The sequence below is a fragment of the Oncorhynchus clarkii genome, chromosome 12 (assembly GCF_045791955.1).
Source record: "Oncorhynchus clarkii lewisi isolate Uvic-CL-2024 chromosome 12, UVic_Ocla_1.0, whole genome shotgun sequence".
Taxonomy (NCBI): Eukaryota; Metazoa; Chordata; class Actinopteri; order Salmoniformes; family Salmonidae; genus Oncorhynchus; species Oncorhynchus clarkii.
This window is the reverse complement of record NC_092158.1, coordinates 95,027,044-95,148,939: the sequence shown is the minus strand read 5'-3', so window position 1 is coordinate 95,148,939 and position 121,896 is coordinate 95,027,044. Positions and strand designations below refer to the sequence as shown.

Genomic DNA, 121,896 nt, shown 5'->3' with positions numbered 1-121,896 from the left:
GAGTCGGACTGTTTGGGACGGTAGTCTGGAGGGAGTCGGACTGTTTGGGACGGTAGTTTGGAGGGAGTCGGACAGTCTGGAGGGAGTCGGACTGTTTGGGACGGTAGTCTGGAGGGAGTCGGACTGTTTGGGACGGTAGTCTGGAGGGAGTCGGACTGTTTGGGACGGTAGTCTGGAGGGATTCGGACTGTTTGGGACGGTAGTCTGGAGGGAGTCGGACTGTTTGGGACGGTAGTCTGGAGGGAGTCGGACTGTTTGGGACGGTAGTCTGGAGGGAGTCGGACTGTTTGGGACGGTAGTCTGGAGGGAGTCGGACTGTTTGGGACGGTAGTCTGGAGGGAGTCGGACTGTTTGGGACGGTAGTCTGGAGGGAGTCGGACTGTTTGGGACGGTAGTCTGGAGGGAGTCGGACAGTCTGGAGGGAGTCGGACTGTTTGGGACGGTAGTCTGGAGGGAGTCGGACTGTTTGGGACGGTAGTCTGGAGGGAGTCGGACTGTTTGGGACGGTAGTCTGGAGGGAGTCGGACTGTTTGGGACGGTAGTCTGGAGGGAGTCGGACTGTTTGGGACGGTAGTCTGGAGGGAGTCGGACTGTTTGGGACGGTAGTCTGGAGGGAGTCGGACTGTTTGGGACGGTAGTCTGGAGGGAGTCGGACTGTTTGGGACGGTAGTCTGGAGGGAGTCGGACTGTTTGGGACGGTAGTCTGGAGGGAGTCGGACTGTTTGGGACGGTAGTCTGGAGGGAGTCGGACTGTTTGGGACGGTAGTCTGGAGGGAGTCGGACTGTTTGGGACGGTAGTCTGGAGGGAGTCGGACTGTTTGGGACGGTAGTCTGGAGGGAGTCGGACTGTTTGGGACGGTAGTCTGGAGGGAGTCGGACTGTTTGGGACGGTAGTCTGGAGGGAGTCGGACTGTTTGGGACGGTAGTCTGGAGGGAGTCGGACTGTTTGGGACGGTAGTCTGGAGGGAGTCGGACTGTTTGGGACGGTAGTCTGGAGGGAGTCGGACTGTTTGGGACGGTAGTCTGGAGGGAGTCGGACTGTTTGGGACGGTAGTCTGGAGGGAGTCGGACTGTTTGGGACGGTAGTCTGGAGGGAGTCGGACTGTTTGGGACGGTAGTCTGGAGGGAGTCGGACTGTTTGGGACGGTAGTCTGGAGGGAGTCGGACTGTTTGGGACGGTAGTCTGGAGGGAGTCGGACTGTTTGGGACGGTAGTCTGGAGGGAGTCGGACTGTTTGGGACGGTAGTCTGGAGGGAGTCGGACTGTTTGGGACGGTAGTCTGGAGGGAGTCGGACTGTTTGGGACGGTAGTCTGGAGGGAGTCGGACTGTTTGGGACGGTAGTCTGGTGGGAGTCGGACTGTTTGGGACGGTAGTCTGGTAGTCTGGAGGGAGTCAGACTGTTTGGGACTGTAGTCTGGAGGGAGTCGGACTGTTTGGAGGGAGTCTGGAGGGAGTCGGACTGTTTGGGACGGTATATAGTAGTGGGGAGGGGCACTGCTGGTTCTCTTGTTTCTCTTCTGTCCCTCTCTCTCTCAACCAGTCTGTAAACCCACAACCAGTCTGTAAACCCACAACCAGTCTGTAAACCCACAACCAGTCTGTAAACCCACAACATATAAAACCAGAATATTTCTGTTTGCCCCAATTTTGATTAAACAGCTTTGGTCCATTTCGGTCTATTTGTCCTCCATACTGCTGTCCCCTACCCTAGTGTTAGAGGAGGTCCTAGTCTGTCCCCTACCCTAGTGTTAGAGGAGGTCCTAGTCTGTCCCCTACCCTAGTGTTAGAGGAGGTCCTAGTCTGTCCCCTACCCTAGTGTTAGAGGAGGTCCTAGTCTGTCCCCTACCCTAGTGTTAGAGGAGTTCCTAGTCTGTCCCCTACCCTAGTGTTAGAGGATGTCCTAGTCTGTCCCCTACCCTAGTGTTAGAGGAGGTCCTAGTCTGTCCCCTACCCTAGTGTTAGAGGAGGTCCTAGTCTGTCCCCTACCCTAGTGTTAGAGGAGGTCCTAGTCTGTCCCCTACCCTAGTGTTGGAGGAGGTCCTAGTCTGTCCCCTACCCTAGTGTTAGAGGAGGTCCTAGTCTGTCCCCTACCCTAGTGTTAGAGGAGGTCCTAGTCTGTCCCCTACCCTAGTGTTAGAGGTCCTAGTCTGTCCCCTACCCTAGTGTTAGAGGAGGTCCTAGTCTGTCCCCTACCCTAGTGTTAGAGGAGGTCCTAGTCTGTCTCCTACCCTAGTGTTAGAGCAGGTCCTAGTCTGTCTCCTCCATACTGTTGTCCCCTACCCTAGTGTTAGAGGAGGTCCTAGTCTGTCTCCTACCCTAGTGTTAGAGGAGGTCCTAGTCTGTCTCCTACCCTAGTGTTAGAGGAGGTCCTAGTCTGTCTCCTACCCTAGTGTTAGAGGAGGTCCTAGTCTGTCCCCTACCCTAGTGTTAGAGGAGGTCCTAGTCTGTCCCCTACCCTAGTGTTAGAGGAGATCCTAGTCTGTCTCCTACCCTAGTGTTAGAGGAGATCCTAGTCTGTCCCCTACCCTATTGTTAGAGGAGGTCCTAGTCTGTCTCCTCCATACTGCTGTCCCCTACCCTAGTGTTAGAGGAGGTCCTAGTCTGTCCCCTACCCTAGTGTTAGTGGAGGTCCTAGTCTGTCCCCTACCCTAGTGTTAGATGAGGTCCTAGTCTGTCCCCTACCCTAGTGTTAGAGGAGGTCCTAGTCTGTCCCCTACCCTAGTGTTAGAGGTCCTAGTCTGTCCCCTACCCTAGTGTTAGAGGAGGTCCTAGTCTGTCCCCTACCCTAGTGTTAGAGGAGGTCCTAGTCTGTCTCCTACCCTAGTGTTTGAGCAGGTCCTAGTCTGTCTCCTCCATACTGCTGTCCCCTACCCTAGTGTTAGAGGAGGTCCTAGTCTGTCCCCTACCCTAGTGTTAGAGGAGGTCCTAGTCTGTCTCCTACCCTAGTGTTAGAGGAGGTCCTAGTCTGTCTCCTACCCTAGTGTTAGAGGAGGTCCTAGTCTGTCCTCTACCCTAGTGTTAGAGGAGGTCCTAGTCTGTCCCCTACCCTAGTGTTAGAGGAGATCCTAGTCTGTCTCCTACCCTAGTGTTAGAGGAGATCCTAGTCTGTCCCCTACCCTATTGTTAGAGGAGGTCCTAGTCTGTCTCCTCCATACTGCTGTCCCCTACCCTAGTGTTAGAGGAGGTCCTAGTCTGTCTCCTACCCTAGTGTTAGTGGAGGTCCTAGTCTGTCCCCTACCCTAGTGTTAGAGGAGGTCCTAGTCTGTCCCCTACCCTAGTGTTAGAGGAGGTCCTAGTCTGTCCCCTACCCTAGTGTTAGAGGAGGTCCTAGTCTGTCCCCTACCCTAGTGTTAGAGGAGGTCCTAGTCTGTCCCCTAACCTAGTGTTAGAGGAGGTCCTAGTCTGTCCCCTACCCTAGTGTTAGAGGAGGTCCTAGTCTGTCCCCTACCCTAGTGTTAGAGGAGGTCCTAGTCTGTCTCCTACCCTAGTGTTAGAGGAGATCCTAGTCTGTCCCCTACCCTAGTGTTAGAGGAGGTCCTAGTCTGTCTCCTATCCTAGTGTTAGAGGAGATCCTAGTCTGTCTCCTCCATACTGCTGTCCCCTACCCTAGTGTTAGAGGAGGTCCTAGTCTGTCCCCTACCCTAGTGTTAGAGGAGGTCCTAGTCTGTCCCCTACCCTAGTGTTAGAGGAGGTCCTAGTCTGTCTCCTACCCTAGTGTTAGAGGAGATCCTAGTCTGTCTCCTACCCTAGTGTTAGAGGAGATCCTAGTCTGTCTCCTCCATACTGCTGTCTCCTACCCTAGTGTTAGAGGAGGTCCTAGTCTGTCTCCTACCCTAGTGTTAGAGGAGGTCCTAGTCTGTCTCCTCCATACTGCTGTCCCCTACCCTAGTGTTAGAGGAGGTCCTAGTCTGTCTCCTACCCTAGTGTTAGTGGAGGTCCTAGTCTGTCCCCTACCCTAGTGTTAGAGGAGGTCCTAGTCTGTCCCCTACCCTAGTGTTAGAGGAGGTCCTAGTCTGTCCCCTACCCTAGTGTTAGAGGAGGTCCTAGTCTGTCCCCTACCCTAGTGTTAGAGGAGGTCCTAGTCTGTCCCCTACCCTAGTGTTAGAGGAGGTCCTAGTCTGTCCCCTACCCTAGTGTTAGAGGAGGTCCTAGTCTGTCTCCTACCCTAGTGTTAGAGGAGATCCTAGTCTGTCCCCTACCCTAGTGTTAGAGGAGGTCCTAGTCTGTCTCCTACCCTAGTGTTAGAGGAGATCCTAGTCTGTCTCCTCCATACTGCTGTCCCCTACCCTAGTGTTAGAGGAGGTCCTAGTCTGTCCCCTACCCTAGTGTTAGAGGAGGTCCTAGTCTGTCCCCTACCCTAGTGTTAGAGGAGGTCCTAGTCTGTCCCCTACCCTCGTGTTAGAGGAGATCCTAGTCTGTCTCCTACCCTAGTGTTAGAGGAGATCCTAGTCTGTCTCCTCCATACTGCTGTCTCCTACCCTAGTGTTAGAGGAGGTCCTAGTCTGTCTCCTACCCTAGTGTTAGAGGAGGTCCTAGTCTGTCTCCTCCATACTGCTGTCCCCTACCCTAGTGTTAGAGGAGGTCCTAGTCTGTCTCCTACCCTAGTGTTAGAGGAGGTCCTAGTCTGTCCCCTACCCTAGTGTTAGAGGAGGTCCTAGTCTGTCCCCTACCCTAGTGTTAGAGGAGGTCCTAGTCTGTCCCCTACTCTAGTGTTGGAGGAGGTCCTAGTCTGTCCCCTACCCTAGTGTTAGAGGAGGTCCTAGTCTGTCTCCTACCCTAGTGTTAGAGGAGGTCCTAGTCTGTCCCCTACCCTAGTGTTAGAGGAGGTCCTAGTCTGTCCCCTACCCTAGTGTTAGAGGAGGTCCTAGTCTGTCTCCTACCCTAGTGTTAGAGGAGATCCTAGTCTGTCTCCTCCATACTGCTGTCTCCTACCCTAGTGTTAGAGGAGGTCCTAGTCTGTCCCCTACCCTAGTGTTAGAGGAGATCCTAGTCTGTCTCCTACCCTAGTGTTAGAGGAGGTCCTAGTCTGTCTCCTCCATACTGCTGTCTCCTACCCTAGTGTTAGAGGAGATCCTAGTCTGTCCCCTACCCTAGTGTTAGAGGTCCTAGTCTGTCCCCTACCCTAGTGTTAGAGGAGGTCCTAGTCTGTCCCCTACCCTAGTGTTAGAGGAGGTCCTAGTCTGTCTCCTACCCTAGTGTTAGAGGAGGTCCTAGTCTGTCTACACCATACTGTTGTCCCCTACCCTAGTGGAGTGGCTTCTGATTTGTGAAGTGCTGCAGGGATGGTTATCCTTCTGGAAGTTTCTCCCATCTCCACAGACGATCTCTGGAGCTCTTTCAGAGTGACCATCGGGTTCTTGGTCACCTCCCTGACCAAGGTCCTTCTCCCCCGATTGCTCAGTTGGCCGGGCGGCCAGTTCCAGGAAGAGTCTTGGTGGTTCCAAACTTCTTCCATTTCAGAATGATGGAGGCCACTGTGTTCTTGGGGACCATCAATATGGCAGAAATGTTTTGGTGGTTCCCTTCCCCAGATCTGTTCCTCAAGACTATCCTGTCTCGGAGCTCTACGGACAATTCCTTCAACCTCATGGCTTGGTTTTTTCTCTGACATACTCTGTGGGACCTTATATAGACAGGTGTGTGCCTTTCCAAATCATGTCCAATCAATTGAATTTATCACAGGTGGACTCCAATCAAGTTGTAGAAACATCTCAAGGATGATCAATGGAAACAGGAAGCACCTGACCTCAATTTTGAGTCTCAAAACAAAGGGTCTGAATATTTACGTACATTTCTTTAATGGACGTAACACAACAGAAGGGGGGACCTTTATAGACGTAACACAACAGAAGGGGGGACCTTTATAGACGTAACACAACAGAAGGGGGACCTTTATAGACGTAACACAACAGAAGGGGGGACCTTTATAGATGTAACACAACAGAAGGGGGGACCTTTATAGACGTAACACAACAGAAGGGGGGCCTTAATGGACGTAACACAACAGAAGGGGGGCCTTAATGGACGTAACACAACAGAAGGGGGACCTTTATGGACGTAACACAACAGAAGGGGGGACCTTAATGGACGTGACACAACAGAAGGGGGGACCTTAATGGACGTGACACAACAGAAGGGGGGACCTTAATGGACGTAACACAACAGAAGGGGGACCTTTATGGACGTAACACAACAGAAGGGGGACCTTTATAGACATAACACAACAGAAGGGGGACCTTTATAGACATAACACAACAGAAGGGGGACCTTTATAGACATAACACAACAGAAGGGGGACCTTTATAGACATAACACAACAGAAGGGGGACCTTTATAGACGTAACACAAAAGAAGGGGGGACCTTTTTTATAGAAGTAACACAACAGAGACCAGTCATGAAAAATGTTCTGCTTTATTTCAGTGAGGTGATCTGACAGCAGTCAGACATTCAGAGAGGAGAACAATGGAAGGACCTCTGTACGTAATGGGCACATTGAGGTGCTACACCTTTAAAAACAACAACCAGGGTCAGATCACATGTGATTGGTCCATTTCCAACAGAGTTATTATAATACTGAAGCACTACAGACGGCTTTACGACAACTTCTATAATACACACTGAGATACTTTACTACCAACAGCACTGGAGTGGACACACACACACACAGGCAGAGTGTGTTTGGGAGGATCAACAGGACAGAAATGAGTTGATCTGAAATTATTCCTTATTCTACAGACCAGACCCCTCTCTGTCTCCAGACCCATCCTCCCTGTCTCCAGACCCCTCCTCCCTGTCTCCTGACCCCTCCTCCCTGTTTCCAGACCCCTCCTCCCTGTCTCCTGACCCCTCCTCCCTGTTTCCAGACCCCTCCTCCCTGTCTCCTGACCCCTCCTCCTGACCCCTCTATCACTCAGACTAGAGTACTGAGAACATCAACACAACATAGAATTATAGGATATAGAACAGACACGCTGCTGTGATGTGTAGAGTAAGTAACTGTGTTCCGTATGGAGCCATTTCATATGTTGAATTTGGCCTTTAATATGTATTATTACTACTAATGACCTATAGAAACACATTGAATAACACATTCATCAATGGCAAAACAAGAAATGATACGAAACAAGGTTTTTGAAGTGTCTGTCCTACAGTACCGGTCAACAGTTGGGACACACCTACTCATTCCAGGGCTTGTCTTTATGTTTACTATTTTCTACATTGTAGAATAATAGTGAAGACATCAAAACTATGAAATAACACATATGGAATCATGCAGTAACCAAAAAAGTGTTAAATAAATCATAATATATTTGCCTTTAAGGCAGCTTTGCACACTCTTGGCATTCTCTCAACCAGCTTCATGAGGAATGCTTTTCAATTAACAGGTGTGCCTTGTTAAAAGTTCATTTGTGAAGTTTCTTTCCTTCTTAATGTGTTTGAGCCAATCAGTTGTGTTGTGACAAGGTAGGGGTGGTAAACAGAAGTTGGCCCTATTTGGTAAAAGACTAAGTCCACATTATGGCAAGAAGCAAAGAGATTACAGGTAACCTCACTTCAGATTGCAGCCCAAATAAATGCTTCACAGAATTCAAGTAACAGACACATCTCAACATCAACTGTTCAGAGGAGACTGCGTGAATCAAGCCTTCATGGTTGAATTGCTGCAAAGAAACCACTACTAAATGACACCAATAAGAAGAGACTTGCTTGGGCCAAGAAACATAAGCAATGGACATTAGACCGGTGGAAATCTGTCCTTTTGATCTGGTGAGTCCAAATTTGAGATCTTTGGTTCCAACCGTGTCTTTGTGAGATGCAGAGTAGGTGAAAGGATGATCTCTGCATGTGTGGTTCCCACCGCGAAGCATGGAGGAGGAGATGGTGTAGGGGTGCTTTGGGAAAGGGTCAGTTGTCCCACTGAATGTATTCAACTGAAATGCTGGTGACACTGTCTGTGATTTATTTAAGGCACACTTAACCAGCATGGCTACCACAGCATTCTGCAGCGATACGCCATCCCATCTGGTTTGGGCTTAGTGGGACTATCATTGATTTTTCAACAGGACAATGACCCAACACACCTCCAGGCTGGGTAAGGGCAATTTGATGAAGGAGAGTGATGAAGTGCTGCATCAGATGACCTGGCCTCCGCAATCACCTGACCTCATCCCAATTGAGATGGTTTGGGATGAGTTGGATCGCAGAGTGACGGAAAAGCAGCCAACAAGTGCTCAGCGTATGTGGGAACTCCTTCAAGACTGTTGGAAAAGCATTCCAGGTGAAGCTGGTTGAGAGAATGCCAAGAGTGTGCAAAGCTGTCATCAAGGCAAAGGGTGGCTACTTTGAAGAATCTCAAATTTAAACTATATGTTGATTTGTTTAACACTTTCTTGGTTACTACATGATTCCATGTGTTGTTTCATAGTTGACATCGTCACTATTATTCTACAATGTAGAAACGGTAAAAAAATAAAACATAATTGAATGGGTAGGTGTGTCCAAACGTTTGATTGGTTCTGTATATCTAGGAGATATAAGATCAGGAAATATTGTCGTTTTTTGGACATATTTAACAAAACTACCTCCATACTTCCATGTATTGATTGTTTTTGTGCCGGTACCTGGTTACCTTCAGAGGAGTCCTATGACACTTGTGGGGTTCGTAGAGCTAAACGGAGAAGCCCAAACGGTTCTCTGATTTTCGGGATGTCTCATGTTCTGTCAAACACTGCTTTAGCTCGGCCACCCTCCCCCGCTGATGCGGAATCCCGACAGGAGGATGCGGTGCATTGAGCCCAGGCAAAAATAACCATCTCTATCTTTAAACTGACACGTTTAGATGGGGATTTTTGTATTATGTTACTGAGATTGACGCACTAAACTCAAACTCTTAAGGATTAACATTACCGCATGTCAGCTGCATAAAAATGAGCGAATTGACATTAAAACGGGCAGTATTCCCTCCAAATTGCGTTCGACAACATTTCTACCAAGGCAGAGAGACAGACGCGCTCTTACAGCAGCGGACGCATCAATTCAGACTACAAGCCTAATGGTTACCATTGACAATCACTGAATGTCATTACACTTCTCGTTTATTTTGTAACAGATCTCTTTCCATTCATCAAACGACCGGCGCACAGTGGACAAACATGCGCGGCAAGCCAACAGGAGCACCTTTAGGGAAGTGATTGTTTGACAATCAGCTGAAAACATGACTGGTTGTGTTTACGCCACGGTCTATTAGACCCAGAGGACATTCTACATTAATAGGGAGTATTTAATCGTTTTGATGTCGTCACTATTATTCTACAATGTAGAAAATAGTATTACAAATAAATAAAAACCCTGGAATGAGTGGGTGTTCTAGAACCCTGGAATGAGTGGGTGTTCTAGAACCCTGGAATGAGTGGGTGTGTCCAACCTTTTGACTGGTGCTGTATATTGGCCATCCTTGAGTTGCCCGTCCCTGATCTACATACTGAAAATCCTCTTTATCTGAACATAGAACTCCGTTCATTATACTGTAGGTCCTATGTGTAAAGTCAATTTATTCAACCTTTCAGGTTTTTTTTAGGGGTAAATCAACGTTTTTCCATATCAATTCAGATCAAATGAATTTTAAAATCAAAACAAACGGCTCTTTAAATCAAAATTCACAATTACACAGAATTCAACAGAACACTTTGCCCACACAATATTACAGTCATCACTTTTAAACTTATTTTAAAGGCCCAAGGCAGTCAAAAACGTTCCTGTGTTTGATATATTTCCACGCTATGATGTTGGAATAATACTGTGAAATTCATAACGCCGTTTTAGTTGAAGAGCTGTTTGAAAAGACCGTCTGAAATTTCAGTCTGCTTTGGTGGGATGGAGTTTTGGCCTGCCTGGTGACGTCACCAGGCGGTTAATTAGTTAATAGACCAATAAGAGAGTTCGAAATCTCTCTGACAATAACAGCTAGTTTCCCCCTCACCACTCCGACAGTCCTAGCAAAATTATTGCTTGAGATATTACTCTTTGCTAAGAAGCTATTTTTTGTTTGTTTTCAATTAAAATGGTCAAAAGGAATCACAGAAATGTACTAATTCGTCAGAAATGATTTGATAGTCAGATAAAAAAGAGCTGCAGCATTGGGCCTTTAAAAGCTCGAGTCCCTCGGCAGCTAGAGGGCGCTGTTACACCGCTAGTGTTACAAGGAGCAGATGGCACCACAGACAAGGCTTTCTGGAGGTCAGTTAAATTCAGCATTATATTCATCTGTTGACTGTTATATCAACAAACACAAAACCTCTTGAATTGTAATATAATATGTAATATGACTGTCAATACAGACAGTGACATGTAATGTCTAGGCTTCACCTAGAGACACTGTACAAGATGGTGAGACAGACTGTTCCGGAACACCTCTGTTCCGGAACACCTCTGTTCCGGAACACCACCAACAGAAGAACGCTTTACTTGTCTTTCTTTTTCTTCAGACCTGAAACAACAACATACCACACACACACACACACCAGACACACACACTGGGCAGTGAGGTTCACTAGTGAGTGTGTGTGGGTGTGTTGTCACCATGGTAACAATGGGCACGGTTGTATTCCACAGAGCAGATTTAGAGAGACCCAGACCCAGGGTATATACAGTAATAAAGAGCCATCATGGTATGTCTAGTTTATCTCTGGGTAGCTGACTGACTGATGCTCTGTGAAGGAAGACAACTAGCAGGGCAGTTTGGCAGCTTCCAGAATGACAAACAACTTCTAGAAAATAAACATAAAAATATTCTAGAATGTAAAAACATCTTCTAGAACGTAAACAAACAGCTTCTAGAATGTAAACAAACAGCTTCTAGAAAAGAAACATACAAAGATTCTAGAACGTAAACAAACAGCTTCTAGAACGTAAACAAACAGCTTCTAGAACGTAAACAAACAGCTTCTATAACGTAAACAAACAGCTTCTAGAACATAAATAAACAGCTTCTAAATGTAAACAAACCACTTCTAGAACGTAAACAAACAGCTTCTAGAACGTAAATAAATAGCTTCTAAATGTAAACAAACCACTTCTAGAACGAACGTAAACAAACCACTTCTAGAATGTAAACATAAACAAGCCAGAATCTTCTGTGATGTTTGCACACATTAGTTTAGGGCGGATCTGAAACCACTATTACCTTACAAAGTGCACTGGTGGTAAAGGCTCAGCTGGCCATCATTAATGCACTACATAGGGAATAGTGTATGACTGGTCGGCAGAGTGGCTACTGGGTGGAGGGAGATATTGCACTTGGTCACGTTAACATCATAGTGGTGAAAGTTACTATCTACAGTCACTGTCAGACACACAAGACAGTTTGGCACTTAGTCAGTCTTACAGAACATGCAGATAACACCGAACCCAAGAACAGAACATCCCCTTAAAAACATTACCATGGAGGGACTGTACATGTAACTAGGTCCCCTTCAGCGCTTCCAGCACTATGTTCTCTAGTGGATAGGACCTGGTATGTGGGGACAGGGAGGGACTAGGGGGACAGGGAGGTGGGGACTAGGGAGGGACTAGTATATGGGGACCTGGTATGTGGGGACAGGGAGATGGGGACAGGGAGGGACTAGTATATGGGGACCTGGTATGTGGGGGCAGGGGCTTCCAGCCCCTCTGTGAACGGGGGGCTCTGGTAGTTGTCGCTGGGCTCGATGGCGCCCCCGGTGGTGGTGGGGGGGTATGGTGTTACCGGGGCGACTCCGTCCAGATGGTCGGTGGTGAAGAGGGTCATGTCTGTTCCCAGGAGATATTTCTGGACTGCACGCACCGTCAGACCAGCCTGGAGGGAGATGAAGAACAAGAAGAGAAGAAGAATGAGGAGAAGGAGAAGAATGGGGAGGAGGAGGAGAAGGAGAAGGAGAAGGAAGAGAAGGAGGAGGAGAAGAAGAATGAAGAGGAGGAGGAGGAGAAGGAAGAGGAGTAGGAGGAGGAGGAGAGGAGGAGCAGAACAATGAAAAGGAGAAGGAAGAGTAGGAGGAGAAGAATTAAGAAGAGAAGGAAGAGGAGTAGGAGGAGAAGAATGAGAAGTACAATGCCACAGTGCAGTGCCCCTGGAGCAGCTATAGTGTGTGTGTGTGTGTGTGTGTGTGTGTGTGTGTGTGTGTGTGTGTGTGTGTGTGTGTGTGTGTGTGTGTGTGTGTGTGTGTGTGTGTGTGTGTGTACCCAGGTGAGGATAGAGAAGAATGAGAAGGCGATAGAGGCCCTGGCTGCGTCAGCCCCCTGGTTGAGTGGCAGGTCCTCAGGGGCGGTCCTAGACCACTGATTGGCCAGGAAACAGAAACTCACAAACCACAGGAACGTCCAGAAACCTGAAAACCACCAATCACAGCACATAGTCAGAGGACAGCCAACCAATCACAGCATACACATTGAAATAAAGAGTGTCCGTCTGTGTGTTTTAGCCTACCTGAAACCCCGACCTCCAGCATCACAGCCTTCTTCCTGTCCTTAATAGAGCTGATCTGTTGAAACTTCACATCCAACAGGAAGAAGAAGGAGCACAGCAACAAGCCCACCAGACCACAGAACACTCCGTAGTTACACGCATCAGCGTTCTTATTGAACACACAGTGGAGACGTTCACTACCCAGGTTCACATAGCCCTCGTTCACTATAGAGGCAAACACCACCAGGGAGAATACCTGAGGAGGAGAGGAGAGGGGAGGGGAGGGGGAGAAGAGACGTTCACTACCCAGGTTCACATAGCCCTCGTTCACTATAGAGGCAAACACCACCAGGGAGAATACCAGGGGAGGAGAGGGGAGGGGGAGAAGAGACGTTCACTACTCAGGTTCACATAGCCCTCGTTCACTATAGAGGCAAACACCACCAGGGAGAATACCTGAGGAGGAGAGGAGAGGGGAGGGGAGGGGGAGAAGAGACGTTCACTACCCAGGTTCACATAGCCCTCGTTCACTATAGAGGCAAACACCACCAGGGAGAATACCTGAGGAGGAGAGGAGAGGGGAGGGGAGGGGGAGAAGAGACGTTCACTACCCAGGTTCACATAGCCCTCGTTCACTATAGAGGCAAACACCACCAGGGAGAATACCAGGGGAGGAGAGGGGAGGGGGAGAAGAGACGTTCACTACCCAGGTTCACATAGCCCTCGTTCACTATAGAGGCAAACACCACCAGGGAGAATACCTGCGGAGGAGAGGAGAGGGGAGGGAGAAGAGGGACGGGGTGGGGGTACACCTGTGTGGACCAAAAGTGCAGACTTATTTAATGTATTAATTAAACAAAATACATATAACATTTATTTGTTATTTGTAAACGCAGGTTCCCCTTTATCTAATATTAGGTTTTGGTTGAACACCTGATAACGTTCAGTTTAAAAACTATTCACAAATAGAGAAAATCAGAAAGGGGACAAATCCTTTTCCAAGGCGCTGTAGATCGCACATGTGTATATATCCTCTGTAGTAGAACTATCCGGTCACTATAACGACAAACCACCCGGGGTATTAACACATGTGTATATATCCTCTGTAGTAGAACTATCCGGTCACTATAACGACAAACCACCCGGGGTATTAACGCATGTGTATATATCCTCTGTAGTAGAACTATCCGGTCACTATAACGACAAACCACCCGGGGTATTAACACATGTGTATATATCCTCTGTAGTAGAACTATCCGGTCACTATAACGACAAACCACCCGGGGTATTAACACATGTGTATATATCCTCTGTAGTAGAACTATCCGGTCACTATAACGACAAACCACCCGGGGTATTAACACATGTGTATATATCGTCACTATGTAGTAGAACTATCCGGTCACTATAACGACAAACCACCCGGGGTATTAACACATGTGTATATATCCTCTGTAGTAGAACTATCCGGTCACTATAACGACAAACCACCCGGGGTATTAACACATGTGTATATATCGTCACTATGTAGTAGAACTATCCGGTCACTATAACGACAAACCACCCGGGGTATTAACACATGTGTATATATCGTCACTCTGTAGTAGAACTATCCGGTCACTATAACGACAAACCACCCGGGGTATTAACACATGTGTATATATCGTCACTCTGTAGTAGAACTATCCGGTCACTATAACGACAAACCACCCGGGGTATTAACACATGTGTATATATCCTCTGTAGTATAACTATCCGGTCACTATAACGACAAACCACCCGGGGTATTAACACATGTGTATATATCGTCACTATGTAGTAGAACTATCCGGTCACTATAACGACAAACCACCCGGGGTATTAACACATGTGTATATATCGTCACTCTGTAGTAGAACTATCCGGTCACTATAACGACAAACCACCCGGGGTATTAACACATGGAGAATGATCCACACTGGCGAATAGAGAGAGCGAGGATGCGACGCCACTATACGTCCCCCTCCCGAGGAGTGGCGGTGGAATGATCCATATCACAAACCCACAGCCTATATACACACACGGGATATAATAATAACACTATGATATAGTGATAGACATCACAAAGATACGTTTCTCTCAACGCAACAGTCTAGTTATCATCTGTAGCCTAGCTACCTAATTCAATACATTTTAAGGCCACATTAATTTTTTGACATTCTTTACAAATCTGTTTTATAAAACGACCGGAGGTTCTAAAACATGGTACATATCCGTGTATCTGAACAGGATGGACCGTTCTTCGACAGCCTCCTCTCCCCTGGACCCCGTCCATCTATAAGCCTACTGCCGTTTCCAGACTCTTATCTGCGGCGCTCTACGGAGCGATCACTCGCCACCGAGCGGCAGGCCGAGGGAGGACGCCGCGACAGACCCCGTTATCTGTCGGTCTCTTACCCAGGACAAGACCCTGAGGATGGTGGTCGGCTGCTTGATGAAGGAAACCGGGTCGAAGGCAGCACCCGCCAGGCCCGCTCCGAACGATCCCACTCCGTCCATCTTCTCTCTCTCTCTCTCTCTGTTCTCTGGGTGCGCTACCCTGCGTCAGGCTCCAGGCTGGGTTTGGTACTGTCTTGTAGTCTAGGGAAGGGTCCTGCGCGCACACGATGTGCACGCTGCTACTGGGCGGGGGCGTGCTCGACGGAGCGGGAACACGCACAGGGCTGCTGTGGCATGAAAACAGCAGTAGCATCTACTGTTGAGGAGGTAGGAGGTCTAGACTACTCATCTGTTGAGGAGTTATAGGAGGTCTAGACTAGACATCTGTTGAGGAGTTATAGGAGGTCTAGACTACACATCTGTTGAGGAGTTATAGGAGGTCTAGACTACACATCTGTTGATGAGTTATAGGAGGTCTAGACTACACATCTGTTGAAGAGTTATAGGAGGTAGGAGGTCTCAACTAAACATCTGTTGAGGAGTTATAGGATGTCTAGATTACACATCTGTTGAGGAGCTATAGGAGGTCTAGATTACACATCTGTTGAGGAGCTATAGGAGGTCTAGACTACACATCTGTTGAGGTGTTATAGGAGGTCTAGACTACACATCTGTTGAGGAGTTATAGGAGGTCTAGACTACACATCTGTTGAGGAGCTATAGGAGGTCTAGACTACACATCTGTTGAGGAGCTATAGGAGGTCTAGACTACACATCTGTTGAGGAGCTATAGGAGGTATAGACTACACATCTGTTGAGGAGGTATAGGACGAAGGAGGTCTAGACTACACATCTGTTGAGGAGCTATAGGAGGTCTAGACTACACATCTGTTGAGGAGCTATAGGAGGTCTAGACTACACATCTGTTGAGGAGGTATAGGACGAAGGAGGTCTAGACTACACATCTGTTGAGGAGCTATAGGAGGTCAAGACTACACATCTGTTGAGGAGCTATAGGAGGTCTAGACTACACATCTGTTGAGGAGCTATAGGAGAAAGGAGGTCTAGACTACACATCTGTTGAGGAGCTATAGGAGGTCTAGACTAAACATCTGTTGAGCTATAGGAGGTCTCGACTACACATCTGTTGAGGAGTTATAGGAGGTCTCGACTACACATCTGTTGAGGAGTTATAGGAGGTCTAGACTACACATCTGCTGAGGAGTTATAGGAGGTCTCGACTACACATCTGTTGAGGAGTTATAGGAGGTCTAGACTACACATCTGTTGAGGATTTATAGGAGGTCTAGACTACACATCTGTTGAGGAGGTAGGAGGTCTCGACTACACATCTGTTGAGGAGTTATAGGTCTAGACTACACATCTGTTGAGGAGTTATAGGAGGTCTAGACTACACATCTGTTGAGGAGGTAGGAGGTCTCGACTACACATCTGTTGAGGAGCTATGGGAGGTCTAGATTACACATCTGTTGAGGAGCTATAGGAGGTCTAGACTACACATCTGTTGAGGAGGTATAGGACGAAGGAGGTCTAGACTACACATCTGTTGAGGAGCTATATGAGGTCAAGACTACACATCTGTTGAGGAGCTATAGGAGGTCTAGACTACACATCTGTTGAGGAGCTATAGGAGAAAGGAGGTCTAGACTACACATCTGTTGAGGAGCTATAGGAGGTCTAGACTAAACATCTGTTGAGCTATAGGAGGTCTTGACTACACATCTGTTGAGGAGCTATAGGAGGTCTAGACTACACATCTATTGAGGAGTTATAGGAGGTCTAGACTACACATCTGTTGAGGAGTTATAGGAGGTCTCGACTACACATCTGTTGAGGAGTTATAGGAGGTCTAGACTACACATCTGTTGAGGAGGTAGGAGGTCTCGACTACACATCTGTTGAGGAGTTATAGGTCTAGACTACACATCTGTTGAGGAGTTATAGGAGGTCTAGACTACACATCTGTTGAGGAGGTAGGAGGTCTCGACTACACATCTGTTGAGGAGCTATGGGAGGTCTAGATTACACATCTGTTGAGGAGCTATAGGAGGTCTAGACTACACATCTGTTGAGGAGGTATAGGACGAAGGAGGTCTAGACTACACATCTGTTGAGGAGCTATAGGAGGTCAAGACTACACATCTGTTGAGGAGCTATAGGAGGTCTAGACTACACATCTGTTGAGGAGCTATAGGAGAAAGGAGGTCTAGACTACACATCTGTTGAGGAGCTATAGGAGGTCTAGACTAAACATCTGTTGAGCTATAGGAGGTCTTGACTACACATCTGTTGAGGAGCTATAGGAGGTCTAGACTACACATCTATTGAGGAGTTATAGGAGGTCTAGACTACACATCTGTTGAGGAGTTATAGGAGGTCTCGACTACACATCTGTTGAGGAGTTATAGGAGGTCTAGACTACACATCTGTTGAGGAGTTATAGGAGGTCTCGACTACACATCTGTTGAGGAGTTATAGGAGGTCTAGACTACACATCTGTTGAGGATTTATAGGAGGTCTAGACTACACATCTGTTGAGGAGGTAGGAGGTCTCGACTACACATCTGTTGAGGAGTTATAGGTCTAGACTACACATCTGTTGAGGAGTTATAGGAGGTCTAGATTACACATCTGTTGAGGAGCTATAGGAGGTCTAGACTACACATCTGTTGAGGAGGTATAGGAGGCATAGACTACACATCTGTTGAGGAGTTATAGGAGGTCTAGACTACACCTCTGTTGAGGAGGTATAGGAGAAAGGAGGTCTAGACTACACATCTGTTGAGGAGTTAAAGGAGGTCTAGACTATACATCTGTTGAGGAGGTATAGGAGGTCTTGACTACACATCTGTTGAGGCACAGTGGATGGGAGACTCAGACTGGCAGGTATAATTGCCCAGACGACAGACATCAACGTGTATAGGGCAGGGTCAGGCATTCAAAATGTTTGTTCAATAACAGTAAAAAAAAATAGATCACATACTAACATCTACTATATAGATCATACACTAACATCTACTATATAGATCATACACTATATAGATCATACACTATATAGATCATACACTAACATCTACTATATAGATCATACACTATATAGATCATACACTAACATCTACTATATATATCATACACTAACATCTACTATATAGATCATACACTATATAGATCACACACTAACATCTACTATATAGATCATACACTATATAGATCATACACTATATAGATCATACACTAACATCTACTATATAGATTACATACTAACATCTACTATATAGATCATACACTAACATCTACTATATAGATCATACACTATATAGATCATACACTAACATCTACTATATAGATCATACACTATATAGATCATACACCAACATCTACTATATAGATCATACACTAACATCTACTATATAGATCATACACTATATAGATCATACACTAACATCTACTATATAGATCATACACTAACATCTACTATATAGATCATACACTATATAGATCATACACTAACATCTACTATATAGATCATACACTAACATCTACAATATATATATCATACACTATATAGATCATACACTAACATCTACTATATAGATCATACACTATATAGATCATACACTAACATCTACTATATAGATCATACACTATATAGATCACACACTAACATCTACTATATAGATCATACACTATATAGAGTATACACTAACATCTACTATATAGATCATACACTAACATCTACTATATAAATCATACACTATATAGATCATACACTAACATCTACTATATAGATCATACACTATATAGATCATACACTAACATCTACTATATAGATCATACACTATATAGATCATACACTAACATCTACTATATATATCATACACTAACATCTACTATATAGATCATACACTATATAGATCACACACTAACATCTACTATATAGATCATACACTATATAGATCATACACTAACATCTACTATATAGATTACATACTAACATCTACTATATAGATCATACACTAACATCTACTATATAGATCATACACTAACATCTACTATATAGATCATACACTATATAGATCATACACTAACATCTACTATATAGATCATACACTATATAGATCATACACTAACATCTACTATATAGATCATACACTATATAGATCATACACTAACATCTACTATATAGATCATACACTATATAGATCATACACTAACATCTACTATATAGATCATACACTATATAGATCATACACTAACATCTACTATATAGATCATACACTATATAGATCACACACTAACATCTACTATATAGATCATACACTATATAGAGTATACACTAACATCTACTATATAGATCATACACTAACATCTACTATATAGATCATACACTATATAGATCACACACTAACCACTACTATATACATACACTATATAGATCATACACTATATAGATCATACACTAACATCTACTATATAGATCATACACTATATAGATCATACACTAACATCTACTATATAGATCATACACTATATAGATCATACACTAACATCTACTATATATATCATACACTAACATCTACTATATAGATCATACACTATATAGATCACACACTAACATCTACTATATAGATCATACACTATATAGATCATACACTATATAGATCATACACTAACATCTACTATATAGATCATACACAATATAGATCATACACTAACATCTACTATATAGATCATACACTATATAGATCATACACTAACATCTACTATATAGATCATACACTATATAGATCATACACTAACATCTACTATATAGATCATACACTAACATCTACTATATAGATCATAAACTAACATCTACTATATAGATCATACACTATATAGATCATACACTAACATCTACTATATAGATCATACACTAACATCTACTATATAGATCATACACTATATAGATCACACACTAACATCTACTATATAGATCATACACTATATAGATCACACACTAACATCTACTATATAGATCATACACTATATAGATCATACACTAACATCTACTATATAGATCATACACTAACATCTACTATATAGATCATACACTATATAGATCATACACTAACATCTACTATATAGATCATACACTATATAGATCACACACTAACATCTACTATATAGATCATACACTATATAGAGTATACACTAACATCTACTATATAGATCATACACTAACATCTACTATATAGATCATACACTATATAGATCACACACTAACCACTAATATATAGATCATACACTATATAGATCATACACTACATAGATCATACACTAACATCTACTATATAGATCATACACTATATAGATCATACACTAACATCTACTATATAGATCATACACTAACATCTACTATATAGATCATACACTATATAGATCATACATTAACATCTACTATATAGATCATACACTATATAGAGTATACACTAACATCTACTATATAGATCATACACTAACATCTACTATATAGATCACACACTATGTAGATCAAACACTATATAGATCATACACTAACATTTACTATATAGATCATACAATATATAGATCATACACTAACATCTACTATATAGATAATACACTATATAGATCATACACTATATAGATCATACACTAACATCTGCTTTATAGATCATACACTATATAGATCATACACTAACATCTGCTATATAGATAACACTATATAGATCATACACTAACATCTACTATATAGATCATACACTATATAGATCATACACTAACATCTACTATATAGATCATACACTATATAGATCATACACTAACGTCTACTATATAGATCATACACTATATAGATCATACACTAACATCTACTATATAGATCATACACTATATAGATCATACACTAACATCTACTATATAGATCATACACTATATAGATCATACACTAACATCTACTATATAGATCATACACTATATAGATCATACACTAACATCTACTATATAGATCATACACTAACATCTACTATATAGATCATACACTATATAGATCACACTCTAACATCTACTATATAGATCATACACTATATAGATCATACACTAACATCTACTATATAGATAATACACTATATAGAGTATACACTAACATCTACTATATAGATCATACACTAACATCTACTATATAGATCATACACTATATAGATCACACACTAACCACTACTATATACATACACTATATAGATCATACACTATATAGATCACACTCTAACATCTACTATATAGATCATACACTATATAGATCATACACTAACATCTACTATATAGATCATACACTATATAGATCATACACTAACATCTACTATATAGATCATACACTATATAGATCACACACTAACATCTACTATATAGATCATACACTATATAGATCATACACTATATAGATCATACACTAACATCTACTATATAGATCATACACAATATAGATCATACACTAACATCTACTATATAGATCATACACTATATAGATCATACACTAACATCTACTATATAGATCATACACTATATAGATCATACACTAACATCTACTATATAGATCATACACTAACATCTACTATATAGATCATAAACTAACATCTACTATATAGATCATACACTATATAGATCATACACTAACATCTACTATATAGATCATACACTAACATCTACTATATAGATCATACACTATATAGATCACACACTAACATCTACTATATAGATCATACACTATATAGATCACACACTAACATCTACTATATAGATCATACACTATATAGATCATACACTAACATCTACTATATAGATCATACACTAACATCTACTATATAGATCATACACTATATAGATCATACACTAACATCTACTATATAGATCATACACTATATAGATCACACACTAACATCTACTATATAGATCATACACTATATAGAGTATACACTAACATCTACTATATAGATCATACACTAACATCTACTATATAGATCATACACTATATAGATCACACACTAACCACTAATATATAGATCATACACTATATAGATCATACACTACATAGATCATACACTAACATCTACTATATAGATCATACACTATATAGATCATACACTAACATCTACTATATAGATCATACACTAACATCTACTATATAGATCATACACTATATAGATCATACATTAACATCTACTATATAGATCATACACTATATAGAGTATACACTAACATCTACTATATAGATCATACACTAACATCTACTATATAGATCACACACTATGTAGATCAAACACTATATAGATCATACACTAACATTTACTATATAGATCATACAATATATAGATCATACACTAACATCTACTATATAGATAATACACTATATAGATCATACGCTATATAGATCATACACTAACATCTGCTTTATAGATCATACACTATATAGATCATACACTAACATCTGCTATATAGATAACACTATATAGATCATACACTAACATCTACTATATAGATCATACACTATATAGATCATACACTAACATCTACTATATAGATCATACACTATGTAGATCATACACTAACATCTACTATATAGATCATACACTATATAGATCACACACTAACATCTACTATATAGATCATACACTATATAGAGTATACACTATACAGATCACACACTATATAGATTATCCACTATATAGATTATACACTATTAAGATCATACACTATATAGATCATATACTATATAGATCATACACTATGTAGATCATACACTAACATCTACTATATAGATCATACACTATATAGATAATAAACTAACATCTACTAAATAGATCATACACTATAAAGATCATACACTATATAGATCAAACACTATGTAGATCATACACTACATAGATCATACACTATGTAGATTAAACATTATGTAGATCATACACTATATAGATTATACACTAACATCTACTATGTAACATCCAGGACATGTGTTAACACCCAGACAGACTGTAATGTAGACCAGGAGCTCTGTAGTCAGGTACACCAGGAGCTCTGTAGTCAGGTAGACCAGGAGCTCTGTAGTCAGGTAGACCAGGAGCTCTGTAGTCAGGTACACCAGGAGCTCTGTAGTCAGGTAGACCAGGAGCTCTGTAGTCAGATAGACCAGGAGCTCTGTAGTCAGGTAGACCAGGAGCTCTGTAGTCAGGTACACCAGGAGCTCTGTAGTCAGGTACACCAGGAGCTCTGTAGTCAGGTAGACCAGGAGCTCTGTAGTCAGGTAGACCAGGAGCTCTGTAGTCAGGTACACCAGGAGCTCTGTAGTCAGGTACACCAGGAGCTCTGTAGTCAGGTACACCAGGAGCTCTGTAGTCAGGTAGACCAGGAGCTCTGTAGTCAGGTAGACCAGGAGCTCTGTAGTCAGGTACACCAGGAGCTCTGTAGTCAGGTACACCAGGAGCTCTGTAGTCAGGTAGACCAGGAGCTCTGTAGTCAGGTACACCAGGAGCTCTGTAGTCAGGTAGACCAGGAGCTCTGTAATTCAGGTAGACCAGGAGCTCTGTAGTCAGGTAGACCAGGAGCTCTGTAGTCAGGTAGACCAGGAGCTCTGTAGTCAGGTACACCAGGAGCTCTGTAGTCAGGTAGACCAGGAGCTCTGTAGTCAGGTACACCAGGAGCTCTGTAGTCAGGTAGACCAGGAGCTCTGTAGTCAGGTACACCAGGAGCTCTGTAGTCAGGTAGACCAGGAGCTCTGTAATTAAGGTAGACCAGGAGCTCTGTAGTCAGGTAGACCAGGAGCTCTGTAGTCAGGTAGACCAGGAGCTCTGTAGTCAGGTAGACCAGGAGCTCTGTAGTCAGGTAGACCAGGAGCTCTGTAGTTCAGGTTGACCAGGAGCTCTGTAGTTCAGGTAGACCAGGAGCTCTGTAGTCAGGTAGACCAGGAGCTCTGTAGTCAGGTAGACCAGGAGCTCTGTAGTTCAGGTAGACCATGAGCTCTGTAGTCAGGTAGACCAGGAGCTCTGTAGTTCAGGTAGACCAGGAGCTCTGTAGTCAGGTAGACCAGGAGCTCTGTAGTCAGGTAGACCAGGAGCTCTGTAAGGTCAGGTAGACCAGGAGCTCTGTAGTTCAGGTAGACCAGGAGCTCTGTAGTCAGGTACACCAGGAGCTCTGTAGTCAGGTAGACCAGGAGCTCTGTAATTCAGGTAGACCAGGAGCTCTGTAGTTCAGGTAGACCAGGAGCTCTGTAGTTCAGGTAGACCAGGAGCTCTGTAGTCAGGTACACCAGGAGCTCTGTAGTCAGGTAGACCAGGAGCTCTGTAGTCAGGTAGACCAGGAGCTCTGTAGTTCAGGTAGACCAGGAGCTCTGTAGTTCAGGTAGACCAGGAGCTCTGTAGTTCAGGTAGACCAGGAGCTCTGTAGTTCAGGTAGACCAGGAGCTCTGTAGTTCAGGTAGACCAGGAGCTCTGTAGTTCAGGTAGACCAGGAGCTCTGTAGTTCAGGTAGACCAGGAGCTCTGTAGACCAGGAGCTCTGTAGTTCAGGTAGACCAGGAGCTCTGTAGTTCAGGTAGACCAGGAGCTCTGTAGTTCAGGTAGACCAGGAGCTCTGTAGTCAGGTAGACCAGGAGCTCTGTAGTCAGGTAGACCAGGAGCTCTGTAGTCAGGTAGACCAGGAGCTCTGTAGCTCAGGTAGACCAGGAGCTCTGTAGTCAGGTAGACCAGGAGCTCTGTAGTCAGGTAGACCAGGAGCTCTGTAGTCAGGTAGACCAGGAGCTCTGTAGTCAGGTAGACCAGGAGCTCTGTAGTTCAGGTAGACCAGGAGCTCTGTAGTCAGGTAGACCAGGAGCTCTGTAGTCAGGTAGACCAGGAGCTCTGTAGTTCAGGTTGACCAGGAGCTCTGTAGTTCAGGTAGACCAGGAGCTCTGTAGTCAGGTAGACCAGGAGCTCTGTAGTCAGGTAGACCAGGAGCTCTGTAGTTCAGGTAGACCATGAGCTCTGTAGTCAGGTAGACCAGGAGCTCTGTAGTTCAGGTAGACCAGGAGCTCTGTAGTTCAGGTACACCAGGAGCTCTGTAGTTCAGGTAGACCAGGAGCTCTGTAGTCAGGTTGACCAGGAGCTCTGTAGTTCAGGTAGACCAGGAGCTCTGTAGTTCAGGTAGACCAGGAGCTCTGTAGTCAGGTTGACCAGGAGCTCTGTAGTTCAGGTAGACCAGGAGCTCTGTAGTTCAGGTACACCAGGAGCTCTGTAGTCAGGTAGACCAGGAGCTCTGTAGTCAGGTAGACCAGGAGCTCTGTAGTTCAGGTAGACCATGAGCTCTGTAGTCAGGTAGACCAGGAGCTCTGTAGTTCAGGTAGACCAGGAGCTCTGTAGTTCAGGTACACCAGGAGCTCTGTAGTCAGGTAGACCAGGAGCTCTGTAATTCAGGTAGACCAGGAGCTCTGTAGTTCAGGTAGACCAGGAGCTCTGTAGTTCAGGTACACCAGGAGCTCTGTAGTCAGGTAGACCAGGAGCTCTGTAATTCAGGTAGACCAGGAGCTCTGTAGTTCAGGTAGACCAGGAGCTCTGTAGTTCAGGTAGACCAGGAGCTCTGTAGTCAGGTACACCAGGAGCTCTGTAGTCAGGTAGACCAGGAGCTCTGTAGTCAGGTAGACCAGGAGCTCTGTAGTTCAGGTAGACCAGGAGCTCTGTAGTTCAGGTAGACCAGGAGCTCTGTAGTTCAGGTAGACCAGGAGCTCTGTAGTTCAGGTAGACCAGGAGCTCTGTAGTTCAGTTCAGGTAGACCAGGAGCTCTGTAGTTCAGGTAGACCAGGAGCTCTGTAGTTCAGGTAGACCAGGAGCTCTGTAGTTCAGGTAGACCAGGAGCTCTGTAGTTCAGGTAGACCAGGAGCTCTGTAATTCAGGTAGACCAGGAGCTCTGTAGTCAGGTAGACCAGGAGCTCTGTAGTCAGGTAGACCAGGAGCTCTGTAGTTCAGGTAGACCAGGAGCTCTGTAGTTCAGGTAGACCAGGAGCTCTGTAGTTCAGGTAGACCAGGAGCTCTGTAGTCAGGTAGACCAGGAGCTCTGTAGTCAGGTAGACCAGGAGCTCTGTAGTCAGGTAGACCAGGAGCTCTGTAGCTCAGGTAGACCAGGAGCTCTGTAGTCAGGTAGACCAGGAGCTCTGTAGTCAGGTAGACCAGGAGCTCTGTAGTCAGGTAGACCAGGAGCTCTGTAGTCAGGTAGACCAGGAGCTCTGTAGTTCAGGTAGACCAGGAGCTCTGTAGTCAGGTAGACCAGGAGCTCTGTAGTCAGGTAGACCAGGAGCTCTGTAGTTCAGGTTGACCAGGAGCTCTGTAGTTCAGGTAGACCAGGAGCTCTGTAGTCAGGTAGACCAGGAGCTCTGTAGTCAGGTAGACCAGGAGCTCTGTAGTTCAGGTAGACCATGAGCTCTGTAGTCAGGTAGACCAGGAGCTCTGTAGTTCAGGTAGACCAGGAGCTCTGTAGTTCAGGTAGACCAGGAGCTCTGTAGTTGGATAGTTCAGGTAGACCAGGAGCTCTGTAGTTGGATAGTTCAGGTAGACCAGGAGCTCTGTAGTTCAGGTAGACCAGGAGCTCTGTAGTCAGGTAGACCAGGAGCTCTGTAGTTCAGGTAGACCAGGAGCTCTGTAGTCAGGTAGACCAGGAGCTCTGTAGTCAGGTAGACCAGGAGCTCTGTAGTCAGGTACACCAGGAGCTCTGTAGTTGGATAGTTCAGGTAGACCAGGAGCTCTGTAGTTGGATAGTTCAGGTAGACCAGGAGCTCTGTAGTTGGATAGTTCAGGTAGACCAGGAGCTCTGTAGTTGGATAGTTCAGGTACTGTAAATCCCAAGGGAAATATGTGCAAGTATCTTCGATATGTCTAAATATCTGCAGAGCCTTCAGAATGTATTCACACCCCTTGACTTTTCCACGTTGTTCTTGTGTTATAGCCTGAATTTATAATGGATTCAATTGAGATTTTGGGGATCAATAATACATACAATACAAAATGTCTACGTGAAATTATGTTTTTAGACATTTTTACAAATTAAATTAATACAAATCTTGAGTCAATAAGTATTTCCCACCCGGATTAAAGGAACACCTATGTGAGAATGCTGTTCATTGACTACAGCTCAGCGTTCAACACCATAGTACCCTCAAAGCTCATCACTAAGCTAAGGATCCTGGGACTAAACACCTCCCTCTGCAACTGGATCCTGGACTTCCTGACGGGCCGCCCCCTAGGTGGTAAGGGTAGGTAACAACACATCCGCCACGCTGATCCTCAACACAAGAGCCCCTCAGGGGTAAGTGCTCAGTCCCTTCCTGTTCTCCCTGTTCACTCATGACTGCATGGCCACCGACAACGATGAGACAGCCTATAGGGAGGAGGTCAGAGACCTGACCGTGTGGTGCCAGAATAACAACCTCTCCCTTAACGTGATCAAGACAAAGGAGATGACTGTGGACTACAGGAAAAAGGAGAACTGAGCACGCCCCCATTCTCATTGACGGGGCTGTAATGGAGCAGGTTGAGAGCTTCAAGTTCCTTGGTGTCCACATCACCAACAAACTAACATGGTCCAAGAACACCAAGACAGTCACGAAGAGGGCACGACAAAACCTATTCCCCCTCAGGAGACTGAAATGATTTGTCATGGGTCCTCAGATCCTCAAAAGGTTATACAGCTGCACCATCGAGAGCATCCTGACTGGTTGCATCACTGCCTGGTATGGCAACTGCTCGGCTTCCGAAAGCAAGGCACTACAGAGGGTAGTGCGTACGGCCCAGTACATTACTGGGGCCAAGCTTCCTGTCAAAGACTCCAGCCACCCCAGTCATAGACTGTTCTCTCTGCAACCGCATGGCAAGTGGTACCGGAGTGCCAAGTCTCGGTCCAAAAGGCTCCTCAACAGCTTCTACCCCCCAGCAATAAGACTCCTCAACAGCTTCTACCCCCAGCTATAAGACTCCTGAACAGCTTCTACCCCCCAGCTATAAGACTCCTCAACAGCTTCTACCCCCCAGCTATAAGACTCCTGAACAGCTTCTACCCCCCAGCTACAAGACTCCTGAACAGCTTCTACTCCCCCAGCTATAAGACTCCTCGACAGCTTCTACCACCCAGCTATAAGACTCCTCAACAGCTTCTACCCCCCAGCTATAAGACTCCTGAACAGCTTCTACCCCCCAGCTATAAGACTCCTGAAGAGCTTCTACCCCCCCCCCCCCCCCCCTCTCTTTTACACTGCTGCTATTCTCTGATTATTATCTATGCATAGTCACTTTAACTCTGCCTACATGTACACTACTGGTCAACAGTTTTAGAACACCTACTCATTCAAGGGGGTTTTCTTTATTGTTACTATTTTCTAATAGTGAAGACATCACAACTAATAGCCTTGATGACAGCTTTGCACACTCTTGGCATTCTCTCAACCAGCTTCACCTGGAATGCTTTTCCAACAGTCTTGAAGGAGTTTCCACATATGCTGAGAACTTGTTGGCCTCTTTTCCTTCATTCTGCGGTCCGACTCATCCCAAACCAACTCAATTTGGTTTAGGTAGGGGGATTGTGGAGGCCAGGTCATCTGATGCAGCACTCCATCACTCTCCTTCTTGGTCAAATAGCCCTTACACAGCCTAGAGGTGTGTTGGGTCATTGTCCTGTTGAAAAACAAATGATAGTCCCACTAAGAGCAAACCAGATGGCATGGCGCATCGCTGCAGAATGCTGTGGTAGCCATGCTGGTTAAGAGTGCCTTGAATTAAAAAAAAAATCACAGACAGCGTCACCAGCAAAGCACCTCCACACCATCACACCTCCTCCTCCATGCTTCACGGTGGGAACCATACATGCAGAGATCATCCATTCTGCCACACCTCATCTCACAAAGACAAAGCGGTACGTACCAAAAATCGCCAATTTGGACTCCAGACCAAAGGACAAATATCTAGTGGTCCAATGTCCATTGATTGTGTTTCTTGGCCCAAGCAAGTCTCTTCTTCGTATTGGTGTCCTTTAGTAGTGGTTTCTTTGCAGCAATTTGACCATGAAGGCCTGATTCACACAATCTCCTCTGAACAGTTGATGTTGAGATGTGTCCGTTACTTGAATTCTGTGAAGCATTTATTTGGGCTGCAATTTCTGAAGCTGGTAACTATAATTAACTTATCCTCTGCAGCAGAGGTAACTCTGGGTCTTCCTTTCCTGTGGCGGTCCTCATGAGAGACAGTTAACTCTAATTAACTTATCCTCTCCAGCAGAGATAACTCTGGGTCTTCCTTTCCTGTGGCGGTCCTCATGAGAGCCAGTTTCATCACAGCGCTTGACGGTTTTTGCGACTGCACTTGAAGAAACGTTAAAAGTTCTTGAAATTTTCCGTATTGACTGACCTTCATGTCTTAAAGTAATGATGGACTGTCGTTTCTCTTTGCTTATTTGAGCTGTTCTTGCCATAATATGGACTTGGTATTTTACTAAATAGGGCTATCTTCTGTATACCACACCTACAATGTCACAACACAACTGATTGGCTCAAACGTATTAAGGAAATAAATTCCATAAATTAAGGCAGCACACCTGTTAATTGAAATGCATTCCAGGTGACTACCTCATGAAGCTGGTTGAGAGAATGCCAAGAGTGTGCATAGCTGTCATCAAAGCAAAGGGCTGCTATTTGAAGAATCTCAAATATGAAATATATTTTGATTTGTTTAACTCTTTTTTGGTCACTACTTGATTCCATATGTCAATAGTCCTGTAGTCAATTCACGTTTATTCTACAATGTAAAAATAAATAAAAACCCTTGAATGAGGTGTTCTAAAACTGTTGACCGGTAGTGTATATATATTACCTCAACTAACCAGTGCCCCCGAACATGGACTCTGTATCGGTACCCCCTGTATACAGCCTCCACATGGACTCTGTATCGGTACCCCCTGTATATAGCCTCCACATTGACTCTGTACCGGTACCCCCCTGTATATAGTCTCCACATTGACTCTGTACTGGTACACCCTGTATATACAGTGCCTTGCGAAAGTATTCGGCCCCCTTGAACTTTGCGACCTTTTGCCACATTTCAGGCTTCAAACATAAAGATATAAAACTGTATTTTTTTGTGAAGAATCAACAACAAGTGGGACACAATCATCAAGTGGAACGACATTTATTGGATATTTCAAACTTTTTTAACAAATCAAAAGCTGAAAAATTGGGCGTGCAAAATTATTCAGCCCCCTTAAGTTAATACTTTGTAGCGCCACCTTTTGCTGCGATTACAGCTTTAAGTCGCTTGGGGTATGTCTCTATCAATTTTGCACATTGAGAGACTGACATTTTTTCCCATTCCTCCTTGCAAAACAGCTCGAGCTCAGTGAGGTTGGATGGAGAGCATTTGTGAACAGCAGTTTTCAGTTCTTTCCACAGATTCTCGATTGGATTCAGGTCTGGACTTTGACTTGGCCATTCTAACACCTGGATATGTTTATTTTTGAACCATTCCATTGTAGATTTTGCTTTATGTTTTGGATCATTGTCTTGTTGGAAGACAAATCTCCGTCCCAGTCTCAGGTCTTTTGCAGACTCCATCAGGTTTTCTTCCAGAATGGTCCTGTATTTCGCTACACTCGCATTAACATCTGCTAACCATGTGTATGTGACAAATAAAATTTGATTTGTATTTGGCTCCATCCATCTTCCCATCAATTTTAACCATCTTCCCTGTCCCTGCTGAAGAAAAGCAGGCCCAAACCATGATGCTGCCACCACCATGTTTGACAGTGGGGATGGTGTGTTCAGGGTGATGAGCTGTGTTGCTTTTACGCCAAACATAACGTTTTGCATTGTTGCCAAAAAGTTCAATTTTGGTTTCATCTGACCAGAGCACCTTCTTCCACATGTTTGGTGTGTCTCCCAGGTGGCTTGTGGCAAACTTTAAACAACACTTTTTATGGATATCTTTAAGAAATGGCTTTCTTCTTGCCACTCTTCCATAAAGGCCAGATTTGTGCAATATACGACTGATTGTTGTCCTATGGACAGAGTCTCCCACCTCAGCTGTAGATCTCTGCAGTTCATCCAGAGTGATCATGGGCTTCTTGGTTGCATCTTTGATCAGTCTTCTTGTATGAGCTGAAAGTTTAGAGGGACGGCCAGGTCTTGGTAGATTTGCAGTGGTCTGATACTCCTTCCATTTCAATATTATCGCTTGCACAGTGCTCCTTGGGATGTTTAAAGCTTGGGAATCTTTTTGTATCCAAATCCGGCTTTAAACTTCTTCACAACAGTATCTCGGACCTGCCTGGTGTGTTCCTTGTTCTTCATGATGCTCTCTGCGCTTTTAACGGACCTCTGAGACTATCACAGTGCAGGTGCATTTATACGGAGACTTGATTACACACAGGTGGATTGTATTTATCATCATTAGTCATTTAGGTCAACATTGGATCATTCAGAGATCCTCACTGAACTTCTGGAGAGAGTTTTCTGCACTGAAAGTAAAGGGGCTGAATAATTTTGCACGCCCAATTTTTCAGTTTTTGATTTGTTAAAAAAGTTTGAAATATCCAATAAATGTCGTTCCACTTCATGATTGTGTCCCACTTGTTGTTGATTCTTCACAAAAAAATACAGTTTTATATCTTTATGTTTGAAGCCTGAAATGTGGCAAAAGGTCGCAAAGTTCAAGGGGGCCGAATACTTTCGCAAGGCACTGTAACCTCCACATTGACTCTGTATCAGTACCCCCTGTATATAGCCTCCACATTGACTCTGTATCAGTACCCCCTGTATATAGCCTCCACATTGACTCTGTATCGGTACCCCCTGTATATAGTCTCCACATTGACTCTGTATCGGTACCCCCTGTATACAGCCTCCACATTGACTCTGTATCGGTACCCCCTGTATATAGTCTCCACATTGACTCTGTATCGGTACCCCCTGTATATAGCCTCCACATTGACTCTGTATTGGTACCCCCTGTATATAGCCTCCACATTGACTCTGTACCGGTACCCCCTGTATATAGTCTCCACATTGACTCTGTACCGTAACACCCTGTATATAGCCTCCACATTGACTCTGTACCGGTACCCCCTGTATATAGTCTCCACATTGACTCTGTACCGTAATACCCTGTATATAGCCTCCACATTGACTCTGTACCGTAATACCCTGTATATAGCCTCCACATTGACTCTGTACCGTAACACCCTGTATATAGCCTCCACATTGACTCTGTACCGTAATACCCTGTATATAGCCTCCACATTGACTCTGTACCGTAATACCCTGTATATAGCCTCCACATTGACTCTGTACCGTAACACCCTGTATATAGCCTCCACATTGACTCTGTACCGTAATACCCTGTATACAGCCTCCACATTGACTCTGTACCATAATACCCTGTATATAGCCTCCACATTGACTCTGTATCAGTACCCCCTGTATATAGTCTCCACATTGACTCTGTACCGGTATCCCCTGTATATAGCCTCCACATTGACTCTGTACCGTAACACCCTGTATATAGCCTCCACATTGACTCTGTACCGTAATACCCTGTATATAGCCTCCACATTGACTCTGTACCGTAATACCCTGTATATAGCCTCCACATTGACTCTGTACCGTAATACCCTGTATACATCCTCCACATTGACTCTGTACCGTAATACCCTGTATATAGCCTCCACATTGACTCTGTACCGTAATACCCTGTATACAACCTTGTTATTGTACTGCTGTTCTTTAATTATTTGTTACTTTTCTTTCTTATATTTTACTTAAGGTGTATTTTTCTTAACTGCATTGTTGGTGTTCAGCATTTTGCTGCATGTGACACATAACATTTCATGTGATTAAACCCCTTTGTTACGGTCAGTCTAAATAAGTTCAGGAGTAGAAATGTGCTTAACAAGTCACATGGACTCACTCTGTGTGCAATAATAACATGATTTTTGAATTTGAATGACTACCTCATCTCTGTACCCCACACATACAATTATCTGTAAGGTCCCTCCGGTTGAGCAGTGAATTTCAAACACAGAATCAAACCTTTGATCATGGTGAAGTTAGTAATTACACTTCGGATGGTGTATCAATACACCCAGTCACTACAATGATACAGGCGTCCTTTCTAACTCGGTTAACGGAGAGGAAGGAAACTGCTCAGGGATTCCACCATGGGGCCAATGGCGACTGCAAAACAGTTTTTTTGAGTTTAATGGCTTTGATCATATGAGAAAAATGAGGATGGATCAACAACATTGTAGTTACTCCACAATACTAACCCAATTAACAGAGTGAAAAGAAGGACGCCTGTACAGAATAAAAATATTCCAAACAAATAAGGCACTAACGTAAAACTTCAAAAATGTGGCAAAGAAATTAACTTTATGTCCTGAATACAAAGTGTTATGTTTGGGGCAAATCCAACACAACATCACTGAGTAACACTCTTCATATTTTCAAAGATGAGGTGGCTGCATCATGTTATGGGTATGCTTGTCATCGGCAAGGACTAGGGGAGTTTTTTAGGATAAAAATAAACGGAATAGAGTGAAGCACAGACAAAATCCCAGGAAAACCTGGTTGTCTGCTTCCCAACAGATACTGGGAGTATTCCAAAACATGCTACAAATATTGTACAATCCAAGTGTGTAAAGTTCTTAGAGAATTACCCACAAAGCTTACCCAGAAAGACTCACAGCTGTAAATCGATGCCAAAGATGATTCTAACATGTACTGACTCAGGGGTGTGAATACTTGTAAAATGAGATATTTCTGTATTTAATTTTCAATACATTTGATAACATTTCTAAAAACCTGTTTTCACTTTTGTCATTATGGGGTATTGTGATGTCATTATGGGGTATTGTGATGTCATTATGAGGTATTGTGATGTCATTATGGGGTATTTTGATGTCATTATGGGGTATTGTGATGTCATTATGGGTTATTGTGATGTCATTATGGGGTATTGTGATGTCATTATGGGGTATTGTGATGTCATTATGGGGTATTTAATCCATGTTGAATTCAGGCTGTAACACAACAACATGTGTAATTAGTCCAGGGGTATGAATACTTTCTGTAGACACTGGACAACAGATTGATAGTGAGCATCATGTAGATCCGTAGCCAATCAGAAAATAGAACATAGTCTCTGTGTCAGATGCCAGATAGTTCCCTAAACGCTCCTATACAGTGAATAGAATAGAATAGACGCGTCCTGTATCTCTCAGTTCCCAGGTAACAGTAATGAATCAGTCACAGCTGCCATCTTTCCAACCGTCCCTCCACCTCTCATCCACGAGGGAACAGTCAAACGGCTGCTTCCCCAGCCGAGCGTTGACGTCGTTATGGACGCCACACAGCCACTGGGAGAGGGCGTGGCGACTACTGGCGTCTGGCTGATTGGTCTTCAGCCTGAGGAAACAGGAAGTGATGTCATTTAGTCAACACTGTGGTGGAGTCCCTACTCGACTACATTGCAGACGATCTTACAATGCCTGGACAGGTGTTTAACAGATCAGCTAACCACATATAATATAGCAATCTGACGCCCGACTGCACAGTGGATGACGTGGCATGCAACCATTGATTGATGCAATGCTACTCCTGGGTATCTAGTTGGGCAGGAAGTGGACCTGTATCTACTGCCAATCATCTGTGACCTTTAACCCACTAGAACCAATTATACAACTCTCAACACCAGCCAACGTAACACACAATAACATAACCTCTAACCCCTGACCTTGTCCGCAGGTCCTCAGCACACTCCTCGCAGGGGAAGACCTTAGAGAAGAGGTTGATGAACTGTCCCATGTCTGTCTGCTGTCTGGGGGAGGGCCGGTCTGGGTAGTAAGCTGCCATGGTGTGCAGGAAGGACCAGGTGTTACGCCCTAACTCTTCCCTGTCCAGCGGACACTCCGGCTGCCGCTGGGGCTCCACATGCTCAGCTGGGGCCGCCTACACACAAACACACACAGAGATACAGACAGACACACATTCTGCTTGACTGAGTTCTCTGATGGGCATTACCAAGTCATCATTACTCAACATGATGAAACACATGCAGAGTTAGTAGGCTATCCACACTGACATCATTCAGGTTTACTAATCTAAATAGATCCTCTATTAGATAATAGTAGAGGCCTGGCAGAGTTAGTAGGCTATCCACACTGACATCATTCAGGTTTACTAATCTAAATAGATCCTCTATTAGTAGAGGCCTGGCAGAGTTAGTAGGCTATCCACACTGACATCATTCAGGTTTACTAATCTAAATAGATCCTCTATTAGATAATAGTAGAGGCCTGGCAGAGTTAGTAGGCTATCCACACTGACATCATTCAGGTTTATTAATCTAAATAGCTCCTCTATTAGATAATAGTAGAGGCCTGGCAGAGTTAGTAGGCTATCCACACTGACATCATTCAGGTTTACTAATCTAAATAGATCCTCTATTAGTAGAGGCCTGGCAGAGTTAGTAGGCTATCCACACTGACATCAGTTAGGTTTACTAATACTGACATCATTCAAGTTTACTAATCTAAATAGATCCTCTATTAGATAATAGTAGAGGCCTGGCAGAGTTAGTAGGCTATCCACACTGACATCATTCAGGTTTACTAATCTAAATAGATCCTCTACTAGATAATAGTAGAGGCCTGGCAGAGTTAGTAGGCTATCCGGTAGTGAAACTGGCCATGCGCGTCATTACGCAGTAAATCATGCGTGGCTCACTTGTGGGTGTGCTGGCAGCATATTGCAGAACAGTCGATTGTGCGTCAAGAATTCAGCATAGAGCAAGTTTGTATGAAGGTCTGGTTATTAAATGGGTAAATAGTTTAATTCATTTTCAGTTTAATGCATTAATGGCCATGGAGGAGGGTGAAAGGATAGCAGATCCAGCTGTCAAAGATCTAGAGAGAAGGCTATTCTGGATAGGGCAGGGACTTCTGGATAGGGCAGGGACTTCTGGATAGGGCAGGGACTTCTGGATAGGGTAGGGACTTCTGGAGAGGGCAGGGACTTCTGGAGAGGGCAGGGACTTCTGGAGAGGGCAGGGACTTCTGGAGAGGGCAGGGACTTCTGGAGAGGGCAGGGACTTCTGGAGAGGGCAGGGACTTCTGGACAGGGCAGGGACTTCTGGACAGGGCAGGGACTTCTGGACAGGGCAGGGACTTCTGAGCTCTTCACCTCAGCACGGGAGCCAATCCGTGTTGCAGATCGTCACCTCCTACATCTAAGAGGGTGCTGTTCCCTGGCAACACCTTGTGCCGAAGACTACACTATGCACAACCAAAGACTATTTTAAGAGCCACCCACATTGCAATAAGAGTATTCTTCCATTTACTTAGTTATGTCAACTGCAGATAATTACATTCAGTTTCTCTCCCATGGAAATAAATATATTTTAAATCCCGTTTTCTCTCCAATTTAGTGATTTCCAATTGGTAGTAGTTCCAGTCTTGTCCCATCGTTGCAACTCCCGTACGGACTCGGGAGGGGCGAAGGTCGAGAGCCATGCTCACCTGTGGCGCTGCTGCTGGGGTCTGTGGCGTTTTCTGGACCTTCATCCACGACTTGAAGTCGGTACAAGCCCTGCACGGCTTTTTCTTCGGTTCTCCGGTCTGCTCCGGGTCCTTACCGGTGCTGTCCTCCGGGGGCCTGCCGGTTATGATGGGGAACCCCTGGATGCCCGCGGTGGATGATCCTCCGGTGGACGCGGCCATGTCCGCTGTGTTACCGTGGGAAGGATCTGTCATCGGACCAGAACCCGCGGCTGAAGGACGCTTCCGTTATAACGCTTTATAACTCCTCCTCCATGTGTTCTATTTATGACACCCGGCCTCCATGTTCACCAACTACACATGTCTGAATTTATTCTAAACATGTAGGGCAGTAAGTCCACTCGAACAGTGTTCTGTAAACTACTTGATATTTGACTAGGAACTATTTTTCCAGGTGTTTAACGTTAGATGTTTTGTTCCCCACCGGAATGAAAAGAGAACGGAACCCTGTAGTTCCGGTTTGTGATGTCATTTTTCTATGCATGCAGTTGAGTCGAACACATTTAAAGTGTATATTTTTCATAGATATTACTACCGGCTGATCAGTTTTGTGTTTGTATGTTAACTTCTTGGATTTTAGTTAAATCTGTAGTTTTTATTTGATTGACAAATTAATGTTGCGGTCTTCTCACTAGTTGCCTAACACAGGAAGCTACCGCTAGTTAGCGAGCTTGCTAGGCTATTGGGGAGTAGCAGTGTTGACACGTTCCAATCACAGAAGGTTGGTGGCACCTTCATTCGGGAGGATGGACTCGTGGTAATGGCTGGAGTGGAATGGTATCAAACACATGGTTTCCATTCGCTCCGTTCCAGCCATTATTATAAGCCGTCCTCCACCCAGCAGCCTCCAGTGGTTCCAGTCTGATGTAGTGTCTCTCTCCAGGCAGTAACCAGTCTGATGTAGTGTCTCTCTCCAGGCAGTAACCAGTCTGATGTAGTGTCTCTCTTCAGGCAGTAACCAGTCTGATGTAGTGTCTCTCTCCAGACAGTAACCAGTCTGAAGTAGTGTCTCTCTTCAGGCAGTAACCAATCTGATGTCTGTCTCTCTCCAGACAGTAACCAGTCTGAAGTAGTGTCTCTTTCCAGGCAGTAACCAGTCTGATGTGTCTCTCTCTCCAGGCAATAACCAGTCTGATGTAGTGTCTCTCTCCAGGAGAGTAACCAGTCTGATGTCTGTCTCTCTCCAGGCAGTAACCAGTCTGATGTCTGTCTCTCTCCAGACAGTAACCAGTCTGATGTAGTGTGTCTCTCTCTCCAGGCACTAACCAGTCTGATGTAGTGTGTCTCTCTCCAGGCACTAACCAGTCTGATGTCAGTCTCTCTCCAGACAGTAACGAGTCTGATGTAGTGTCTCTCTCCAGGCACTAACCAGTCTGATGTCAGTCTCTCTCCAGACAGTAACCAGTCTGATGTGTGTCTCTCTCCAGGCAGTAACCAGTCTGATGTGTGTTTCTCTCCAGACAGTAACCAGTCTGATGTGTGTCTCTCTCCAGGCAGTAACCAGTCTGATGTGTGTCTCTCTCCAGGCACTAACCAGTCTGATGTGTGTCTCTCTCCAGAAAGTAACCAGACTGATGTCTGTCTCTCTCCAGACAGTAACCAGTCTGATGTGTGTTTCTCTCCAGACAGTAACCAGTCTGATGTGTGTCTCTCTCCAGGCAGTAACCAGTCTGATGTACTGTGTCTCTCTCCAGGCAGTAACCAGTCTGATGTGTGTTTCTCTCCAGACAGTAACCAGTCTGATGTAGTGTGTCTCTCTCCAGGCAGTAACCAGTCTGATGTCTGTCTCTCTCCAGACAGTAACCAGTCTGATGTAGTGTGTCTCTCTCTCCAGGCACTAACCAGTCTGATGTAGTGTGTCTCTCTCCAGGCACTAACCAGTCTGATGTCAGTCTCTCTCCAGACAGTAACGAGTCTGATGTGTGTCTCTCTCCAGGCAGTAACCAGTCTGATGTGTGTTTCTCTCCAGACAGTAACCAGTCTGATGTGTGTTTCTCTCCAGACAGTAACCAGTCTGATGTGTGTCTCTCTCCAGGCAGTAACCAGTCTGATGTGTGTCTCTCTCCAGGCAGTAACCAGACTAGAAGTGTAACCTGCCCGCTACGACAACATGGGTATCCTGGAGAAGATAGGAGAGATAGAGAGAGAGATCTCTCGAACACAGAAAAACAAAGGTAAGGCAGAGGTGCTCAGGGTCAGGCAGAGTGGTAAGGCAGAGGTGCTCAGGGTCAGGCAGAGTGGTAAGGCAGAGGTGCTCAGGGTCAGGCAGAGTGGTAAGGCAGAGGTGCTCAGGGTCAGGCAGAGTGGTAAGGCAGAGGTGCTCAGGGTCAGGCAGAGTGGTAAGGCAGAGGTGCTCAGGGTCAGGCAGAGTGGTAAGGCAGAGGTGCTCAGGGTCAGGCAGAGTGGTAAGGCAGAGGTGCTCAGGGTCAGGCAGAGTGGTAAGGCAGAGGTGCTCAGGGTCAGGCAGAGTGGTAAGGCAGAGGTGCTCAGGGTCAGGCAGAGTGGTAAGGCAGAGGTGCTCAGGGTCAGGCAGAGTGGTAAGGCAGAGGTGCTCAGGGTCAGGCAGAGTGGTAAGGCAGAGGTGCTCAGGGTCAGGCAGAGTGGTAAGGCAGAGGTGCTCAGGGTCAGGCAGAGTGGTAAGGCAGAGGTGCTCAGGGTCAGGCAGAGTGGTAAGGCAGAGGTGCTCAGGGTCAGGCAGAGTGGTAAGGCAGAGGTGCTCAGGGTCAGGCAGAGTGGTAAGGCAGAGGTGCTCAGGGTCAGGCAGAGTGGTAAGGCAGAGGTGCTCAGGGTCAGGCAGAGTGGTAAGGCAGAGGTGCTCAGGGTCAGGCAGAGTGGTAAGGCAGAGGTGCTCAGGGTCAGGCAGAGTGGTAAGGCAGAGGTGCTCAGGGTCAGGCAGAGTGGTAAGGCAGAGGTGCTCAGGGTCAGGCAGAGTGGTAAGGCAGAGGTGCTCAGGGTCAGGCAGAGTGGTAAGGCAGAGGTGCTCAGGGTCAGGCAGAGTGGTAAGGCAGAGGTGCTCAGGGTCAGGCAGAGTGGTAAGGCAGAGGTGCTCAGGGTCAGGCAGAGTGGTAAGGCAGAGGTGCTCAGGGTCAGGCAGAGTGGTAAGGCAGAGGTGCTCAGGGTCAGGCAGAGTGGTAAGGCAGAGGTGCTCAGGGTCAGGCAGAGTGGTAAGGCAGAGGTGCTCAGGGTCAGGCAGAGTGGTAAGGCAGAGGTGCTCAGGGTCAGGCAGAGTGGTAAGGCAGAGGTGCTCAGGGTCAGGCAGAGTGGTAAGGCAGAGGTGCTCAGGGTCAGGCAGAGTGGTAAGGCAGAGGTGCTCAGGGTCAGGCAGAGTGGTAAGGCAGAGGTGCTCAGGGTCAGGCAGAGTGGTAAGGCAGAGGTGCTCAGGGTCAGGCAGAGGTGCTCAGGGTCAGGCAGAGGTGTGCCGAGAGGCCGGCTGGGTTGTGTTTGAGTTTATTTTATTTTTACAGGGACAGTGCACATTAATCAACGTTTCAGTAAAAGTGCCGGTTTTAGCCGGCCGGCTAATTTTCAAAGGCAGTCCCAGGGCAGGTTATTAAAAACAATTACAATATAGACAGTCATTGAGCAGTGAGCAACATAGGACAAGCAAGACGTAGCATACAGACAGAGCAACATAGGACAAGCAAGACGTAGCATACAGACAGAGCAACAGAACAAGCAAGACGTAGCATACAGACAGAGCAACATAGAACAAGCCAGACGTAGCATACAGACAGAGCAACATAGAACAAGCAAGACGTAGCATACAGACAGAGCAACATAGGACAAGCAAGACGTAGCATACAGACAGAGCAACATAGAACAAGCAAGACATAGCACACAGACGGAGCAACATAGAACAAGCAAGACGTAGCATACAGACAGAGCAACATAGAACAAGCAAGACGTAGCATACAGACAGAGCAACATAGAACAAGCCAGACGTAGCATACAGACAGAGCAACATAGAACAAGCAAGACGTAGCATACAGACAGAGCAACATAGAACAAGCAAGACGTAGCATACAGACAGAGCAACATAGAACAAGCCAGACGTAGCATACAGACAGAGCAACATAGAACAAGCAAGACGTAGCATACAGACAGAGCAACATAGAACAAGCAAGACGTAGCATACAGACAGAGCAACATAGAACAAGCCAGACGTAGCATACAGACAGAGCAACATAGAACAAGCAAGACGTAGCATACAGACAGAGCAACATAGAACAAAATTCATAAAAGCAACAAAGTGTTTCTACACCTCACAAGTTACAGACAACAGACATGGAAAGCGGCAACACACAGCTTAGGGACCATGTTCACAAATCTGATTGACCTTTAGCCATGTCTTCATGCATTTTGTGAAAGTGTGATATGTGGCCCTGTGTGTGTAGCCACGGAGTACCATCTGGGCCTGCTGAAGGCTAAGCTAGCTAAGTCCCAGTATTTCCCCCTGTGTGTGTAGCCACGGAGTACCATCTGGGCCTGCTGAAGGCTAAGTCCCAGTATTTCCCCCTGTGTGTGTAGCCACAGAATACCATCTGGGCCTGCTGAAGGCTAAGTCCCAGTATTTCCCCCTGTGTGTGTAGCCACAGAGTACCATCTGGGCCTGCTGAAGGCTAAGTCCCAGTATCTCCTCCTGTGTGTGTAGCCACAGAGTACCATCTGGGCCTGCTGAAGGCTAAGTCCCAGTATTTCCCCCTGTGTGTGTAGCCACGGAGTACCATCTGGGCCTGCTGAAGGCTAAGCTAGCGAAGTACCGCGCCCAGCTGCTGGAACCGTCCAAGTCCGCAGGAGCCAAAGGAGAGGGCTTCGATGTCATGAAATCTGGAGACGCTCGTGTTGCACTGATTGGCTTCCCCTCCGTCGGAAAGGTCAGACAGGAAACAGACTGAGCACGCTCACAACGTGTCCTCTAGTCCTGTGTGTTAACTCATGTCTCTGTCCTCTAGTCCTGTGTGTTAACTCATGTCTCTGTCCTCTAGTCCTGTGTGTTAACTCATGTCTCTGTCCTCTAGTCCTGTGTGTTAACTCATGTCTCTGTCCTCTAGTCCTGTGTGTTAACTCATGTCTCTGTCCTCTAGTCCTGTGTGTTAACTCATGTCTCTGTCCTCTAGTCCTGTGTGTTAACTCATGTCTCTGTCCTCTAGTCCTGTGTGTTAACTCATGTCTCTGTCCTCTAGTCCTGTGTGTTAACTCATGTCTCTGTCTCTGTCCTCTAGTCCTGTGTGTTAACCCATGTCTCTGTCCTCTAGTCCTGTGTTAACTCATGTCTCTGTCCTCTAGTCCTGTGTGTTAACTCATGTCTCTGTCCTCTAGTCCTGTGTGTTAACTCATGTCTCTGTCCTCTAGTCCTGTGTGTTAACTCATGTCTCTGTCCTCTAGTCCTGTGTGTTAACTCATGTCTCTGTCCTCTAGTCCTGTGTGTTAACCCATGTCTCTGTCCTCTAGTCCTGTGTGTTAACTCATGTCTCTGTCCTCTAGTCCTGTGTGTTAACCCATGTCTCTGTCTCTGTCCTTTAGTCCTGTGTGTTAACCCATGTCTCTGTCCTCTAGTCCTGTGTTAACTCATGTCTCTGTCCTCTAGTCCTGTGTGTTAACTTATGTCTCTGTCCCCTAGTCCTGTGTGTTAACTCATGTCTCTGTCCTCTAGTCCTGTGTGTTAACTCATGTCTCTGTCCTCTAGTCCTGTGTGTTAACTCATGTCTCTGTCTCTGTCCTCTAGTCCTGTGTGTTAACCCATGTCTCTGTCCTCTAGTCCTGTGTTAACTCATGTCTCTGTCCTCTAGTCCTGTGTGTTAACTTATGTCTCTGTCCCCTAGTCCTGTGTGTTAACTCATGTCTCTGTCCTCTAGTCCTGTGTGTTAACTCATGTCTCTGTCTCTGTCCTCTAGTCCTGTGTGTTAACCCATGTCTCTGTCCTCTAGTCCTGTGTTAACTCATGTCTCTGTCCTCTAGTCCTGCGTGTTAACTTATGTCTCTGTCCCCTAGTCCTGTGTGCTAACTCATGTCTCTGTCCTCTAGTCCTGTGTGTTAACTCATGTCTCTGTCCTCTAGTCCTGTGTGTTAACTCATGTCTCTGTCTCCTAGTCCTGTGTGTTAACTCATGTCTCTGTCTCCTAGTCCTGTGTGTTAACTCATGTCTCTGTCTCTGTCCTCTAGTCCTGTGTGTTAACTCATGTCTCTGTCCTCTAGTCCTGTGTGTTAACCCATGTCTCTGTCTCTGTCCTCTAGTCCTGTGTGTTAACTCATGTCTCTGTCCTCTAGTCCTGTGTGTTAACTCATGTCTCTGTCCTCTAGTCCTGTGTGTTAACTCATGTCTCTGTCCTCTAGTCCTGTGTGTTAACTCATGTCTCTGTCCTCTAGTCCTGTGTGTTAACTCATGTCTCTGTCCTCTAGTCCTGTGTGTTAACCCATGTCTCTGTCTCTGTCCTCTAGTCCTGTGTGTTAACTCATGTCTCTGTCTCTGTCCTCTAGTCCTGTGTGTTAACTTATGTCTCTGTCCCCTAGTCCTGTGTGTTAACTCATGTCTCTGTCCTCTAGTCCTGTGTGTTAACTCATGTCTCTGTCCTCTAGTCCTGTGTGTTAACTCATGTCTCTGTCTCCTAGTCCTGTGTGTTAACTCATGTCTCTGTCTCTGTCCTCTAGTCCTGTGTGTTAACTCATGTCTCTGTCCTCTAGTCCTGTGTGTTAACCCATGTCTCTGTCTCTGTCCTCTAGTCCTGTGTGTTAACTCATGTCTCTGTCCTCTAGTCCTGTGTGTTAACCCATGTCTCTGTCCTCTAGTCCTGTGTGTTAACCCATGTCTCTGTCCTCTAGTCCTGTGTGTTAACTCATGTCGCTGTCCTCTCGTCCTGTGTGTTAACTCATGTCTCTGTCCTCTAGTCCTGTGTGTTAACTCATGTCTCTGTCCTCTCGTCCTGTGTGTTAACTCATGTCTCTGTCCTCTAGTCCACCTTCCTCAGTCTGATGACAGCAACAGCCAGTGAAGCAGCTTCCTATGAGTTCACCACCCTGACCTGTATCCCTGGAGTTATAGAGGTACATCCACCCCATACCACACCTCATATACCACACCACCCTGACCTGTATCCCTGGAGTTATAGAGGTACATCCACCCCAAACCACACCTCACATACCACACCACCCACACCATACCACACACACCATACACCATACCACACCTCAAACACCATACCACACACCATACACCATACCACACCACCCACACCATACCACACACACCATACACCATACCACACCTCAAACACCATACCACACACCATACACCATACCACACACCATACACCATACCACACCTCAAACACCATACCACACACCATACACCATACCACACCTCATACACCATGCCATACCCCACACACCATACCATACACCACACCCCATACACCACACCCCATACACCATACCACACACACCATACCACACACCATACCACACACACCATATACCATACCACACCTCATACACCACACCACACCCCATACACCATACCACACCCCATATACCACACCACCCACACCATACCACACACACCATACACCATACCACACCTCATACACCATACCACACCCCATACACCATACCACACCCCATACACCATACCACACCACCCTGACCTGTATCCCTGGAGTTATAGAGGTACATCCACCCCATACCACACCTCATATACCACACCACCCTGACCTGTATCCCTGGAGTTATAGAGGTACATCCACCCCAAACCACACCTCATACACCATACCACACACACCATACCACACCTCATACACCATACCCCATACCACACCTCATACACCATACCATATACCACACACTATACCACATATACCATATACCACACACCCCACACCATACCAACCACACCACATACACCATACCACATACACCATACCACACCCCATACCATAAACCACCCCATACCATATACCACACCATACCACACACACCATACCACACACCATACCCCAAACCCTTTACCACACACTATATACCGCACACCATACCACACACCATACCACACAGCATACCCCAAACCCTTTACCACACACGCCATACCACACACCCCATACCATACACTATACCACACACCCCATATACCACACACCATACCACACACCCCATACCATACACTATACCACACACCCCATATACCACACACCATACCACACCCCATACCATATGCCATTCCACACACCCAATACCATATACCATTCCACACACACCATACCACACACCCCATACCACACACCCCATATACCACACACCATACCACACCCCATACCATATACCATACCACACACCCAATACCATATACCATTCCACACACCCCATATACCACACACTATACCACACACCCCATATACCACACACCATACCACACCCCATACCATATACCATTCCACACACCCAATACCATATACCATTCCACACACCCCATACCATACACTATACCACACACACTATACCACACACCCCATATACCACACACCATACCACACACCATACCATATACCATTCCACACACCCAATACCATATACCATTCCATATACCACACACCATACCACACACCCCATATACCACATACCATAACACAACATACCACACACCCCATATACCCCACACCATACCACACACCCCATATACCCAACACCATACCACACACCATACCACATACCAAACACCATGCCATACCACACACCATACCACACACCCCATATACCCCACACCATATACCCCACACCCCATATACCCCACACCATACCAAACACCATGCCATACCCCACACCATACCCCACACCCCATATACCCAACACCATACCCCCCACATACCACACACCATACCATGCCACATAACATACACACCCCCACATACCATACCATACCCCACACCATACCATACCACACACCCCATATATCACACTCCATACCACATAACATACACAGCCCCACATACCATACCACACCCCATATACCCCATACCATTCCATACCACATACCATACCCCACACCATACCATGTCACACACCCCATATACACCACACCATACCACACCCCATATACCACATAACATACACACCCCCACATAGCATACCACACCCCATATACCCCATATGTACCACACACCATACCCCCCACACCCCATATACCACACACCATACCACACACCCCATATACCACACACCATACCATGCCACATAACATACACACCCCCACATACCATACCACACCCCATATACCCCACACCATACCACACCCCATATACCCCACCCCATACCACATAACATACACAACCCCACATACCATACCACACCCCATATACCCCATACCATACCATACCACACACCCCATATATACCACACCCCATATACCACACACCATACCATACCCCACACCATACCATGCCACACACCCCATATACACCACACCACACCCCATATACCACACCCCATACCACATAACATACACACCCCCACATAGCATACCACACCCCATATACCCCACACGTACCACACACCCCATATACCACACCCCATACCATACCACATAACATACACACACCCACATACCATACCACACCCCATATACCCAACACCATACCATACCACATACCATACCACACACCCCATATACCACACACCATACCATACCACACACCCCATATACCACACACCATACCATACCACATAACATACACAACCCCACATGCCATGGGGTTGTGGGGTCCATCTGACAGTAGTGTATAATGACCCATCCTGCAGTATAATGGAGCCAACATCCAGCTGACAGTAGTGTATAATGACCCATCCTGTTGTCCTGCAGTATAATGGAGCCAACATCCAGCTGACAGTAGTGTATAATAACCCATCCTGTTGTCCTGCAGTATAATGGAGCCAACATCCAGCTGACAGTAGTGTATAATGACCCATCCTGTTGTCCTGCAGTATAATGGAGCCAACATCCAGCTGACAGTAGTGTATAATGACCCATCCTGTTGTCCTGCAGTATAATGGAGCCAACATCCAGCTGACAGTAGTGTATAATAACCCATCCTGTTGTTCTGCAGTATAATGGAGCCAACATCCAGCTGACAGTAGTGTATAATGACCCATCCTGTTGTCCTGCAGTATAATGGAGCCAACATCCAGCTGACAGTAGTGTATAATGACCCATCCTGTTGTCCTGCAGTATAATGGAGCCAACATCCAGCTGACAGTAGTGTATAATAACCCATCCTGTTGTCCTGCAGTATAATGGAGCCAACATCCAGCTGACAGTAGTGTATAATGACCCATCCTGTTGTCCTGCAGTATAATGGAGCCAACATCCAGCTGACAGTAGTGTATAATGACCCATCCTGCAGTATAATGGAGCCAACATCCAGCTGACAGTAGTGTATAATAACCCATCCTGTTGTCCTGCAGTATAATGGAGCCAACATCCAGCTGACAGTAGTGTATAATAACCCATCCTGCAGTATAATGGAGCCAACATCCAGCTGACAGTAGTGTATAATAACCCATCCTGTTGTCCTGCAGTATAATGGAGCCAACATCCAGCTGACAGTAGTGTATAATGACCCATCCTGTTGTCCTGCAGTATAATGGAGCCAACATCCAGCTGACAGTAGTGTATAATGACCCATCCTGTTGTCCTGCAGTATAATGGAGCCAACATCCAGCTGACAGTAGTGTATAATGACCCATCCTGTTGTCCTGCAGTATAATGGAGCCAACATCCAGCTGACAGTAGTGTATAATGACCCATCCTGTTGTCCTGCAGTATAATGGAGCCAACATCCAGCTGACAGTAGTGTATAATGACCCATCCTGTTGTCCTGCAGTATAATGGAGCCAACATCCAGCTGACAGTAGTGTATAATGACCCATCCTGTTGTCCTGCAGTATAATGGAGCCAACATCCAGCTGCTGGATCTGCCAGGAATCATAGAAGGAGCTTCCCAAGGTACAGTAACTGGTTACTGTGATGGTTGTCTACTGTGGAGGGGGTTGCTGCCATGTTCAGTAGCCAAACGGTGTTGAAGTTGAGCCTTGCTATACATGTCTGAGAGGCATGTTTGTTCTACATAACGTATTTCTATCTATCTGAACGTTCTAACACAGTGCGTCCTGCTGAACGCTCCCCTGGTGGTACTCCTCAGAGGCTTTTGTTATCTCTTAATAATGTGTTTGGGATTAATATAGAGCGCTGTGTTATCTCTCAATAATGTGGGTGGGATTAATATAGAGCGCTGTGCTATCTCTGGGCTAGTAGTATAGAGCACTGTGTTATCTCTGAGCTAGTAATATAGAGCACTGTGTTATCTCTGAGCTATTAATATAGAGCACTGTTATCTCTGAGCTATTAATATAGAGCACTGTGTTATCTCTGAGCTAGTAATATAGAGCACTGTGTTATCTCTGAGCTATTAATATAGAGCACTGTTATCTCTGAGCTATTAATATAGAGCACTGTGTTATCTCTGAGCTAGTAATATAGAGCACTGTTATCTCTGAGCTATTAATATAGAGCACTGTTATCTCTGAGCTATTAATATAGAGCACTGTTATCTCTGAGCTATTAATATAGAGCACTGTGTTATCTCTGAGCTAGTAATATAGAGCACTGTGTTATCTCTGAGCTATTAATATAGAACACTGTTATCTCTGAGCTATTAATATAGAGCACTGTGTTATCTCTGAGCTAGTAATATAGAGCACTGTTATCTGAGCTATTAATATAGAGCACTGTTATCTCTGAGCTATTAATATAGAGCACTGTTATCTCTGAGCTATTAATATAGAGCACTGTGTTATCTCTGAGCTAGTAATATAGAGCACTGTTATCTCTGAGCTATTAATATAGAGCACTGTGTTATCTCTGAGCTAGTAATATAGAGCACTGTGTTATCTCTGAGCTATTAATATAGAGCACTGTTATCTCTGAGCTATTAATATAGAGCACTGTTATCTGAGCTATTAATATAGAGCACTGTGTTATCTCTGGGTTATTAATATAGAGCACTGTTATCTCTCAATAATGTGGGTGGGATTAATATAGATCACTGTTCTCTCTGAGCTATTAATATTGAGCTCTGTGTTATCTCTCAATAATGTGGTTGGGATTAATATAGAGCACTGTGTTCTCTCTGAGCTATTAATATCGAGCACTGTGTTCTCTCTGAGCTATTAATATAGAGCACTGTGTTATCTCTGAGCTATTAATATAGAGCACTGTTATCTCTCAATAATGTGGGTGGGATTAATATAGAGCACTGTGTTCTCTCTGAGCTATCAATATAGAGCACTGTGTTATCTCTCAATAATGTGGTTGGGATTCATATAGAGCGCTGTGTTATCTCTTAATAATGTGGGTGGGATTAATATAGAGCACTGTGTTCTCTCTGAGCTATTAATGTAGAGCACTGTGTTATCTCTGAGCTATTAATATAGAGCACTGTGTTATCTCAATAATGTGGGTGGGATTAATATAGAGCACTGTTATCTCTCAATAATGTGGGTGGGATTAATATAGAGCACTTATCTCTCAATAATGTGGGTGGGATTAATATAGAGCACTGTTATCTCTGAGCTATTAATGTAGAGCACGGCGTTATCTCTGAGCTATTAATATAGAGCACTGTGTTATGTCTGAGCTATTAATATAGAGCACTGTTATCTCTCAATAATGTGGGTGGGATTAATATAGAGCACTGTGTTATCTCTGAGCTATTAATATAGAGCACTGTGTTATCTCTGAGCTATTAATGTAGAGCACGGCGTTATCTCTGAGCTATTAATATAGAGCACTGTGTTATGTCTGAGCTATTAATATAGAGCACTGTTATCTCTCAATAATGTGGGTGGGATTAATATAGAGCACTGTGTTATCTCTGAGCTATTAATATAGAGCACTGTGTTATCTCTGAACTATTAATATAGAGCACTGTGTTATAGAGCACTGTGTTATCTCTGAGCTATTAATATAGAGCACTGTGTTATCTCTGAGCTATTAATATAGAGCGCTGTTTTATCTCTGAGCTATTAATATAGAGCACTGTGTTGTCTCTGAGCTATTAATATAGAGCGCTGTGTTATCTCTGAACTATTAATATAGAGCACTGTGTTATAGAGCACTGTGTTATCTCTGAGCTATTAATATAGAGCACTGTGTTGTCTCTGAGCTATTAATATAGAGCGCTGTGTTATCTCTGAGCTATTAATATAGAGCACTGTGTTATCTCTGAGCTATTAATATAGAGCGCTGTGTTATCTCTGAACTATTAATATAGAGCACTGTGTTGTCTCTGAGCTATTAATATAGAGCGCTGTGTTATCTCTGAACTATTAATATAGAGCACTGTGTTATAGAGCACTGTGTTATCTCTGAGCTAGTAATATAGAGCACTGTGTTATAGAGCACTGTGTTATCTCTGAACTATTAATATAGAGCACTGTGTTATCTCTGAGCTATTAATATAGAGCACTGTGTTGTCTCTGAGCTATTAATATAGAGCACTGTGTTCTCTCTGAACTATTAATATAGAGCACTGTGTTCTCTCTGAGCTATTAATATAGAGCACTGTGTTATCTCTGAACTATTAATATAGAGCACTGTGTTATAGAGCGCTGTGTTATCTCTGAACTATTAATATAGAGCACTGTGTTCTCTCTGAACTATTAATATAGAGCACTGTGTTCTCTCTGAACTATTAATATAGAGCACTGTGTTATCTCTGAACTATTAATATAGAGCACTGTGTTATAGAGCGCTGTGTTATCTCTGAACTATTAATATAGAGCACTGTGTTATAGAGCGCTGTGTTATCTCTGAGCTATTAATATAGATTACTTTGTTATTGAGCACTGTTATCTCTGAGCTAGTAATATAGAGCACTGTGTTGTCTCTGAGCTATTAATATAGAGCACTGTGTTATCTCTGAGCTATTAATATAGAGCACTGTGTTATAGAGCACTGTGTTATCTCTGAACTATTAATGTAGAGCACTGTGTTCTCTCTGAACTATTAATATAGAGCACTGTGTTATCTCTGAGCTATTAATATAGAGCACTGTTATCTCTCAATGATGTGGGTGGGATTAATATAGAGCACTGTGTTATCTCTGAGCTATTAATATAGAACACTGTGTTATCTCTGAGCTATTAATATAGAGCACTGTGTTATCTCTGAGCTATTAATATAGAGCACTGTGTTATCTCTGAGCTATTAATATAGAGCACTGTGTTATCTCTGAGCTATTTCTATAGAGCACTGTGTTATCTCTGCGCTATTAATATAGAGCACTGTGTTATCTCTCAATAATGTGGGTGGGATTAATATAGAGCACTGTGTTCTCTCTGAGCTATTAATATAGAGCACTGTGTTATCTCTGAGCTATTAATATAGAGCGCTGTGTTATCTCTGAGCTATTAATATAGAGCACTGTGTTATTGAGCACTTATCTCTGAGCTATTTATATAGAGCACTGTGTTATCTCTGAGCTATTAATATAGAGCACTGTGTTATTGAGCACTGTTATCTCTGAGCTATTAATGTAGAGCACTGTTGTCTCTGAGCTATTAATATAGAGCACTGTGTTATTGAGCACTGTTATCTCTGAGCTATTTATATAGAGCACTGTGTTATCTCTGAGCTATTAATGTAGAGCACTGTGTTCTCTCTGAGCTATTAATGTAGAGCACTGTGTTATAGAGAACTGTGTTATCTCTGAGCTATTAATATAGAGCACTGTGTTATCTCTGAGCTATTAATATAGAGCACTGTGTTCTCTCTGAGCTATTAATATAGAGCACTGTGTTCTCTCTGAACTATTAATATAGAGCACTGTGTTCTCTCTGAGCTATTAATATAGAGCACTGTGTTATCTCTGAGCTATTAATATAGAGCACTGTGTTATCTCTGAGCTATTAATATAGAGCACTGTGTTCTCTCTGAACTATTAATATAGAGCACTGTGTTCTCTCTGAGCTATTAATATAGAGCACTGTGTTCTCTCTGAACTATTAATATAGAGCACGGTGTTCTCTCTGAACTATTAATATAGAGCACTCTTATCTCTGAGCTATTAATATAGAGCACTGTGTTCTCTCTGCGCTATTAATATAGAGCACTGTGTTATTAAGCACTGTGTTATCTCTGAGCTATTAATATAGAGCACTGTGTTCTCTCTGAGCTATTAATATAGAGCACTGTGTTCTCTCTGAACTATTAATATAGAGCACTGTGTTATCCCTGAGTTATTAATATAGAGCACTGTGTTCTCTCTGAGCTATTAATATAGAGCACTGTGTTCTCTCTGAACTATTAATATAGAGTACTGTGTTATTGAGCACTGTGTTCTCTCTGAACTATTAATATAGAGCACTGTGTTATCTCTGAGCTATTAATATAGAGCACTGTGTTCTCTCTGAGCTATTAATATAGAGCACTGTGTTCTCTCTGAACTATTAATATAGAGCACTGTGTTATCTCTGAACTATTAATATAGAGCACTGTGTTATCTCTGAGCTATTAATATAGAGCACTGTGTTATCTCTGAACTATTAAGATAGAGCACTGTGTTATCTCTGAACTATTAATATAGAGCACTGTGTTATCTCTGAGCTATTAATATAGAGCACTGTGTTATCTCTGAGCTATTAATATAGAGCACTGTGTTCTCTCTGAACTATTAATATAGAGCACTGTGTTCTCTCTGAGCTATTAATATAGAGCACTGTGTTATCTCTGAGCTATTAATATAGAGCACTGTGTTATCTCTGAGCTATTAATATAGAGCACTGTGTTCTCTCTGAACTATTAATATAGAGCACTGTGTTCTCTCTGAGCTATTAATATAGAGCACTGTGTTCTCTCTGAACTATTAATATAGAGCACGGTGTTCCCTCTGAACTATTAATATAGAGCACTCTTATCTCTGAGCTATTAATATAGAGCACTGTGTTCTCTCTGCGCTATTAATATAGAGCACTGTGTTATTAAGCACTGTGTTATCTCTGAGCTATTAATATAGAGCACTGTGTTCTCTCTGAGCTATTAATATAGAGCACTGTGTTCTCTCTGAACTATTAATATAGAGCACTGTGTTATCCCTGAGTTATTAATATAGAGCACTGTGTTCTCTCTGAGCTATTAATATAGAGCACTGTGTTATCTCTGAACTATTAATATAGAGCACTGTGTTATCTCTGAGCTATTAATATAGAGCACTGTGTTATCTCTGAACTATTAAGATAGAGCACTGTGTTATCTCTGAACTATTAATATAGAGCACTGTGTTATCTCTGAGCTATTAATATAGAGCACTGTGTTATCTCTGAGCTATTAATATAGAGCACTGTGTTCTCTCTGAACTATTAATATAGAGCACTGTGTTATCTCTGAGCTATTAATATAGAGCACTGTGTTATCTCTGAGCTATTAATATAGAGCACTGTGTTATCTCTGAGCTATTAATATAGAGCACTGTGTTCTCTCTGAGCTATTAATATAGAGCACTGTGTTATCTCTGAGCTATTAATATAGAGCACTGTGTTCTCTCTGAACTATTAATATAGAGCACTGTGTTCTCTCTGAGCTATTAATATAGAGCACTGTGTTATCTCTGAGCTATTAATATAGAGCACTGTGTTCTCTCTGAACTATTAATATAGAGCACTGTGTTCTCTCTGAACTATTAATATAGAGCACTGTGTTCTCTCTGAACTATTAATATAGAGCACTGTGTTCTCTCTGAGCTATTAATATAGAGCACTGTGTTATCTCTGAGCTATTAATATAGAGCACTGTGTTATCTCTGAGCTATTAATATAGAGCACTGTGTTCTCTCTGAACTATTAATATAGAGCACTGTGTTCTCTCTGAGCTATTAATATAGAGCACTGTGTTCTCTCTGAGCTATTAACATAGAGCACTGTGTTCTCTCTGAACTATTAATATAGAGCACTGTGTTCTCTCTGAACTATTAATATAGAGCACTGTGTTCTCTCTGAACTATTAATATAGAGCGCTGTGTTCTCTCTGAGCTATTAATATAGAGCGCTGTGTTCTCTCTGAGCTATTAATATAGAGCGCTGTGTTCTCTCTGAGCTATTAATATAGAGCGCTGTGTTCTCTCTGAACTATTAATATAGAGCGCTGTGTTCTCTCTGAGCTATTAATATAGAGCGCTGTGTTCTCTCTGAGCTATTAATATAGAGCACTGTGTTCTCTCTGAGCTATTAATATAGAGCACTGTGTTCTCTCTGAGCTATTAATATAGAGCACTGTGTTCTCTCTGAACTATTAATATAGAGCACTGTGTTATCTCTGAACTATTAATATAGAGCACTGTGTTCTCTCTGAGCTATTAATATAGAGCACTGTGTTATCTCTGAGCTATTAATATAGAGCACTGTGTTCTCTCTGAACTATTAATATAGAGGCCTTTTATGATTGGATGATGATTTGAACTCTTTGTTGTGATTGGGTGACCTCTGACCTGTGTGTGTGTTTCGTAGGTAAGGGTCGAGGTCGGCAGGTCATTGCTGTTGCCAGGACAGCAGACGTGGTCATCATGATGCTGGACGCCACCAAGGGAGACGTACAGAGGTGTGTGTTCTGTTCTTAGTACTAGCAGCTAGTTAGTTACTGCTAAACCGTCTAGTGTGTGTTTCCCTGTACTGTTCAGTCTGTCCCAGCTAGTTAGTTAGTGTGTTCCGTCTGTCCCAGCTAGTTAGTTAGTGTGTTCCGTCTGTCCCAGCTAGTTAGTGTGTTCTGTCTGTCCCAGCTAGTTAGTTAGTGTGTTCTGTCTGTCCCAGCTGGTTAGTTAGTTAGTGTGTTCTGTCTGTCCCAGCTGGTTAGTTAGTGTGTTCTGTCTGTCTCCCCAGGTTAGTTAGTTAGTTAGTGTGTTCTGTCTGTCTCCCCAGGTTAGTTAGTTAGTTAGTTAGTGTGTTCTGTCTGTCTCCCCAGGTTAGTTAGTTAGTTAGTTAGTGTGTTCTGTCTGTCTCCCCAGGTTAGTTAGTTAGTGTGTTCTGTCTGTCTCCCCAGGTTAGTTAGTTAGTGTGTTCTGTCTGTCTCCCCAGGTTAGTTAGTTAGTGTGTTCTGCCTGTCTCCCCAGGTTAGTTAGTTAGTGTGTTCTGTCTGTCTCCCCAGGTTAGTTAGTTAGTGTGTTCTGTCTGTCTCCCCAGGTTAGTTAGTTAGTGTGTTCTGTCTGTCTCCCCAGGTTAGTTAGTGTGTTCTGTCTGTCTCCCCAGGTTAGTTAGTTAGTGTGTTCTGTCTGTCTCCCCAGGTTAGTTAGTTAGTGTGTTCTGTCTGTCTCCCCAGGTTGGTTAGTTAGTTAGTGTGTTCTGTCTGTCTCCCCAGGTTGGTTGGTTAGTTAGTGTGTTCTGTCTCCTCAGGAAACTCCTGGAGAAGGAGTTGGAGTCCGTCGGCATCAGACTCAACCGCTCCAAACCCAACATCTACTTTAAGGTCAGTTTCTCCATCACATTATTTTATATAATTTACATTTAACCTTTTATTTAACAAGTAATTTAAGAACAAATTCTTCATTACAATGACGGCCTACTCTGGCCAAACCAGGACGACGCTGTGCACCGATCAAGTGTCCACGTCCTGTTGGTCCTGTAGTGTATGTTTGATGGTAGTATTCAACAACATGTGTATGATGGTAGTATTTAACATGTGTATGATGGTAGTATTCAACATGTGTATGATGGTAGCATTCAACAACATGTGTATGATGGTAGTAATCAACAACATGTGTATGATGGTAGGTTTCAACAACATGTGTATGATGGTAGGTTTCAACAGCATGTGTATGATGGTAGGTTTCAACAACATGTGTATGATGGTAGTATTCAACAACATGTGTATGATGGTAGTATTCAACAACATGTGTATGATGGTAGTATTCAACAACATGTGTATGATGGTAGTATTCAACATGTGTATGATGGTAGTATTCAACAACATGTGTATGATGGTAGTATTCAACAACGTGTGTATGATGGTAGTATTCAACATGTGTATGATGGTAGTATTCAACAACATGTGTATGATGGTAGTATTCAACATGTGTATGATGGTAGTATTCAACAACGTGTGTATGATGGTAGTATTCAACATGTGTATGATGGTAGTATTCAACAACATGTGTATGATGGTAGTATTCAACAACGTGTGTATGATGGTAGTATTCAACAACGTGTGTATGATGGTAGTATTCAACAACATGTGTATGATGGTAGTATTCAACAACATGTGTATGATGGTAGTATTCAACAACATGTGTATGATGGTAGTATTCAACAACTTGTGTATGATGGTAGTATTCAACAACATGCGTATGATGGTAGTATTCAACAACATGCGTATGATGGTAGTATTCAACAACATGTGTATGATGGTAGTATTCAACATGTGTATGATGGTAGTATTCAACAACGTGTGTATGATGGTAGTATTCAACAACATGTGTATGATGGTAGTATTCAACAACGTGTGTTTGATGGTAGGTTTCAACATGTGTATGATGGTAGTATTCAACAACGTGTGTATGATGGTAGTATTCAACATGTGTATGATGGTAGTATTCAACAACATGTGTTTGATGGTAGTATTCAACATGTGTATGATGGTAGTATTCAACAACATGTGTTTGATGGTAGTATTCAACATGTGTATGATGGTAGTATTCAACAACATGTGTTTGATGGTAGTATTCAACATGTGTATGATGGTAGTATTCAACAACATGTGTTTGATGGTAGTATTCAACATGTGTATGATGGTAGTATTCAACAACGTGTGTATGATGGTAGTATTCAACAACGTGTATGATGGTAGGTTTCAACAACATGTGTATGATGGTAGTATTCAACAACATGTGTATGATGGTAGTATTCAACAACGTGTGTATGATGGTAGTATTCAACAACGTGTGTATGATGGTAGTATTCAACAACATGTGTATGATGGTAGTATTCAACAACATGTGTATGATGGTAGTATTCAACAACATGTGTATGATGGTAGTATTCAACAACATGTGTATGATGGTAGTATTCAACATGTGTATGATGTTAGTATTCAACAACATGTGTATGATGGTAGTATTCAACAACGTGTATGATGGTAGTATTCAACAACATGTGTATGATGGTAGTATTCAACAACATGTGTATGATGGTAGTATTCAACAACATGTGTATGATGGTAGTATTCAACATGTGTATGATGGTAGTATTCAACAACGTGTGTATGATGGTAGTATTCAACAACGTGTATGATGGTAGGTTTCAACAACATGTGTATGATGGTAGTATTCAACAACATGTGTATGATGGTAGTATTCAACAACATGTGTTTGATGGTAGTATTCAACATGTGTATGATGGTAGTATTCAACATGTGTATGATGGTAGTATTCAACAACATGCGTATGATGGTAGTATTCAACAACATGTGTATGATGGTAGTATTCAACAACATGTGTATGATGGTAGTATTCAACAACGTGTGTATGATGGTAGTATTCAACAACATGTGTATGATGGTAGTATTCAACATGTGTATGATGGTAGTATTCAACAACATGCGTATGATGGTAGTATTCAACAACATGTGTATGATGGTAGTATTCAACATGTGTATGATGGTAGTATTCAACAACATGTGTATGATGGTAGTATTCAACAACATGTGTATGATGGTAGTATTCAACAACGTGTGTATGATGGTAGTATTCAACAACGTGTGTATGATGGTAGTATTCAACAACGTGTGTATGATGGTAGTATTCAACAACGTGTGTATGATGGTAGTATTCAACATGTGTATGATGGTAGTATTCAACAACATGTGTATGATGGTAGTATTCAACATGTGTATGATGGTAGTATTCAACAACATGTGTATGATGGTAGTATTCAACATGTGTATGATGGTAGTATTCAACAACATGTGTTTGATGGTAGGTTTCAACAACGTGTGTATGATGGTAGGTTTCAACAACGTGTGTATGATGGTAGTATTCAACAACATGTGTATGATGGTAGTATTCAACAACATGTGTATGATGGTAGTATTCAACAACATGTGTATGATGGTAGTATTCAACATGTGTATGATGGTAGTATTCAACAACGTGTGTATGATGGTAGTATTCAACAACATGTGTTTGATGGTAGTATTCAACAACATGTGTATGATGGTAGTATTCAACAACGTGTATGATGGTAGTATTCAACAACATGTGTATGATGGTAGTATTCAACAACATGTGTATGATGGTAGTATTCAACAACATGTGTATGATGGTAGTATTCAACAACGTGTATGATGGTAGTATTCAACATGTGTATGATGGTAGTATTCAACAACATGTGTATGATGGTAGTATTCAACAACATGTGTATGATGGTAGTATTCAACAACTTGTGTATGATGGTAGTATTCAACCACATGTGTATGATGGTAGTATTCAACCACATGTGTATGATGGTAGTATTCAACAACATGTGTATGATGGTAGTAATCAACAACATGTGTATGATGGTAGTATTCAACCACATGTGTATGATGGTAGTAATCAACAACATGTGTATGATGGTAGTATTCAACGTGTGTATGATGGTAGTATTCAACATGTGTATGATGGTAGTATTCAACAACATGTGTATGATGGTAGTATTCAACAACTTGTGTATGATGGTAGTATTCAACAACTTGTGTATGATGGTAGTATTCAACATGTGTATGATGGTAGTATTCAACATGTGTATGATGGTAGTATTCAACAACATGTGTATGATGGTAGTATTCAACAACGTGTGTATGATGGTAGTATTCAACAACGTGTGTATGATGGTAGTATTCAACAACGTGTGTATGATGGTAGTATTCAACAACGTGTGTATGATGGTAGTATTCAACATGTGTATGATGGTAGTATTCAACAACATGTGTATGATGGTAGTATTCAACATGTGTATGATGGTAGTATTCAACAACATGTGTATGATGGTAGTATTCAACATGTGTATGATGGTAGTATTCAACAACATGTGTTTGATGGTAGGTTTCAACAACGTGTGTATGATGGTAGGTTTCAACAACGTGTGTATGATGGTAGTATTCAACAACATGTGTATGATGGTAGTATTCAACAACATGTGTATGATGGTAGTATTCAACAACATGTGTATGATGGTAGTATTCAACATGTGTATGATGGTAGTATTCAACAACGTGTGTATGATGGTAGTATTCAACAACATGTGTTTGATGGTAGTATTCAACAACATGTGTATGATGGTAGTATTCAACAACGTGTATGATGGTAGTATTCAACAACATGTGTATGATGGTAGTATTCAACAACATGTGTATGATGGTAGTATTCAACAACATGTGTATGATGGTAGTATTCAACAACATGTGTATGATGGTAGTATTCAACAACGTGTATGATGGTAGTATTCAACATGTGTATGATGGTAGTATTCAACAACATGTGTATGATGGTAGTATTCAACAACTTGTGTATGATGGTAGTATTCAACCACATGTGTATGATGGTAGTATTCAACCACATGTGTATGATGGTAGTATTCAACAACATGTGTATGATGGTAGTAATCAACAACATGTGTATGATGGTAGTATTCAACCACATGTGTATGATGGTAGTAATCAACAACATGTGTATGATGGTAGTATTCAACGTGTGTATGATGGTAGTATTCAACATGTGTATGATGGTAGTATTCAACAACATGTGTATGATGGTAGTATTCAACAACTTGTGTATGATGGTAGTATTCAACAACTTGTGTATGATGGTAGTATTCAACAACTTGTGTATGATGGTAGTATTCAACAACTTGTGTATGATGGTAGTATTCAACAACATGTGTATGATGGTAGTATTCAACAACATGTGTATGATGGTAGTATTCAACGTGTGTATGATGGTAGTATTCAACATGTGTATGATGGTAGTATTCAACAACGTGTGTATGATGGTAGTATTCAACAACGTGTGTATGATGGTAGTATTCAACAACATGTGTATGATGGTAGTATTCAACAACATGTGTATGATGGTAGTATTCAACAACATGTGTATGATGGTAGTATTCAACAACATGTGTATGATGGTAGTATTCAACAACATGTGTATGATGGTAGTATTCAACAACATGTGTATGATGGTAGTATTCAACAACTTGTGTATGATGGTAGTATTCAACAACATGTGTATGATGGTAGTATTCAACGTGTGTATGATGGTAGTATGCAACATGTGTATGATGGTAGTATTCAACATCATGTGTATGATGGTAGTATTCAACGTGTGTATGATGGTAGTATTCAACATGTGTATGATGGTAGTATTCAACAACATGTGTATGATGGTAGTATTCAACATGTGTATGATGGTAGTATTCAACATGTGTATGATGGTAGTATTCAACAACATGTGTATGATGGTAGTATTCAACAACATGTTTATGATGGTAGTATTCAACAACATGTGTATGATGGTAGTATTCAACAACATGTGTATGATGGTAGTATTCAACAACATGTGTATGATGGTAGTATTCAACAACATGTGTATGATGGTAGTATTCAACAACATGTGTATGATGGTAGTATTCAACAACATGTGTATGATGGTAGTATTCAACAACATGTGTATGATGGTAGTATTCAACATGTGTATGATGGTAGTATTCAACATGTGTATGATGGTAGTATTCAACAACATGTGTATGATGGTAGTATTCAACAACATGTGTATGATGGTAGTATTCAACAACATGTGTATGATGGTAGTATTCAACAACATGTGTATGATGGTAGTATTCAACAACATGTGTATGATGGTAGTATTCAACAACATGTGTATGATGGTAGTATTCAACAACATGTGTATGATGGTAGTATTCAACAACGTGTGTATGATGGTAGTATTCAACAACGTGTGTATGATGGTAGTATTCAACAACGTGTGTATGATGGTAGTATTCAACAACATGTGTATGATGGTAGTATTCAACATGTGTATGATGGTAGTATTCAACAACATGTGTATGATGGTAGTATTCAACAACATGTGTATGATGGTAGTATTCAACAGCATGTGTATGATGGTAGTATTCAACAACATGTGTATGATGGTAGTATTCAACAACGTGTGTATGATGGTAGTATTCAACAACGTGTGTATGATGGTAGTATTCAACAACATGTGTATGATGGTAGTATTCAACAACGTGTGTATGATGGTAGTATTCAACAACATGTGTATGATGGTAGTATTCAACAACATGTGTATGATGGTAGTATTTAACATGTGTATGATGGTAGTATTCAACAACATGTGTATGATGGTAGTATTCAACAACATGTGTATGATGGTAGTATTCAACATGTGTATGATGGTAGTATTCAACATGTGTATGATGGTAGTATTCAACATGTGTATGATGGTAGTATTCAACATGTGTATGATGGTAGTATTCAACAACATGTGTATGATGGTAGTATTCAACATGTGTATGATGGTAGTATTCAACATGTGTATGATGGTAGTATTCAACATGTGTATGATGGTAGTATTCAACAACATGTGTATGATGGTAGTATTCAACAACATGTGTATGATGGTAGTATTCAACAACGTGTGTATGATGGTAGTATTCAACAACATGTGTATGATGGTAGGTTTCAACATGTGTATGATGGTAGTATTCAACAACATGTGTATGATGGTAGGTTTCAACATGTGTATGATGGTAGTATTCAACATGTGTATGATGGTAGTATTCAACATCATGTGTATGATGGTAGTATTCAACATGTGTATGATGGTAGTATTCAACAACATGTGTATGATGGTAGTATTCAACAACGTGTGTATGATGGTAGTATTCAACAACGTGTGTATGATGGTAGTATTCAACAACGTGTGTATGATGGTAGTATTCAACAACATGTGTATGATGGTAGTATTCAACAACATGTGTATGATGGTAGTATTCAACAACGTGTGTATGATGGTAGTATTCAACAACATGTGTATGATGGTAGTATTCAACAACATGTGTATGATGGTAGTATTCAACAACATGTGTATGATGGTAGTATTCAACAACATGTGTATGATGGTAGTATTCAACAACATGTGTATGATGGTAGTATTCAACATGTGTATGATGGTAGTATTCAACAACATGTGTATGATGGTAGTATTCAACAACGTGTGTATGATGGTAGTATTCAACAACGTGTGTATGATGGTAGTATTCAACATGTGTATGATGGTAGTATTCAACAACGTGTGTATGATGGTAGTATTCAACAACATGTGTATGATGGTAGTATTCAACAACATGTGTTTGATGGTAGTATTCAACAACATGTGTATGATGGTAGGTTTCAATGTGTATGATGCTGGTCTGTAGTAATGTGACAACTGTGTGTTTGTGTTCAGCCCAAGAAAGGAGGGGGTTTGTCCTATAACTCCATGGTTCCTCTGACGATGTGTTCTGAGAAACTGGTCCAGCTTATCCTCCACGAATACAGTATCCTTCTGACCTACAGACACCACTACCTACAGACACCACTACCTACAGACACCACTACCTACAGACACCACTACCTACAGACAGCACATCACCACTAACTACAGACACCACTGACTACAGACACCACTACCTACAGACACCACTACCTACAGACACCACTAGATGCAGACACCACTAGATGCAGACACCACTAGATGCAGACACCACTAGATACAGACACCACTAGATACAGACACCACTAGATACAGACACCACTAGATACAGACACCACTAGATACAGACACCACTAGATACAGACACCACTAGATACAGACACCACTAGATACAGACACCACTAACTACAGATACCACTAACTACAGACACCACTAGATACAGACACTACCAACTACAGACAGCACATCACCACTAACTACAGACACCACTAACTACAGACACCACTAACTACAGACACCACTAACTACAGACAGCACATCACCACTAACTACAGACACCACTAACTACAGACACCACTGACTACAGACACCACTGACTACAGACACCACTAGAAACAGACACCACTAACTACAGACAGCACATCACCACTAACTACAGACACCACTGACTACAGACAGCACATCACCACTAACTACAGACAGCACATCACCACTAACTACAGACACCACTAGATACAGACACCACTAGATACAGACACCACTAGATACAGACACCAACAACTACATACACCACTAACTACAGACAGCACATCACCACTAACTACAGACACCACTGACTACAGACAGCACATCACCACTAACTACAGACACCACTAGATACAGACACCACTAGATACAGACACCACTAGATACAGACACCAACAACTACAGACACCACTAACTACAGACAGCACATCACCACTAACTACAGACACCACTGACTACAGACAGCACATCACCACTAACTACAGACAGCACATCACCACTAACTACAGACACCACTAACTACAGACACCACTAACTACAGACACCACTAGATACAGACACCACTAGATACAGACACCACTAGATACAGACACCACTAGATACAGACACCACTAGATACAGACACCACTAGATACAGACACCACTAACTACAGACAGCACATCACCACTAACTACAGACACCACTGACTACAGACACCACTGACTACAGACACCACTAGAAACAGACACCACTAACTACAGACAGCACATCACCACTAACTACAGACACCACTGACTACAGACAGCACATCACCACTAACTACAGACAGCACATCACCACTAGATACAGACACCACTAGATACAGACACCACTAGATACAGACACCACTAGATACAGACACCAACAACTACAGACACCACTAACTACAGACAGCACATCACCACTAACTACAGACAGCACATCACCACTAGATACAGACACCACTAGATACAGACACCACTAGATACAGACACCACTAGATACAGACACCACTAGATACAGACACCACTAGATACAGACACCACTAACTACAGACACCACTAGATACAGACACCAACAACTACAGACACCACTAACTACAGACAGCACATCACCACTAACTACAGACACCACTGACTACAGACAGCACATCACCACTAACTACAGACACCACTAACTACAGACACCACTAGATACAGACACCACTAGATACAGACACCACTAGATACAGACACCACTAGATACAGACACCGCTGACTACAGACACCGCTGACTACAGACACCGCTGACTACAGACACCGCTGACTACAGACACCGCTGACTACAGACACCGCTGACTACAGACACCGCTGACTACAGACACAATACCACTGACTACAGACACAATACCACTGACTACAGACACAATACCACTGACTACAGACACAATACCACTGACTACAGACACAATACCACCAACTACAGACACAATAAAACCACTAACTACAGACACAATAAAACCACTAACTACAGACACAATACTACTAACTACAGACACCACTAACCACAGTATCCTTCTGACATACAGACACAATACCAGCACAGAACCTTAATGATCCACCTCAAAACAGTAGGTTGAACCTAATGATCCACCTCAGAACAGTAGGTTGAAACTAATGATCCACCTCAGAACAGTAAGTAGAACCTAATGATCCAACTCAGAACAGTAGGTTGAACCTTAACGATCCACCTCAGAACAGTAAGTAGAACCTTAACGATCCACCTCAGAACAGTAGGTAGAACCTTAACGATCCACCTCAGAACAGTAGGTAGAACTTAATGATCCACCTCAGAACAGTAAGTAGAACCTTAATGATCCACCTCAGAACAGTAAGTAGAACCTTAACAATCCACCTCAGAACAGTAGGTAGAACCTTAACTATCCACCTCAGAACAGTAGGTAGAACCTTAACTATCCACCTCAGAACAGTAGGTTGAACCTTAATGATCCACCTCAGAACAGTAAGTAGAACCTTAACGATCCACCTCAGAACAGTAGGTAGAACCTTAACTATCCACCTCAGAACAGTAGGTTGAACCTTAATGATCCACCTCAGAACAGTAGGTTGAACCTAATGATCCACCTCAGAACAGTAAGTAGAACCTTAACGATCCACCTCAGAAATCTTCAATGCGGAGGTTCTGTTCCGAGAAGACAGCACTCCTGATGACTTCATCGACGTCATTGTTGGGAACCGAGTTTACATGCCCTGTTTATACGTGCGTATCTGATCTATGTTCTAGCGCTATGTTTATACGTACGTATCTGATCTATGATCTAGCTCTGTTTCTATGTACCTGATCTATGATCTAGCTCTATGTTTATACATACGTACCTGATCTATGATCCTGCTCTATGTTTATACGTACCTACCTGATCTATGATCTAGCTCTATGTTTATACGTAACTGATCTATGATCTTGCTCTGTTTATACGTACCTACCTGATCTATGATCTAGCTCTATGTTTATACGTAATTGATCTATGATCTAGCAGTGTTTATACGTACCTGATCTATGATATAGCTCTATGTTTATACATACATACCTGATCTATGATCTAGCTCTATGTTTATACGTACCTGATCTATGATCTAGCTCTATGTTTATACCTTCCTGTTCTGTACCAGTCCACAATGAATATGTAGTGGTGTGTGTGTGAAGGTGTACAACAAGGTGGATCAGATCTCTATAGAGGAGGTGGACAGACTGGCCCACGAACCCCACAGCGTTGTCATCAGGTCAGAAACTACCCTGTCTGTCTGCCTGTCTGTCTGTCTGCCTTACTGTCTCTGACTGTCTCTTCTCTGTTTGACTGTGTTGCCTCTGTCTGACTGTGTTGCCTCTGTCTGACTGTCTCCTCTCTGTCTGACTGTCTCCTCTCTGTCTGACTGTCTCCTCTCTGTCTGATTGTCTCTTCTCTGTCTGACTGTCTCTTCTCTGTCTGACTGTGTTGCCTCTGTCTGACTGTCTCCTCTCTGTCTGACTGTCTCCTCTCTGTCTGACTGTCTCCTCTCTGTCTGACTGTCTCCTCTCTGTCTGATTGTCTCTTCTCTGTCTGACTGTCTCTTCTCTGTCTGACTGTCTCTTCTCTGTCTGACTGTCTCCTCCCTGTCTGACTGTCTCCTCTCTGTCTGACTGTCTCCTCTCTGTCTGACTGTCTCCTCTCTGTCTGACTGTCTCTCTGTCTGACTGTCTCCTCTCTGTCTGACTGTGTTCTCTCTGTTAGCTGTGGGATGAAGCTGAACCTGGACTTCCTGTTAGAGAGGCTGTGGGAATACCTGGCACTCATCTGTCTTTACACAAAGAAGAGAGGAGGTACACACACACACACACTCCCCCCCCCCCCCCCTCAACCCCCGTATACTGAGAATGCGTCATGTTCGATTTTGTTGTTGCCTGCTAATGGTTGATGTCGGTAGCTCCTCCCCATATCTAACTGATCAGCTGTTGTCATAGGCTGAATGAGTTTCAAATTGTCGCATTCTATTTGACTTTTTCTCATACTTAAACGGCCTACTATTTAGGATGCAGGAGAGTTCAGAAATGGACACAGGCTCACTCACACACATACACACTCAAATGTGCACACACACACAGCAATCCAATCGTAAACACACTCTCCCACGCTGTGTGTAGAACCCCTGGTGTCTCTCACGCTGTGTGTAGTACCCCTGGTGTCTCCCACGCTGTGTGTAGTACCTCTGGTGTCTCCCACGCTGTGTGTAGTACCCCTGGTGTCTCCCACCATGTGTGTAGAACCCCTGGTGTCTCCCACGCTGTGTGTAGTACCCCTGGTGTCTCCCACGCTGTGTGTAGTACCCCTGGTGTCTCCCACGCTGTGTGTAGTACCCCTGGTGTCTCCCACCATGTGTGTAGAACCCCTGGCGTCTCCCACGCTGCGTGTAGAACCCCTGGTGTCTCTCACGCTGTGTGTAGAACCCCTGGCGTCTCCCACGCTGTGTGTAGAACCCCTGGCGTCTCCCACGCTGTGTGTAGAACCCCTGGCGTCTCCCACGCTGTGTGTAGAACCCCTGGCGTCTCCCACGCTGTGTGTAGAACCCCTGGCGTCTCCCACGCTGTGTGTTGAACCCCTGGCGTCTCCCACGCTGTGGTTAGAACCCCTGGTGTCTCCTGTTGAATTGTGGGTCTTGTTGTTTCAGAGAGGCCTGACTTCAGCGACGCCATCATCATGAGGAGAGGAGCTTCTGTAGAACATGTGGTGAGCTTGAACACACTGACAATCCTGGCTTTGAACCCAGGTGGTCGGCACCAGACTGTGTTAACCCGCTGAGCTAAAGCCTTAACGACGGTCTCCCCCTCTCTCTCCCTGCAGTGCCATCGGATCCACAGAACGTTAGCCAGCCAGTTCAAGTACGCCCTGGTTTGGGTAAGTTAGCAGCACCCCGTGCTAGCAACGTTGGGTTTGCCCTCTGCATTTTAAAACGCTGTATCTTTCTTTCATGACTCCATTTTGTGACTGTTGTGTTCCAGGGCACCAGCACCAAGTTCGACCCCCAGCGGGTGGGGCTAACACACATCATGGAGCACGAGGACGTCATCCAGATTGTTAAGAAGTGAAACAGCTCTTCGGGATAGGACCGATGACAGGCTGGGGGTGGGTGGGACGAGTTATTAAAACAGGCCTTCTGATTGGACGGAATACAAGATGGGTGGGAGGAGTTAAAAACAAAAACAGGAAGTTGATTTATCCAGAACCAGTGTACAGTAGATTCTAAAGTCCTGATTCTTATTTTGCATTTGGAACAACAACAAAAATAACCAATCAAGAACCAGATGCCATCTGAGTTACAAGAGGACAGGAAGCAACATATTTTAACTTTGTTGACATTGAAACGCATCCAGAATGACAAGGGAAACTAAATAAATTCCACGAACGTGAAATGGACACAGTTTGTTTCTGTGGTTTTGTTTTTCCATTGGTTGCAATTTGTCTTGTTTTTGAATTCTAATCCAGCAGGTTCTGTAGTCTGCAGAAGTAAGGAGACTGACAGCAGAGATGGAGGTGTTGACAGCCATTAAAATGGTCCTGTAGTCTGCAGAAGTAAGGAGACTGACAGCAGAGATGGAGGTGTTGACAGCCATTAAAATGGTCCTGTAGTCTGCAGAAGTAAGGAGACTGACAGCAGAGATGGAGGTGTTGAATTGAAATGACAGCCATTAAAATGGTCCTGTAGTCTACAGAAGTAAGGAGACTGACAGCAGAGATGGAGGTGTTGAATTGAAATGACAGCCATTAAAATGGTCCTGTAGTCTGCAGAAGTAAGGAGACTGACAGCAGAGATGGAGGTGTTGAATTGAAATGACAGCCATTAAAATGGTCCTGTAGTCTACAGAAGTAAGGAGACTGACAGCAGAGATGGAGGTGTTGAATTGAAATGACAGCCATTAAAATGGTCCTGTAGTCTGCAGAAGTAAGGAGACTGACAGCAGAGATGGAGGTGTTGAATTGAAATGACAGCCATTAAAATGGTTCTGTAGTCTGCAGAAGTAAGGAGACTGACAGCAGAGATGGAGGTGTTGAATTGAAATGACAGCCATTAAAATGGTTCTGTAGTCTGCAGAAGTAAGGAGACTGACAGCAGAGATGGAGGTGTTGAATTGAAATGACAGCCATTAAAATGGTCCTGTAGTCTACAGAAGTAAGGAGACTGACAGCAGAGATGGAGGTGTTGAATTGAAATGACAGCCATTAAAATGGTCCTGTAGTCTGCAGAAGTAAGGAGACTGACAGCAGAGATGGAGGTGTTGAATTGAAATGACAGCCATTAAAATGGTCCTGTAGTCTGCAGAAGTAAGGAGACTGACAGCAGAGATGGAGGTGTTGAATTGAAATGACAGCCATTAAAATGGTCCTGTAGTCTGCAGAAGTAAGGAGACTGACAGCAGAGATGGAGGTGTTGAATTGAAATGACAGCCATTAAAATGGTCCTGTAGTCTGCAGAAGTAAGGAGACTGACAGCAGAGATGGAGGTGTTGAATTGAAATGACAGCCATTAAAATGGTCCCAAGGTGAAGTTTCCCCGAGGTACTAGGGCCGGGGTTGAAGGCAGTCAATTCAGGAAGTGAACTTCCTGAACCAATTCAACATTTGAAAATCATTTTCTCAATGACCTCAAACTGAGCAGTAGAAACTATTTATTTATTTTATATAAGCTTTTCCTTTTTTTATATGTTTAATTAAAAATCACTTCCTGAATTGACTGCCTTCAATTCGAATTGACCCCTGTTAGGTACAGATCTGGGATCAGCTTCCCCCAATCCTGAACCATTATACATAAGATTCATAACCCCCCTGTTAGGTACAGATCTGGGATCAGCTGCCCCCTATCCTGAACCATTATACATGAGATTCATAACCCCCCTGTTAGGTACAGATCTGGGATCAGCTGCCCCCTATCAACCATTATACATCAGATTCATAACCCCCCTGTTAGGTACAGATCTGGGATCAGCTGCCCCCTATCAACCATTATACATAAGATTCATAACCCCCCTGTGAGGTACAGATCTGGGATCAGCTTCCCCCTATCCTGAACCATTATACATAAGATTCATAACCCCCCTGTTAGGTACAGATCTGGGATCAGCTGCCCCCTATCCTGAACCATTATACATAAGATTCATAACCCCCCTGTTAGGTACAGATCTGGGATCAGCTGCCCCATATCCTGAACCATTATACATAAGATTCATAACCCCCCTGTTAGGTACAGATCTGGGATCAGCTGCCCCCTATCCTGAACCATTATACATAAGATTCATAACCCCCCTGTTAGGTACAGATCTGGGATCAGCTGCCCCCTATCCTGAACCATTATACATAAGATTCATAACCCCCCTGTTAGGTACAGATCTGGGATCAGCTTCCCCCTATCAACCATTATACATAAGATTCATAACCCCCCTGTTAGGTACAGATCTGGGATCAGCTGCCCCCTATCCTGAACCATTATACATCAGATTCATAACCCCCCTGTTAGGTACAGATCTGGGATCAGCTGCCCCCTATCCTGAACCATTATATATACATAAGATTCATAACCCCCCTGTTAGGTACAGATCTGGGATCAGCTGCCCCCTATCCTGAACCAACTTCACCCTACTCCTGTTAAAACCAGTGGCAGAGGAGTGACGGCTAGAGTGGATTACTGAAAGGTGTGACGAGCCCTTCTGTGATAGAAAGCTCTGGGTGTCATCGCGTTTTAATGTTTTTTTTTACAATCACTTTACAAGCGTCAGGAATAGATTTAGATTATCTTTGGTGATCTTCACCTCTGACTAGTTGAACATTAACAGCTAGACTCCCAGATAGTGTGTGTGTGTGTCGGGAAATGTAATGTAAAACGGTCTTTGAGGTGAGGAGGGTTCACAGTGCAGCAGAAGGAGTTGTGTCGAGAGGGTTGGACGCTTGAAGAGGTTTGTTTCAGTCCGGAGGTAAGAAATGAATTTTCTCTTGGAGAATCAGACTATTCACAGAGCACCTTACTGGGCAGGCATTTTCAAAGTGCTTCACAAATGACAGTGAGAAAGATTAAAACACAGGACATTTCTTAAATTGGACATTAAAATGTTAATGACAATAATGAAGTAATGGTAAACCTGAGAGACTAATGCATTAAAATAACACATATACAGAGAGGGATCAAATAGACAGGATGACTAAACATACACAGAGAGGGATCAAATAGACAGGATGACTAAACGTACACAGAGAGGGATCAAATAGACAGGATGACTAAACAGAGAGGGATCAAATAGACAGGATGACTAAACATACACAGAGAGGGATCAAATAGACAGGATGACCAAACATACACAGAGAGGGATCAAATAGACAGGATGACTAAACATACACAGAGAGGGATCAAATAGACAGGATGACCAAACATACACAGAGAGGGATCAAATAGACAGGATGACCAAACATACACAGAGAGGGATCAAATAGACAGGATGACCAAACATACACAGAGAGGGATCAAATAGACAGGATGACCAAACATACACAGAGAGGGATCAAATAGACAGGATGACCAAACATACACAGAGTGGGATAAAATAGACAGGATGACTAAACATATACAGAGAGGGATCAAATAGACAGGATGACTAAACGTACACAGAGAGGGATCAAATAGACAGGATGACTAAACGTACACAGAGAGGGATCAAATAGACAGGATGACTAAACGTACACAGAGAGGGATCAAATAGACAGGATGACCAAACATACACAGAGAGGGATCAAATAGACAGGATGACCAAACGTACACAGAGAGGGATCAAATAGACAGGATGACCAAACATACACAGAGAGGGATCAAATAGACAGGATGACTAAACGTACACAGAGAGGGATCAAATAGACAGGATGACTAAACATACACAGAGAGGGATCAAATAGACAGGATGACTAAACATACACAGAGAGGGATCAAATAGACAGGATGACCAAACATATGATGGCCAATTCATAGCATCTACAATCCAGGGTTTATATACATCGCTGGTTCTAACGCATATTATCTATAACAAACTGGGTGGTTCTAACACATATTATCTATAACAAACTGGGTGGATCTAACGCATATTATCTATAACAAACTGGGTGGTTCTAACACATATTATCTATAACAAACTGGGTGGTTCTAACACATATTATCTATAACAAACTGGGTGGTTCTAACATAATCTATAACAAACTGGGTGGTTCTAACACATATTATCTATAACAAACTGGGTGGTTCTAACACATATTATCTTTAACAAACTGGGTGGTTCTAACACATATTATCTATAACAAACTGGGTGGTTCTAACGCATATTATCTATAACAAACTGGGTGGTTCTAACACATTATCTATAACAAACTGGGTGGTTCTAACACATATCTATAACAAACTGGGTGGTTCTAACACACATAACAAACTGGGTGGTTCTAACGTATATTATCTATAACAAACTGGGTGGTTCTAACACACATTATCTATAACAAACTGGGTGGTTCTAACACATATTATCTATAACAAACTGGGTGGTTCTAACACATATTATCTATGACAAACTGGGTGGTTCTAACGCATATTATCTATAACAAACTGGGTGGTTCTAACACATATTATCTAGAACAAACTGGGTGGTTCTAACACATCTTATCTATAACAAACTAGGTGGTTCTAACACATATTATCTATAACAAACTGGGTGGTTCTAATGCATTATCTATAACAAACTGGGTGGTTCTAACACATATTATCTATAACAAACTGGGTGGTTCTAACGCATATTATCTATAACAAACTGGGTGGTTCTAACACATCTTATCTATAACAAACTGGGTGGTTCTAATGCATTATCTATAACAAACTGGGTGGTTCTAACACATATTATCTATAACAAACTGGGTGGTTCTAACGTATATTATCTATAACAAACTGGGTGGTTCTAATGCATTATCTATAACAAACTGGGTGGTTCTAACACATATTATCTATAACAAACTGGGTGGTTCTAACACATTATCTATAACAAACTGGGTGGTTCTAACACACATAACAAACTGGGTGGTTCTAACACACATAACAAACTGGGTGGTTCTAACACATATCTATAACAAACTGGGTGGTTCTAACACATATTATCTATAACAAACTGGGTGGTTCTAACGCATATTATCTATAACAAACTGGGTGGTTCTAACACATTATCTATAACAAACTGGGTGGTTCTAACACACATAACAAACTGGGTGGTTCTAACACACATAACAAACTGGGTGGTTCTAACACATATCTATAACAAACTGGGTGGATCTAACGCATATTATCTATAACAAACTGGGTGGTTCTAACACATATTATCTATAACAAACTGGGTGGTTCTAACACATATTATCTATAACAAACTGGGTGGTTCTAACACATATTATCTATTTATAAACTGAGTGGTTTGAGCCATGAATGCTGATTTGGCTGAAAGCCGTGGTATATCAGACCGTATACCACGGGTATTCTTACTGTTCTAATTGAGTTAAGCAGTTTTATAATACCAATAAGGCACCTTTGGGGTTTGTGGTATATGGCCAATATACCACGTCTAAGGGCTGTATCCAAGCACTCAGCGTTGAGTCGTGCGTAGGAACAACCCTTAGCCGTGATATTTGGGCCATATATCACACCCCCTCGTGCCTTATTGCTTCATTATATTGACCATAAACTCTAGTGGCCGCTCTAACAATGAAAATAAATGTCTTCCAATAGTTACCACAGGTACAAAGTCAAAATACCGTAAAAAGAATCAATGAAACATTTGTTCAGGGTTAGGCGTAAGGTGAGCAGTATGGTTAAGGTCTACCTTTGACCTCCTCCTCGTGGACCCGGAGCTGCTGTTGGCGCCTTTAACAACAATCGCTCTGCTTTCTGCCTCTCAGGTAGACCGGTTACCGGCTGATCCATTTCTGCCTAGACCGGTTACCGGCTGCTCCATTTCTGCCTCTCAGGTAGACCGGTTACCGGCTGATCCATTTCTGCCTAGACCGGTTACCGGCTGCTCCATTTCTGCCTCTCAGGTAGACTGGTTACCGGCTGATCCATTTCTGCCTAGACCGGTTACCGGCTGCTCCATTTCTTCCTCTCAGGTAGACCGGTTACCGGCTGCTCCATTTCTGCCTCTCAGGTAGACCGGTTACCGGCTGCTCCATTCACCAGACAACACAACAACAGCATAATAGAGACATAAAAAATGCAAACACATCCATTCACAGCGAAGAGGGAGGAGAGGAAGAGAAAGAGAGGGAGTTTACTAGTCATAGTGGTTATATTAACAGGCGTAAAGAGTTTGTTCGCAGAGTTTAAAGATGCCACCATGTTGGTCGGGAGAGAGGCATGGATGGAGAGATTGTGTTTTGGAATAACCAGAGATGAGGAGGAGAGAAGATGGAGGGACTGTGACATAGGAGAGAGAGAGAGGGAGGAACAAGGGAGAGCACCAGGGCGCGCAGTGTTGTAGCGTTATGGGGTAGGCATGACACTTGACGCTGGATCATATGGCTACTGTGTGTGTGTTTACTGTAGCTAGCAGCCAGCTAAGATGTTGTATTTCAAAACTCCACACAACTTGATCAGGATAATGTTTGACTGCGTGTGTCATTTAGTTGACTGCAGTGTTATAAACAACTATTTACGTTCAGCCCCTGTTGAATTTGGATGCACATAGGACCTACTACACACTGGTCTACCAGTATAGCCAACATGTTTACATGTAGGTCAAGAACAAACACGTATGTATTATATACGTTATACATAACTTTGTTGTTGACCTATAAAAGTGTTTACTTATAATACTGATCTACCTGTTGAATTAACTACTATTCACCACCACCATGTCTATATACAGTGGGGCAAAAAAGTATTTAGTCAGCCACCAATTGTGCAAGTTCTCCCACTTAAAAAGATGAGAGAGGCCTGTAATTTTCATCATAGGTACACTTCAACTATGACAGGCAAAATGAGAAGAAAACAAATCCAGAAAATCACATTGTAGGATTTTTAATGAATTTATTTGCAAATTATGGTGGAAAATAAGTATTTGGTCAATAACAAAAGTTTATCTCAATACTTTGTTATATACCCTTTGTTGGCAATGACAGAGGTCAAACGTTTTCTGTAAGTCTTCACAAGGTTTTCACACACTGCTGGTATTTTGGCCCATTCCTCCATGCAGATCTCCTCTAGAGCAGTGATGTTTTGGGGCTGTTGCTGGGCAACACGGACTTTCAACTCCCTCCAAAGATTTTCTATGGGGTTGAGATCTGGAGACTGGCTCAGACTCAGCATATATTTGATTTACTTTACTGTGTATAATTTAGTAGTAGACTGCAGTATTTATAAATCCAGTTTGAGTCACTGTTAAATCTATGGAAGCATGTGTGTGTGGGTTATTTAGAGCCTAACTACAGTAGTGTTTTAAAGTGGCAGCCATCAGCTTGTCTGATAACAAGAGAAGTGAGACTCTTTTTAAATAATCCTATATTTTCCCCCATACTAAGGCCTTGGATTTAGCTAAGGCCTTGGATTTAGCTCCCCATACTAAGGCCTTGGATTTAGCTCCCCATACTAAGGCCTTGGATTTAGCTCCCCATACTAAGGCCTTGGATGTAGCTCCCCATACTAAGGCCTTGGGTTTAGCTCCCCCATACTAAGGCCTTGGATTTAGCTCCCCCATACTAAGGCCTTGGATTTAGCTCCCCATACTAAGGCCTTGGATTTAGCTCCCCATACTAAGGCCTTGGATTTATCTCCCCCATACTAAGGCCTTGGATTTAGCTCCCCCATATTAAGGCATTGGATTTAGCTAAGGCCTTGGATTTATCTCCCCCATACTAAGGCCTTGGATTTAGCTCCCCATACTAAGGCCTTGGATTTCGCTCCCCATACTAAGGCCTTGGATTTAGCTCCCCCATACTAAGGCCTTGGATTTAGCTCCCCCATACTAAGGCCTTGGATTTATCTCCCCCATACTAAGGCCTTGGATTTAGCTCCCCATACTAAGGCCTTGGATTTAGCTCCCCATACTAAGGCCTTGGATTTAGCTCCCCATACTAAGGCTTTGGATTTATGTCCCCATACTAAGGCCTTGGATTTCGCTCCCCATACTAAGGCCTTGGATTTAGCTCCCCATACTAAGGCCTTGGATTTCGCTCCCCATACTAAGGCCTTGGATTTAGCTCCCCATACTAAAGCCTTGGATTTCGCTCCCCCATACTAAGGCCTTGGATTTAGCTCCCCATACTAAGGCCTTGGATTTCGCTCCCCCATACTAAGGCCTTGGATTTAGCTCCCCATACTAAGGCCTTGGATTTCGCTCCCCATACTAAGGCCTTGGATTTAGCTCCCCATACTAAGGCCTTGGATTTCGCTCCCCCATACTAAGGCCTTGGATTTAGCTCCCCATACTAAGCCCTTGGATTTAGCTCCCCCATAATAAGGCATTGGATTTAGCTCCCCCATATTAAGGCATTGGATTTAGCTCCCCCATACTAAGGCCTTGGATTTAGCTCAGTGGGCTCTAATTGTGTGTCGTTTAATTCCTGTCAGTTGGTGTTGACATGCGGGTCACTCCTCCCAAACAGACACTCTGCTTCCTCCTGCTGGACTAACCTGGTCATTACAGAGACATTTACCTTCTATGGTGATGTAGTGGTAGAGACATTTACCTTCTATGGTGATGTAGTGGTAGAGACATTTACCACTAACCCCCGCTGTCTGTTGTTGGGGGTGAGGTGTCAGAGGTAATGGGTGAGAAGCATGAGACATTTACCACTAACCCCCGCTGTCTGTTGTTGGGGGTGAGGTGTCAGAGGTAATGGGTCAGAAGCAGAGATTAAAGGTCCAATGTTGCTGTTTCATCTCAATATCAAATCATTTCTGGGTAACAATTAACTACCGACTTGTGATTGTTTTCAATTAAAATGGTCATACATTTTTTTTAAATGGCTTCTTAGCAAATAGCAATTTCTATGGCAAGAATTTTGCTTGGACTGTCTGAGAGTTGTCTGAGTGGGGAGGCGACACATGAGAAGTAGCTGTTATTATCAGAGAGGGTTGGAACTCTCTTATTGGTCTATTAACTAATGATGTCACCAGGCAGGCCAAAACTCCATCCCACCAAAACAGGCTGAAATTTCAGGCTCTTTTCAAACAGCTCTAACACTAAAAGGGCATTATCGTCATTTCACAGGATTAGTCCAACCGCGTAGTGTGAAAAGAGGGGTGTCTGTTATAGTAACATTATGCAGTCAGTGTCTGTTATAGTAACATTATACAGTCAGTGTTTGTCTGTTATAGGAACATTATGCAGTCAGTGTTTGTCTGTTATAGTAACATTATGCAGTCAGTGTTTGTCTGTTATAGTAACATTATGCAGTCAGTGTCTGTTATAGTAACATTATGCAGTCAGTGTCTGTTATAGGAACATTATGCAGTCAGTGTCTGTTATAGTAACTTTATGCAGTCAGTGTTTGTCTGTTATAGTAACATTATACAGTCAGTGTGTGTCTGTTATAGGAACATTATGCAGTCAGTGTCTGTTATAGTAACATTATACAGTCAGTGTTTGTCTGTTATAGTAACATTATGCAGTCAGTGTTTGTCTGTTATAGTAACATTATGCAGTCAGTGTCTGTCTGTTATAGTAACATTATGCAGTCAGTGTTTGTCTGTTATAGGAACATTATGCAGTTAGTGTTTGTTATAGTAACATTATACAGTCAGTGTTTGTCTGTTATAGGAACATTATGCAGTCAGTGTCTGTTATAGGAACATTATGCAGTCAGTGTCTGTTATAGGAACATTATGCAGTCAGTGTCTGTTATAGTAATATTATACAGTCAGTGTTTGTCTGTTATAGGAACATTATACAGTTAGTGTTTGTTATAGTAACATTATACAGTCAGTGTCTGTTATAGTAACATTATACAGTCAGTGTCTGTTATAGTAACATTATGCAGTCAGTGTCTGTTATAGTAACATTATGCAGTCAGTGTTTGTCTGTTATAGTAACATTATGCAGTCAGTGTCTGTTATAGTAACATTATGCAGTCAGTGTCTGTCTGTTATAGTAACATTATGCAGTCAGTGTCTGTTATAGGAACATTATGCAGTCAGTGTCTGTTATAGTAACACTATACAGTCAGTGTCTGTTATAGTAACATTATGCAGTCAGTGTCTGTTATAGGAACATTATGCAGTCAGTGTCTGTTATAGTAACATTATGCAGTCAGTGTCTGTTATAGTAACATTATGCAGTCAGTGTTTGTCTGTTATAGTAACATTATGCAGTCAGTGTCTGTTATAGTAACATTATGCAGTCAGTGTCTGTCTGTTATAGTAACATTATGCAGTCAGTGTCTGTTATAGGAACATTATGCAGTCAGTGTTTGTCTGTTATAGTAACATTATGCAGTCAGTGTCTGTTATAGTAACATTATGCAGTCAGTGTCTGTTATAGGAACATTATACAGTCAGTGTCTGTTATAGTAACATTATGCAGTCAGTGTCTGTTATAGGAACATTATGCAGTCAGTGTCTGTTATAGGAACATTATACAGTCAGTGTCTGTTATAGTAACATTATGCAGTCAGTGTTTGTCTGTTATAGTAACATTATGCAGTCAGTGTCTGTTATAGTAACATTATGCAGTCAGTGTCTGTTATAGTAACATTATACAGTCAGTGTTTGTCTGTTATAGGAACATTATGCAGTCAGTGTGTGTCTGTTATAGTAACATTATACAGTCAGTGTTTGTCTGTTATAGTAACATTATACAGTCAGTGTCTGTTATAGTAACATTATGCAGTCAGTTTCTGTTATAGTAACATTATACAGTCAGTGTCTGTTATAGGAACATTATGCAGTCAGTGTCTGTTATAGGAACATTATGCAGTCAGTGTCTGTTATAGTAACATTATACAGTCAGTGTCTGTTATAGTAACATTATGCAGTCAGTGTCTGTTATAGGAACATTATGCAGTCAGTGTCTGTTATAGGAACATTATGCAGTCAGTGTCTGTTATAGGAACATTATGCAGTCAGTGTCTGTTATAGGAACATTATACAGTCAGTGTTTGTTATAGTAACATTATACAGTCAGTGTCTGTTATAGGAACATTATGCAGTCAGTGTCTGTTATAGTAACATTATGCAGTCAGTGTCTGTTATAGGAACATTATACAGTCAGTGTCTGTTATAGGAACATTATGCAGTCAGTGTCTGTTATAGTAACATTATACAGTCAGTGTCTGTTATAGTAACATTATGCAGTCAGTGTCTGTTATAGTAACATTATGCAGTCAGTGTCTGTTATAGTAACATTATGCAGTCAGTGTTTGTCTGTTATAGGAACATTATGCAGTCAGTGTTTGTCTGTTATAGTAACATTATGCAGTCAGTGTTTGTCTGTTATAGTAACATTATGCAGTCAGTGTTTGTCTGTTATAGTAACATTATGCAGTCAGTGTCTGTCTGTTATAGTAACATTATGCAGTCAGTGTTTGTCTGTTATAGTAACATTATGCAGTCAGTGTCTGTTATAGTAACATTATACAGTCAGTGTTTGTCATAGTAACATTATGCAGTCAGTGTCTGTTATAGTAACATTATGCAGTCAGTGTCTGTTATAGTAACATTATGCAGTCAGTGTCTGTTATAGTAACATTATGCAGTCAGTGTCTGTTATAGTAACATTATACAGTCAGTGTCTGTTATAGTAACATTATGCAGTCAGTGTCTGTTATAGGAACATTATACAGTCAGTGTTTGTCTGTTATAGTAACATTATGCAGTCAGTGTCTGTTATAGTAACATTATGCAGTCAGTGTCTGTTATAGTAACATTATGCAGTCAGTGTCTGTTATAGGAACATTATGCAGTCAGTGTCTGTTATAGTAACATTATACAGTCAGTGTCTGTTATAGGAACATTATGCAGTCAGTGTCTGTTATAGTAACATTATGCAGTCAGTGTTTGTCTGTTATAGTAACATTATACAGTCAGTGTCTGTTATAGGAACATTATGCAGTCAGTGTCTGTTATAGTAACATTATGCAGTCAGTGTCTGTTATAGTAACATTAGGCAGTCAGTGTCTGTTATAGTAACATTATGCAGTCAGTGTCTGTTATAGTAACATTATGCAGTCAGTGTCTGTTATAGTAACATTATGCAGTCAGTGTTTGTCTGTTATAGTAACATTATGCAGTCAGTGTCTGTTATAGTAACATTATGCAGTCAGTGTCTGTTATAGTAACATTATGCAGTCACTGTTAATAATCCCTACTGTTGACCAATGACCATGCTTCGGTTTGTCTGGCGCCTAGCTGAACTCGGCTAGGTGAACCCAACGAGTGTCCATCTTGAGACGCCGTAGCCAGTATACACGTCCATAAAATAGTCAGGATTAATCTAATAATCCCTACTGCTGACCGATGAAGGAACGCAGACTTTGGCTATCGAAGTGAATCTTTCCTGAAGAAAGGATGTTGTGTTGACGAACAGCCGAGGGAAAAACCCTTGCCAAAGACCAAAACGTCGTCGTAATAAATGCACAAGCTGTTCCGAACTGTTTCTGATGGGAAGCATGCGGAAGCCTTTATGGTATTTGGTTTAACATTTAGTTTGAAGGGACTGAGGGTCTTTGCATGGTTTTAGAAGCATCCTGCCATAGGCCCTATCCATTGTTTCACTAGCAGCGATGCTAATGCTGGCTGGGGCGTTAAATTAAACAAATAAGCCATATGTTTTTTTGTTGTCTCTCAGGATCAATGGATGAATCACTTTTTGTCAATAAAAGGAAGTATTTTTATAATTGTGGTGTACCGCCCCTTTAAATGCAGTATTTTTTACCACATAACATTACAAAACGTGTATTTACTTCAGAATACATTTTTTAAAACTAAATGATAGTACAATCAGATGATGGTAAATCATCTTTTTAGTTCTTATGTGGATTGTACTTTGGAAAAAGGTTGCACATTTTATTTAAGCGACAAACGGTTATTTTATTTTGGATAACAATATTTACAATGTCGAATTATGTTTTGATAAGAATGAAGTTGATATTTTTTCTAGAATTGTTGCTTTTTCCAATAGTATATCTTCTTGTTAGTGTTTGTGGAGCTTGGTGTTAACAGTAGGTTGTTGTCTGTATTGTGATTAGGTCTTTTAAAGGCTTTTACAGGGAACCTGACCCTGTCTCTCTCTGTTTAAAAAAGAGCCTGTTTTTCAACATGGCTGTTGTCCCTCACTGGTCAGGCTTTGCTGCCTGTCAGAGCTCCATATATTCATCACTACCTACCTACACTGGTCAGGCTTTGCTGCCTGTCAGAGCTCCATGTATCCATCACTACCTACCTACACTGGCTAGTCTTTATGTCTGCCAGAGCTCCATATATTCATCACTACCTACCTACACTGGTCAGGCTTTGCTGCCTGTCAGAGCTCCATATATCCATCACTACCTACCTACACTGGTCAGGCTTTGCTGCCTGTCAGAGCTCCATATATTCATCACTACCTACCTACACTGGCTAGTCGTTATGTCTGTCTGCCAGAGCTCCATGTATCCATCACTACCTACCTACACTGGCTAGTCGTTATGTCTGTCTGCCAGAGCTCCATGTATCCATCACTACCTACCTACACTGGCTAGTCTTTATGTCTGTCTGTCAGAGCTCCATGTATCCATCACTACCTACCTACACTGGCTAGTCTTTATGTCTGTCTGTCTGGAAGGTCAACTGAACTAATGGCTCATTTTATTGTATTTTTTCCCATCACTACTATTAGATCAGGAGATGAAATAAGTTGAGTTGGGACCATCCTTAAATTGAGGGCTAGGGTTAACTCTATGGCGTACAGTATTTAGGTCTGCCCCCGACAACAACAACACATTGTGTCACACCGAGAGTCGTCTGTGCTTTCCACCAGTCGATTGGTCTTTGTGCACGACAAGAGCTGAGTTAAAGGATGCGTTTTTAGTAGCGCTTGTGAACAGGCATAAAATGTGGAATAATAGACTTGTAACGAAAGTCTACTGAAGTTCTTGGCTATTTACATTGTTTTGTTCACAAGCTAACTTTGTATTGAAATGTTTGCGTTTCAACCACTAGCTCGGGAAGAGAAGCAACGCGGACACTAGTCAGACTCTCACAGGAACCAACAGCGTTACCACGGTAACCTCCCGCTCTTAAAGGGGCAGGCGACTTTTTATTTTACAGGTCACATTAAATAATATACCAGCATTACTTCTTATTAGTAATACATGTATTGTTTTAGAAACATTACAAATCATCTGTATTTGTGTGTTTTGTTGGTGTAATTTTAGATCTGAGTGGGTGGTAGATTTTTAAATCTATCTGCCTCATTGACTGGTGGTCCAAAACGTTTATTCTAGGCCCTGATAAACACAATAAAATCAATTGTATGCACTGAGCTTGTCTGACGATTTAAGCGCACTGTTTGATGTAAAAAAATGAAGACACACAAATGACTCAAGGGGGAGCCTGTCAGCAATTACATTTGGGCCGGGTTTACATTTGCCATGCTGTGTAAAAAAAAAAAAAGACGTCTCTCTCCTCCCTGCTGAAGCAAGCAGACACCACAATACAGCAATAGTGTTTATCACACTGTCCCCGGTGCTGAAGGAAGCAGACACCACAATACAGCAATAGTGTTTATCACACTGTCCCCGGTGCTGAAGGAAGCAGACACCACAATACAGCAATAGTGTTTATCACACTGTCCCCCGGTGCTGAAGGAAGCAGACACCACAATACAGCAATAGTGTTTATCACACTGTCCCCGGTGCTGAAGCAAGCAGACACCACAATACAGCAATAGTGTTTATCACACTGTCCCCGGTGCTGAAGCAAGCAGACACCACAATACAGCAATAGTGTTTATCACACTGTCCCCGGTGCTGAAGCAAGCAGACACCACAATACAGCTATAGTGTTTATCACACTGTCCCCGGTGCTGAAGCAAGCAGACACCACAATACAGCAATAGTGTTTATCACACTGTCCCCCGGTGCTGAAGGAAGCAGACACCACAATACAGCAATAGTGTTTATCACACTGTCCCCGGTGCTGAAGCAAGCAGACACCACAATACAGCAATAGTGTTTATCACACTGTCCCCGGTGCTGAAGCAAGCAGACACCACAATACAGCAATAGTGTTTATCACACTGTCCCCGGTGCTGAAGCAAGCAGACACCACAATACAGCTATAGTGTTTATCACACTGTCCCCGGTGCTGAAGCAAGCAGACACCACAATACAGCAATAGTGTTTATCACACTGTCCCCGGTGCTGAAGCAAGCAGACACCACAATACAGCAATAGTGTTTATCACACTGTCCCCGGTGCTGAAGCAAGCAGACGCCACAATACAGCAATAGTGTTTATCACACTGTCCCCGGTGCTGAAGCAAGCAGACGCCACAATACAGCAATAGTGTTTATCACACTGTCCCCGGTGCTGAAGCAAGCAGACACCACAATACAGCAATAGTGTTTATCACACTGTCCCCGGTGCTGAAGCAAGCAGACGCCACAATACAGCAATAGTGTTTATCACACTGTCCCCGGTGCTGAAGCAAGCAGACACCACAATACAGCAATAGTGTTTATCACACTGTCCCCGGTGCTGAAGCAAGCAGACACCACAATACAGCAATAGTGTTTATCACACTGTCCCCGGTGCTGAAGCAAGCAGACACCACAATACAGCAATAGTGTTTATCACACTGTCCCTGGTGCTGAAGCAAGCAGACGCCACAATACAGCTATAGTGTTTATCACACTGTCCCCGGTGCTGAAGCAAGCAGACGCCACAATACAGCAATAGTGTTTATCACACTGTCCCCGGTGCTGAAGCAAGCAGACGCCACAATACAGCAATAGTGTTTATCACACTGTCCCCGGTGCTGAAGCAAGCAGACGCCACAATACAGCAATAGTGTTTATCACACTGTCCCCGGTGCTGAAGCAAGCAGACGCCACAATACAGCAATAGTGTTTATCACACTGTCCCCGGTGCTGAAGCAAGCAGACGCCACAATACAGCAATAGTGTTTATCACACTGTCCCCGGTGCTGAAGCAAGCAGACGCCACAATACAGCAATAGTGTTTATCACACTGTCCCCGGTGCTGAAGCAAGCAGACACCACAATACAGCAATAGTGTTTATCACACTGTCCCCGGTGCTGAAGCAAGCAGACACCACAATACAGCAATAGTGTTTATCACACTGTCCCCGGTGCTGAAGCAAGCAGACACCACAATACAGCAATAGTGTTTATCACACTGTCCCCGGTGCTGAAGCAAGCAGACGCCACAATACAGCAATAGTGTTTATCACACTGTCCCCGGTGCTGAAGCAAGCAGACACCACAATACAGCAATAGTGTTTATCACACTGTCCCCGGTGCTGAAGCAAGCAGACACCACAATACAGCAATAGTGTTTATCACACTGTCCCCGGTGCTGAAGCAAGCAGACACCACAATACAGCAATAGTGTTTATCACACTGTCCCCGGTGCTGAAGCAAGCAGACGCCACAATACAGCAATAGTGTTTATCACACTGTCCCCGGTGCTGAAGCAAGCAGACGCCACAATACAGCAATAGTGTTTATCACACTGTCCCCGGTGCTGAAGCAAGCAGACACCACAATACAGCAATAGTGTTTATCACACTGTCCCCGGTGCTGAAGCAAGCAGACACCACAATACAGCAATAGTGTTTATCACACTGTCCCCGGTGCTGAAGCAAGCAGACACCACAATACAGCAATAGTGTTTATCACACTGTCCCCGGTGCTGAAGCAAGCAGACACCACAATACAGCAATAGTGTTTATCACACTGTCCCCGGTGCTGAAGCAAGCAGACACCACAATACAGCAATAGTGTTTATCACACTGTCCCCGGTGCTGAAGCAAGCAGACACCACAATACAGCAATAGTGTTTATCACACTGTCCCCGGTGCTGAAGCAAGCAGACACCACAATACAGCAATAGTGTTTATCACACTGTCCCCGGTGCTGAAGGAAGCAGACACCACAATACAGCAATAGTGTTTATCACACTGTCCCCGGTGCTGAAGGAAGCAGACACCACAATACAGCAATAGTGTTTATCACACTGTCCCCGGTGCTGAAGCAAGCAGACACCACAATACAGCAATAGTGTTTATCACACTGTCCCCGGTGCTGAAGCAAGCAGACACCACAATACAGCAATAGTGTTTATCACACTGTCCCCGGTGCTGAAGGAAGCAGACACCACAATACAGCAATAGTGTTTATCACACTGTCCCCGGTGCTGAAGCAAGCAGACGCCACAATACAGCAATAGTGTTTATCACACTGTCCCCGGTGCTGAAGCAAGCAGACGCCACAATACAGCAATAGTGTTTATCACACTGTCCCCGGTGCTGAAGCAAGCAGACGCCACAATACAGCAATAGTGTTTATCACACTGTCCCCGGTGCTGAAGGAAGCAGACGCCACAATACAGCAATAGTGTTTATCACACTGTCCCCGGTGCTGAAGGAAGCAGACACCACAATACAGCAATAGTGTTTATCACACTGTCCCCGGTGCTGAAGCAAGCAGACACCACAATACAGCAATAGTGTTTATCACACTGTCCCCGGTGCTGAAGCAAGCAGACGCCACAATACAGCAATAGTGTTTATCACACTGTCCCCGGTGCTGAAGGAAGCAGACACCACAATACAGCAATAGTGTTTATCACACTGTCCCCGGTGCTGAAGGAAGCAGACACCACAATACAGCAATAGTGTTTATCACACTGTCCCCGGTGCTGAAGGAAGCAGACACCACAATACAGCAATAGTGTTTATCACACTGTCCCCGGTGCTGAAGCAAGCAGACACCACAATACAGCAATAGTGTTTATCACACTGTCCCCGGTGCCGAAGGAAGCAGACACCACAATACAGCAATAGTGTTTATCACACTGTCCCCGGTGCCGAAGCAAGCAGACACCACAATACAGCAATAGTGTTTATCACACTGTCCCCGGTGCCGAAGCAAGCAGACACCACAATACAGCAATAGTGTTTATCACACTGTCCCCGGTGCCGAAGCAAGCAGACACCACAATACAGCAATAGTGTTTATCACACTGTCCCCGGTGCTGAAGCAAGCAGACACCACAATACAGCAATAGTGTTTATCACACTGTCCCCGGTGCTGAAGCAAGCAGACGCCACAATACAGCAATAGTGTTTATCACACTGTCCCCGGTGCTGAAGCAAGCAGACACCACAATACAGCAATAGTGTTTATCACACTGTCCCCGGTGCTGAAGCAAGCAGACACCACAATACAGCAATAGTGTTTATCACACTGTCCCCGGTGCTGAAGCAAGCAGACGCCACAATACAGCAATAGTGTTTATCACACTGTCCCCGGTGCTGAAGCAAGCAGACACCACAATACAGCAATAGTGTTTATCACACTGTCCCCGGTGCTGAAGCAAGCAGACGCCACAATACAGCAATAGTGTTTATCACACTGTCCCCGGTGCTGAAGCAAGCAGACACCACAATACAGCAATAGTGTTTATCACACTGTCCCCGGTGCTGAAGCAAGCAGACACCACAATACAGCAATAGTGTTTATCACACTGTCCCCGGTGCTGAAGCAAGCAGACGCCACAATACAGCAATAGTGTTTATCACACTGTCCCCGGTGCTGAAGCAAGCAGACGCCACAATACAGCTATAGTGTTTATCACACTGTCCCCGGTGCTGAAGCAAGCAGACGCCACAATACAGCTATAGTGTTTATCACACTGTCCCCGGTGCTGAAGCAAGCAGACGCCACAATACAGCAATAGTGTTTATCACACTGTCCCCGGTGCTGAAGCAAGCAGACACCACAATACAGCTATAGTGTTTATCACACTGTCCCCGGTGCTGAAGCAAGCAGACACCACAATACAGCTATAGTGTTTATCACACTGTCCCCGGTGCTGAAGCAAGCAGACACCACAATACAGCTATAGTGTTTATCACACTGTCCCCGGTGCTGAAGCAAGCAGACACCACAATACAGCAATAGTGTTTATCACACTGTCCCCGGTGCTGAAGCAAGCAGACACCACAATACAGCAATAGTGTTTATCACACTGTCCCCGGTGCTGAAGCAAGCAGACACCACAATACAGCAATAGTGTTTATCACACTGTCCCCGGTGCTGAAGCAAGCAGACGCCACAATACAGCTATAGTGTTTATCACACTGTCCCCGGTGCTGAAGCAAGCAGACACCACAATACAGCAATAGTGTTTATCACACTGTCCCCGGTGCTGAAGCAAGCAGACACCACAATACAGCAATAGTGTTTATCACACTGTCCCCGGTGCTGAAGCAAGCAGACGCCACAATACAGCAATAGTGTTTATCACACTGTCCCCGGTGCTGAAGCAAGCAGACACCACAATACAGCAATAGTGTTTATCACACTGTCCCCGGTGCTGAAGCAAGCAGACACCACAATACAGCTATAGTGTTTATCACACTGTCCCCGGTGCTGAAGCAAGCAGACACCACAATACAGCAATAGTGTTTATCACACTGTCCCCGGTGCTGAAGGAAGCAGACACCACAATACAGCAATAGTGTTTATCACACTGTCCCCGGTGCTGAAGCAAGCAGACGCCACAATACAGCTATAGTGTTTATCACACTGTCCCCGGTGCTGAAGCAAGCAGACACCACAATACAGCTATAGTGTTTATCACACTGTCCCCGGTGCTGAAGCAAGCAGACACCACAATACAGCTATAGTGTTTATCACACTGTCCCCGGTGCTGAAGCAAGCAGACACCACAATACAGCTATAGTGTTTATCACACTGTCCCCGGTGCTGAAGCAAGCAGACGCCACAATACAGCTATAGTGTTTATCACACTGTCCCCGGTGCTGAAGCAAGCAGACGCCACAATACAGCTATAGTGTTTATCACACTGTCCCCGGTGCTGAAGCAAGCAGACGCCACAATACAGCAATAGTGTTTATCACACTGTCCCCGGTGCTGAAGCAAGCAGACGCCACAATACAGCTATAGTGTTTATCACACTGTCCCCGGTGCTGAAGCAAGCAGACGCCACAATACAGCAATAGTGTTTATCACACTGTCCCCGGTGCTGAAGCAAGCAGACGCCACAATACAGCTATAGTGTTTATCACACTGTCCCCGGTGCTGAAGCAAGCAGACGCCACAATACAGCTATAGTGTTTATCACACTGTCCCCGGTGCTGAAGCAAGCAGACACCACAATACAGCAATAGTGTTTATCACACTGTCCCCGGTGCTGAAGCAAGCAGACACCACAATACAGCAATAGTGTTTATCACACTGTCCCCGGTGCTGAAGCAAGCAGACGCCACAATACAGCAATAGTGTTTATCACACTGTCCCCGGTGCTGAAGCAAGCAGACACCACAATACAGCAATAGTGTTTATCACACTGTCCCCGGTGCTGAAGCAAGCAGACGCCACAATACAGCAATAGTGTTTATCACACTGTCCCCGGTGCTGAAGCAAGCAGACACCACAATACAGCAATAGTGTTTATCACACTGTCCCCGGTGCTGAAGCAAGCAGACACCACAATACAGCAATAGTGTTTATCACACTGTCCCCGGTGCTGAAGCAAGCAGACACCACAATACAGCAATAGTGTTTATCACACTGTCCCCGGTGCTGAAGCAAGCAGACGCCACAATACAGCAATAGTGTTTATCACACTGTCCCCGGTGCTGAAGCAAGCAGACGCCACAATACAGCAATAGTGTTTATCACACTGTCCCCGGTGCTGAAGCAAGCAGACACCACAATACAGCAATAGTGTTTATCACACTGTCCCCGGTGCTGAAGCAAGCAGACACCACAATACAGCAATAGTGTTTATCACACTGTCCCCGGTGCTGAAGCAAGCAGACACCACAATACAGCAATAGTGTTTATCACACTGTCCCCGGTGCTGAAGCAAGCAGACACCACAATACAGCAATAGTGTTTATCACACTGTCCCCGGTGCTGAAGCAAGCAGACACCACAATACAGCAATAGTGTTTATCACACTGTCCCCGGTGCTGAAGCAAGCAGACACCACAATACAGCAATAGTGTTTATCACACTGTCCCCGGTGCTGAAGCAAGCAGACACCACAATACAGCAATAGTGTTTATCACACTGTCCCCGGTGCTGAAGGAAGCAGACACCACAATACAGCAATAGTGTTTATCACACTGTCCCCGGTGCTGAAGGAAGCAGACACCACAATACAGCAATAGTGTTTATCACACTGTCCCCGGTGCTGAAGCAAGCAGACACCACAATACAGCAATAGTGTTTATCACACTGTCCCCGGTGCTGAAGCAAGCAGACACCACAATACAGCAATAGTGTTTATCACACTGTCCCCGGTGCTGAAGGAAGCAGACACCACAATACAGCAATAGTGTTTATCACACTGTCCCCGGTGCTGAAGCAAGCAGACACCACAATACAGCAATAGTGTTTATCACACTGTCCCCGGTGCTGAAGCAAGCAGACGCCACAATACAGCAATAGTGTTTATCACACTGTCCCCGGTGCTGAAGCAAGCAGACGCCACAATACAGCAATAGTGTTTATCACACTGTCCCCGGTGCTGAAGGAAGCAGACGCCACAATACAGCAATAGTGTTTATCACACTGTCCCCGGTGCTGAAGGAAGCAGACACCACAATACAGCAATAGTGTTTATCACACTGTCCCCGGTGCTGAAGCAAGCAGACACCACAATACAGCAATAGTGTTTATCACACTGTCCCCGGTGCTGAAGCAAGCAGACGCCACAATACAGCAATAGTGTTTATCACACTGTCCCCGGTGCTGAAGGAAGCAGACACCACAATACAGCAATAGTGTTTATCACACTGTCCCCGGTGCTGAAGGAAGCAGACACCACAATACAGCAATAGTGTTTATCACACTGTCCCCGGTGCTGAAGGAAGCAGACACCACAATACAGCAATAGTGTTTATCACACTGTCCCCGGTGCTGAAGCAAGCAGACACCACAATACAGCAATAGTGTTTATCACACTGTCCCCGGTGCTGAAGGAAGCAGACACCACAATACAGCAATAGTGTTTATCACACTGTCCCCGGTGCTGAAGCAAGCAGACACCACAATACAGCAATAGTGTTTATCACACTGTCCCCGGTGCTGAAGCAAGCAGACACCACAATACAGCAATAGTGTTTATCACACTGTCCCCGGTGCTGAAGCAAGCAGACACCACAATACAGCAATAGTGTTTATCACACTGTCCCCGGTGCCGAAGCAAGCAGACACCACAATACAGCAATAGTGTTTATCACACTGTCCCCGGTGCTGAAGCAAGCAGACGCCACAATACAGCAATAGTGTTTATCACACTGTCCCCGGTGCTGAAGCAAGCAGACACCACAATACAGCAATAGTGTTTATCACACTGTCCCCGGTGCTGAAGCAAGCAGACACCACAATACAGCAATAGTGTTTATCACACTGTCCCCGGTGCTGAAGCAAGCAGACACCACAATACAGCAATAGTGTTTATCACACTGTCCCCGGTGCTGAAGCAAGCAGACACCACAATACAGCAATAGTGTTTATCACACTGTCCCCGGTGCTGAAGCAAGCAGACGCCACAATACAGCAATAGTGTTTATCACACTGTCCCCGGTGCTGAAGCAAGCAGACGCCACAATACAGCAATAGTGTTTATCACACTGTCCCCGGTGCTGAAGCAAGCAGACACCACAATACAGCAATAGTGTTTATCACACTGTCCCCGGTGCTGAAGCAAGCAGACACCACAATACAGCAATAGTGTTTATCACACTGTCCCCGGTGCTGAAGCAAGCAGACGCCACAATACAGCAATAGTGTTTATCACACTGTCCCCGGTGCTGAAGCAAGCAGACACCACAATACAGCAATAGTGTTTATCACACTGTCCCCGGTGCTGAAGCAAGCAGACGCCACAATACAGCAATAGTGTTTATCACACTGTCCCCGGTGCTGAAGCAAGCAGACACCACAATACAGCAATAGTGTTTATCACACTGTCCCCGGTGCTGAAGCAAGCAGACACCACAATACAGCAATAGTGTTTATCACACTGTCCCCGGTGCTGAAGCAAGCAGACACCACAATACAGCAATAGTGTTTATCACACTGTCCCCGGTGCTGAAGCAAGCAGACACCACAATACAGCAATAGTGTTTATCACACTGTCCCCGGTGCTGAAGCAAGCAGACGCCACAATACAGCAATAGTGTTTATCACACTGTCCCCGGTGCTGAAGCAAGCAGACACCACAATACAGCAATAGTGTTTATCACACTGTCCCCGGTGCTGAAGCAAGCAGACACCACAATACAGCAATAGTGTTTATCACACTGTCCCCGGTGCTGAAGCAAGCAGACGCCACAATACAGCAATAGTGTTTATCACACTGTCCCCGGTGCTGAAGCAAGCAGACGCCACAATACAGCAATAGTGTTTATCACACTGTCCCCGGTGCTGAAGCAAGCAGACACCACAATACAGCTATAGTGTTTATCACACTGTCCCCGGTGCTGAAGCAAGCAGACGCCACAATACAGCAATAGTGTTTATCACACTGTCCCCGGTGCTGAAGCAAGCAGACACCACAATACAGCTATAGTGTTTATCACACTGTCCCCGGTGCTGAAGCAAGCAGACACCACAATACAGCTATAGTGTTTATCACACTGTCCCCGGTGCTGAAGCAAGCAGACACCACAATACAGCTATAGTGTTTATCACACTGTCCCCGGTGCTGAAGCAAGCAGACACCACAATACAGCAATAGTGTTTATCACACTGTCCCCGGTGCTGAAGCAAGCAGACACCACAATACAGCAATAGTGTTTATCACACTGTCCCCGGTGCTGAAGCAAGCAGACACCACAATACAGCAATAGTGTTTATCACACTGTCCCCGGTGCTGAAGCAAGCAGACGCCACAATACAGCTATAGTGTTTATCACACTGTCCCCGGTGCTGAAGCAAGCAGACACCACAATACAGCTATAGTGTTTATCACACTGTCCCCGGTGCTGAAGCAAGCAGACACCACAATACAGCAATAGTGTTTATCACACTGTCCCCGGTGCTGAAGCAAGCAGACACCACAATACAGCAATAGTGTTTATCACACTGTCCCCGGTGCTGAAGCAAGCAGACGCCACAATACAGCAATAGTGTTTATCACACTGTCCCCGGTGCTGAAGCAAGCAGACACCACAATACAGCAATAGTGTTTATCACACTGTCCCCGGTGCTGAAGCAAGCAGACACCACAATACAGCTATAGTGTTTATCACACTGTCCCCGGTGCTGAAGCAAGCAGACACCACAATACAGCAATAGTGTTTATCACACTGTCCCCGGTGCTGAAGCAAGCAGACACCACAATACAGCAATAGTGTTTATCACACTGTCCCCGGTGCTGAAGCAAGCAGACGCCACAATACAGCTATAGTGTTTATCACACTGTCCCCGGTGCTGAAGCAAGCAGACACCACAATACAGCTATAGTGTTTATCACACTGTCCCCGGTGCTGAAGCAAGCAGACACCACAATACAGCTATAGTGTTTATCACACTGTCCCCGGTGCTGAAGCAAGCAGACACCACAATACAGCTATAGTGTTTATCACACTGTCCCCGGTGCTGAAGCAAGCAGACGCCACAATACAGCTATAGTGTTTATCACACTGTCCCCGGTGCTGAAGCAAGCAGACGCCACAATACAGCTATAGTGTTTATCACACTGTCCCCGGTGCTGAAGCAAGCAGACGCCACAATACAGCAATAGTGTTTATCACACTGTCCCCGGTGCTGAAGCAAGCAGACGCCACAATACAGCTATAGTGTTTATCACACTGTCCCCGGTGCTGAAGCAAGCAGACGCCACAATACAGCAATAGTGTTTATCACACTGTCCCCGGTGCTGAAGCAAGCAGACGCCACAATACAGCTATAGTGTTTATCACACTGTCCCCGGTGCTGAAGCAAGCAGACGCCACAATACAGCTATAGTGTTTATCACACTGTCCCCGGTGCTGAAGCAAGCAGACACCACAATACAGCAATAGTGTTTATCACACTGTCCCCGGTGCTGAAGCAAGCAGACACCACAATACAGCAATAGTGTTTATCACACTGTCCCCGGTGCTGAAGCAAGCAGACGCCACAATACAGCAATAGTGTTTATCACACTGTCCCCGGTGCTGAAGCAAGCAGACACCACAATACAGCTATAGTGTTTATCACACTGTCCCCGGTGCTGAAGCAAGCAGACGCCACAATACAGCTATAGTGTTTATCACACTGTCCCCGGTGCTGAAGCAAGCAGACGCCACAATACAGCTATAGTGTTTATCACACTGTCCCCGGTGCTGAAGCAAGCAGACGCCACAATACAGCTATAGTGTTTATCACACTGTCCCCGGTGCTGAAGCAAGCAGACGCCACAATACAGCAATAGTGTTTATCACACTGTCCCCGGTGCTGAAGCAAGCAGACGCCACAATACAGCTATAGTGTTTATCACACTGTCCCCGGTGCTGAAGCAAGCAGACGCCACAATACAGCAATAGTGTTTATCACACTGTCCCCGGTGCTGAAGCAAGCAGACGCCACAATACAGCTATAGTGTTTATCACACTGTCCCCGGTGCTGAAGCAAGCAGACGCCACAATACAGCTATAGTGTTTATCACACTGTCCCCGGTGCTGAAGCAAGCAGACACCACAATACAGCAATAGTGTTTATCACACTGTCCCCGGTGCTGAAGCAAGCAGACACCACAATACAGCAATAGTGTTTATCACACTGTCCCCGGTGCTGAAGCAAGCAGACGCCACAATACAGCAATAGTGTTTATCACACTGTCCCCGGTGCTGAAGCAAGCAGACACCACAATACAGCTATAGTGTTTATCACACTGTCCCCGGTGCTGAAGCAAGCAGACGCCACAATACAGCTATAGTGTTTATCACACTGTCCCCGGTGCTGAAGCAAGCAGACGCCACAATACAGCAATAGTGTTTATCACACTGTCCCCGGTGCTGAAGCAAGCAGACACCACAATACAGCTATAGTGTTTATCACACTGTCCCCGGTGCTGAAGCAAGCAGACACCACAATACAGCAATAGTGTTTATCACACTGTCCCCGGTGCTGAAGCAAGCAGACACCACAATACAGCAATAGTGTTTATCACACTGTCCCCGGTGCTGAAGCAAGCAGACGCCACAATACAGCAATAGTGTTTATCACACTGTCCCCGGTGCTGAAGCAAGCAGACGCCACAATACAGCTATAGTGTTTATCACACTGTCCCCGGTGCTGAAGCAAGCAGACGCCACAATACAGCAATAGTGTTTATCACACTGTCCCCGGTGCTGAAGCAAGCAGACGCCACAATACAGCTATAGTGTTTATCACACTGTCCCCGGTGCTGAAGCAAGCAGACGCCACAATACAGCAATAGTGTTTATCACACTGTCCCCGGTGCTGAAGCAAGCAGACGCCACAATACAGCTATAGTGTTTATCACACTGTCCCCGGTGCTGAAGCAAGCAGACGCCACAATACAGCTATAGTGTTTATCACACTGTCCCCGGTGCTGAAGCAAGCAGACACCACAATACAGCAATAGTGTTTATCACACTGTCCCCGGTGCTGAAGCAAGCAGACACCACAATACAGCAATAGTGTTTATCACACTGTCCCCGGTGCTGAAGCAAGCAGACGCCACAATACAGCTATAGTGTTTATCACACTGTCCCCGGTGCTGAAGCAAGCAGACACCACAATACAGCAATAGTGTTTATCACACTGTCCCCGGTGCTGAAGCAAGCAGACGCCACAATACAGCAATAGTGTTTATCACACTGTCCCCGGTGCTGAAGCAAGCAGACGCCACAATACAGCAATAGTGTTTATCACACTGTCCCCGGTGCTGAAGCAAGCAGACGCCACAATACAGCAATAGTGTTTATCACACTGTCCCCGGTGCTGAAGCAAGCAGACACCACAATACAGCTATAGTGTTTATCACACTGTCCCCGGTGCTGAAGCAAGCAGACACCACAATACAGCAATAGTGTTTATCACACTGTCCCCGGTGCTGAAGCAAGCAGACACCACAATACAGCAATAGTGTTTATCACACTGTCCCCGGTGCTGAAGCAAGCAGACACCACAATACAGCAATAGTGTTTATCACACTGTCCCCGGTGCTGAAGCAAGCAGACACCACAATACAGCAATAGTGTTTATCACACTGTCCCCGGTGCTGAAGCAAGCAGACGCCACAATACAGCAATAGTGTTTATCACACTGTCCCCGGTGCTGAAGCAAGCAGACGCCACAATACAGCAATAGTGTTTATCACACTGTCCCCGGTGCTGAAGCAAGCAGACGCCACAATACAGCAATAGTGTTTATCACACTGTCCCCGGTGCTGAAGCAAGCAGACGCCACAATACAGCAATAGTGTTTATCACACTGTCCCCGGTGCTGAAGCAAGCAGACGCCACAATACAGCAATAGTGTTTATCACACTGTCCCCGGTGCTGAAGCAAGCAGACGCCACAATACAGCAATAGTGTTTATCACACTGTCCCCGGTGCTGAAGCAAGCAGACACCACAATACAGCAATAGTGTTTATCACACTGTCCCCGGTGCTGAAGCAAGCAGACACCACAATACAGCAATAGTGTTTATCACACTGTCCCCGGTGCTGAAGCAAGCAGACGCCACAATACAGCTATAGTGTTTATCACACTGTCCCCGGTGCTGAAGCAAGCAGACGCCACAATACAGCAATAGTGTTTATCACACTGTCCCCGGTGCTGAAGCAAGCAGACGCCACAATACAGCAATAGTGTTTATCACACTGTCCCCGGTGCTGAAGCAAGCAGACGCCACAATACAGCAATAGTGTTTATCACACTGTCCCCGGTGCTGAAGCAAGCAGACGCCACAATACAGCAATAGTGTTTATCACACTGTCCCCGGTGCTGAAGCAAGCAGACGCCACAATACAGCAATAGTGTTTATCACACTGTCCCCGGTGCTGAAGCAAGCAGACGCCACAATACAGCAATAGTGTTTATCACACTGTCCCCGGTGCTGAAGCAAGCAGACGCCACAATACAGCAATAGTGTTTATCACACTGTCCCCGGTGCTGAAGCAAGCAGACGCCACAATACAGCAATAGTGTTTATCACACTGTCCCCGGTGCTGAAGCAAGCAGACGCCACAATACAGCAATAGTGTTTATCACACTGTCCCCGGTGCTGAAGCAAGCAGACGCCACAATACAGCAATAGTGTTTATCACACTGTCCCCGGTGCTGAAGCAAGCAGACACCACAATACAGCAATAGTGTTTATCACACTGTCCCCGGTGCTGAAGCAAGCAGACACCACAATACAGCAATAGTGTTTATCACACTGTCCCCGGTGCTGAAGCAAGCAGACGCCACAATACAGCAATAGTGTTTATCACACTGTCCCCGGTGCTGAAGCAAGCAGACGCCACAATACAGCAATAGTGTTTATCACACTGTCCCCGGTGCTGAAGCAAGCAGACGCCACAATACAGCAATAGTGTTTATCACACTGTCCCCGGTGCTGAAGCAAGCAGACGCCACAATACAGCAATAGTGTTTATCACACTGTCCCCGGTGCTGAAGCAAGCAGACGCCACAATACAGCAATAGTGTTTATCACACTGTCCCCGGTGCTGAAGCAAGCAGACGCCACAATACAGCAATAGTGTTTATCACACTGTCCCCGGTGCTGAAGCAAGCAGACGCCACAATACAGCAATAGTGTTTATCACACTGTCCCCGGTGCTGAAGCAAGCAGACGCCACAATACAGCAATAGTGTTTATCACACTGTCCCCGGTGCTGAAGCAAGCAGACGCCACAATACAGCAATAGTGTTTATCACACTGTCCCCGGTGCTGAAGCAAGCAGACGCCACAATACAGCAATAGTGTTTATCACACTGTCCCCGGTGCTGAAGCAAGCAGACACCACAATACAGCAATAGTGTTTATCACACTGTCCCCGGTGCTGAAGCAAGCAGACACCACAATACAGCAATAGTGTTTATCACACTGTCCCCGGTGCTGAAGCAAGCAGACGCCACAATACAGCAATAGTGTTTATCACACTGTCCCCGGTGCTGAAGCAAGCAGACGCCACAATACAGCAATAGTGTTTATCACACTGTCCCCGGTGCTGAAGCAAGCAGACGCCACAATACAGCAATAGTGTTTATCACACTGTCCCCGGTGCTGAAGCAAGCAGACGCCACAATACAGCAATAGTGTTTATCACACTGTCCCCGGTGCTGAAGCAAGCAGACGCCACAATACAGCAATAGTGTTTATCACACTGTCCCCGGTGCTGAAGCAAGCAGACACCACAATACAGCAATAGTGTTTATCACACTGTCCCCGGTGCTGAAGCAAGCAGACGCCACAATACAGCAATAGTGTTTATCACACTGTCCCCGGTGCTGAAGCAAGCAGACGCCACAATACAGCAATAGTGTTTATCACACTGTCCCCGGTGCTGAAGCAAGCAGACGCCACAATACAGCAATAGTGTTTATCACACTGTCCCCGGTGCTGAAGCAAGCAGACGCCACAATACAGCAATAGTGTTTATCACACTGTCCCCGGTGCTGAAGCAAGCAGACGCCACAATACAGCAATAGTGTTTATCACACTGTCCCCGGTGCTGAAGCAAGCAGACGCCACAATACAGCAATAGTGTTTATCACACTGTCCCCGGTGCTGAAGCAAGCAGACGCCACAATACAGCAATAGTGTTTATCACACTGTCCCCGGTGCTGAAGCAAGCAGACACCACAATACAGCAATAGTGTTTATCACACTGTCCCCGGTGCTGAAGCAAGCAGACGCCACAATACAGCAATAGTGTTTATCACACTGTCCCCGGTGCTGAAGCAAGCAGACGCCACAATACAGCAATAGTGTTTATCACACTGTCCCCGGTGCTGAAGCAAGCAGACGCCACAATACAGCAATAGTGTTTATCACACTGTCCCCGGTGCTGAAGCAAGCAGACGCCACAATACAGCAATAGTGTTTATCACACTGTCCCCGGTGCTGAAGCAAGCAGACGCCACAATACAGCAATAGTGTTTATCACACTGTCCCCGGTGCTGAAGCAAGCAGACGCCACAATACAGCAATAGTGTTTATCACACTGTCCCCGGTGCTGAAGCAAGCAGACGCCACAATACAGCAATAGTGTTTATCACACTGTCCCCGGTGCTGAAGCAAGCAGACACCACAATACAGCAATAGTGTTTATCACACTGTCCCCGGTGCTGAAGCAAGCAGACACCACAATACAGCAATAGTGTTTATCACACTGTCCCCGGTGCTGAAGCAAGCAGACGCCACAATACAGCAATAGTGTTTATCACACTGTCCCCGGTGCTGAAGCAAGCAGACGCCACAATACAGCAATAGTGTTTATCACACTGTCCCCGGTGCTGAAGCAAGCAGACGCCACAATACAGCAATAGTGTTTATCACACTGTCCCCGGTGCTGAAGCAAGCAGACGCCACAATACAGCAATAGTGTTTATCACACTGTCCCCGGTGCTGAAGCAAGCAGACGCCACAATACAGCAATAGTGTTTATCACACTGTCCCCGGTGCTGAAGCAAGCAGACGCCACAATACAGCAATAGTGTTTATCACACTGTCCCCGGTGCTGAAGCAAGCAGACGCCACAATACAGCAATAGTGTTTATCACACTGTCCCCGGTGCTGAAGCAAGCAGACGCCACAATACAGCAATAGTGTTTATCACACTGTCCCCGGTGCTGAAGCAAGCAGACGCCACAATACAGCAATAGTGTTTATCACACTGTCCCCGGTGCTGAAGCAAGCAGACGCCACAATACAGCAATAGTGTTTATCACACTGTCCCCGGTGCTGAAGCAAGCAGACGCCACAATACAGCAATAGTGTTTATCACACTGTCCCCGGTGCTGAAGCAAGCAGACGCCACAATACAGCAATAGTGTTTATCACACTGTCCCCGGTGCTGAAGCAAGCAGACGCCACAATACAGCAATAGTGTTTATCACACTGTCCCCGGTGCTGAAGCAAGCAGACACCACAATACAGCAATAGTGTTTATCACACTGTCCCCGGTGCTGAAGCAAGCAGACGCCACAATACAGCAATAGTGTTTATCACACTGTCCCCGGTGCTGAAGCAAGCAGACGCCACAATACAGCAATAGTGTTTATCACACTGTCCCCGGTGCTGAAGCAAGCAGACGCCACAATACAGCAATAGTGTTTATCACACTGTCCCCGGTGCTGAAGCAAGCAGACACCACAATACAGCAATAGTGTTTATCACACTGTCCCCGGTGCTGAAGCAAGCAGACACCACAATACAGCAATAGTGTTTATCACACTGTCCCCGGTGCTGAAGCAAGCAGACGCCACAATACAGCAATAGTGTTTATCACACTGTCCCCGGTGCTGAAGCAAGCAGACACCACAATACAGCAATAGTGTTTATCACACTGTCCCCGGTGCTGAAGCAAGCAGACACCACAATACAGCAATAGTGTTTATCACACTGTCCCCGGTGCTGAAGCAAGCAGACACCACAATACAGCAATAGTGTTTATCACACTGTCCCCGGTGCTGAAGCAAGCAGACACCACAATACAGCAATAGTGTTTATCACACTGTCCCCGGTGCTGAAGCAAGCAGACACCACAATACAGCAATAGTGTTTATCACACTGTCCCCGGTGCTGAAGCAAGCAGACACCACAATACAGCAATAGTGTTTATCACACTGTCCCCGGTGCTGAAGCAAGCAGACGCCACAATACAGCAATAGTGTTTATCACACTGTCCCCGGTGCTGAAGCAAGCAGACGCCACAATACAGCAATAGTGTTTATCACACTGTCCCCGGTGCTGAAGCAAGCAGACACCACAATACAGCAATAGTGTTTATCACACTGTCCCCGGTGCTGAAGCAAGCAGACACCACAATACAGCAATAGTGTTTATCACACTGTCCCCGGTGCTGAAGCAAGCAGACACCACAATACAGCAATAGTGTTTATCACACTGTCCCCGGTGCTGAAGCAAGCAGACACCACAATACAGCAATAGTGTTTATCACACTGTCCCCGGTGCTGAAGCAAGCAGACACCACAATACAGCAATAGTGTTTATCACACTGTCCCCGGTGCTGAAGCAAGCAGACACCACAATACAGCAATAGTGTTTATCACACTGTCCCCGGTGCTGAAGCAAGCAGACGCCACAATACAGCAATAGTGTTTATCACACTGTCCCCGGTGCTGAAGCAAGCAGACGCCACAATACAGCAATAGTGTTTATCACACTGTCCCCGGTGCTGAAGCAAGCAGACACCACAATACAGCAATAGTGTTTATCACACTGTCCCCGGTGCTGAAGCAAGCAGACACCACAATACAGCAATAGTGTTTATCACACTGTCCCCGGTGCTGAAGCAAGCAGACACCACAATACAGCAATAGTGTTTATCACACTGTCCCCGGTGCTGAAGCAAGCAGACACCACAATACAGCAATAGTGTTTATCACACTGTCCCCGGTGCTGAAGCAAGCAGACGCCACAATACAGCAATAGTGTTTATCACACTGTCCCCGGTGCTGAAGCAAGCAGACACCACAATACAGCAATAGTGTTTATCACACTGTCCCCGGTGCTGAAGCAAGCAGACACCACAATACAGCAATAGTGTTTATCACACTGTCCCCGGTGCTGAAGCAAGCAGACACCACAATACAGCAATAGTGTTTATCACACTGTCCCCGGTGCTGAAGCAAGCAGACACCACAATACAGCAATAGTGTTTATCACACTGTCCCCGGTGCTGAAGCAAGCAGACGCCACAATACAGCAATAGTGTTTATCACACTGTCCCCGGTGCTGAAGCAAGCAGACGCCACAATACAGCAATAGTGTTTATCACACTGTCCCCGGTGCTGAAGCAAGCAGACACCACAATACAGCAATAGTGTTTATCACACTGTCCCCGGTGCTGAAGCAAGCAGACACCACAATACAGCAATAGTGTTTATCACACTGTCCCCGGTGCTGAAGCAAGCAGACACCACAATACAGCAATAGTGTTTATCACACTGTCCCCGGTGCTGAAGCAAGCAGACACCACAATACAGCAATAGTGTTTATCACACTGTCCCCGGTGCTGAAGCAAGCAGACACCACAATACAGCAATAGTGTTTATCACACTGTCCCCGGTGCTGAACTGTGAAGCAAGCAGACGCCACAATACAGCAATAGTGTTTATCACACTGCAAGCAAGCAGACACCACAATACAGCAATAGTGTTTATCACACTGTCCCCGGTGCTGAAGCAAGCAGACACCACAATACAGCAATAGTGTTTATCACACTGTCCCCGGTGCTGAAGCAAGCAGACACCACAATACAGCAATAGTGTTTATCACACTGTCCCCGGTGCTGAAGCAAGCAGACACCACAATACAGCAATAGTGTTTATCACACTGTCCCCGGTGCTGAAGCAAGCAGACGCCACAATACAGCAATAGTGTTTATCACACTGTCCCCGGTGCTGAAGCAAGCAGACGCCACAATACAGCAATAGTGTTTATCACACTGTCCCCGGTGCTGAAGCAAGCAGACACCACAATACAGCAATAGTGTTTATCACACTGTCCCCGGTGCTGAAGCAAGCAGACACCACAATACAGCAATAGTGTTTATCACACTGTCCCCGGTGCTGAAGCAAGCAGACGCCACAATACAGCAATAGTGTTTATCACACTGTCCCCGGTGCTGAAGCAAGCAGACGCCACAATACAGCAATAGTGTTTATCACACTGTCCCCGGTGCTGAAGCAAGCAGACACCACAATACAGCAATAGTGTTTATCACACTGTCCCCGGTGCTGAAGCAAGCAGACACCACAATACAGCAATAGTGTTTATCACACTGTCCCCGGTGCTGAAGCAAGCAGACACCACAATACAGCAATAGTGTTTATCACACTGTCCCCGGTGCTGAAGCAAGCAGACACCACAATACAGCAATAGTGTTTATCACACTGTCCCCGGTGCTGAAGCAAGCAGACACCACAATACAGCAATAGTGTTTATCACACTGTCCCCGGTGCTGAAGCAAGCAGACACCACAATACAGCAATAGTGTTTATCACACTGTCCCCGGTGCTGAAGCAAGCAGACACCACAATACAGCAATAGTGTTTATCACACTGTCCCCGGTGCTGAAGCAAGCAGACGCCACAATACAGCAATAGTGTTTATCACACTGTCCCCGGTGCTGAAGCAAGCAGACACCACAATACAGCAATAGTGTTTATCACACTGTCCCCGGTGCTGAAGCAAGCAGACACCACAATACAGCAATAGTGTTTATCACACTGTCCCCGGTGCTGAAGCAAGCAGACACCACAATACAGCAATAGTGTTTATCACACTGTCCCCGGTGCTGAAGCAAGCAGACACCACAATACAGCAATAGTGTTTATCACACTGTCCCCGGTGCTGAAGCAAGCAGACACCACAATACAGCAATAGTGTTTATCACACTGTCCCCGGTGCTGAAGCAAGCAGACACCACAATACAGCAATAGTGTTTATCACACTGTCCCCGGTGCTGAAGCAAGCAGACACCACAATACAGCAATAGTGTTTATCACACTGTCCCCGGTGCTGAAGCAAGCAGACGCCACAATACAGCAATAGTGTTTATCACACTGTCCCCGGTGCTGAAGCAAGCAGACACCACAATACAGCAATAGTGTTTATCACACTGTCCCCGGTGCTGAAGCAAGCAGACACCACAATACAGCAATAGTGTTTATCACACTGTCCCCGGTGCTGAAGCAAGCAGACACCACAATACAGCAATAGTGTTTATCACACTGTCCCCGGTGCTGAAGCAAGCAGACACCACAATACAGCAATAGTGTTTATCACACTGTCCCCGGTGCTGAAGCAAGCAGACACCACAATACAGCAATAGTGTTTATCACACTGTCCCCGGTGCTGAAGCAAGCAGACACCACAATACAGCAATAGTGTTTATCACACTGTCCCCGGTGCTGAAGCAAGCAGACACCACAATACAGCAATAGTGTTTATCACACTGTCCCCGGTGCTGAAGCAAGCAGACACCACAATACAGCAATAGTGTTTATCACACTGTCCCCGGTGCTGAAGCAAGCAGACACCACAATACAGCAATAGTGTTTATCACACTGTCCCCGGTGCTGAAGCAAGCAGACACCACAATACAGCAATAGTGTTTATCACACTGTCCCCGGTGCTGAAGCAAGCAGACACCACAATACAGCAATAGTGTTTATCACACTGTCCCCGGTGCTGAAGCAAGCAGACACCACAATACAGCAATAGTGTTTATCACACTGTCCCCGGTGCTGAAGCAAGCAGACACCACAATACAGCAATAGTGTTTATCACACTGTCCCCGGTGCTGAAGCAAGCAGACACCACACAATACAGCAATAGTGTTTATCACACTGTCCCCGGTGCTGAAGCAAGCAGACACCACAATACAGCAATAGTGTTTATCACACTGTCCCCGGTGCTGAAGCAAGCAGACACCACAATACAGCAATAGTGTTTATCACACTGTCCCCGGTGCTGAAGCAAGCAGACACCACAATACAGCAATAGTGTTTATCACACTGTCCCCGGTGCTGAAGCAAGCAGACACCACAATACAGCAATAGTGTTTATCACACTGTCCCCGGTGCTGAAGCAAGCAGACACCACAATACAGCAATAGTGTTTATCACACTGTCCCCGGTGCTGAAGCAAGCAGACACCACAATACAGCAATAGTGTTTATCACACTGTCCCCGGTGCTGAAGCAAGCAGACACCACAATACAGCAATAGTGTTTATCACACTGTCCCCGGTGCTGAAGCAAGCAGACACCACAATACAGCAATAGTGTTTATCACACTGTCCCCGGTGCTGAAGCAAGCAGACACCACAATACAGCAATAGTGTTTATCACACTGTCCCCGGTGCTGAAGCAAGCAGACACCACAATACAGCAATAGTGTTTATCACACTGTCCCCGGTGCTGAAGCAAGCAGACACCACAATACAGCAATAGTGTTTATCACACTGTCCCCGGTGCTGAAGCAAGCAGACACCACAATACAGCAATAGTGTTTATCACACTGTCCCCGGTGCTGAAGCAAGCAGACACCACAATACAGCAATAGTGTTTATCACACTGTCCCCGGTGCTGAAGCAAGCAGACACCACAATACAGCAATAGTGTTTATCACACTGTCCCCGGTGCTGAAGCAAGCAGACACCACAATACAGCAATAGTGTTTATCACACTGTCCCCGGTGCTGAAGCAAGCAGACACCACAATACAGCAATAGTGTTTATCACACTGTCCCCGGTGCTGAAGCAAGCAGACACCACAATACAGCAATAGTGTTTATCACACTGTCCCCGGTGCTGAAGCAAGCAGACACCACAATACAGCAATAGTGTTTATCACACTGTCCCCGGTGCTGAAGCAAGCAGACACCACAATACAGCAATAGTGTTTATCACACTGTCCCCGGTGCTGAAGCAAGCAGACACCACAATACAGCAATAGTGTTTATCACACTGTCCCCGGTGCTGAAGCAAGCAGACCACAATACACAGTGTTTATACAGCTGAAGCAAGCAGACACCACAATACAGCAATAGTGTTTATCACACTGTCCCCGGTGCTGAAGCAAGCAGACACCACAATACAGCAATAGTGTTTATCACACTGTCCCCGGTGCTGAAGCAAGCAGACACCACAATACAGCAATAGTGTTTATCACACTGTCCCCGGTGCTGAAGCAAGCAGACACCACAATACAGCAATAGTGTTTATCACACTGTCCCCGGTGCTGAAGCAAGCAGACACCACAATACAGCAATAGTGTTTATCACACTGTCCCCGGTGCTGAAGCAAGCAGACACCACAATACAGCAATAGTGTTTATCACACTGTCCCCGGTGCTGAAGCAAGCAGACACCACAATACAGCAATAGTGTTTATCACACTGTCCCCGGTGCTGAAGCAAGCAGACACCACAATACAGCAATAGTGTTTATCACACTGTCCCCGGTGCTGAAGCAAGCAGACACCACAATACAGCAATAGTGTTTATCACACTGTCCCCGGTGCTGAAGCAAGCAGACACCACAATACAGCAATAGTGTTTATCACACTGTCCCCGGTGCTGAAGCAAGCAGACGCCACAATACAGCAATAGTGTTTATCACACTGTCCCCGGTGCTGAAGCAAGCAGACACCACAATACAGCAATAGTGTTTATCACACTGTCCCCGGTGCTGAAGCAAGCAGACACCACAATACAGCAATAGTGTTTATCACACTGTCCCCGGTGCTGAAGCAAGCAGACACCACAATACAGCAATAGTGTTTATCACACTGTCCCCGGTGCTGAAGCAAGCAGACACCACAATACAGCAATAGTGTTTATCACACTGTCCCCGGTGCTGAAGCAAGCAGACACCACAATACAGCAATAGTGTTTATCACACTGTCCCCGGTGCTGAAGCAAGCAGACACCACAATACAGCAATAGTGTTTATCACACTGTCCCCGGTGCTGAAGCAAGCAGACACCACAATACAGCAATAGTGTTTATCACACTGTCCCCGGTGCTGAAGCAAGCAGACACCACAATACAGCAATAGTGTTTATCACACTGTCCCCGGTGCTGAAGCAAGCAGACACCACAATACAGCAATAGTGTTTATCACACTGTCCCCGGTGCTGAAGCAAGCAGACACCACAATACAGCAATAGTGTTTATCACACTGTCCCCGGTGCTGAAGCAAGCAGACACCACAATACAGCAATAGTGTTTATCACACTGTCCCCGGTGCTGAAGCAAGCAGACACCACAATACAGCAATAGTGTTTATCACACTGTCCCCGGTGCTGAAGCAAGCAGACACCACAATACAGCAATAGTGTTTATCACACTGTCCCCGGTGCTGAAGCAAGCAGACACCACAATACAGCAATAGTGTTTATCACACTGTCCCCGGTGCTGAAGCAAGCAGACACCACAATACAGCAATAGTGTTTATCACACTGTCCCCGGTGCTGAAGCAAGCAGACACCACAATACAGCAATAGTGTTTATCACACTGTCCCCGGTGCTGAAGCAAGCAGACACCACAATACAGCAATAGTGTTTATCACACTGTCCCCGGTGCTGAAGCAAGCAGACACCACAATACAGCAATAGTGTTTATCACACTGTCCCCGGTGCTGAAGCAAGCAGACACCACAATACAGCAATAGTGTTTATCACACTGTCCCCGGTGCTGAAGCAAGCAGACACCACAATACAGCAATAGTGTTTATCACACTGTCCCCGGTGCTGAAGCAAGCAGACACCACAATACAGCAATAGTGTTTATCACACTGTCCCCGGTGCCTGAAGCAAGCAGACGCCACAATACAGCAATAGTGTTTATCACACTGTCCCCGGTGCTGAAGCAAGCAGACACCACAATACAGCAATAGTGTTTATCACACTGTCCCCGGTGCTGAAGCAAGCAGACACCACAATACAGCAATAGTGTTTATCACACTGTCCCCGGTGCTGAAGCAAGCAGACACCACAATACAGCAATAGTGTTTATCACACTGTCCCCGGTGCTGAAGCAAGCAGACACCACAATACAGCAATAGTGTTTATCACACTGTCCCCGGTGCTGAAGCAAGCAGACACCACAATACAGCAATAGTGTTTATCACACTGTCCCCGGTGCTGAAGCAAGCAGACACCACAATACAGCAATAGTGTTTATCACACTGTCCCCGGTGCTGAAGCAAGCAGACACCACAATACAGCAATAGTGTTTATCACACTGTCCCCGGTGCTGAAGCAAGCAGACACCACAATACAGCAATAGTGTTTATCACACTGTCCCCGGTGCTGAAGCAAGCAGACACCACAATACAGCAATAGTGTTTATCACACTGTCCCCGGTGCTGAAGCAAGCAGACGCCACAATACAGCAATAGTGTTTATCACACTGTCCCCGGTGCTGAAGCAAGCAGACGCCACAATACAGCAATAGTGTTTATCACACTGTCCCCGGTGCTGAAGCAAGCAGACGCCACAATACAGCAATAGTGTTTATCACACTGTCCCCGGTGCTGAAGCAAGCAGACGCCACAATACAGCAATAGTGTTTATCACACTGTCCCCGGTGCTGAAGCAAGCAGACGCCACAATACAGCAATAGTGTTTATCACACTGTCCCCGGTGCTGAAGCAAGCAGACGCCACAATACAGCAATAGTGTTTATCACACTGTCCCCGGTGCTGAAGCAAGCAGACGCCACAATACAGCAATAGTGTTTATCACACTGTCCCCGGTGCTGAAGCAAGCAGACGCCACAATACAGCAATAGTGTTTATCACACTGTCCCCGGTGCTGAAGCAAGCAGACACCACAATACAGCAATAGTGTTTATCACACTGTCCCCGGTGCTGAAGCAAGCAGACACCACAATACAGCAATAGTGTTTATCACACTGTCCCCGGTGCTGAAGCAAGCAGACACCACAATACAGCAATAGTGTTTATCACACTGTCCCCGGTGCTGAAGCAAGCAGACACCACAATACAGCAATAGTGTTTATCACACTGTCCCCGGTGCCGAAGCAAGCAGACACCACAATACAGCAATAGTGTTTATCACACTGTCCCCGGTGCCGAAGCAAGCAGACACCACAATACAGCAATAGTGTTTATCACACTGTCCCCGGTGCCGAAGCAAGCAGACACCACAATACAGCAATAGTGTTTATCACACTGTCCCCGGTGCCGAAGCAAGCAGACACCACAATACAGCAATAGTGTTTATCACACTGTCCCCGGTGCCGAAGCAAGCAGACACCACAATACAGCAATAGTGTTTATCACACTGTCCCCGGTGCTGAAGCAAGCAGACACCACAATACAGCAATAGTGTTTATCACACTGTCCCCGGTGCTGAAGCAAGCAGACACCACAATACAGCAATAGTGTTTATCACACTGTCCCCGGTGCTGAAGCAAGCAGACACCACAATACAGCAATAGTGTTTATCACACTGTCCCCGGTGCTGAAGCAAGCAGACACCACAATACAGCAATAGTGTTTATCACACTGTCCCCGGTGCTGAAGCAAGCAGACACCACAATACAGCAATAGTGTTTATCACACTGTCCCCGGTGCTGAAGCAAGCAGACACCACAATACAGCAATAGTGTTTATCACACTGTCCCCGGTGCTGAAGCAAGCAGACACCACAATACAGCAATAGTGTTTATCACACTGTCCCCGGTGCTGAAGCAAGCAGACACCACAATACAGCAATAGTGTTTATCACACTGTCCCCGGTGCTGAAGCAAGCAGACACCACAATACAGCAATAGTGTTTATCACACTGTCCCCGGTGCTGAAGCAAGCAGACACCACAATACAGCAATAGTGTTTATCACACTGTCCCCGGTGCTGAAGCAAGCAGACACCACAATACAGCAATAGTGTTTATCACACTGTCCCCGGTGCTGAAGCAAGCAGACACCACAATACAGCAATAGTGTTTATCACACTGTCCCCGGTGCCGAAGCAAGCAGACACCACAATACAGCAATAGTGTTTATCACACTGTCCCCGGTGCCGAAGCAAGCAGACACCACAATACAGCAATAGTGTTTATCACACTGTCCCCGGTGCCGAAGCAAGCAGACACCACAATACAGCAATAGTGTTTATCACACTGTCCCCGGTGCCGAAGCAAGCAGACACCACAATACAGCAATAGTGTTTATCACACTGTCCCCGGTGCTGAAGCAAGCAGACACCACAATACAGCAATAGTGTTTATCACACTGTCCCCGGTGCTGAAGCAAGCAGACACCACAATACAGCAATAGTGTTTATCACACTGTCCCCGGTGCTGAAGCAAGCAGACACCACAATACAGCAATAGTGTTTATCACACTGTCCCCGGTGCTGAAGCAAGCAGACACCACAATACAGCAATAGTGTTTATCACACTGTCCCCGGTGCTGAAGCAAGCAGACACCACAATACAGCAATAGTGTTTATCACACTGTCCCCGGTGCTGAAGCAAGCAGACACCACAATACAGCAATAGTGTTTATCACACTGTCCCCGGTGCTGAAGCAAGCAGACACCACAATACAGCAATAGTGTTTATCACACTGTCCCCGGTGCTGAAGCAAGCAGACACCACAATACAGCAATAGTGTTTATCACACTGTCCCCGGTGCTGAAGCAAGCAGACACCACAATACAGCAATAGTGTTTATCACACTGTCCCCGGTGCTGAAGCAAGCAGACACCACAATACAGCAATAGTGTTTATCACACTGTCCCCGGTGCTGAAGCAAGCAGACACCACAATACAGCAATAGTGTTTATCACACTGTCCCCGGTGCTGAAGCAAGCAGACACCACAATACAGCAATAGTGTTTATCACACTGTCCCCGGTGCTGAAGCAAGCAGACACCACAATACAGCAATAGTGTTTATCACACTGTCCCCGGTGCTGAAGCAAGCAGACACCACAATACAGCAATAGTGTTTATCACACTGTCCCCGGTGCCGAAGCAAGCAGACACCACAATACAGCAATAGTGTTTATCACACTGTCCCCGGTGCTGAAGCAAGCAGACACCACAATACAGCAATAGTGTTTATCACACTGTCCCCGGTGCTGAAGCAAGCAGACACCACAATACAGCAATAGTGTTTATCACACTGTCCCCGGTGCTGAAGCAAGCAGACACCACAATACAGCAATAGTGTTTATCACACTGTCCCCGGTGCTGAAGCAAGCAGACACCACAATACAGCAATAGTGTTTATCACACTGTCCCCGGTGCTGAAGCAAGCAGACACCACAATACAGCAATAGTGTTTATCACACTGTCCCCGGTGCTGAAGCTTCAACATCATTACAGACATTTCTACTTTCTTGTTGTTTCTCTGACTGAAACGTTTGGTTACTGAAATAAAATACATTCCCTATTCCTTCATCCCTTGTATGTATGCATCACGTTCACGTGACCAATAGGGTCTGACCTGTAGACGATCATAATCACAGCGATACATTTGTTATATTTATTATATATCTAGCAGGTTAACCCAGTGGTATATTTATTATATATTTAGCAGGTTAACCCAGTGGTATATTTATTATATATTTAATCCAGTGGTATATTTATTATATATTTAGCAGTTTAACCCAGTGGTATATTTATTACATATTTAGCAGGTTAACCCAGTGGTATATTTATTATATATTTAATCCAGTGGTATATTTATTATATATTTAACCCAGTGGTATATTTATTATATATTTAGCAGGTTAACCCAGTGGTATATTTATTATATATTTAATCCAGTGGTATATTTATTATATATCTAGCAGGTTAACCCAGTGGTATATTTATTATATATTTAGCAGGTTAACCCAGTGGTATATTTATTATATATCTAGCAGGTTAACCCAGTGGTATATTTATTATATATTTAGCTGGTTAACCCAGTGGTATATTTATTATATATTTAGCAGGTTAACCCAGTGGTATATTTATTATATATTTAACAGGTTAACCCAGTGGTATATTTATTATATATTTAGCAGGTTAACCCAGTGGTATATTTATTATATATTTAACCCAGTGGTATATTTATTATATATTTAGCAGGTTAACCCAGTGGTATATTTATTATATATTTAATCCAGTGGTATATTTATTATATATCTAGCAGGTTAACCCAGTGGTATATTTATTATATATTTAGCAGGTTAACCCAGTGGTATATTTATTATATATTTAGCAGTTTAACCCAGTGGTATATTTATTATATATTTAACCCAGTGGTATATTTATTATATATTTAACCCAGTGGTATTTTTATTATATATTTAACCCAGTGATATATTTATTATATATTTAACCCAGTGGTATATTTATTATATATTTAACCCAGTGGTATATTTATTATATATCTAGCAGGTTAAACCAGTGGTATATTTATTATATTTTTAGCAGGTTAACCCAGTGGTATATTTATTATATATTTAATCCAGTGGTATATTTATTATATATTTAGCAGGTTAACCCAGTGATATATTTATTATATATTTAGCAGGTTAACCCAGTGGTATATTTATTATATATTTAGCAGTTTAACCCAGTGGTATATTTATTATATATCTAGCAGTTTAACCCAGTGGTATATTTATTATATATTTAACCCAGTGGTATATTTATTATATATTTAACCCAGTGGTATATTTATTATATATTTAACACAGTGGTATTTTTATTATATATTTAGCAGTTTAACCCAGTGGTATATTTATTATATATTTTACCCAGTGGTATATTTATTATATATTTAACCCAGTGGTATATTTATTATATATTTAACCCAGTGGTATATTTATTATATATTTAACCCAGTGGTATATTTATTATATATTTAGCAGGTTAACCAAGTGGTATATTTATTATATATTTAGCAGGTTAACCCAGTGGTATATTTATTATATATTTAACAGGTTAACCCAGTGGTATATTTATTATATATTTAGCAGGTAAACCCAGTGGTATATTTATTATATATTTATCAGTTTAACCCAGTGGTATATTTATTATATATTTAACACAGTGGTATATTTATTATATATTTAACCCAGTGGTATATTTATTATATATTTAGTAAGTTAACCCAGTGGTATATTTATTATATATTTAGCCCAGTGGTATATTTATTATATATTTAGCAAGTTAACCCAGTGGTATATTTATTATATATTTAGCAAGTTAACCCAGTGGTATATTTATTATATATCTAGCAGGTTAACCCAGTGGTATATTTATTATATATTTAGCAGGTTATCCCAGTGGTATATTTAGCTGGTTGGGATGAATGTTTTATCCTGCAGCGTGGGCTGAATGCAGGGCAGCTATTAAATATGTATATCTGCCACAGTCATGACCTCCTGGCGTATCAACCAGTCATCAATGAATTAACATGATTAATTTCCATAATGCTCTCCGACAACACAACACACTCACCAACACGACACCAACACAGAGTTCTGGGTCTTGCAACAATAGATTTTTCTGCCTTTTATCTGTCCTTATTTGCGTGAAACTCCACCTCTGTGTATTGGTTTAGTGCTATTTGCTGTATCCTCTGTGTGTCATGGTTCACAGACTCCCCACACTGTGTATCGTGGTTCAGTGACTACCCACACTGTGTATCATGGTTCAGTGACCCACCACACTGTGTGTCATGGTTCAGTGACTCCCCACACTGTGTATCATGGTTCAGTGACCCACCAAACTGTGTATCATGGTTCATTGACTCCCCACACTGTGGTGGTTCAGTGACCCACCACACTGTGTATCATGGTTCAGGGACTCCCCACACTGTGTATCATGGTTCAGGGACTCCCCACACTGTGTATCATGGTTCAGTCACTCCCCACACTGTGTATCATGGTTCAGTGACTCCCCACACTGTGTATCATGGTTCAGGGACTCCCCACACTGTGTATCATGGTTCAGTCACTCCCCACACTGTGTATCATGGTTCAGGGACTCCCCACACTGTGTATCATGGTTCAGTGACTCCCCACACTGTGTATCATGGTTCAGTGACTCCCCACACTGTGTATCATGGTTCAGTAACTCCCCACACTGTGTATCATGGTTCAGTGACCCACCACACTGTGTATCATGGTTCAGTGACTCCCCACACTGTGTATCATGGTTCAGTGACTCCCCACACTGTGTATCATGGTTCAGTGACTCCCCACACTGTGTATCATGGTTCAGTGACCCACCACACTGTGTATCATGGTTCAGTGACTCCCCACACTGTGTATCATGGTTCAGTGACCCACCACACTGTGTATCATGGTTCAGTGACTCCCCACACTGTGTATCATGGTTCAGTGACTCCCCACACTGTGTATCATGGTTCAGTGACTCCCCACACTGTGTATCATGGTTCAGTGACCCACCACACTGTGTATCATGGTTCAGTGACTCCCCACACTGTGTATCATGGTTCAGTGACTCCCCACACTGTGTATCATGGTTCAGTGACCCACCACACTGTGTATCATGGTTCAGTGACTCCCCACACTGTGTATCATGGTTCAGTGACCCACCACACTGTGTATCATGGTTCAGTGACTCCCCACACTGTGTGTCATGGTTCAGTGACTCCCCACACTGTATATCATGGTTCAGTGACTCACCACACTGTGTATCATGGTTCAGTGACCCACCACACTGTGTATCATGGTTCAGGGACTCCCCACACTGTGTATCATGGTTCAGTGACTCCCCACACTGTGCGTCAGGTGTGTGTGTTTGTGTGTGCCAGCTGTGTTTGTACCAGGTGTGTGTGTGAAAGCTGTGTTTTATCAGGTGTGTGTGTGAAAGCTGTGTTTTGTATTAGGAGTGTGAAAGCTGTGTTTGTATCAGGAGTGTGAACGCTGTGTTTTGTATCAGGAGTGTGAAAGCTGTGTTTGTGTCAGGTGTGTGAAAGCTGTGTTTGTATCAGGTGTGTGTGCCAGCTGTGTTTGTATCAGGAGTGTGTGAAAGCTGTGTTTGTATCAGGTGTGTGTGAAAGCTGTGTTTGTACCAGGTGTGTGTGAAAGCTGTGTTTTGTATTAGGAGTGTGAAAGCTGTGTTTGTATCAGGAGTGTGAAAGCTGTGTTTTGTACCAGGAGTGTGAACGCTGTGTTTGTATCAGGAGTGTGTGAAAGCTGTGTTTTATCAGGTGTGTGTGAAAGCTGTGTTTGTACCAGGTATGTGTGAAAGCTGTGTTTTGTATTAGGAGTGTGAAAGCTGTGTTTGTATCAGGAGTGTGAAAGCTGTGTTTTGTACCAGGAGTGTGAACGCTGTGTTTTGTATCAGGAGTGTGAAAGCTGTGTTTTATCAGGAGTGTGTGAAAGCTGTGTTTGTATCAGGTGTGTGAAAGCTGTGTTTGTATCAGGAGTGTGAAAGCTGTGTTTGTATCAGGTGTGTGTGCCAGCTGTGTTTGTATCAGGAGTGTGTGAAAGCTGTGTTTTATCAGGTGTGTGTGAAAGCTGTGTTTGTACCAGGTGTGTGTGAGAGCTGTGTTTTGTATTAGGAGTGTGAAAGCTGTGTTTGTATCAGGAGTGTGAAAGCTGTGTTTTGTACCAGGAGTGTGAACGCTGTGTTTTGTATCAGGAGTGTGAAAGCTGTGTTTTATCAGGAGTGTGTGAAAGCTGTGTTTGTATCAGGTGTGTGAAAGCTGTGTTTGTATCAGGAGTGTGAAAGCTGTGTTTGTATCAGGTGTGTGTGCCAGCTGTGTTTGTATCAGGAGTGTGTGAAAGCTGTGTTTTATCAGGTGTGTGTGAAAGCTGTGTTTGTACCAGGTGTGTGTGAGAGCTGTTTTTTGTATTAGGAGTTTGAAAGCTGTGTTTGTATCAGGAGTGTGAAAGCTGTGTTTTGTACCAGGAGTGTGAATGCTGTGTTTTGTATCAGGAGTGTGAAAGCTGTGTTTTATCAGGAGTGAGTGAAAGCTGTGTTTGTATCAGGTGTGTGAAAGCTGTGTTTGTATCAGGAGTGTGAAAGCTGTGTTTGTGTCAGGTGTGTGAAAGCTGTGTTTGTGTCAGGTGTGTGTGCCAGCTGTGTTTGTATCAGCAGTGTGTGAAAGCTGTGTTTTATCAGGTGTGTGAAAGCTGTGTTTGTATCAGGTGTGTGAGAAAGCTGTGTTTTATCAGGAGTGTGAAAGCTGTGTTTGTATCAGGTGTGTGAAAGCTGTGTTTGTATCAGGTGTGTGAAAGCTGTGTTTGTATCAGGTGTGTGTGCCAGATGTGTTTGTATCAGGTGTGTAAAAACTGTGTTTAGCAGGAGTGTGAAATCTGTGTTTGTATCAGGTGTGTGAAAGCTGTGTTTTATCAGGAGTGTGAAAGCTGTGTTTGTATCAGGTGTGTGAAAGCTGTGTTTGTATCAGGTGTGTAAAAGCTGTGTTTGTATCAGGAGTGTGAAAGCTGTGTTTGTACCAGGAGTGTGAAAACTGTGTTTGCATCAGGTGTGTGAAAGCTGTGTTTGTATCAGGTGTGTGTGAAAGCTGTGTTTGTATCAGGTGTGTCTGCCAGCTGTGTTTGTATCAGGAGTGTAAAAGCTGTGTTTGTATCAGGTGTGTGTGAAAGCTGTGTTTGTATCAGGTGTGTGAAAGCGGTGTTTGTATCAGGAGTGTGAAAGCTGTGTTTGTATCAGGAGTGTGAAAGGTGTGTTTGTATCAGGAGTGTGAAAGCTGTGTTTTGTCAGGTGTGTGTGAAAGCTGTGTTTTATCAGGTGTGTGTGAAAGCTGTGTTTTATCAGGTGTGTGTGAAAGCTGTGTTTGTATCAGGTGTGTGTGCCAGCTGTGTTTGTATCAGGAGTGTGTGAAAGCTGTGTTTTATCAGGTGTGTGTGAAAGCTGTGTTTGTACCAGGTGTGTGTGAGAGCTGTGTTTTGTATTAGGAGTGTGAAAGCTGTGTTTGTATCAGGAGTGTGAAAGCTGTGTTTTGTACCAGGAGTGTGAACGCTGTGTTTTGTATCAGGAGTGTGAAAGCTGTGTTTTATCAGGAGTGTGTGAAAGCTGTGTTTGTATCAGGTGTGTGAAAGCTGTGTTTGTATCAGGAGTGTGAAAGCTGTGTTTGTATCAGGTGTGTGTGCCAGCTGTGTTTGTATCAGGAGTGTGTGAAAGCTGTGTTTTATCAGGTGTGTGTGAAAGCTGTGTTTGTACCAGGTGTGTGTGAGAGCTGTTTTTTGTATTAGGAGTTTGAAAGCTGTGTTTGTATCAGGAGTGTGAAAGCTGTGTTTTGTACCAGGAGTGTGAACGCTGTGTTTTGTATCAGGAGTGTGAAAGCTGTGTTTTATCAGGAGTGAGTGAAAGCTGTGTTTGTATCAGGTGTGTGAAAGCTGTGTTTGTATCAGGAGTGTGAAAGCTGTGATGGTGTCAGGTGTGTGAAAGCTGTGTTTGTGTCAGGTGTGAGTGCCAGCTGTATTTGTATCAGCAGTGTGTGAAAGCTGTGTTTTATCAGGTGTGTGAAAGCTGTGTTTGTATCAGGTGTGTGAGAAAGCTGTGTTTTATCAGGAGTGTGAAAGCTGTGTTTGTATCAGGTGTGTGAAAGCTGTGTTTGTATCAGGTGTGTGAAAGCTGTGTTTGTATCAGGTGTGTGTGCCAGATGTGTTTGTATCAGGTGTGTAAAAACTGTGTTTAGCAGGAGTGTGAAATCTGTGTTTGTATCAGGTGTGTGAAAGCTGTGTTTTATCAGGAGTGTGAAAGCTGTGTTTGTATCAGGTGTGTGAAAGCTGTGTTTGTATCAGGTGTGTAAAAGCTGTGTTTGTATCAGGAGTGTGAAAGCTGTGTTTGTACCAGGAGTGTGAAAACTGTGTTTGCATCAGGTGTGTGAAAGCTGTGTTTGTATCAGGTGTGTGTGAAAGCTGTGTTTGTATCAGGTGTGTCTGCCAGCTGTGTTTGTATCAGGAGTGTAAAAGCTGTGTTTGTATCAGGTGTGTGTGAAAGCTGTGTTTGTATCAGGTGTGTGAAAGCGGTGTTTGTATCAGGAGTGTGAAAGCTGTGTTTGTATCAGGAGTGTGAAAGGTGTGTTTGTATCAGGAGTGTGAAAGCTGTGTTTTGTCAGGTGTGTGTGAAAGCTGTGTTTTATCAGGTGTGTGTGAAAGCTGTGTTTTATCAGGTGTGTGTGAAAGCTGTGTTTGTATCAGGTGAGTCTGCCAGCTGTGTTTGTATCAGGTGTGTAAAAGCTGTGTTTGTATCAGGTGTGTGAAAGCTGTGTTTTGTATCAGGTGTGTGAAAGCTGTGTTTGTATCAGGAGTGGGAAAGCTGTGTTTGTATCAGGAGTGTGAAAGCTGTGTTTTATCAGGTGTGTGTGAAAGCTGTGTTTGTATCAGGTGTGTGTGAAAGCTGTGTTATATCAGGTGTGTAAAAGCTGTGTGTATCAGGTGTGTGTGCCAGCTGTATGTGTTTTGGCTCTATGAGGCTGAGGCTCTTAGACACAGTTTAGCAGCAGCTCAGCCCGCCTGCATTATTCAGCCACGACTGAGCCCCAGGATAGGGTTACCCCAAGCAGTACAGCTGATACATTAAGGTGCCCTTTGCAACTATAACGGGCCACACAAACACATACACTACACACACCTGGCACACACACACGCTGTGAGGCGGTGACAGGTCCCAGGGCTGAGGTGAACGGGGGACGGAGGCTCCATAACCAGAGAGAGTGTCGTCTCGGCTCAGTGGGAGAGACACAAAGGACTGCTGCGGGACACAAAGGAACGCTGACGTGGGATATGCTTTCTCACACACCTGACGCACACCTGACACACCGTGTGTAGGAGAGGATACCCCTGAGCAGGGGAGTCTCTCAGACGCACTTCTCTCTGTGTGGGGGGAAACTGCTGCCAAAACTCAGGCAGCAGCCAAGAAGACAACCAACGGCTGCAGAGCACCGACAGAACACTGGCAGAAAACTGGAAGAGCACCGACAGAACACTGGCAGAACACTGGCAGAACACTGGCAGAACACTGGCAGAACACTGGCAGAAAACTGGAAGAGCACCGACAGAACACTGGCAGAACACTGGCAGAACACTGACAGAACACTGGCAGAAAACTGGCAGAACACTGGCAGAACACTGGAAAAACACTGACAGAATACTGGCAGAACACTGACAGAACACTGGCAGAACACTGACAGAACACTGGCAGAAAACTGGCAGAACACTGGCAGAACACTGGAAAAACACTGACAGAATACTGGCAGAACACTGACAGAACACTGGCAGAACACTGACAGAACACTGGCAGAACACTGGCAGAAAACTGGAAGAGCACCGACAGAACACTGGCAGAACACTGGCAGAACACTGGCAGAACACTGACAGAACACTGACAGAACACTGGCAGAACACTGGCAGAACACTGGCAGAACACTGGCAGAACACTGGAAAAACACTGACAGAATACTGGCAGAAAACTGGCAGAACACTGACAGAACACTGACAGAACACTGGCAGAAAACTGGCAGAACACTGACAGAACACTGACAGAACACTGGAAAAACACCGACAGAATACTGGCAGAAAACTGGCAGAACACTGGAAAAACAAAGACAGAACACTGGCAGAACACTGGCAGAACACTGGCAGAACACAGACAGAACACTGGCAGAACACTGACAGAACACTGGCAGAACACTGGCAGAACACAGACAGAACACTGACAGAACACTGACAGAACAAAGACAGAACACTGACAGAACACTGACAGAACACTGTCAGAACACTGGCAGAACACTGACAGAACACTGACAGAACACTGACAGAACACTGACAGAACACTGGCAGAACACTGTCAGAACACTGTCAGAACACTGGCAGAACACTGGCAGAACACTGGCAGAACACAGACAGAACACTGACAGAACACTGGCAGAACACTGACAGAACACTGGCAGAACACAGACAGAACACTGTCAGAACACAGACAGAACACTCGGACAATGGGAGACAGTCTGAGGACGATACAGCTGACATATCTGGAGCATTTTTAAACCACAGATGAAACACTTTTGATTCTTTCTGTCTGGAAATATCCTGTATGATCATTCCTGCTATGCTAGACTGTCTGGACCCTTCTGGGCTGTTTTCAAGGGGACTTGTCTATTGAGTCTGTGTGGTAAGTGTGGCTGATGGTATCAGCCTGGTGTACAGTAGGCCAGTAGTGAACAAGCCTCTGGCTGCCTGGTGTGGTACAGTAGTGAACGATGGGAGCTGTGCTGTAAGGAGCCCCAGTGTGGATCAGTCTGCTAGACTACAGAGCTGTACTGTGTGCTGTAAGGAGCCCCAGTGTGGATCAGTCTGCTAGACTACAGAGCTGTACTGTGTGCTGTAAGGAGCCCCAGTGTGTATCAGTCTGCTAGACTACAGAGCTGTACTGTGTGCTGTAAGGAGCCCCAGTGTGGATCAGTCTGCTAGACTACAGAGCTGTACTGTGTGCTGTAAGGAGCCCCAGTGTGGATCAGTCTGCTAGACTACAGAGCTGTCTGACTCTGAGAAGTAATGTGACCAACCGCTGACCGCTGTGATTCAGACTCCGTTACTAGATCGTGTTTTGGATGGCATTGGTTTGGTTGGGCTGTTTTTTCAGTTCACGTTACAGTCTTCACAGAGAAGAGTGGGTCTGAGGCTTAGCTTCATTCAGACAGAGACAGACAGACAGGAGGAGATGCTGCTGTGTTTGACGGCCAGGTGGACAGCAACCCTCTGACCGGCTCCATCTCCCTCTAGCAGGATCCCTGGCCTGAGACAACATGCCACCTAAGAAAGGAGCAGCAGCCAAGAAAGGAGGAGGGAAGGAGGACAAGAAAGGAGGAGGGAAGGAGGACAAGAAAGGAGGGAAGAAAGAGGAGCCGGCTAAAGATAAAGCAAAGGATGATGGGAAGAAAGGTAAAGGAAAGAAGTCAGAGGAGGAGGAGGAGGAGGTGCCAAGCGAGGAGGAAGAGGAGGATGAACAGAGTGAGGAAGAGCAGAAAGCTCCACCGCCACAGAAAGGGAAGGGGAAGGTCGCTCTGAAGGGAGCCTCTAAAGCCGTAGCCATGAAGGCTATGGTCAAGCCGCCCCCCAAACGAGGCCAGCCCCCGCCCCCCGAGGACGACGACGACGAGGAGGACGAGGAGGTGAAGAAGCCTCAGATGAAGAAGATGGGAGTGTTGAACCTGAAGAAGATGACTCAGGGGAACATCAAGGGAACCAAGGCCATGATGGGGTTCACTGCCGAGGGACAGAAGAAGACAGTCGCCGCCCAGAAGGTCCAGAAGAAACAGGAAGCCAAGTCTCACCTGAAGGCTCTGAGCGGTCTGACCGGTAAGGCCTTGCCCTTCTCTGCCTCCGCACCTAAAAACCCCCCGCCGCCGGTGAAGACCCAGCCCAAGAGGAACATGAAGAGCACGTCTCGTCTGTTCCTCAGGATGTCAGGACATAAGAAGACCAAACCTCCCACCAACACCAAGCAGATCCTAGGCACCACTAAGTTCTTCGCTGGCTTCGGGAAATCCAAATCTCCTCCTCCGGAGAAGCCAGCGCTGCCCAGCACCTCCAAGTTCTCCATGTTCACCAGGAAGGAGGAGAAGCCCAAAGAGCCTCCTGGTAAGAAGGGCCTGCTGCTGTCTAACCTGGGGGCCCGTGGCCCCGCCGCCTCAGAGCAGGCTAAAGGACTGGGGGGGAAGTTTAAAGGAATGTTTGTCAAGAAGAAGGACGAGAGCTCTGAGTCTGGGTTTAAGAGTAAAGGCTGGATGCTGGGGAGGATAGCGGGAGCTACTAACTGGCTGACTGGGAGATTCCTGTCCTCTAAGGGCCAGGGGCGTCTGAGGGCTAGTAAGAAGCTGTCGTTCGCCACGCGGGACCCCCGTGCCAGGCTGAGTGGGGGCTACTACAACGAGGACTATGAGGATGATGAGGAAGAGGAAGAATTCACCTATGATGAAGATGAGTACGACCAGAGGTCCCGAGGTCGTTACGGACGACCTTTAACCTACGCCTCCTACGACCCCTACGGAGAGGTCACAGAATACTGCGAGGACAAGTACGGTTACTACGACGACAAGGGCAACTACTACGACTACTACAGCGAGGACGACTATGAGTACCGTGATGATGAGGTGGAGTACTACGACCCGTACCGTTACTACGATGACGGGTTTGACTACCTCGACCACAGGCAGGGGTTGACGATGGAGGAGTATTGTTACTACGGCGACGATGGTCTGGAGTACTACTATGGCGATGACGGACTGCTGTATCCGATGGAGACGGGGGCATACGGTTACTACTACGACACTAACGAGATGTTGGATTACTATGACGACCAGTTGGGCTATTACAACCCGCAGTACCTGGATTATGGGATGTCTGAGCAGTATGGGATGTTGCCGGGTTACGATGGTTTCTATCTGTCAGACCAGTCCCTCCTGTACCACACAGACCCTGCTGCTGGGATGATGGGATATGCTGCTGTTGATCAGTTCAACCCCTATCCCCCCTACCCGCTCCACCAAGCCTACCCTCAGCCCTACCCTTTCCCCATGGAAGCTGTTCTGGAGTCAGTGCAGCCGGGGGTGGTGTACGGGGCTGACCAGCTGTCCTACCCAGCAACTGTCCCAGGATCAGACCAGTTCCGGCTGCCGCGGCCGCAGGTCAGGCTGTTTGGCAAGGAGAGATTAGAGGTTGGCCACACCCCCTCCTCCCCTCACCTGGCCCTCAAAGACCTGGACATTATGTCAGAGATCCAGTACGAGCCGCTCCCCCTCCCCGAGTACACCCCCAGATCTCACCCCCGGCCTCCCTCCCCAACCCCCACAGCCAAGCTCATCCAGCAGGCCCACGGCCGCACCCCTCTCTCTGCCTCCCCCAGCCGGATCTCCCTCACCCCTGTTGGGGTGACACAGCTCCCACTTCATGACCCCCCCTTCTATCACCACTCCCCCATACCTCTAGAGCCTGTGTTCGAGCAATACACCCCACAGATGGGAGAGATCTCAGGGATGGGACCCTATCCAACCATGGCTTCACCTTATCCATCGATGGCTCCACAGATGGGAGAGATCTCAGGGATGGGACCCTATCCACTCATGGCTTCTCCTTATCCATCGATGGCTCCACAGAGGGCCACCCCATTTTCTCCCATGTTTTCCCCAATGCCAGTGCGTCGTCTCGGCTCTCTCCCCTCAGCTCAGCTCTCTCTAAGGCCTGGTTCTCCAGGTATGGGGCGCGTCCCTCATCCCACTCACCCCATGGACCCCCACCTCTCCCCTCGGCTCTCCAGGAGGGGGATTCCTCCCCCCCATCTGCCCCCCTCTCCGCTAGCCAGGAGGCGCACCTCCCCCCCCTCCTCGCCCCTCCCATCCAGACGAGTCCCCTCCCTCAGGGCTCAGAGTCAGCCGTCCAGGAGGAGGAGACTCCTCTCTCACCCGTGTCACCCGTCTCCCCCCTGCTCCCCCCTGGCCAGTCCCCCCTCCTCCCCCCGAGGATCCCTGAGGAAAAGGAGCCCTCCTCATTCCCCCAGGCCCTCCTCCCCTCCTCTCTCCAGAGCTCGCCTGATTGGAGGAAGGAAGCAAGGAAGCACCTTGTCTCGCCCCTCCTCCCCCTCTGCCTCCCCTCTCAGAAGGAACCCCCCCCTCGGGGAATACAGACCCCTGTCTCCAACATTCCGTCCTGCCTCCCCCTCCCCTAACCTCTCTTCCCCCCGCCGACTCTCTTCTCCCACCCCCTCCTGTATGTCCAGCCGCCCCCTCCCTTCCCGCACCTCCACACGGCACCTCAGAGGGGGTCGTGGCCAGGTGCCCATGGGGGCGGTGAAGCCCT

At 44.6% G+C, this 121,896-nt stretch overlaps 3 protein-coding genes and 1 long non-coding RNA gene across 7 annotated transcripts; 2 read left to right on the top strand and 2 right to left on the bottom strand.

The window, feature by feature from the left end:
• Window positions 1–430: 430 nt before the first annotated feature.
• On the top strand, window positions 431–1,670 carry LOC139421687 (uncharacterized). Its single transcript, XR_011635666.1, has 2 exons — window positions 431–1,306; window positions 1,441–1,670. It is a non-coding gene; the product is annotated as an uncharacterized lncRNA (long non-coding RNA).
• A 9,233-nt stretch (window positions 1,671–10,903) lies between these two features.
• Window positions 10,904–15,065, bottom strand: LOC139422381 (synaptogyrin 3a). The gene is made up of 5 exons (XM_071173586.1): window positions 14,878–15,065; window positions 12,463–12,697; window positions 12,219–12,364; window positions 11,638–11,835; window positions 10,904–11,584 (listed from the first exon to the last, which is right to left on the bottom strand). The coding sequence occupies exons 1-5, from the start codon at window positions 14,977–14,979 to the stop codon at window positions 11,570–11,572; spliced, it is 696 nt and encodes a 231-aa protein (XP_071029687.1). The 5' UTR covers window positions 14,980–15,065; the 3' UTR covers window positions 10,904–11,569.
• Window positions 15,066–33,281: 18,216 nt separating this feature from the next.
• On the bottom strand, window positions 33,282–36,888 carry LOC139421686 (FAD-linked sulfhydryl oxidase ALR-like). The gene is made up of 3 exons (XM_071172781.1): window positions 36,447–36,888; window positions 34,664–34,878; window positions 33,282–34,335 (listed from the first exon to the last, which is right to left on the bottom strand). Exons 1-3 carry the CDS (start codon window positions 36,678–36,680, stop codon window positions 34,173–34,175), a joined length of 612 nt encoding a protein of 203 aa, XP_071028882.1. The 5' UTR covers window positions 36,681–36,888; the 3' UTR covers window positions 33,282–34,172.
• Window positions 36,889–36,915: 27 nt separating this feature from the next.
• Window positions 36,916–67,512, top strand: LOC139421685 (developmentally regulated GTP binding protein 2). 4 transcript variants are annotated; one of them, XM_071172779.1, is made up of 14 exons: window positions 36,916–36,943; window positions 38,554–38,659; window positions 41,199–41,359; window positions 43,437–43,526; window positions 47,412–47,472; window positions 54,027–54,117; window positions 54,906–54,978; window positions 62,012–62,102; window positions 64,724–64,821; window positions 65,266–65,342; window positions 65,831–65,919; window positions 66,765–66,823; window positions 66,938–66,991; window positions 67,096–67,512. In XM_071172779.1, the coding sequence occupies exons 2-14, from the start codon at window positions 38,596–38,598 to the stop codon at window positions 67,180–67,182; spliced, it is 1,095 nt and encodes a 364-aa protein (XP_071028880.1). In that variant the 5' UTR covers window positions 36,916–36,943; window positions 38,554–38,595; the 3' UTR covers window positions 67,183–67,512. The 4 variants fall into 4 exon arrangements, with proteins under 4 accessions (XP_071028880.1, XP_071028878.1, XP_071028881.1 ...); XM_071172777.1 differs by having other exon boundaries at window positions 36,922–37,206; XM_071172780.1 differs by having other exon boundaries at window positions 36,943–36,972.
• Window positions 67,513–121,896: the final 54,384 nt, after the last annotated feature.

Excerpts from the sequence above, each read along its gene's own strand:
- LOC139422381 (XM_071173586.1), bottom strand. The coding sequence starts at position 14,979 with ATGGACGGAGTGGGATCGTTCGGAGCGGGCCTGGCGGGTGCTGCCTTC. Across the intron at positions 12,698-14,877 it reads TCCTCAGGGTCTTGTCCTGG|GTATTCTCCCTGGTGGTGTT; the intron begins GTAAGAGACCGA and ends TCTCCTCCTCAG. Across the intron at positions 12,365-12,462 it reads GCTGGAGGTCGGGGTTTCAG|GTTTCTGGACGTTCCTGTGG; the intron begins GTAGGCTAAAAC and ends GGTGGTTTTCAG.
- LOC139421686 (XM_071172781.1), bottom strand. The coding sequence starts at position 36,680 with ATGACAGATCCTTCCCACGGTAACACAGCGGACATGGCCGCGTCCACC. Across the intron at positions 34,879-36,446 it reads CCCCAGCAGCAGCGCCACAG|GCGGCCCCAGCTGAGCATGT; the intron begins GTGAGCATGGCT and ends GTTTGTGTGTAG. Across the intron at positions 34,336-34,663 it reads GCTGAGGACCTGCGGACAAG|GCTGAAGACCAATCAGCCAG; the intron begins GTCAGGGGTTAG and ends CTGTTTCCTCAG.
- LOC139421685 (XM_071172779.1), top strand. The coding sequence starts at position 38,596 with ATGGGTATCCTGGAGAAGATAGGAGAGATAGAGAGAGAGATCTCTCGA. Across the intron at positions 38,660-41,198 it reads TCGAACACAGAAAAACAAAG|CCACGGAGTACCATCTGGGC; the intron begins GTAAGGCAGAGG and ends CTGTGTGTGTAG. Across the intron at positions 62,103-64,723 it reads GCTTATCCTCCACGAATACA|AAATCTTCAATGCGGAGGTT; the intron begins GTATCCTTCTGA and ends GATCCACCTCAG.